Below are 144,179 nucleotides of genomic sequence, written 5' to 3' on the forward strand. Positions count from 1 at the left end.
TTACAAGAGATCTGTAAGAACCGTATAAAGTATACACACATAAACAAGTAGTTAACGATACGTACAAGTAACAAGTAATAGCACATAACATAGATATATTATATCCGCATATAATCACATCTTTCTCTGGTAAAGTGTCACCTAAACACTACAGATAATAAGTGATCAAAAGAAAACAAGAAAAAGAGAAGAATCTGTGGAAGATGTTGATGACGACGATGATGTGATCGTTACACTTAAGCGCGGTAACAATTGTTGTGTGATAATAACCAATATCATCTGGAGTTCTTCAAGAGTATTTAACATGGCACCAACTCTCAACATCTTGTCTGCTCTTGTGTGTATAAGTGTATAAGTGTAGCATGGATATATATATATATATATATATATATATATATATGTGCATACATAAACAATTTTTGAAATAAATACAATAAGAAATGGGAAACAATGCAATATCTAAATTACTAATTAAAACATGATACCTTTGACATTTATTAACGAAAATAACAATCAAGTGAGCACAAAGATTAACACAAATAACAACTGGTAATTGCTAGAGGTGTCAATCGTGTCGGTTGGCAGGTTGACAAGTTGAAATGTGCAATCCTAACTTGGCTCATATTATTATTCGTGTAAAATATTTTAACCCTAACCCACACACCAATAAATTCTGGTCGACCTGAACATGACCTATTTAACTCATTTATCGAAAACAAAACTGATATAATTTAGAGTCTAATCTAAATAGTTTTTTGGAAAATATTAAAAAGCTTGAAAATGAATTGGAAATTGCAAGTGTATCTTAAAAAAATAGAAAACGGAAAACTGAGAAATAAAAATATATAATTAATTTTCTTAATACTTAAACAGGTCAACGGGTCAACCCATTTTGTTCAAGTCAACCTGAACCCTACCCGTTTTTTTAATGAGTCGTGTTAGTCGACTCAAGACTTTTTCTTTTTATGTCAGGTTTGGGCTATGTCAACAATTTCCGTCCCTAATAATAAATGCAACGATTCAAAAACTTAACAAGTCAAGTATAATGAAGTGTCCAAGATAGTTAACTCTAACAGTTAACACAAAATGTAACAAGAACAACACATGTATTTGATTATTTGGGCTTTTAAATCGTTTAATCACGGATCCTAGTACACATTCGAGCATATAGACAAGAAAATAGCTAAAGAAATATCGAAAAATAAAGAGAAAGTCTTGCTTATAGGCTAAATATCCGTATAACGGGCAGTTAATCCCTATCTAACACAAGAGCTCGTCATTGAAGGAACTTGTTACGATACAAAAGGTTTAAGTTTAAGAAGTTCTTATAAGTTACAGTGAACTCGGAAGATATGATTAATCCACGCACATCGATCGTTTTAACTTAACGATAATAAGAATCAAGAGTCCCAATATTTAGCCCCCGTCACACACAAACACACATGGAAAAAAACAACAAATTCATTACTCTTTTCTAGATATAATTATGAGAAATTGATTCAAGAGTTAGCACACTATTACATGGACCAAGGCTCACCAAGCGAGAAAGAGCCCAAACTTAAATGGGGCATAACCTGGGCTACCTGTGGAATTATGGGCCCGTTACTACTTACTAGTAGATGAAGATTTCTCGATGAACCGAAGCATGTGGCAAATGGTCATAGGCGGTTTGTCCCGGCTGTCAGACTCAACTTCCAACATTTGGAACTCCAATTTCACCAAAAAAGACTATTAGCTAATTCTCGCAATCTTCAAAATTTTCCAAATTTAACTCTATACGTATTATGGCTTATTTACGTCCTTACATAATAATGTCTTAATTTCAGCTTTCCATGATTGTTTTGTAATTTCGAAAATTTGGCAAACCTGGCAAATTTAGAAAACCCCCTTTAGAAAACCCCTTATATTGGCGCCATTGTAATCTTTTGATCATTCAGAATTAAGTAATTTTCTTCTTATTTGTGAATAGTTTCTTTTTTTTTATTTTCTTGTTTCAGCTATGCGTCACATGAAATCTTAATCCACAAGAAAAACCCGTGCTCACTCTTGATACCAGAACACAAGTTTGTGTTACATGATTATATACAAAATCGCTTGTATGCCATACAAGTAACACGAAATACCTCAGACAGTGGAAAGTCGTTGAAACCAGACTCAACTCTAAATCAACAAATGTGAAGGTTTACATAACTCTCAATTCTCATACAACAGTGACAAAAGTAGATAGTCAGAAATGTGACTAGTGATTTTTGTGTTTCAATGTTTCATATAGAAGGTATGGTATGAGATTTTGATTGATCCTAATCTTTTCTAAAGAAAATGACCCTCATAAACAACTCGGTGGAAAATGAAAACAAAGGTGATTTATTATGTGGATTCAAAAGAATCAAAATTCATCCATACCTATTTTATTAATTTTCTTATTTTGTACATTGACCCACATATATTAAACTAGAAGAGTATGAAAATGTCGATATAGTGATATGAAGTCTGAGTTATTAATGAAGACCCATGTCTGATCCCTACATATAACACTTTGGGTAGGGCATGAGTGACTCAATGAAATAGTACCACGATCTTTGTGATATCTAGTTTGATCTTGAGTTTTACCCGGAACTAAAGATATTTTAGAGTCGCTTAAGGGTTTCGTACGAATGGTTTGGGCTAGCTGACAATGACCTTTTTGCCATTAGATTATCCCGTACATGATACATACATTCTATGCTTGTAAACCGTTAAAAAATAAGAAAATAAAATTGATAGTTGGCCCACCACTTGGTCTCTTTTCCCATGGGTGATGGGACTCATCCATTGGTTAGTGCTTCTAAATCTTTTTTTTTTTTGAACGACCAACTAAGTAATGCGTGATACCCTGTACGCGGCCCTCATTGGCTAAAGGTAGCCCGAGCCGGCCACTAGTCCGGACGGACGGAGCCCCTAGCGGTCCCCCTATTGAGGGATTCACCAGATAAAACCCGACCTCCACGCCCGCCAAATGGCACGATAGCGAGGAGTCGGTAAAACCGGGTGAGATCAGGACTCGAACCCTGGCAAGCCAGTGTCATCCCTCATATCTCCCATATAAATTGGTGATAATGAGGTTTGAACCCCCTACCTCTCACTTGTAAAGTGAGTACTCTACCATTAAGCCACATCCAATTTATAGTGCTTCTAAATCTAATCATTGCGTTTTTTTTTAATTTCCTTTTTTTTGGGTTTCATTTTCAAACCGTACAACACTCCATAATTTTGTTTTCTTTACAATTCGACTTTTTGCACTAATTGTGTTTTCTACAATTCGATTTTATCATATGCTTGCAACAACCACTAGGTTTGCCATAAACGATTGGCTCGTCTTCGGTAGGGGTGAGCATAAAACTGAATTAACCGAACTGAAACCGAATAATCGAAAAAACCGAACCGAAAAAAACCGAACCGAAGCATTAACCGACGGTTAATTTTTTAGTTTTCCGAAAAACTGATTTTTGGGTTTAGGTTAGGTTATCCATTTAAAAAAACAGAAAAAACCCGAACCGAACCGATTAATCTAACCTATGTTTTCTACGTGTTTTTTTAAGACGTATGACCAGAAACAAAACACCAAAATAATCAACCATTGATGGTGATGAAGATTATGAAGATGATCAAGATTTGGTCTAAACTTTGAAGATGAATAAGACAATGAATGAAGATTCGGGAAACCTTTAGTTTTTTTTATTAAGAATGTTGTTGAATTTTAACTCTATTACTCAAACAACTTTATATTGTTTGGTTCCACATGACACGTGCCTATTTTTGTATTTTAAATTCAATGTATGAGGTACTCTATTTTTTTTTTTTTTTTTGAATTTTTTTTTTTTTGTAATGTCTACTCATAATAAAAAAAACCGAAAATAACCTAAACCGAAACCGAAAATATAAAAAAATCTTATAATTATTAAGAACTGAACGGGACCTTCTCCCTCAAATCAGACAAACAAAGAAGGGAATCCGTTGAGTTCTTACGCTTTCATGTATACAACTCATTCATCGTCAAATATTCAATATGATTCCACAAGATCTAGTTTCGTTTATAATGAATTTTTTATTGGCCCCATCAGTCAAATAAAATAAATCGTTCCTTTGGGAAACCGAATAACCAAATAATCAAATAACCGAAAACCGATTAGTTGGTATTATAAAATAACCGATAGCTTAGATTTAGGTTTGGGTTTCACCCAATAACCGAACCGAACCGTGCTCACCCCTAGTCTTCGGGTACGTCCAACGCAAACCACAACCGATTCAAGAAGTTCAACTAAGATTAACCATAGAAAATATTCATCTTCAAAACATTATTATTCCACTAACCAATAACAATAATCCATAACAACACGATATAACAAAACTAAAATTCGATTGAAGATAATTGAAATCGAACCAAAACTTAGTAATCCATTAGAAAAAAAAAGGTCTAGCTCCGTCATAACATAGTAAACATATAACACACTACAAGATTGAAACACAAAAGAACACCTTACTCGCAACTAAGTAGTTGCTTATTCAAAATATTCTAAATGATCAGTCTTCTTATCAAAATAAACTTTACACAATGACACACTAAATTTAAAATAATCAAAATATCTTAAATGATTCGTCTTCTTAATAAAATAAACTTTACACGATTACACACGGAATAAAATCAGTAACTACTAGATAAGTCCTCCTTCTTCGAGAAATGATCACAACCACCCTTCATGTCAACAAACAATTCGAAATACTTCGACTTTTCAGAACATGTTCGGGTCAAATAAAGTCTAGAGAAATGTTTTATTTTCTCACTCATATTTGTTGCATACTTGTACCTGAAAATACAACATTTCAAATTAGCACTCACCATCATTTAACCCTTTTCATGTTTATTTTAACTAACATATTTTAACATGAATATTAACTTTTCAATTATTTAGCATTCGTGTGACAACAAAACAAAAAGTATATTATATTTAGGCTCCATGTAATAAGCCTCTTTTTTTTTTTTTTTTTTGTCTAAATTTAGCTACTCCTTTTACATTATCATGTGAGTTTTGGACATTATTGTGTTCCTTTAGGACTTTGAAAAATTGTAATTTAGAATATTCACGGAATAAAGATAAAATGGCACGTGATGTGACAATATCAATAAATGGACCATCTTTATAGGATTGATTGATAATTGTTACCTTTTAAAGCTTTTTGCCTAATCTAATCTTTACAAAAGTGCATATCTTTATCATAATATCATTCAAACAAAGGCACCCCATATGTGTAACTTATGTAAGCCAAGCTACTCATGAATGTATAATGGCCAGACCCGACTCGTAAAACTTTTAATCATACTCACGAGCTTAAACAACTTCACAACTAAATAACGTCATATAAAAATAAATAATCAATCACATATCTTCATCATTTAAACAAAGAACACTATTGAGTGTAGTTCCGTAAGCCAGACTACTCATAAATGTGAAACGGTTGGGCCCAACTAGTAAAAAGTTCCAACTTTTTTAGCAGATTCACGAGTCTAAACAACCTCATAAGTCAAAACTATAGTCTATGTATATAAATATTGTTACAACTTTATTAGAATTGACAAAAAAAAAAAGCCGAGCTTAAGATTCAGAAACCAAGAAAACCAGACCTCTTGGCTTAAAAAAGTTCGGGCTCAACTCATTAACAAACCATTAACATATAATAAAGTCGGAAAAAGTAAATACGTCCTATAAACACAACAAAGTCTTCTAGTTCACAATAACCAGTCACATATCATTACATCTTTTATCATTTAAACAAAGAACAATATTTAGTTTACGTAAGCCAAGCGTAAAAAGTTCTAATTTTTAAAACAGGTTCATGAGTCTAAACGACCTCATAACTATATAAAATATAGTTACAACTTTATTAGAATTGACCCAAAAAGAAGGCCGAGCTTAACACATGAACTAAGAAAACCAAACCAAACCAAAAAAGCTCGGACTCAACTTATTTACAAACAACCAACATATAATAAAGTCGGAAAAGGGTAAATACGTCCTCTAAACATAACAAAGCCTACTAATTCACAATAATCAGTCACATTATCATTCCTACAAAACTCCATAATATGTTAAAACCACTTCCACAAACTAACAATCCCTACACTTGCTACACACAATCCCAGAATCACAAGCACCTTATGCATATGCACGCGAATTCCGAGAACAAAATCCGCTTTCGGCTTCACATGTGAAACCAAATCTTGATCACATTCTCCATGAATTGTGGAAACAGCATCACTAGCAGTTGGGTTTTCTTTTTCCTGCAAATCCCAGTTTCAAAATCAAAACTTTTTCATCGGAGAGTTAAAATCTTGAATATTTTTAAAATCTAAAAAAATTGATAAAATCTTGAAAATTTGATAAAAATCCTTGGTTTTCTTTCTCCTTCAAATCCCAGTTTCAAAATTAAAAACTTTTTCATGGGAGTGTTAAAATCTTGAAAATTTAATAAAATCCGAAAAATCTGATAAAATCTTGAAATTCTGATAAAAATCCTTGGTTTTCTTTTTCCTTCAAATCCCAGTTTCAAAATCAAAAACTTTTTCATGGGAGAGTTAAAATCTTGAAAATTTAATAAAATAAAAAAAAATTGATAAAAATCTTGAATATTTGATAAATCCAATATTTGATAAAACCTTAAAAGGGTTTCTTTTTCCTGCAAATCCCAGTTTCAAAATAAAAACTTTTCATCGGAGAGTTAAAATCTTGAAAATTTAATAACATCTAAAAAAACTGATAAAATCTTGAAAATTTGATAAATCCTTAAAAGGGTTTTCTTTCTCCTGCAAACCCCAGTTTCAAAATCAAAACTTTTTCATCGGAGAGTTAATATCTTGAAATTAAATAACATCTAAAAAAATTGATAAAATCTTGAAAACTTGATAAGATCTTGATAATTAGAAAACTACCTTAATGGGATTATGTTCATGTTCATGTTCGTTTTTGTTATCAGCACGGGTGGTGACTGGGCCAGCTTGTAGCTTCTTCTGCAAACGAATTCTTCTCGGTGCAGTTCCTTGAATGTTAAAGGTTGCACCATTATCAACACTCTGTGTCGAGCGGCTTCTTATTTTGATTCCTGTATCGTAATTATGTTCACTGTTGGTGCTGCTGCAAGAATCAGCTTTGACCGCGATATTTTGACCAACCTCGGTTTCAAAAACATCAGGATGGAAAGAGAAACCTCTACTTATCGGCTACAAAAAAACATGTAACCAAGGTTTATTTAGTAACTAAACGACATATTATGAGCGTGTTGTAACTAAATATGTAACAAGTTTTCATATTTTTGTCATAACAATTAACTATACTTTCATAAAAAAAAATATAGCACATTGTTAACTTAGTAACTAAACAACATTTTATGTGCATGCAATGAATATTAATAATGTACCTGCATTGACATGATTCCTCGTATTTGCATGACTTCACCATCTGATTCGCCACTATATTCATTTTCTTTAACAGGAACTGAAGCTTGACCAACCGACCCGCCATTATAACCAGACTCGTTCAAAGAAAGCTGATCTGATTCAACTAACATGCAGCTCCAGAAATCAATATCATCCTTCTCCGGTTGATTGTGCATTCCATTTATTTCATTTACAGAGTTCATAACTCCATGGTTATTAAAATATGCAGGACCAAGTTCTGCAAATTGCATCTGCGGATGCATAGGAGAGAACATTTTTGAATCGAAATGTACCGGCGATTCGTCACAGAAAGTTTTTAGAGCTTCTTCTAGATCAAAGTCTTCGGACTAAAATATATATACAAAATAAAGTCTAAGTCAAAAATCAAGAACATATAATCAATATAAGTAAACGACTAAAGTACTCATGAACATACCATTTGATATGAAAGATTATAAAGAATGTCATCGTTTTTCTCAAAATCTTCCATTTTCAAAGCCGGAACGCTTGAAGGTTGCTTGTTCGGTTGACCAGTCACACCCGAAGTTACAAGCTCCAATGGAACATCTTCAGTAGAAGATTTCACGGCAGAAAGAGGGGATGCATCACTATGATCAACACAATCACCATTTTCACCATTTTCAACATCGTTCTTCTTGAACAAACGACAAAGTACGTACGGGCTCTGCAAATTCACGACAAATTTCATTACTTTATGCATAAAAGCATCAAACTTTATAAAAAAAATCACAACAAACAAGAACATGTTTAATAATCAAAGCTTCAAACTTTATACAAACTCACAATGAACAAGAACATATTTAATAATCAAAGCTTCAAACTTAATAAAAAAAATCCCAATTCACAAGAACATGTTTATAATCCAAAGCTTCAAACTTTATATATAAAAAAAGCCCTTAACAAGAACATTTTAAAAACCAAAGCTTCAAACTTCAAAATAATATAAAAAAACCCAATTACCAAGAGCATGATTAATAACTAAAGCTTCAAACTTTAAATAAAAATCACAATATCAACATATTACACACCTGTCCAGGATGAGTACCATCAAGTTCTTTTTCAGTAGCACAATACTCATGAATAACCCAATGAGTTCTTTCGCCTTTAGGGGCTCGTCCAGTGTAAAACACAAGCGTTTTCTTCTTCCCGATCACATTATTCCCCCTGCTCGTCTTGATCGTTCGATCTTTTCCAGTAGCCTTCCAGTACCCAGACAACGTAGCGCGATTAGATCGCTGTCCGTTCTGGTACTTTCGATCTTTTGGGCAAAAGAAGAACCACTCGTTGTCTATCGACTCAATCACCGACAAATCTGCAACATTTTCATAAAAAAAAAAGAATCAGTCGGCAATTAATCGGCGACTAGTCACTAATCGGTGGACATTAATCGGTCAAAAATCAGACTTTTTTTATCATTATTATTACTTGTTAAAAGGCATTCGGACCACGGTTTATAACTTTATATGAACATAATCATGAAAAACACATACTTTGTGAAAGACCTAGAGAGCTTCATAAGTTCATATTACATATATGAGTAATATACTCTGCATATACGCCAGCATATACCACATAAATGTATTACATAGTACTTACATATATATGAAGTAAAATATTCTGTATATATGCAGCATATACCACATATATGTACTATATAGTACTGCATATATGCAATATATTCTATGGAGTTTTCTAGGTCTCTCATGACCCATCACATATATCCATATATACACAAATATATAAATTATATAAAAATCCCAATCCGATTTATCCGATTAATCGCTAGTCTGTACCCAACCGTACTACCGTCTAGCAAGTTCTGCAACACAGATCTGCAGTCAATTTAATTAAATACCTTTATAATAATCATTACCAAAACCATCCCCAAATTATCAAGATTCCAAATCTTGAAACACCCAAAAAAAAGATAATAATAATTATTATTAATATTATTATTAAATAAAAACACAAACCGGGTAAATCCCAAGGCTCTTTCTTGCAAACATCAACTTCACGAATACAACTAACTTCCTTATCAAATCCATTGATCTTCAACCTCAAGTAATGATTCACAAGCTCTTCATCAGTGGGTCTGAACCGGTAACCCACCGGCAGCGATTTGGCCGGCAAAACATCCATTTTTTAACAAAAAGATTCAAAATTTGTGATCAATAAAGTGATTATAAGGGAAATTAAAACATGGGTTTTGGAAATCTTGGAATAATATTAATGGGTTTGTGAAAAAGACTGGATTTTTAACCAAAAGATTCAGAATTTGTTATATGAGAGTGAAAACGTCAGCTGAAATTGATAAAGAGGAAAGTGGGTAGTGGGTTTCCATAGAGAGAGAAAGACTGTTATAATTCTGTGTATATACCGCGTGAATTAGATGGGCAGATTTGGTTTATCAAGGCTTAATGGGGAAGATATAGAGGAAAAGTCATGGGACCAATGAGATGATGACACGTCAACACGGGTATGGATGATCTCACAATTTTTTAGAAAATGATTTTTTAGTGAAAATGAAAATGTTTATTGAAGTGTTTCGTAGGTTGAAGTTCAATATTTAATGATGAATTTGAGAATTAAAAAGGTGGAGGATAAGAAAAATACTATTAACTTAATTATAGATTTAAGAATTACAAATATATAAGAATTTGTATGCTTTTGTTATTGAAAAAGAATCCCGCATACTAGATAAACGGTACTCAAAAGCCTTCTATAATTGAGTGTGTTTTTAATGAATGTCCTCTTCATATGATGGGGACCATCATTTAGCGTGAAAATTAATTTTTGGTTGTTTAAAGAAAGATAAATTGTGTTTGTACATGAGTATGAGCATGAGTAGTAGTGAGAGCATACATGAGTTATTCATCTTTTCTATGTAGTTAGAGAGATTAGGGTTGATATCACTATTAGCGTCCCCTAAAGGCGAACGGCGTTACGGAACGTGTTAGTGAATTAGTGACGCCATGCATTTTATTCGATGAAGATAAATATTCTTTTTATCCTCTTGTGGTCCACAAATATAATGCGAGTTAGGTTTTACCCATAAATCTGGATCATATCTCTACAACTATTCTTTTAAAAAAGAATATTTATGCAATCCAAATAATTTATATATATGAAATATGATAGTAATAAATATGTGTCAGAAGTCTCAAAACCTTAAGACAATTTTTTTTGTTATTAAAATTTTGTTCTTTGATTTTGCGGTTAACTTTTATTATAACTTTTAGTCCATCAAGTTAAAACTTAAAATTTTCAAAGGAACTATCTGTTTCGATCAAAACCGATAGCAAAAACCCGATTATAAGATCATAGGCTTTGTGATTCTCTATTTTTTTTAACTTACACTAGTTAGGCCATTTCCAGTAACGTTCTCTTATTTTTACAATCTCTAGGCGAAAAAAAAAACCTTTTCTTTCATGTGTGCTTACCAAACCATGTGAGATCGTGAGGTTTAGTCTTTATGAATTTTAATTGTAGTATCAATAGCATATTGAAATCAAAGCAATATTGGGGGAGTTTGCATGAGAAGAAAACAATGGCATTTCTCGGCCATTTCACGCTTCGCAGTATATATCGGTCATTTTTTATTTGGAAGGCAATATAATCTACTTCTAATAATATCACAACAATATACATAAGTTCATTTTGTCCCATATAGGAGAAAAATATAGTTAGAAAACCATAAAAAAACGTTGAAAACAAATATTAGTCAAAACTATAATTTAATTATACTTATAAAAATAAAAATTGTTGCTAATGTTTTGGCTTACGCTTTGTTCTAAAAACTATCAAACAACATCATGAACATCCTGAGAGAAACTACAAGCATCATGAATTATGTTTAAAAAATTAATCTTTTAAGTATTATATATTACTTATTTTCCTTTAGTTTTGACTTTTGAGATACTGTAATAGTATTTACTCTTACTATGACATTAGTTTGCATTAGTGGTAAATCCCCTAATTTGTCTTATAAGGGTATAACTGTCTTTTTCATCGTTGTGTTTTCTTGTTGGGAATTAAATCACCCACACATGTGACAACATAGATATGTTTTATATATCAACATAGATATGTTTTATATATTAGACGTGCACAAATCGGGTATTTTTAAAACCCGAAATCAGTTTTGGGTATGGTCAACAAAAGTCAAACCGGATCGGGTAGAAATCGGTTCTGGGTATAGTCGGGTATTTGACCAGGTTTTGACCGGTTCCTCTGGGTTTTTTTCGGGTTTCGGGTAGGGTAGGGTAGGGTCGGGTTTTGACCGGGTAATTCTGGTTCCGATTCCAGTTCTGGGTTGGTTCCGGGTATGGCTCCGGGAGAAATCCTGTACCTGATCCTACGCACGGGTTGGATACGTGTAAAAATCGGTTCCGGGCTGGGTAGACCGGTCAGGTTTGGACCCGACCTTTTTGTGTGGGCCTCTAGTATATATAACCCAATCTCCCCAAGGCCGCAACCTCTACTACTCTACTACCTCTCTTCATCATCAATGCCATGGCATCCACATACCTACCTTTAGTTATCTAATCACAACAAACTTGACTTGTGGTTTTCAAGCACATCAAGTCTATAGACATGGTTGTTTAGTAGCATTTTAATAATTCTAATAAAAAACTAACTATGAATCGGTTAGAGGCACCGAGATAGAATATGTTTGGTTCGCTAAAATAATACCTCTTAATGGTTCATGAAGTCTTCTAATGGATAAGTTTTAGAAGCATGTTGAATGATACATAAGCTACCTCTTAATTAGTCATGTCTCTCAATGATTAAGCACAAGACCGTCAAACAACCTGATTTTTAAGATTGCTAGGTTAAGTAAAACGATTGTGTTCTCTAATCATTTATTCTTGGAATACAAGATTCTAATAATCCAAACTATAACCCATTGGCCAATGATAGTCTATATGTAATACGTTCAACTCACAAAACGCAAGTGAAATCAAGTGTAAATTAAATATAAATCGTGTGTAAATTAATGATGATTATGATCAATCAATCAATCATACCAGTAGAATCCGACCAATAACAATGCTATAAGTAGGGAAATGATGAGTATGATGTTTTTTTTTAATTCATTTGTTTATTTAATTACACCAAACAAACAACAATTCTTTGAATAACCATCAATAAAAAGTTATACATCAAATTACTAAACCCCTTTTCCTTTAACAAATTACTTCAAAACTAAGCGGCTTAAAAACAGCCGATTAGTATACAACATCCAAGAACAAGCCAAACGACGTCCAAAAAAACAGTCCTATGGCAGAATACTATGAAAGAAACAACCTTAACAAGGTTGATATCAACTTCTTAAGGATGTTTGAACAGTTAATATGAAGATAACAAAAAGAGATGTATAAAACAGTACTACATGCAATTTTCCAGCTAACCTGCAGTGGCTAACGATAGCAACAGTACCGTTTTGTCTAAAAGTTACAGCAACAAAAGCAGGGTTTTTTCCTGCGTCCCACGACATGGCGGGTACAACTATCTCCCGGGTCCCGTCTGGATGAACGCGATCAGAAAATGTTTGTGTGTGCGCACTGAAAATCATCCTGCAGACAGCGAAAAAATAGAAAAGAATTATATTTTATGAATCAAGAACCAAATAAATTATATTTTGTTTAGAAAAAAAAAGTTATGAATCAAGAATAACATTTTATAAATCAAGATTATATCTTATGAATCAAGAACCAAAAAATTTGTATATTATGAATCAAGAACCAAAAAAAGTTATATTTTATGAATCAAGAACAAAAAAGAATAATATTTTGTGAATCAATAACCAAAATAAATGTATTTTATGAATCAAAAACCAAAAAAGTTATATTTTATAAATCAAGGACAAAAAAGAACTATATTATATGAATCAAGAACCGAAAAATTGTTATTATACGAATCAAAAACAAAGAAATTATATTTTAAGAATCAAGAACCAGAGAAGACAATCACCTGGGCTTAAGAGCATGGAATATATATTCAGTAGCATTTGAAGGAAGCGTTTGTGATAACTCATACGGTCCATCCTCAACCGGTTGCCTAAAGAGGTTCAAGTTATGTTCAGATAAAACATCACACGCGTTTATATTTCACATGTGCATAAAATATCAAAGACCTGTAATGCACACGGTGCACGATAAAATAGGGCTAATTGCAAAATAAGCTAACCAACTTTGGTCTAAATCTATCCTAAGTAACCAAATTTTTTAACCTACCTAGAAAATACCATCATAGGTTCAGAAAAAAATTAAAAATTTTAAGTTAGTTGGCTAAAATATCATGACAGGGTACCAGGTGAGATTGGACCAATTTTTAGGCCTGTAAGCAAACCAGACGTTCAGTGAACCATTCGGCGAGAAGTTTATTTATTTACTGAACGAACAAATATGAGCAAAAGCTTTGTTCATTTACTTACACAAACAAGCATGGACACATGTCTGGTTCGTGAACGTTTGTTTACATTCGTTCATTTAAACTCGTCTACGTTCATTAAAGTTTGTTATGTTCATTTAAGCTCGTTCGTAAATATATTCATTTAAATTTTCAGGCCCATTACAATTTAGGCTGATTTTAATACCTTTTTCAGCCCATCAGATTTGTCATTCACATTTACTTTTAGTTGGTTTTAGCTCAGTTATGTTCATTCGTGAACAGTTCATTCATATTGTTAACGAATGAATATAAAAAGCATGAACACGCTCGTTTTCTTAACGCCCAAACACGAACAAGAAAACCTAGTTTGTTTAATTATTCGTGTTCAATCGTTGGTCGACTAAGTTAAACAAACACAAACATACTCATTCGTGTTCGTTAGTCAATTAGCCCTGTTTTTCTCTAGATATTTAATACTACCTTTTTTTCAATAGTTCTTCTTTATCGCGCGTGCGTCCAAAGTTTTCATCGTGCACATTGTTTGTTGTTTGATGCAACGGGAAGTGAAGCAAGAGTACAGGACCCGATCCAGATAACATAGTGTTTTCTCTCCAATCAAACTCATATTTAGGAATCTTGATTCCAGAAGACTCTTTAATCACATCTGTCACTCTTTCATTTTCGGTTTGTAATTCTAAATGTTCTGTTTCCAGCGCCTTCTCAACACTAAACCGTAAATCATTGTTTCCACATAATAACGCCACCGAATTAAGCGAAACAAAGTTAACGTTTCCAATATCAAACGAGCCACAACCAGAAGAATCCAATCCTGGAAAACTTCTACTTACCTTATTAGCAGATAGTTCATTCAGCTTACGGCATTCTCCAATGTCTCTATCTCCGGGAACAACATGATATGGCAGATCAAGAAACGGGCCCAATAAGTTGTGAAATTGTTGCACCACATATGACCATTTCCTTTGACTCAGTTTTGATCCTTGAGAAGATAAGTCTCCTAATACAATCAGCATATCAGGCTTCAAGAATTCAAATGATTTCTGGTTGAAATATTAACATGTGAAGGATCAGATTATGATGCTTTAATGTCAGAATCCTTCAAAGGAAAACATCAGTATTATTAGAACTTAGCAAGACCAACCATTAAACCAATATCCTTAACTAGCTTCATAATCAAGTTCAAAAACCAACAAATTTTATCAGACTATTATAAACATTAATATAACCATTTATTCAAAAATTTGGTGTAAAATTCAACGATTGAACCAATATAAGATCCATAACCAGCTTTATAATCAAGTTCTAAAACCCTATGTGTACCAAAAATGTTAACAGACGATTATGAACATTGATATAATCATTTAATCAAACACTTGATGTGCAACTCAACAATTTAACCAAGTTAAGATCCATAACTAGCTTCATAATCAAGTTCAAAAACCCAAAGAGTGCCCAAATTTTCCGACTGTTATAAACACTGACAGTGTTGGGGAAACCGGAAAAAAACACCAGCTAGTCGGTAGTTGGAGGTCAGTCAATAATTTTTAGTTAATCGGCCAGATTAGTCGCTAGTCGGTCCAAATTGCCCCTAGTCGGGTCTAGTCGAACCAAACTGCCGGCCAAATTCTGTAAATTACATATAAAACGCTGTGTGTGTGTGTATATATAAAACTAAAAATTACATGTAAAAATTTGTATATATATAAAACTAAATTTTACATATGAAAAATCCAATCCAATTAATCCAACCCCATGAAGCGCCTAACAAGTTCTACAGCACTTAACATTGATATAATCATTTTATCAAACACTTGGTATGCACTTCAACAACCGAACCAACACAAGATCATACATTCTTACCCGGCTTCCTACTCAACTTCAAAATCCTAAAGGGTACCCAAAATCAATCACACTATCATAAACATTGATATAACTCACATAAATACATAATCATTTCATCAAACACTTTCGGGTCGACGAATCGATTTGCATTCAGGTCGACACACGGGAACGCTTTCGGGTCGACGTTCCGGGTTGGTGATCTAGATCGCGTTCGAGTCGACCGTCAGTAGCGCGTTCAGGTTGTGTTTGCGTTGACGGTATGGGTAGCATTCAAGTCGACGGTTGAACCGGACTGACTCAGAGCGTTGAACCGTACGCGAACTGACACAAAGCGTCAAGCCGAACTTGAACTGACTGGGAACGTCGAACCGAACGTGAACTGACATGGTGATAGGAATAGAATCGAACAAGAAGAATCGTAAGAGAGGAAAAGCTCAATTCATTATCCAGATGATGATTACAACTGAAGCAACTATCTCATATACCGACTCAACAACCTAACCAACTATTTACAAACAAGTCCCTGAACTATGACAACTCTATATACAGTCCCTCTACTATTTGAACACAATTACTATTATACCCCTGCCTATTTTTAACATGTAACACATGGGGTGTTGAAACCGACAACCTGAAAGCGCTACGACTCGGAGCATCGACCCGAATGCGAACAACTTCAATAACCTAAAGGGTACCCAATTATCAATCACACTATCATAAACACTAACATAAATCACATAATCATTTCATCAAACACTTGGTGTGCGCTTCAACAATTGAACCAAAATACGATCAAAACCAGCTTTATAACCAAGTTTATAACTAATCAACTTCAAAAACCTAAAGGGCACCCAATTCTCAATCACACTAACCAAAAACATAACAACATTAACACAATCATTTCATCAAACACTTGGTGTGCACCTCAAAAATCCAACACACCTTAAAAAACCTGGCAAAATAGAACTCCTTAAACTGCATATCCAAGTACCCAGATCCAGTTTCATGACCCGATAACATCAAATCAGCAACCATGATAACCTTGAGCTCATCTTCCACCTGTAGGCCATTAATTTGTGGGTCGTTTAGACCTGGAACAAGAGTGCAAGTGGGTGTTGGAAGCCAGTTATCGTAGAAGGTGTAGAGGAAGATGAATATGAAGAAAAGAATACGTTTCAGAATCATGAATTGAAGTGGTTTGAAGAAGATGAATGAATCTAGGGTTTTAACGGTTTACTGGTTTTGGAAAGAGTGTCGTTTTATTAACGAAATGAATCTAGTGTGGATTGTTTTTCACGGATGTGCGCTTTCAGCACCGGTATTGTCGGTATCAAGTTTTCGGTATCTGTACTTTCTCGTTATTTTCATAATTTTTCACGAAACACTGGGAATGAATCGAACATTTCGGTAACGGTACCAAATATTTTCGAATTTCGGGATCGGGATCGGGATCGGGATCGGTACATGTTCTATATGTACCATCCCGAGCTCATCCCTAGTGTGAATTTTCATTTTCGTTGAATAACGTCGTAAGACCATACGTAGTCAAAACTCTTCCTCTATGGTCGTTGTGTGACACGTGACATCCCCGTCATCAATAGAGAGTTTTGCATAAAAAATGGTATAATTGTAAAAAGTCTACGACTCTATACAACTCTCATGCAATAATTACATTATTTATCCATCTCTCTCTCACAAAAGCAGTGTTGTGTACAAAATTCTCCAACCGAAAACTTAGAGAGGGCGATGTTGCAGACGTTTTGGGAGGGTTTTGAAGCCCAGAAACACTCACTACGGATGGCCTAAGAAACGAGATTTAATTAACTCATCATTTAGCAGGCTTGTTGTGGTTTAACATTCTAATAAGGTAATATAATGAGACTTAGGTATCAAATCCATATTTAATTTCTAGCATAATTTAACATTCTAGTTTTCTAATTCAATCTAGTTATCCATGTGTTATGAGTCAAAACCATTTTAGCAATTCGTTATAAAATAATAAATTTTCCTTCATAATCTCTCATCAAATTCATTCTGACAACTGAGTTATAAAATAAAATATTGATGACAGATCAAACAAACAGGATTATGAAAATTAAATAAGTAGAAAATAGCAAATAAACAATCTTTTCTCATGGACACTATATGTTATATTATCCAATGTAACTACCAGATGTGGTCTAAACTTGTCACTATCGGATAACGATAGGAATATTTATGATAAAAGACCAAATATTGTATATAAAGAGATTTTCTCAAATTTATAAATTTGTGATTATAAACTTTTTATTGTTTGAACTGTATATTTAAATTTTTAAACATTTAATTTTGTTTCTTTATTTCAAACAAGGGGCGTATTTATATTTATTATTTAACGAATCCGTGTAATACACGGGTCAAAGCTAGCAAATAAATACAAGAACAGCGGCGTCTCTTAGAATCGCTAAATTTTTTGGGTCGAAGATGAAAATAATTGTGGGCCTTAAGTAAAATAGTTTTTTGTGGAGTTTAAACAATTAAATTTTTAGATAGACATACTTGGTTATAATTTGGGTTGTGCAGAAAAAAACTGTTTATAAAAGTAGCCTTAAATGAACTCAGAGATTATTCAGGAATACACATTGAATGCTGAGATTACGCATTGAATTTCTGGTAGTAGATCCATAATAAAAGAAGTTTTTGTGATTATTGCAGAAGAAATGAAACAAAAGATACCGTAGAGCTAGGACAGTTATTGTATGAGGTCTTAATTGAATTTAAACATTAAAAAGACATATTTTTTCACAAAAATATATAATTAAAAAAACGGGCCTAGCGAGGTGATCGGGCAGAGGGTCGTCGGTCACACTGCCCTCCTATACAAGTCGGCCATGTCAAGGAGATGAGTCTCTCATTTTAGTCTTATTTTACTTGTGTGGTTTCCATTTGTTCGTTTGAAAAGTGCCGCATTTGTTCACTTAACCGGGCTAGCAACGATTAATTGGCTTTTGTTTTCAATGAACTAGTGGGATAATTAAGAAGGCGAGTCCCTCATTTTAGTCTTCTTTTACCCGTTATGGTTTTTATTTGTTTATTTGGACTTCCATATGTTCGGTAGATAAATTTCACTTCTATTTTCACTGAACGGGGGCTACAACGATCGGTGAGCTTTCGTTTTTACTAAACGGGGCTATCAAGGAATTGTGGGATTATTAAAGAGGCGAGTCCCTCATTCTAGTGTTCTTTTACTCGTTGTGGTTTCATTTATTCGTTTGTACTTCCATTTGTTCGTTTGAGAAGTGTCGTTTCTGTTTTCATTTAATGGGGCTAGCAGCGATTGGTGGGCGTTTGTTTTCATTTAATGGAGTTATCGGGACCCGTGGGATGATTAAGGAGGCGAAACCCTCATACTAGTCTTCTTTTACTCGTTGTGGTATCCATTTGTTCGTCTGGCCTTCCATTTGTTCGTTGAAAAGTGTTGCTTATATTTCCACTAAACGAGGCTAGCAGCGTATTGTGGACTTTTGTTTTCACTGAACGGGGCTATCAGGGAGTCGTGGGATGATCAAGGAGTAGTGCCGTCTTTGAGAATCATTAAAAAGATTTGGGATGAAGGCGGAAAAAATTTTTAGCCATGTGTAAAAGGGTTTTTTTTGTTGAGTTTAAGCAATTAAATTGTTAAATAGACTTAGTTGGTTATGATTTAGGTCGTGTAAACAAAATTTTGTTTATAAAAATATGCTTAAATGAGTTGTGTAATGGGAAATATTAAAAAATAAATATCTTTCCATAAAAATATATAAAAAGTTTTTTATAATAGAAATTCGGGCCTACTGCGGTGATTGGGCCATCGGTCGTCGACCACCCTGCCCTCTTATCCAATCCGGCTATGTACAAGAAATCAATTAAATAAAAGTGATTGGTCGGTTTGAGGTGAACCCCATCTCATTGATACAATTTGGGCATTAATGGGTTGGCGTTGGTGGATTTAACATCCAATTTTCACAAGCTCGTTTTGGTGTTTGGCGATGAGATGGCTTGGGCGCACGTTTAACGCCCACAACAAGTAGCCTTATCACTACTCGGTTATGGTTGAAACAACAACCCTGGTTAAGGGTTAAGAATTAAACCAAATTGTTTTAACTGTATTTAGATATGGGTAAAAATGATTTGTAAAGAAAAATAAAATTATAAAAAAATGAAGGGGAACTCATGATCACCGGTAGACGTGGTGTAAATAATCTCGTGAGGTAGTTTAGTTGCGTGGAGTTGCATTGCAAGTGCACTTTAAGAACACTTGAGGTACATGTTACATATAATATTGGTACAACTTAATTTAAGAAATTTAAGAGGCAATATTGTTTCAATGCAGCTGTAATGTGTCGGTTCGTGTTATTAAGTCTTTTAATATTATTTTAATTTCGTTAAAAAAAATAAAAAGTTGAATATCTTTATATATTCGATTTTGGTATATAAACTAGTTCGCACAATCGAATGGATACCACATAATACAAAACCCTCTCCTACAAATACCCTTATAGAATGTTTCGTGTTTCACAATGCCTTGAGGCTCTTTTGTTATCTCTGCTTGCAATCCTTCTTTCGTCTCACTTGGTTGTAACCGATATTTATTGTAGCCGTTGGGGTTCTAGTTTTAGAAATTAAAATAAAAAAAGTTAATAGATGAACATAATACTAAGCAACTTTATTGCAGGTAAATAACAATATATATACAAACATCGCTTTTATGGACAACTAATGATTAGCTAACGCTCAAACTATATGCTACGTCATGAAGCCTTTTCTTTGCCAGAAGAACTTCCTCACCGCTACAACGAGATCATCGGAGGGCATAACACCTCAATTGCGTTCCAATACTGAATTTAAAGCTTCTTTTCAGATCTGTAATTTCAAAAACAAGTTATTAACCTTAAATAATTTTATTTTTTTTTGCAAAATAAAGCTATTTTATATAACACAAACTGAGCTACATCTGGATAATGGGTAAGCGAGCAAATTAAACAAATTATTTCATGCTTGGTACCTAGATGATGGTACAATTATTGGGGACTCTAAAGAGGTTGCCAAAACTTTAGATATTATCAGGTCGGAGGGTCCCGCCTGGGCCTTGAACTTAATATTAAGAAAACCGAAGTATTTTGGCCGTCGTGCAATGGGGTTAAGGTGCAGGAGGGGGTGTTTCCCTGTGAGATTGGAAGACCGGTGCTAGGTGTGAAACTCCTCGGGGGAGCCGTTAGCCGGGATGTCGGGTTCATCAGTGAACTTGCTATGAAAAGGGCTTCGTGAGCTGTGGAGTTGATGAGCTATCTCCCGTATTTGCGGGACCCTCAATGCGAGCTCCTTTTGCTCCGCTCATGTATGGGAGTTGGAAAGTTGTTGTTTGGTCTCAGAACATGCCAACCTGTGTATGTAGGGGAAGCAGTTTCTGTGTTTGACAATGGCCTTCGGGGGGAGATTGAGGACATCGTGGTTTGTGGTGGTCCCTTCTTTGGAGATTTTCAATGGAGGTTGGCATCACTTCCGACTCGTTTTGAAGGTTTGGGTTTATGTTCAGCTTCAGACGTTTCTACTTATGCGTTTGTGGCCTCGAGGGCGCAATCTTGGGAATTACAAGACCACATTCTTCGAGGTTGTGGTATTGATGGGTTTGACTCCGATTATGGGAGTGCGATAGATCGGTTGCACATTTCACTTCCCGATTTTGACATTAGCGGTTTCTCTAATAAAGACACCGCCCCCCCTAAAGCCCAACATGCTTTGGCAAGTGCCCTTTATAGTGGAATCATCAAGAATTTGGAAATGAAGTTTGATTTATCCCCTCGTCAGAAAGCGGTGTTTGAGTGTCTTCGGGCTCCTCGGGCTCAAGATTTCTTAAGTGTTCTCCCTATTGAAGTATTGGGCCAACATATGTCGGCTTTGGAGTACCGGGCCATCCTGAAGTATCGGTTAATGATCCCTTTGTTTCCGGTAGATGAGCCGTGCCCGGTTTGCCGTAAGGTTTGTTTGGATTCTTTTGGCGAGCATGCGGTTCACTGCAAAGAGTTGCCTGGGTTTAAGTACAGGCATGATTTGGTGAGAGATGTTCTATGCAATGTTCTTAAACGAGCCGAATTTCGGCTAAAAAGGAAGCCCCGTAAACTTTCTTACGGATCCTCAAGAAGGAATATCTACATTACGACCGGCCGATATACTTGTTTTTGGGTGGGTAGGGGGAAAACACGCTTGTGTCGACCTCACAGGAGTGTCCCCTCTTGTTGGGATTAGGGACACTGGATTTGTAGCAGGCCATGCAGCATTGAAGGCGGCATCGGGCAAGGTTGCTAAACACGAGAGAGCTTGTTTGGAGAATCAACAAGTGTTTATCCCCTTCGCCTTTGACACTTTTGGTTTCTTAGCTCTGGATGTCGTGGACCTTTTGAATAGGGTTCAGAAAGTTGTGTATAGTAACGTATCAGCCCATAAGAATCAAAACTTTGTTTTTAGTCGGATTGGGTTTGCTATCCAAAAGGGTGTTGCGGCGCAGCTTGTTGCCCGCTTACCTGTCACTTCATTGTAAATCATTTGGATGTTTATATGAAATATAAAAGGAGACAATATTTATTTGTTTAAAAACAAGCTATTTTAAACAAATTATTTTGCAATTGTAAGTTTCCTCTATTGGATCAAATGACAAAGGCATTGTTGAGAAAAAGATGGCTTTTCCCGAATGAAATGCAAATTGGATTCATGGAACAGGAGAAGGATTTCCCATTCCTTAGCCGGAAAGATATGTGGCCATGAAAGGCGAAGGAAGGCTGGAATGCCAACAGGCGTCTATTATTGAATTCACCCGACCCGACAGTACCCGTTTGGGGAACGTCCAGTGCCAAAGTCACTGAATGGGTAAGTCGCCAATCCCTAAAACGGACTATTGGGTTACGGGCAGTCATTTTACTAGAGATTTATAATCTACCCTTGTGTGATTCCTGTTGAAGCATATACTCGAGGGGTGGGTGCAGGGCGAACGATTTGAAATAAATCAATTAAAAAAATCTCTCTAGCTAAATTATTAACATAGCACAATCATGTAGATAGAGTTAACCACACTCTATTTGGTATCTATCATTATTCTCATACTTATTCTTTTTTGCAATGTCACACTATTTTTGGCCACGATGGTTTGATATCAAGGTTTCATGGGATGGCCCGAAGAATAAAACCCTTTATAGATCTATTATTTTATATTACTTTAAATAATAAAAAAAATATAAAATCGAATTTTGTTTGCTTTTTTACCAAAATAGTGTTTTTTTAGATGTAGACTTAGGATTAAGAATCTTTAAATTACCCTTTTCACAACCATCTTTGTGCTACCTATACTAGAGGTATATAAATCGGGTTTTTCAAATCCCCGGTTCTGGGTATAGAATCAGGTTCAGGTATAACCAGGATTGAAAAATCCGGTATTCGGTCGGGTTCGGGTATTGTCTCTAAAATTATATCTTATGCATCGGGTTCGGGTCAAGTATAAACCGGGTATTCCAAAATCGAATATTTGATTAGTTGATTACCCTATATCCGGGTATTGAAAAAACCCTAAATTCGGGTTTATTTGAATGCCATATTTCTGGGTATTGAAAAAGACTCTATTTTCGGGTTTTTACGGGTTTTTTCGGGTATATATTGGTTTTTAAGGGGTTACACTTTGTTGGGGTATTTTTCGGGGATCGCGTATTGGAAAAACCCGATTCCGGTTTTCAGGTATTACCGGGTACAAATCAGGTCCGGTTGCGGGTACATGTTTATCGTACTCAAATGCATACTCTATCCGTAACCTACAGGTGGAATCAGGTAGGGGTTCAAGGTATTAAAAACCCGGTATTGAAAAACCCAATTCCAAATTATTTTTTTCTGTTCAAGTTTTGGGTTTGATTTTTTTTTTCACCTCTAACCTACGACCCACTCCAGGATAACTCAACTTAACAATATAATAATAATAATAATAATAATAATAATAACACATTTTCCCAACATTAACACACTCTTCAGGTGTTAAAGAAAGGAATTACTTATTTCAAAGGCCACCCCTTACACACCCTTTATATAAAAGCAACCATAAGTTTCATAACCCACCTTATAAGTTATGACCCACCTTATAAGTTATAACACAAAACAATACAACAAACATATATTCAATAGCTTAACATGCTTACAATATATTCAAATTCATCATTATCAACCTATAGATTCATTGTTTTAACCTATACTGTTTCGTTGTTCGCGTTTTCTTCGGCTTCTGTGTTCACCATAACGAACAACTGCCCGTTTACAATATGGCCAGCTACCCTGTCGGGTGCAGGATCAACCCCGCTTCCAACTTCGGGGTTCCAGTTAAACTCGGGCCAAAGCGCGCAAATCCCTACGTCGACACCAAAGTGGTCAGGGAGAGTATGGGCTAGAACCGGGTGCACGTTTGATGCAACGGGTGTAGGTAAATGTCAAACCGCCGATTGTGGTGGTAAGATGGAATGTAGTGGCATGGGTGCGACGCCACCCGCGTCGCTATTTGAGATAACGATTGGCGGGTATAATAATCTAGATTATTATGATGTTAGTTTTGTAGATGGTTACAATTTGCCACTTATTGTTGTGCCAAGGTCCACATCGGGTGTGTGTAACGCGACGGGCTGCGCGTCAGACATTAACATGGGTGAGTCTTTGAATCGTACGTATTAGGCATGTAAATGAACTAAAGTTTAGTAAATTGTCTGTGAAACGTTTGGTGGAAAGTTTGTTTTTGTTTATTTATTTAATACACCGTAAACGAACGGATATAAACATAGTTTTTTATTCATTTAGTTAAACTAACAAACGTGAACAAATGCCGTATTTATTCATTAACGTTCGTGAACGAATTTATGTTTGTTTATATCTGTTTGTTCATTTATGACTGTTTAAAAATCCATTTAAATTTATTTATTATTAATAATAATTTAAAAACAAGTTGATTTTCATATTTTAAAACCTTTTTAGATATATTTGTTTAAATCTGAAATGTTTGATGTAATGATAAGTATAATTTAGACATTAGCATTTACCTTTTAACTTGTGTTGGTTTATCATCATTCATTTATGTTCGTTTGTGTTCATTTATGTTCACTTTTGTTAATTTATGTTCGCGAAATGTTCACTTACATGTTAACGATCGAATATAAACTAACACGAACAAAAAAAGTTGTTCACTTAAGTGTTTGTTTTCATTCGTTTGGTCTAGTTAAAATTTTGTTTTATAGGGTGCCCGAAAGAGCTTCAAGTGGTGGGTGCCGATGGTGGTGGAGGTGCAGGAGGCGTTATTGCTTGCAATAGTGCTTGTGGTGCGTTCGGTATGGATCAATATTGTTGTAGCGGGCAGTATGCAAATCCAAACACGTGTAAACCATCTTACTATTCTAGTATCTTTAAACGAGCTTGTCCTCGGGCTTATAGCTACGCGTTTGATGATGCTACCAGCACGTTTACTTGTAACGCGTATGAATACGTCATCATCTTTTGCCCCAACAACAATAACAATAACAGGTAACTTCTACAAATCTCTTATACGTCTTTATTAAGTCAACCCATCGACGCAATTTATTAACAAGTAAGTTGAACGAAAGTTTTACCTCTAATTCGTTATCTGAATCTCTTGTTGATTTGTAATGCAGTATGGAGCAAATACCCAAACCCGACCCATTGATAGTACCACGTATTAAAAATGGCCAAACGGGAGGGTCTACGCATACAACCACATTGTCAAACGCCAGTCTACAAGTTTATATATCGACATGTCTCGTTGTAGCTTCATTTCTATCGTTGTTCCTAGTACATGTGTAACGTTTGTTACTTTCTTTTTCATGGTTTCTCTTAAAATGTGTCAAGATGTCAAAAGCAAGAGAAAACACGCGAGCAGTTAGCCAGTTACACACATGAATGTACATATATATATATATATATATATATTTGTGTGTGTGTGTGTTAATCTATACGTTCAATCAAGTCTAATAGATCATATATAGATATGTATTTGCCATGTTCACCTCATCACTAGTTAAATTTGCTTGGTACAATATGTAAACTTTATTTAAAATTTTGATATCACCCAAAAGAAAGCAATTTGGCCCTTCTAACCATGTTTAGATTTATGCGATTTGGTTTAAATTGGTTTGGCAATTCAACGTTTTGACTCAACTGTTTGAAACTTGGAACTAGTCGTGTAAAATAAACCAACCTTTTAGCCATGGATATATTCTATATCCTTGGATAACAAACTATTGATTAAAAAAAGAGAGAAAGATTTGATTCAAAAGGGGTAGCGGTATAGCTTATTGCCCGTTTGCCTTCTCTATCGATGTAATCACTATTTTTCAGTTTGCTATGATTCTATACTTGTAAATTACCACCTTGTACTATGCTATAAGCCCATCAAATCGTTAAGACCAGTCGGTTTAAAAATTATTATAAAAGAATAATTCAAATAACTAAACCAAATTGTCTACCGTCAAACCTTTAAAACTAGCTGGCCCGATCAGCACACACAAGCCGATCAATTTAGTTTGTTATTTCCGATAACAAAACTTTTGTCGTATCAAACCGAACCATTAACAACCTAAAAAAAATTCTCAAATGAGATATCTAATATATCAAAAAATAAATACATTCAAAACATAAAAATATTGAGTATAATCATCATTAATCACTTTTCCATTTTAACAACCTACAGTATGGCTGGTTGGTCACAGACTCACACATTGGTTGTGGCCGATCCCGGTTTGGCAGTGGCGGCCCAACCATTTAGGGGCCCTAAAGCAAAAAGTAAAAAATTCGGGTTCTTACCGAAAGTTAGAGAGCTGAAATTATAGAATTTATAAATTAAACGATTGCGGTGTTTCATATATGAAATTAAATTTTTTTTCTTCCAATTTTGTTTTGGAAAGGACTTTGATTTATATAATACAAATAAAAGGAATATATAAAGCACCAAACTTTCTTATGTATTTCTCAACAACAATGAAAAAAAGCTGTATAAACCTGGCCTAGGGAAAAATTAGAAACTCATTCAATAAACCATGAACAAAGAAAAAACTTAGAGTAAAGTGCCATTTTCGTCCTTGTGGTTTGGCAAATAATGCGAATTTAGTCCAAAAAGTTTATTTTTTGCATATGGACCCTCTACATTTCCCAGTTTTTGCAAATTACGTCCAAATCACTAACCCTGTTAAATTTAACCGTTAAGTTAGGGGTAAACAGGTCTTTTCACCCTTTCTTTATTATAATATTTATTTTAGTGAACTGCGGTTTCCGTCCTTATGGTTTGTCCAAATCTGCGGTTTTAGTCCAATAGTTTTAAATTTGCAATTTTCATACTTGTAGTTTCATTTGATCACTTGCAATTAAACCCGAGTTTATTAAACTCGTTAATTTTGGTCGTTAACCCATTTGTGTGCCCCTCACGTGGTGACCAGTTTTGTCGGATCTCTCACTAAATAAACTTTGGTCTTAATTCGTAAGCCCCCTCACGTGAGGGGCTAGGGTGTTTTGGGGGAAAATGAAAAAAAAACAAGAAACAAAACTGCCCCTCACGTGAAGGGCACACTGATGGGTTTAACGACCAGACTTAACGATATTAGGGAATTCAGGTTTAATTGCAAGTGAAATGAAACCATAGGGAAGAAAATTGCAATTTGAAACTACTGGACTAAAACCACAGATTTTGACAAACTAGAGGGACGAAGCCGCAGTTCACTAAAATAAGTATTATAATAAAGAAATGGTGAAAAGACATGTCTACCCTTAACTTAACAATTAAATTTAACGGGGTTAGTGATTTGGATGTAATTGACAAAAACTTGGAAACGTGGAGGGTCCATATGCAAAAAATAAACTTTTTGAACTAAAGTCGCATTATTTGCCAAACCACAAGGACGAAAATGACACTTTACTCAAAAACTTAAAAAAAACCTTGCATCGAACTTGGAAACGTGGAGGGTCCATATGCAAAAAATAAACTTTTTGAACTAAAGTCGCATTATTTGCCAAACCACAAGGACGAAAATGACACTTTACTCAAAAACTTAAAAAAACCTTAAGTAAACTGCGGTTTTCGTCCCTATGGTTTATTTAAATCTGCGGGTTTAGTCCAATAGTTTCAAATTTGTGATTTTCATCCTTGTGGTTTCATTTCAATTGCAATTAACCCTGAATTCATTAGCCCTGTTAAGTATGGCCATTAAACCCATCAGCGAACCCTTCACGTGATGGGCATTTTTGTCTTTTTTTCCCAAATACACCTCAACCCCTCACGTGAGGGGGGCTTGCGAGTTACGACTGAGATTTATTTAGGGAGTAAAAGGACAAAAATGCCCCTCACGTTGATGTGTTTAACTGTCATACTTAACGAGGTTAATGAATTCAGGTTTAATTGCAAGTGAAATGAAACCACAGGGACGAAAATCGCAAATTTGAAACCATTGGACAAAAACCGCATATTTGAACAAAACACAGGGACGAAAACCGTAGTTCACACAAAAACCTTGCATCCTAATAGAATCGAACGCATGTCTGGAAAACCTTTAGAATGCGAAAGCCTTGTACCTCAGTCACTAGAGCAACAACTACTTATGGTGTTTTCTCATTAAACTAATTTTAACATCCTTTTTTGGTATATATATATATATATATATATATATATATATATATAATTTTAAACTTTTTAATCATGGGCCTAAAACCCTAGCTTCACCCGACATAACTATAAGGCTGGCCCTGCGGTTCGGAAACCCCAAAGAGTTTATCATGAAGGGCATAACCTCTAGTTTCCGGGTCCTCTTTGCATCCTTAGAAAAACCTTTTCTTATCGAAACCCTATGACATAACGCATGTAAGATAAAACCCCGTTTTAGCTTGGATTCGAACAAACGACCTTCAAAAATAAGTCTAATTTTATCATCATTGTTATAACGTACCAGAGGGCTAGCCCATCACTTTTCCTTTTTAATATAAACGTGTTAGGTTTATTTATCTACACAAAAACCAAACTCCAATAACAATATTAATATTATTCTTCTCTGTCGTGTACCCAAAACCCTTAAAAGTTGGCTGGCTAAGCAATCTTTACCGGTTGAGACCGCCATTGTTACCGTCAGCAACGCCGCCTACGGTGCATTCTTCGGTGGGTTAATGGGTTCAGCTTGGGAGGACACCAGCACCCTTTTTTCACAGGCCATGCAAAATTCTAAGGTTATTATTATTGTTAAATTATTTATTATTATTATTGGTTTAGGGTTTCGGTGGGAAGTTGGTCTACGTTCTTTGTTTAATAAATGAACGAACATGACGTTCATTTATGTTTGAGTATTAATATAAAATAATAATATCATTTGTATTTTATATGTATTATTATACCATGTTATTATCTCCTTGTATCTATGTTACATGTTGTTTTTGAATAATTTTGAAGTTATATGATTCTCAATCTAAAGTAGTGATTACATCGAACCAGAAGGCAAGTGGGCAACAAGCAGCGCCGCTACGCCGTTTAGAATTGCAAAACTTAATCTTTTAAAAACTACATCGGTTGATCTTGTAGTGATAACATTACTATGCATGACCCGTTGAACTCGACTAATTAAGTAACTCCACAACTTCAGGCAATGTGGTTGTCAAGACACATCTTCACATGTTATATCTGTTTATTTTTACCATGAAGTCTTTCACCAATCACCACATATGGTATTTTTATTGGTAGCGGCCTATATACACATATATACACCACACACACCTCATGCTTTGTATATCTATATATTCCGTGTTTTTTGAGCCGGGGGTCTCTATTGAAGCAGCCTCTCTATACCAGACCCTACCAATAGCTTTACTATTTGTGGGATTTAATTGTTGGTATGTATTATCATGTACTTAATGGTTGTTTTATATTTGTTTGTCTGTGTGTATTCGTGTTTGCTTGTGTTCATTTATGTTTGCTCAATCATGTTCGTGAACTGTTTGTTTATATTTATAACGAAAAGAGATAAACGAACATATTTGTGGATTGTTTATTATTTGTTAGTTATTTTCTTCTGTTATTTTGATATATTTTAACACAAAACCTTAATAAGCATAAGCTCGGATGGGCAATGTGAAACTAATACATAAAAGTCAAACTAGCTAAAACTTAAAATTACACTAGGCTCATTAAGGCTCGACGAGATTAAAAGATATTCCATACAAGGCTCAAGTTTGCGGTTTGGCCAAGACAGATCTTCTCAAAACCATTATTGTATTACAGGCTTTTAAAGGCGGGCCCTTAATCCATGCCCGTAATCTCGCAGCTGTGATGGGTGTAAACGCGGGTTTACAGTATGTCATGAAAAGATTAACAGGCAAGGAAGATATCCAGACAAAGTAAATGTTCATTAAGTTCAATATTAATGTATGATTGCAGTTATGATGCCATTTTCTTTATGTTATTAAATATTAATGTATGATTGCAGTATGGTAGCAGCTTTCGGTTCAGGGTTTGCGCTTGCTTTGGTTAATGGCCTGGAGGGTCCTAATGCCTTTATATCGGCCGTTGTCTTAGCTCTTATTAGTGGTGGATTCTACAAGGTGATTATCAAGTTTTTATGATTATTATGATTTGAAGTCGCGATATCGATCAGTTCCATATTATATCAAAGGGTAAAGTAAAATTACTTTTTGACCCGTTGTGCAGTTGGAGGATAAGTTCTTAAAGCCACAGGCTGAAATGTGTTATACCGTGAAACTAAATCCATGTTGTCTAGACTCGGTCTTCAAAAGTATGAGAAAAACTTCAAGAAAGGCTTGTTAACCGACCCTACTTTGCCTCTGCTTACCGACAGGCAAGTTTTCAAAATCGTAAAAAAGAGTGTTACCATTTTGAATTTATCTTTGATCTCTTAAAAGGTTAAACATGTAAAAGGTTTTAATGATAGTGTGAAAGGAAATGGGTCAAAAGTTGCCCGAATTGCATTGATCTAAGCAGTTTTTAGTCATAGTTGACAATAGTTTGTTTTTTAGCTTTCATATAATGAATGTTGTTACTTCGGCTCATTTACTTATGAATGTGTCGATTCGAGTATGTTTCTAACAGGGCAAATACATGAAACACCATATAAAAGGAAATGGGTCAAAATTTGTCTAAATTGAATTTTTTTTATGCATAAAACTTTCTAAATTATTCTATAGAAAAACATATTATTATTTAAGTAATAATTTTAATCATAGTACTTGACACTTTATCTTTATTTGGAACTTCAAAATTATGAATAAAAAAATGTATTGGGCCAACCCAACCCAACCTATACTAAAAAAGTAATGTTTTGATCCAAACCCGTTACCCAACTTGACCCGCTTATTTTGCCTTGTCACACGTCTCGTTATTCTAACTTTTATTTATTGTCTTGTAATATATGAATCAGTGTTCTGCAAGATATAAGAATCCCACCCGGACCACGGCTTTTGATCATTGATCATGTTCAAAAGTAAGAATCTTGCCTCTTAAGCTAATATTCATCAATTAAATTAATTTTAAACGTGTTTAGTTTTGATTATGCAGGAACAAAGTGAAGAAATGATGAAGAGCTTAGAGAGTGATTCAAATGTAGGAACCTTATGATATTAAGACTTATGATTTGGTCGTAGCAAACTTATTTTTGAGTAATGACATGGTGCTTTACTATTATCCAAATATTACAAATATTTATTAATACATATGACATCTCTCTTAGTTTCACTTCGTAAGGGTGTTCGATATAATGATGGTATGATTCACTTTAAGATGATGCAATGTTACTTTAGGCCATCCATAGTGGATGTTTCCCACCTCAAAACTTTTTCAAAACTGCATGAACGCACCCCCCTCCACCCCACAAAGTTTTGCCCTTAAGCGTTTTGTAGGAAACACCACCCACTAAATCCTTCAACCAATCATGTTTGTTTCCCACAAGCTCTAACAAATTAAATATTTAAGTTATTTATTTAATATTTAATTTAATTTATAGCAATTGACAGAAGAGTTTTCCTACCATACAACATTTTGCAAAACTCTCTATTGATAATTGAGACGTCACGTGTAGCTAGGGCTGCCACTTTTACCCGGAGGTTTTGGGTTCAAGTACCACCTGAGACAAAAATAAAAATAAATAAATAAATAGGGGGGCTCAAGGTTTTCCTCACCTATTGGTGTGTTTCCTCCTTAAGGGTGTAGGAATAACAATGAGTCAGGTTTTGGTCTGATTCAGGTAATCTCAAACCCATACCTTATTATTAAAGGTCGTCCCAAACCCGTCAGGTTTTAATCGGCTTGTTTACTATTAATTAATTATTTTTATATAATTATAATTTTAATTATTTTATTCATTATAATTTTATGTTTAGAATAATATATATTATTTAGTTAGTTTTATATATTCTTTCATAACATTATATATATATATAATATTAATAATAATTAAATATATATATTAAAATTATATAATGATAGGCTCGTTTAAGCTCGCGAGCCGGCTCAAGCTCGATAAATGAGGCTCGGGCTCGGACTCGGACGAGTTTTCAACGAGCCGATCTCGAGTAGCTCGTGAATACCTCAGCTCGTTTGCACCCCTAGCCCAACACTTTCCCCATTTTAACATAAAACGTGGTAGGTTTTTTTATCTACATAAAAACCAAACTACAATAATAAGTTCTCTTTCTCGTAACCAAAACCCCTAACAATGGTGACAGGAGGAAAACGAAAGCAAGAACAACTAATAATAATCGCAAAAGATTTCATGAAGAACAACCCAATAACACACTTGGATACCAAGTATAAAGAGTTTGATAATGGGGTTAAAGGTTGACTGGCTAAGCAATCTTTACCGGTTGAAACCGCCATTGTTACCGTCAGCAACGCCGCCTACGGTGTATACGTCGGTGGGTTACTAGGTTCAGCTTGGGAGAACGCCGCCGCCGAATTTCCATAGGCCATGCAAAATTCCAAGGTTATTATTATTATTTATTACTGTTTAGGGTTTTGGTTGGTTTATGTTATTTATCTGACGTTCATTTATGTTCGTAAACGTTCATTAATGTTTGAGTATTAATATAAAATAATAATATTATTATTTGTATTTTATATGTATTATTATACCATGTTATTATCTCCTTGTATCTATGTTACATGTTTGATATATTTATTAATATGATTCTCAATCTAAATGCCTTGTTTTGAATTGCAAAACTCAATCTTTTAAAAACTACATTAACTGATTATGCAGTGATAACATTATTTTGCATGACCCGTTGAACTTGGCTAAGTAACTCCACAGCTTTAGACAATGTCGTTGTCAAGACACATCTTTTCATGTTATATATGTTTATTTTTATCATGCAGTCTTTCACCAATCACCACATATGGTATTTTTGTTGGTAGCTATTGTTTATAATTTGTTAATTATTTTTTTTCTGTTATTTTGATATATTTTAAGACAAAACCTTAATAAGCATAAGCTCGGATGGGCGGTGTGAAAGTAATACATAGAAGTCAAACTAGTTAAAACTTAAAAATACACTAGGCTCATTAAGGCTCGACGAGCTTAAAAGATATTCCCATACAAGGCTCAAGTTTGCGGTTGGGCCAAGATAGATCTTCTCAAAACCATTACAGGTTTTGGCAGGTTGGCCCTTAATCCATGCCCGTAATTTTGCAGCTGTGATGGGTGCAAAAGCGGGTTTACAGTGTGTCATGAAAAGATTGACAGGCAAGGATGATATCCAGACAAAGTAAATGTTCATTAAGTTCAATATTAATGTATGATTGCAGTTATGATGGCTTTTTCTTTATGTTAATAAATATTAATGTATGATTGCAGTATGGTAGCAGCTTTCGGTTCAGGATTTGCGCTTGCTTTGGTTAATGGCCTGAAGGGTCCTGATGCCTGTATATCGGGCGTTTTCTATGCCCTTTCTATTGGTGGACTCTACAAGGTGATTATCAAGTTTTTATGATTATTATGACTTGAAGTCGCGATATCAGTTTCATATTATCAAAGGGTAAAATGAATTTACTTTTTGACCCATTGTGCAGGTCGGGGATATGTTCTCAAAGCGGCAGGCTGAGAATGTGTTATACAGTGAAACTAAATCCATGTTGTTTAGTCTCGGTCTTCAAAAGTACGAGAAAAACTTCAAGAAAGGCTTGTTAACCGACCCTACTTTGCCTCTGCTTACCGACAGGCAAGTTTTTATAATCGTAAAAAAGAGTGTTACCATTTTGAATTTATCTTTGATCTTAACGGGTTAAACCGGTATAAAGTTTCAATGATAGTGTAAAAGGAAACGCGTCAAAAGTTGCCCGAATTGCATTGATCTAGGTAGTTTTTTTAGTCATAGTTGACAATAGTTTGTTTTTTAGCTTTCAAATAATGAATGTTATAACTTCGGCCCATTTACTTATGAATGGGTCGATTCGGGTATGTTTCTAACAGGTTAAATAGATGAAACACCATATAAAAGGAAATGGGTCAAAAGTTGTCTAAATTGCAATTTTTTATGCATAAAACTTTCTAAATAATTCTATAAAAAAACATATTATTATTCAAGTAATTATTTTAATCATAGTACTTGACACTTTTATCTTTATTTGGAACTTCAAAACTATGAATAAAAAAATGTATTGGGCCAACCCAACCCAACCAATACTAAAAAGTAACGTTTTATCCAAACCCGTTACCCAACCAGTCTGACCTGCTCATTTTGCCTTGTCAAACGTCTCGTTATTCTAACTTTTATTTCTTGTCTTGTAATATACTAATCAGTGTCCTGCAAGATGTAAGAATCCCACCCGGACCACGACTTTTGATCATTGATCACGTTCAAAAGTAAGAATCTTGCCTCTTAAGCTAAAATATTCATCACTTAAATTAGTTTTAAACACGTTTAGTTTCGATTATGCAGGAACAAGGTGAAGAAATGATGGAGAGCTTGGAGAGTGATTTAAAGGTAGGAACCTTATGATATATATTTAGACTTATGGTTTGGTAGTAGCAAGCTTATTTTTGAGTAATGACATGGTGCTTTACTATTATCCAAATATCAAAAATATTTTATTAATACATATGACATCTCTTTTAGTTTCACTTTGTAAGGGTGTTTGGTGTTATGATGGTATAATTCATTTGTGTAAACATTTGACAGCTTTATTAGTTTAGTTCTCTTAATCTAGTGCGTACATGTTGCTCTAGACCATCTGTAATGGACGTTTCTCAACTTAAAACTCTCTCCAATAACTGTATGAACACTACCCCTAAGTTTTGGTCTCAAGCGTTTTGTAGGAAATGCTACCTACTAAATATTTCAGCCAATCACATTTGCTTCCCACAAGCTCAAACAAATCAAATATTTAAGTTATTTATATTTAATTTAATTTATAACGATTGACAGATTAGTTTTTCTGCTATAAAATATTTTGTAAAACTCACCATTGATGACTGGGAAGTCACGTGTAGCTAGGACTGTCACTTTTACCCAGAGTTTTTGGGTTCAACACCGCTTGAGACAAAAAATAGAGGGCTCAAGTTGGACCAGGGGTTTTTCTCACCTATTGTTGTGTTTCCTCCTTAAAGTGCAGGGATGACAATGAGTCAGGTATTGGTACGATGTATGTATTCTCAAACCCATACCCGATTATTAAAGGTCGTTCTAAACCCGTCAGGTTTTAATCGGGTATTTACCCATCGGGTTTCAGGTCTCTTATCGGGTTTGACCAAATACCCGTCAGGTTTACCCGGCCCAAAACACGTCAGGTTTTGACAAAATATAACTAATCGATTACAAACAATGTCTACCATCAAAATAAAATGTCACAAATAATTGCCATAAACAAGTTTCGACAACTAATATATTTATAATACACTATCTATTTATGTAAAATATAGAGAAAAGTTATGTCGGGTATATAATCAAATAGATGAGTCAATGTTATCGAGTACATTACAAATCTCAAACCCATGAAAATTTTCAAAACTAAACTCAAATCCGTCTCAAACCCTAACAGGTCGGGTATTACCCAACCTGATATGTCAAGTTTCGGGTTTTTCTATCGGGTTCGGGTTTTTTGTTATTCTTATCGGGTGAGTTCAGTAATTCAAATGAGCCCAAAATGCAGTATAATATTATTGTTCCTTCACTTTGTTTCTTGTAACCCAAACTCTCAACAATGGTGGCAGGAAATTGCACAATAACCCAATTGCACATTTGAATACCAAGTATAAAGAAATTGATAATGGGGTTAAGGGCTGGCTGGCTAAGCAATCTTTACCGGTTGAAACCGCCATTGTTACCGTCAGCAAAGCCACCGAGGGTGCACTCATTGGTGGGTTAATGGGTTTACTCAATACTAATACTGACGCCACCGCCTCTGTTACTGTTAATCCACAGGCTATGGCACCCTTTCAACAACCACAGGTTATTATTATTATTATTGTTTTATAGCTTTTTGATGGTGGATTGAAGAGATGAAATGATATGCGTTCTGTATACACTTTTAACCAATTCAGATTATTATTATTATTATTATTATTATTATTATTATTATTATTGTTTTTGCCCTAATTTTGTGAAAAATGTTATTTGGTGTGAATATTAGAATAGAATTGTGTACACATTGTGTTATAAATAAGTTATAACTTATGACTTATGAGTTGTATCTATTTAATATTTATTTTCTGTAAGATATCTTTTATAATGTTTATTATTAAGAATTCATAAAAAAAAACCAACGGTGTATACGAGCTGAGCTCGAATAGGCTTGAGTTTAGCTCGTTTATTATTTATTAATAAGTTTTTAATTTTAATTATTTTCAATAACTTTTGTGAAAAATATTGTTTGTTGTCGATGTAAGAGCTCGACTAGGCTCGAATATTTGAACACCCTATTTCCGGATACTGAAATAATCTTTTTTCAGGTATAGATTGGGTTTGTTAAGGTGCTTTACTTTTTTGGGGGTATTTTTCAGGTATAGATGATCGGGTATTTGAAAAACCCGGTTTCGGGTATTGGAAAAACCCAGTTCCGGTTTTCGGGTATTACCAGTTACAAATCAGTTCCGGGTACGAGTTTTGGTGCTGAAATGCATTCCCTATCCCTACCCTACGGGTAGGGTCGGGTAGTAAAAACCCGGGTATAAAAACACCCAGTTTCAGCTTCGGGTTTTTTGTGCATCTATAGGGCCGTCTCCGAGAATCGTTAAAAAAAGTTGGGCCAAAGGTGAGAAACAATTTGGGCCTTTAGTAAAAGTTTTTTTTTATTGGGCTTAAACAATTAAATGTTTAAAAAGGTTATGATTTAGGTTTGGTTGTGCAAATTTGTTTTTATAGAAATGGGTGTAAATGAATCGAGTAATTGGGTTTAAACATTAAGAATGCTTTTTTCTTTTTAAAATATGTATATAATATTTTTTTTAAATAAATCGGACCTACCAGAGTGATCAGGCTGGCTCTAACAAGAGCCTAAACGAGCTTCCCATACAAGGCTAAAACTCGGGCTCTATAACTAAATTAGCTTTATTTGAAGCTCGGGCTCGATAAGTCTTAGCTCACTTTGAGCTTTTTATCAATCCGATTTCGAGTAGCTCACGAGCGGCTCAGACCGTTTGAACCCGGTTAAACCTTACAAATTAAAGTAAGTTGCCAGTTTTGACAGTTTAATATTTATGGGGTTTTAATTCACGGTTTTTGTCATTTTAAGTTTTATTTCATTCATATTTTGTTTTCTTTTTGTAATATGAAATTATGTAGATGTTATATATTCATTAATCTTGTTTTATCATTTTAAATACAAGCTCGATTTTGAAAAAAAATAAAATAAACGTTGGTTCAAATCGCTAAAATGGTTTGTTCATTTGTTTTCGAAAACCATAGCTTGCGGTTTGGCCCAAACTGATCTTCTAAAACTTATTACCATATTACAGGCTCTTGCAGGCGGGCCCTTAATCCAGGCCCGTAATTTTGCTGTCATGATGGGTGTAAACGCGGGTTTAAGTTGTGTCTTGAAAAGATTAACGGGCAAGGAAGATATCCAGACAAGGTAAATGTTTCTTAAGCTCAAAGCTCAATTTCATGCTTTGTTTTTTGATGTTATTATTAGTCTATAATTGCAGTATGGTAGCGGCTTTCGGGTCGGGAGTTATGTATTCTTTGGTTAGTGGCCCGGGGGGTCCTAACCCGGCTGCTAATGTCTTTGCATCGGGCGTTTTCTGTGCCCTTTCTATTGGTGGACTCTACAAGGTGATTATCAATTTTTAATGATTATTATGATTTAAAGTCGCGATATCAGTTTCATAAAATAAAAGCTAAAGTATAATTATTACCTTTAACCCATTGTGCAGTTGGAGGATAAGTTCTTAAAGCCGCAGGCTGAAATGTGTTATACCGTGAAACTAAATCCATGTTTTCTAGACTCGGTCTTCAAAAGTATGAGAAAAACTTCAAGAAAGGCTTGTTAACCGACCCTACTTTGCCTCTGCTTACCGACAGGCAAGTTTTTTAAATCGTAAAAAAGAGTGTTACCATTTCGAATTTTATCGTAAAAAACAGGTATAAAATTTTAATGGTAGTGTAAAAGGAAACGGGTCAAAAGTTGCCCAAATTGTGTTCGTAATGTGTAAAATTTTTCTATTTCATTCCATTAAAAAATGAATGTTAATCTCGACCCATTTACTTATGAATGGGTCGATTCGGATATGTTTTATTTTGGGTCAAACATGCATATTTTTAAAAGATCCATATAAAAGGAAACAGGTCAAAAGATGCCCAAATTGCATTGCTTAAAACCTTTTTAATCATAGAAAAAACATATTATTATTTAAGTTATTATTTTAATCATAGTTGATACTAATTATTTATTTGGAATAATGTCTCGGGTCAACCCAACCTAAACAATCCTGAAAAAGTAACCGTTTTTATTCAAACCCAATACCTAGGGGTGTAAACGAGCCCGTGCTTGGCTCGTTTTGACATACGAGGGCTCAAGCTCAAACGTTTTTTCTAGAGCTCGAGCTTGGTTTGTGAGTTGTTTTTTTCAAGCTCAGGCTTGGCTCATTTATTATTCATTAATTAATTTGTATACATTTTTTTTATATATTTTGAGATAAACTTTAAACAAGCCTAAGCTCGGCTCAAGCTAGTTTAGTACCTCGTACGAGTCAAAGCTCGGCTGTGAAGTGTTAACTTAATACATAGAATAAGTCCAAAAGAGGTGAAACTTAAAATTAACAAGGCTCGAGTACGGGCTCGATAACTGAACGAGCTTTATTGAGGCTTGGGCTTGGCTCGCTGCGAGCTTTTTATCGATTTGAGATCGAGTAGTCCGAGATCAGCCTCTGCTACTCATTTTGCCATGTCAAACATCTCGTTATTCTAACTTTTATCTATTGTCTTGTAATATATGAATCAGTGCTCTGCAAGATGTAAGAATCCCACCCGGACCACGACTTTTGATTATTGATCATGCCCAAAGGTATATATTTTCTTTTGGTACTCCCAAAAGTTAACATTCGTTATTTAAATTAGTTCTTAACGCGTTAAAACTCGATTATGCAGGAACAAGGTAAAGAGATAGTGGAAGTAGGAACCTTATGATATTAACTATTAATATTAACACTTATGGTTTGGTAGCAAACTTATTTTTGATGTAATAACATATGCCTATATGGTTTACATTTTTACAAAGATCACACACAACTTTAAGGATCAAAGCGGCTTCGAGCTGTTCCATCAAGGCCGATAAATGCGCCTGGTATTGTTGTGCATGATCAACTGTCTCGGCCTCAAGGTCACCGAGCTCTGCGCATAGTCGCTCCTCTGCGTCCTCGGCCACACACACTTTTTCACGCAACCGTTGCAGCTCTGCTTTTGTGTTTTGTTCCTTTTGGAGGGTTTTAACTAGTTGTTTTTCGAGTTCTTCGTTTCGCTTCTTCAGTTCATCCATTGTGCAAGGTTGGATTGATTTGTTGTTGGTTAATAGTTTTAACAGTTGGGTTGTTTATATGCATACATTTGTAAGGTCTAGGTTCAATGTATCTTATCTTGTCTTCTTGACCCTTCAAAGTGACAAGTGACTAATAACACAATAATAATTTGACCCCAAGTTGAATGGTATTATGCCCCCTTCCATTTGATTATTGATATACCTTTATCAACATGCTTATGATATAAACTTAACACGAAAACTACGGGTTTGGGTTTGTTTTTACTAGATTCGGGTGAGTTCAAGTTAAATTCACGAACGTGTTTAGCTATAAATATGTTGTATTTGGGTCATCCTGTGACCTGTTTATTTTAAAAAACTTATAAATGTGGTTTATGTTATAACTTATAACTCAAACTAATATTTTGTGCTAAATTTTAAAAGATAAAGGAGAAGCAAACATTATGTTTTGTGGTTTTAACATATCTTACATTTTTTTTAACTTGTAATTTAAGAGTATTAAATAATTAATATGCAAAAAAATTAAATAAAAGATGGCTGTGTTTAGAAGTGTACAAATCGGTTAACCGGTTACCCATTAACCGCTTAATATGCTAACCGGGTTTTTTTTACGGGAATTAACTGGTTAGACCGGTTTTTTCGGGTCGGGTAGTAGTCGGTTTTGACCGGTTAGACCGGACCGGTTAATAACCGGAAAAAAAATATAAACCGTTTAACCGTTTATAACCGGTTTTGAAATCAATAATATAAACCGATTACTAACCGGTGGTTAGCATCAGTTAGTAACCGGGTAGTACTAGACCGGTTACAAAATCGGGTATAAACCGGGTAGGGACCGGTTAATTGATTTCTGTGTGCACCTCTAGTTGTGTTTGTGTCAACTTGTGAAAACTAGTGTTGCGTTTAGCTACATAAATTTATCAACATCTATGGGACTATGACGGGTTCATCCCACCAACGCTTGAACACAAACCAATTTACCGCTCATATAATCATGTATCGCATGTTCATGAGTTCGAGCTTTCGAAATAGATCTCAAAACAAGCCGAGCTCAAGCTCTATGTAACGAGCCGAGCTGAGCGAAACACTAGGGCCTCTTGGGCTTTAGGTGAGCGAATTAGTTAGGCCTATAACTAATTACCATATTTTGAATGGGCTTAATACGCATAAACCCAGGCCTTATAAATAAACCGAAAGGCCCAAAAGTAAAACACTGACCTATAATATAAATAGTTAACACATTCAACATCTTTCATTTCGTTCGCCGCTGCAGGTATGCAATCCAAACCCTAATTACCAAATTCAATCAATCAAACCCTAATAACAATAATAATAATATTATTATTCTCAATTTGTTCTTCACAGATAGTCGATTCAGCTGTTGAAGGAGCAAAAATGGTGGCCGGAAAGAAGACGGTAAGTTGTATTAATATTAATATTAATAATATTATTATTAATATTAATATTAATATTGATTGCAGAAGAAGACACATGAGAGCATCAACAACAGATTGGCTCTTGTGATGAAGAGTGGAAAGTACACACTTGGATACAAGACTGTGCTTGAATCACTCAGAAGCTCAAAAGGTAAATTAATTATTATTATTATTATTATTATTATTTTGGTGATGATGAATTTGTGTTTATGATGTGAGAAATGTGGATTGTACTTGTTATTTGTTAGTTTTTAGATCCAAGTTATTAATGCAGACATAGTTTTATAGTGATTTTGTTAAAAAAACTGTTTTTTTAATGATTAGATTGGATTATATTTTGTTTATTAGGTTTATGTTGTATATATGTTTTCACATAATTGTACTTTTTATTAGTTAGCTTTTAGATCCAACTTATTAATCTAGACATACTTGCTATTTAATTTGTCATAAATGGTCAAACATTAAGTCTAAGGAAAAATTAGAATTAAAGAAGCTATTTTTTTACTCATTAGATTGGATTGTAGGTTGTTTATTAGGTGTATGATATATATTTATATGCATAATCATACTTACATATGTATGTTCCCTTGCTTCTTCAGTTGCTTAAAAGTAGTGATACTTGTTTTTCTATATTATTTTTATTTTTTTGAATTTTTGTTAATGAATAGATTTAGCTAATCTTTGTGGAGTTTTGAAAACTTATCCAAATTGCCAATGAGTGAGTTATTGTAGTTTGTACATAGCATTGTATTGCAGTATCGCTCGACGGAAGGATTGTGGAATCATTTTAGATTATATGTAAAATTGTTGATGAAATATTGTATTTATTTTTTTGTAGCCTTACAAACTTGTATGAATGGCGGATGAATGTAGTTATAGTTTATACATGTATTGTATTTTTCAATGGAAGGATTGGTGTGTGTGTGAGGTTTTTTCTTATTTTTGTCTGTGCATCTTATATAATATTTTTCATAATTGGATGTAAAATGCAGGCAAGCTGATCATCATCTCTAACAATTGCCCACCTTTGAGGAAGTCTGAAATCGAGTACTATGCTATGCTTGCTAAAGTTGGTGTCCATCACTACAATGGAAGTATGTCTATTGTTTGTTCCTTTCATCGTTTATTGATACCCTTGGTTTATCGAGTTGACATATGATTGTTAATTTTTTAACTTTACTGTCAAAAGTATTTAAATTATGCTTTAAAACCACATCAGAAACCGTTATCGTTCTTTTTAATTAAACATAGAAACAATAGTTTATAAAATGTTTCTTTTTTGTGATGATATTTATCTAGGGTAATCTACCCTTTTTAAGTAAATGTAAATATTACTAAAATAACTTTGTTTTTATTTATGCAGACAACGTTGATCTTGGCACCGCTTGTGGAAAGTATTTCCGTGTGTCGTGCCTCAGCATCATTGATGCAGGTATAAATTCAAAGTCTTTTGAAAGCTATTTTACTTTGTTTTTTATATCAACATGTTATTTGACATTGTGATTTTTTTTACTTTCACAGGTGATTCTGACATCATCAAGTCTCTCCCTGGTGACAATTAAAGACAAGATGGATGCATTTGGGCTCTTAGATATTTGATTACTCCATTGTTGAGTTCCAAGTTTTTCTTTGTTATCTTAAATCCAATGAATCTTTAGCAGACTCCATGGATGTTTTTGTGTTTGAGCTTTTAGTAGGATACAATGTTCAATGAATTAAATTTTGGCAACTTTATTGTGTTGCTTGTTAAGTTTATAACTTTTTTCATAACAATCACTTCACTCCTAATTATTAATTTGCTAATATCACTCATCTATGTGTAACACACTAAATAAAAGCTAATTTAGTTATGTAAGGATGAGATTTTACTTGTATTTGTCTATTTAGTATAGATATGGGTACCTAGATTTACAATTACATGTGGTTGGTACTCGTTTAGAATATGGTTTTCATCACTTATAATGTAACTAGTTGTGCTTTTTATCATCACGCGGTTCATGGTTTCAAGCTGGCTTTTTAAAACCTAAATTGCCTTTTATCATGCGGGCTTTTCAAAATCTAATCGCCTTATAGTTTCCAATCTTCCCATTAATCGATTAGGAAAACCTCATCTCTAGTTCTAGTCGATTATAAATAGATTTTATATTATGATTGATTTGTTTCATTTTTAATTTTGGAATTAAGTTTTGATGTGTTATTAAGGTTTTGATATTATAGATAATTGAGTGTCGGTATCATACCAATACTGATACCAAGTTTAGTGTAGATTTTTTTTTTTTAAAAAAAGAGCAAAGTGGTATCGAAGCGAGTACGGGGTACCCATAGTTACTGATTTTCGGTACATGTACTTTCGGGTACAAGTACAGATATGGTACCGATATCATCCCTAAGCTTATGTGTCGTGATTTGCTCATGTCACATTGTTCATCCTCTCATAACAAGCAACCTTATATTTATCCCAAATTCATTTTAGCCTGAATATAAAACAAAAACCAAAAAATTACAGAATCGATACCATAAGTGAAACCGAAATTTCAGTTTTGATATGGTTTAGTCCAAAACCGACCCAAACCTCGAAAGCTAAAGCAAGGACATGCCATATATTTGAAAACCAAAACATATATACATCCAACATTTTCTCTCAAGAAGCTCAAGAGTTGAAAGTACCATTTTCGGCACACAAAACTTATCGTTTTAAAGAACGCTCAAACGCAATTTTGAGCAAATATACAAAAATCACTTATTCCTTCTCATGTAATCCCCATCTATACAACAAAAAAACTAACTGCGATACAAAACACGAAACAAACAAATACAAGTTCTTCCGAAACATATAAAACATTTCAATACACAAAACAAAAAAACCAAACAATCACTTAACCCCAATGCACTTCAGCAATCTTGTCCAAATACTAACCTTCTCGTTCGCTTCAACCACATTATTCACCGGCTCATTAAAAATTAGCCTTCTCGCTAAGCTCTTCAAACGCGCTCACAAGATTCTGCAGCCTCGCTACAAACTCAATCAACAAAGAAGTAAACGTAGCAAGCGATAAAGCACTAGCGCTTTCATAAGTTTTCACTTCACGAACATTTAATATTGTGTCACCAAGTATCGATAACCTTGAAGGCCAATGTGTTTGTTGCTTCAACATATCTTCAGACGAGCCCCAATGCACCAACGACGGGTGGTTTGACAAAGTGGTGATGTGTCGCTCAAACGTTTTACTAGGAAGTGGCGGTTTTAGATTTGCTTCGCTAAACGAATTTATAACGTTCGGTTTAATCTCTTCTTCTTTTAGTTCTTGAAGACGCTCCGCGTCTTCAAAGTCTTTTGGTTGTCTTCCTGCTGACCATTTTTCAGAGTTGATCAAGTGGTATGACTTTTGGTCAATCATCATTTGTAGCTCTTCTGTGGCTTCGTGCACTTTTTCGAGTAAGTCGATATCGGGATTTAGCTTTTCTAGCTTCTCGACTTTGTTACCTAGCTCCCGTAGTATTTTTGCGCCTTCGGTTCCTACTTTTTGGATCTCGTTTTTGAACATGTTTCGTAGTTCAGCTGGTGCCTATTGAGGATTGCCATGTCAGCAAAAATATTAAGGACTGCCATGTCAGCAAAAACAAAAATAAGGAAGAAAGTTTAATAAGTACCTGAATTTCTGCGAGTATACAACCGTGCATTGCCATGACCATAAAAGCACAATGTCTAAGTGCACCGCTAACTTTAACATAGTTACTCCAAGGATAGTTTAACATTTTGTAACGCCCGTGTGGCGGTTCCCAAACCGCAAAACTCATCTGCAAAATGAAAATTAAGCGCGTTAAACTATTTAATTTCTTATATTATTATTATTATTATTATTTTGATTTGTTGAACCTAAATTTCCAGTTTTTGGCTGACAGCATAATCGAAAACCAATAAAACGATAAAAAAATAAGATAATTTGAGTGATCAAGGAAGAACAATGGTGAAACTTGATTACTATTTACTAACATATGTCTTATAATAATATATAAAAATAAATAAAAGAAAAGCGTACCAAAGCGTCTTCTTGACTTGTTGACTGTACTGCAGACCGATAACCACTATAAAGAGGGTCATCGGACGCTTGATACACAAGTATTTTCGAAGGTATCCTTTCATATCCAAAATGCTGAAGGTAATTATTAACACAGCCTATAAAAACATTAAGATTATTAACAAAACTACAAAATAATCCAAACGCGCAGATACAAAAAAAACGTGATATTACCTTCTAAAGAAGTCGCAACGCCCCTAAAATTCTTGACAACCAATTTATGCAAATCTTCACCAGCCCAAATGGGATACACACAAATATTTACAACTAAACACACACCAGCACCAACTGCAATTAACAGCAGCCGAGACACTGCTGTTTGAACAAAATGTGAAGTACCCGATACGAGTACTATACAAAAAGTCAACATGAAGACTCTGAACCCGTATTCATACGCCTTCATTGACGGGTATAGTTTCACATAACTTGAAATAGAACCTGAAAACATTAAACATCATCCCGATAATCAGAATCCGATAATCAACGGTCACATAACTTAATATTATAGAAGAGGTATGAGTGTTGACTTTTGACCTGCCAAAAATATGCTGATCACAATTACAACCTCTTGCCATTGACCCGCCCACACGGATAATTGAGCAATACCCAATGCAAGAATGCCAGCCGAAAACGTCCCCAAAGCGCGATTAAATCCTTTGCTAAGCGTTGCTCCTATAAAGATTCAAGATCAAGATTAAGATCAAACCGAAAAAGTCAAAGATACATTATGATCACTAAAGCTCAATACTTAATAGTTAATACTTGTTTCTAACAGTAACCAATTTCCACAATTCATATTGACTTACTAACTGACGTAATTCGAAGCTTAAAAAATCAAGATCAAGATCATATTATTAAAGTCAAAGCGAAAGTCAAAGACACGCATTATGATCAATAAAGGTCAATACTTTACACTTGTTTCTAACTTTAACCAATTTCCCAATTCCAATTATTAAAAGATCAAGATCAAGATGATATTAAAAAAGTCAAAGTCAAAGACACACATTATGATCAATATAGCTCAATACTAGGCTGCTCGGGAGCTACTCGAGCTCGAGTCAATAAAAAACTCGAAACGAGCAGAGCTTTTAGGAGGTCTACTCGAGCCCAAGCCTCAATTAAAGTTCGTTTAGTAATCCAGCCCAAAGTCGAGCCTTGTTTATATTTAAGTTTGACCTCTTTGCGGACTTCTATGTATCAATTTGACACTGCAAACTCGATCCGAGCTTAGGCTCATTTAAGGCTTTTCTCAAAATATAAAAGTAATTATAAACGTAATATAAATTAATTAATAATAAACGAGCCGAGCCCGGGCTTGAAAAAACAACTCACAAGCCAAGCTCGAGCTTTAGGAAAAGAGCACAAAACAAGCCGAGCTCTTGTAGTTAAAATGCGCCTAGTTGAGCCAAGGCATGGCTCGGCTCAGCTTGTTTACGCCAATCAAACAATTCATACTTGTTTCTAACATTAAACAATAACTAATATCCCCAATTCAAATTAACAAGACTCAAAGCTCAAAATCAAGAATTACAATTTACCGAAACCGAATCCTAACTGAAACCGAACGATTTTCAAAACTTTAAAAAACGAAGTTTCGGTTTTAGCCCAAAACCGACCCAAGCGGAACCATGCAACCCCCTAAAAAACCGAACCGAATCCAAACTGAACCGAACGATTATCAAAACTTTAAAAACCAAAGTTTCGGTTTTAGCCCAAAACCGACCCAATCCGAACCATGCAACCCCCTAAAAAATCGAACCGAATCCAAACTGAAACCGAACGGTTTTCAAAACTTTAAAAACCGAAGTTTCAGTTTTGGCCCAAAACCGAACCCAAGCAGAACCATGTAGCCCCCTAAAAAACCGAACCGAATCCAAACTAAAACCGAACGATTTTCAGAACCTTAAAAACCGAAGTTTCAGTTTTAGCCCAAAAACCAACCCAAGCTGAACCATGCACGCGCTCCTAAAAAAACCCAAAAAAACTGAAACCAAACCCAACTCAAACCGAAACCGAACGGCTTTCAAAATCTCAAAAACCGATATTTCAAAGTCCGGTTTCAACCCAAAACCGAACCGTGCATACCCAAAAGTTCAATCCTTTCCCCAACTCAAATTAACCGAACCCTGCAGCCAAATTTTCTTTTCGACCCAAAATCCTCAAACTCAAGTGCAAAGCTGAAAAAACTGTAACCAAACGGTTTTCAAAAATTAAAAAACCAAAGTTTCGGTTTTAGGTTCAGTTTTAGCCCAAATCCGACCAAAACACCAAAACCAAACCGATTTCAAAAAATTCAAAAACCAAAGTTTCAGTTAACCCGAAAACTGAAACCAAACAGTTTTCAAAATCTCAGAAAAACTCAAAAATCAAAGTTTCGGTTTTAGCCCAAACCATTCGAAACCAACAGATTTTCAAAAATTCAAAAACCAAATATCAGTTTTGAAGGGGTATGCACCCGCCTTAACATCGAGCGGGGCGGGTCAACCCACAAGATATAGACAAGAGGCTTGAAATCAGGATGTCATGAAAACACAAAGCCAAAACCTATGCGCAAGCGCATGAAACATCTGCGCGTGGCGCATATCACATACGCGCAAGCGCATGAAACATCTGTGAGAATAAAGAGAAGACCTTCAGCTTGACAAGCAACACTTCCTTAGCAGCAGCCTCTTCAACGCCCTTCAGCTTACGCTCAGTATGGTCAAGCATACCCCTCTGATCCAAGATCTCTTGAAGCTTTTTGGCGTCTTCCATGGCCAAGGCGTCATGAGCCTGCTGGAGCCTCTCTAGTTTGGCTTTGAGCTCCTCATTCTCGGCGCGCAGAGGCTCCGCAACAGCTTCAGCCTTGGTGGCCCTCTCGGTTGCGTTCCGCGCAGTTTCCTTAGCCAACCGAAGCTGTTCGTTAACAGCTTGGGCAGCCTTGGAACGGGCCTCGAGACGGGCCTGAACTTCAACCTCAAGGGCCTTGAAGGCCTTCTCCTTCTCCGCAGCAATGGCGGAGAGCCTCCTGTTCTCCTCCCGGACAGCCCGCGCCTGAGCTACTTCTTGGATACGAGCTGCTTTTAACTTGTCGTTTTCACGACAAAGCAGCTCGACGCGCGGCTGCATCCGGGCAAGGAGAATTCGAAGCTCGTTTGTCAGCCTACCCTCCTGGTAGCTTGATATAGCTTCTCCCAGTGCACCACTGGGGGCGGCGTGGCGCGCCCACTCGACGCAGTCCACAGCCGTCCGAAGGGTGGTTCCCCGGCGGATGTTCCACCGCGGAACAAACACCTCATTCGAATCCGACACTGCAAAAACAAAAAGCAGTTAGGAACAGATGATAAAAAAAAACATAACAGGCCAAAATAACCCTACGCACCTGTAGGGCCGACGACAGGCCTGTAGCCGCCAAACCCATCACCCGAACCTAACGGATATCCATCCAAGAGGTCAGGCAGATGGGAAGGAGTCAGAGATTGGCTAGACGCCCCAACCCCAAACATACCTGCTGAATCGGCCGGGGGCGAGGTGGTCGCCGGTGCCGGAGGCGCGGTTGAAGCCGCCGTCGTAGGAACCAACGGAGGTGAACTCACCGGAGGTGAACTCACAACCGTGGTCGCCGCTGCGGAAGAGCCCACAGAAAAACTCACCGCCGGCTCAGTGAAGGAATCAGTGAATATGGCACTGACAGCCGGCGGAGACGACGTCACAGTTGGAACAGTTGCCTCAACCGAGTGAGCAACTGAACCAACACTTGAAGCAGGCGCAGTCGCCTGGGTCATCGCCTCAGGTAGGTTGACCAAACCTACCGTCATGGGTCCGGAGGTGCTCCTCCCCGATCCACCCTGGAATGCGGTAGCATCCACGCCTGCACAAAGAAGATATATAAGTATAATGGCGGAAAGTTATGCAGTTAAGATAAAGGAAGTATACTTACGGGTCATTTTGAGCTTGAAGGTGCGAATAGGCGGGGACGAACCCGATAGAGCCGGCCTCTTCACGCCGGTCACCGTCGTTGTACTAGGCTGCCCGGAGGTGACAGTTGTCTCAACCTCCGGAACAGTGGTCTCATCACCACCAGGGTTCCCCGCCACCTCTTCACTCTCGGTCTCCGGCTCTGACCGATTCCCCTGATCGGCAGTGGAGGCAACCTTCGCCTTGCCCTTCCCGCCGGCAGCCTTCTTCTTCCTCGCCAAGAAAGGACCATCTGCGGATTCCTCATCAGAAGATGACAAAATTAGAGGAATTCCCGCAGAGGTTTGAGCATTGAGAGGGCGAGGGTCAAAAAGTTCTTTACCTGGCCGCCTGGCGCTCAGGATCTCGTAGCCTGGCGGGTAGACCTCCACGAACCGATCCGCCGTTTGCTCAAGGATGGGCAACTCGTTCTCATCAAGAGCACGAGTACCCATCCGAGCGGGACCATCACTCTCCCGCGGCTGCAGGAGAGACTGCAAGTCGTTTCCCTCTGAAAACAAAAAGAAAAAACGGTTAGAACAAAAACCCTAAATTAACGGATAATATGAAGCATACCGTAAGGGACAGTGTTCAAACCGTATTCGAGGACGATGGGAATCTGTGACGCCTCCTTCCACACCCGGCTCATCCCGAGCATCACCATCCCGGACTCCGCAAAGCGGTAAACCGGAGACTGGATCCGGGAAACCTTGGAGAACCATTCCGCCTCCTGGTAGTTGGAGGCGTGAAGGTTCGGGAGAGCTCTCCCGTTCTTGAACGTCATCGCTATGGGGACGACGCGAGCGGAGATATAGAAGAACTCCCGCTTCCAAGATCGAAGACTGCGCTCGGTAGCGCAGATCTTCAAACCCTTGATCCGATTGACCAAGGTATACCACCCCTGGATGCACCTCCAGGAATAGAAGGTCATCATGCGGTCAACATGGGGCTCCACACCCAGAATGAGACACACCCACTCGAAATGGCGAATCTTGGCAATCGCCATTGGGTGTACCCTAGTCAGATACACACCGTGTCTCTCCAGAACACGGTATACAAACTTCGTCAATGGGAACCTGAGATTCCCATAGACGAAGAATGCAGCGTACACCCCTATCTTGCCTTTGGGGGCATCGTACACCGTCTGATGAGGTGCAGGAAACTCAGGCTCGAAAGGCTCGAGCATGAACTTCCTGACGTCGTACTGATAGAGGTCGACCGGAAGAGCACACTGGCACTCGCCAGCAGTACTCTTATCATCCTTGTCCGACGTGGACGACGGATTCTCGAGGTATACATCGGACTCCTCGACAGTAACCTCAGGATCATGAGAAGACATGTTTGGGATGTAAAGAAGAACGATTTCAGGAGAATGCTCGGCGGACACGTTAGAGTATTCGCTGGAAATCGTTTAGAAGAAGAAGAGAAGTGAAAGTGTGGATTAAGCTGCACCCTCTCCCCCTTTATATACTCATCGCAATGAATGCGATGAATTTAATGCGGAGGAGAGAGGAAAACGCCGGTGCAATGAAACTATGACACGTGGAAAAAGCAAGCTGGCAACAGCTGTTGACAGGACGCGTGCTGTAAACTTCGCGGCCACGCGCCCGAAAACTCGCGCCCACGCGCCTAAAAAAGCGTCTGGAATGACCATATACTGTCACGTCGTCATAACTTCCTGCACGTCCTGACACTGTCAGAAGAAACCGTCGGATGACGTTTCAACAGTTTGGACTGTTCTTATCCTTTCACCAACTCTTCGAATTTCAAAAAGATTCAAAAGTAAGCGGAACTATACCCCTTACCTTGGCAACCAAGTAACTATAAGACAGGTGCGAGTACAGTGTTAAGGCAAAACCCTTCACATACTTAGCACCTGCAGGGAATTGAAGCCAAGAATACCTCGGCGACCAAGTAACTATAAGACGGGTGCGGGTACAGTATCAAGGCAAAACCCTTCACATACTTAGCACTCGCAGGGAATTGAAGCCAGGAATACCTTGGAAGTAAAGTAACTATAAGACGAGTGCGGGTACAGTGTCAAGGCGAAACCCTTCACATACCTAGCACTCCGCAGGGAATTGAAACCAAGAAGGATCTTCTGGGCCATGCTTGCGGAAACGGGAATAACACCCCCGCATAGCGGGAACGTCGAGAACTAGATTGTTTGAAGCTCCAAGATGGAATTGGTTGTTTTAACATAATTGATCACTATGTTCAAAACAACCAAAACCTCATGGAGAATCTATGCAAGTGGAACTCAACGCTCCTGACTTGCGAGGAGGTTACAGACCTACCCGCATCATACCCAAAGATCAAGCAGAAAAGTCGGGAATTTCTGCACGTGACATTAGGACTTCCGCGGGAAGAATCCCCATGGAAAACCTTAAAACTAAACCCTTTTCAAAACCCTTTGCTTAAGTCCAAAAGTTCACCTCACTTATTAACAATTCATGAGAAGAACATTGGACTGGGGGGACTTGAAGAGGTAGGTCCCAGCAGAGCCCAGTTGGACCCGCAAGACTCACCTCAAAGAGGGACGTCTGCGCAATTGAACCCGCAAGACTCACCTTCAACAGGGACGTTTGCGCAAAGGCTAAACTCGCAAGACTCACCTTGAAGAGACGTCTGCGCAGAAACCAACTGGATCCGCAGGACCCACCATGCTCAGAGACGTGACGTCCTTACGCGCAGTACGCAAGCTGTTCCCGCAGGAAAAGCCTCCCAATGGTCGACGTACTCCGCCTGTTCCCGCAGCAACGGATACTAGCCATCAGGGAAGGCTACCCGCGCAGCAAGGCTACACGCACAAGGCACTTAACTCTTAAATAATTCAGTAATGTCACCTGAAGGAGTGAGCAAGCCGGGAACACTCCCGCACAAAGCCGGGAACACTCCCGCACAAATGAGCCAGTCCGTACGATACTGGAGGATCTTTTGTACAGTACCTGACGAGGTATGGACAAAAGATCTGACCAAAGATACGACAGCTCACTGACAACAGTATGACGAGCAGCACGCTCTTGTACTGTATGTCACTATCAGCCGCTGCCTACTCACCAACCTGTCGGAGGACGTGCATAGCTTGCAGTTGGTGGAACAGGAATAGTACACAGCCGGCCTGGTCACTATCAGCCGCTGCCTACCCACCAACCACCAGCATGGCACGTGCGTAGCCCACAGTTGGCAGAACAGGAATACTATTCAGCCGGCTGTACCTGCTTGGAAACCTACCTTCGGCTATAAATACTCCAACACCTTGGAACGGTATCATCATCTTATATCTTCATATATTATCTGATATCTGCTCTAGTCATTTCTCTTAATATACACTTATATTCAAGAGCAATCTAGTCTGATTCTCACGCCGGAGGGTGGTCACAAGGAGGTACCCCCCCTTCTCAGTGACGAGCTCACGGTGTCTGTTTTGCAGGTCATCAGAAGAACAACCATCTTTGCCGGAACTAACCCTCGTGGGAAACATCTATTCAACCCCCAGATTATCCGTAATCTGCCCGGGGTCGATTAGTGTTTCTTCAGATCATCAAACCCCATTTCAAAAACATTAACTAGAAACAATTTAACATCGGTCCACCACTTTTTAATTCGATCAGTAATCGACACTTCTTCTTCCTTACTAGTCATGGATTCGGGAAAGAACCCCCCTAGCTCCGAATAACCCTTTCGAGATAACAATCTTTCCTTGCTTTTGTCTGCGAAAGTACGCGACATCGACCCGAGATTGGATGCCATATGTTGGAGGTCAGGATGGATTGGATTCAAGAATTGTGATGGAAGAGTCTTGATATGAAAATGGATTGGGTAGTGATCATAGAAGAGTAGTGGAGGACCATTATTATTATTATTATTATTATTATTATTATTATTGTTGTTGTTGAAACATACTAGTTTAAAAGAGGGTTGGAGAGTACAACTTTCAAAAGACAAATGTTAGTTGACTTTAGATCTGTGATCCAAACTGCTGAACCACACATAATATCTTGAATCTGTTACATCTTGTGTTCTGCTGTTTTTATTTATTTTTTAATTTTTTACAGCCGCCAATAATTCATGATTTTGTCTAAAGTACATTTTAAAGAAGATAAAAAAATAATCATGGCCGGCGTAATGGATTTTTTTTATTATTATTTTATAGTTATAACGTAACGAACGTAACCGATATCGACTAAATTAGCGTTGACATGCCGTCGCAACGCCCGAGTTTTACCGATGGAACAAACGTTGTTTTTGGGTATGTTCTTTTTCTTTTTGTATCATAATCTATGCGAATGTTTTGGTGTTTTATAATTCGTGTTTTGGGTTTAGTGTGAGGTGTGTAACGAAGCTAACAGATACCAATAGATTTGTTGTCGTTTTGATCGTAAATTGTATGTGTGATGATTATGTTTTTGATGCTCGTAATAAATTTATTTTTTGAATTAAGTGTCGTTACAAACTTAACTGACACTAACTAAATTCACTAGATTGTACCGTTTCCCAACGCAATAGGTTCTGTTACCTAGCTATATAGTAAAAAGTATTTCCCGTGGCAACACAAATATCCAATTAGGCCACATGGCAATGTCAACATTTGTCATATTACCATTTATTATTCATTTAAATTTGTATCATAAACTATAGTTTCTGATACAAATTTAAATGAATAATAAATGGTAATATGACAAATGATACAAAGGTTAGCAAAAGTTCAAAATAATATTTCCAACAAAATAATATTTCATTTGTCACTATATATTATTTGGAAATATTATTTTGAACGTTTGCTAACCTATTTTTTCTATTTAGCCTTTGTATCATATTTTTTTTAATTTGTTACTATATAATTTTTTTTGTGCCAGTACTGAATTTGTTTTTTTTTTTAAATATGCTACAGTTTTTATCATAAGTTTTACGAGTTCCACTATTGTTTTCATTATATACGAGTACCGATACTGTTTTGAACGTATACTAATTTCTTTTTTTATGTTTTGTGCCGGTACCATACTTTTTTTTATAAAAAAAGGTTACTCTATTTTTCAAAAAAATGTTGCCAGCACCCTATTTCTATTCTTAAAAAATGTTAACATAAAATTTTTTTTTAATTTAGTGTTGGTATGATAAAGAAATTACCTCATACAATCAAATGCGCATCAATACCACGCTACAATGACGCAAATACAAAACTAGTGATGCGCTAATAGCACTTCTAAATTTTTTTGCTTTAGATGATAAGTTACTTTTCATAATTAACTTCTTGTATATATATATATATATATATTTTAACGGATGAAAAGTTTAATTTGCTTAATCTCTTTGGCATTATTCATCTCAACTAACTTTTAGTATATCTTAACAATAATTGTTAACTTTATACTATCACTATGCACTTAAATATATAAATTTTTTGACGCGTGGCTTTTTTAAAAATGTTTAACTATGAATAAATTTAAAAATCTTATTTACAGGTTATCATAGTTCCGTACCACAAAAAATAGTTTTTTTCTATATAATAACTTAATTTTTCTATATAATAACTTAATAGTATATAAATAACTGGTATAGTGGGAGTGAAGATTTATGTTGCAGGGCGCTTGCAATTTTTTCGAGTGACCACTTTCAAAACTATTGAATGATTACATTTGGAAATTTAAAGGTCTTACGCAAAACTTTTTTAAATTAATAAATTATTAGTTTACTGATATTATAGTATCTCGCTAAATTAGTAAAATATCTTAGTCTTAACATTAATAATTTATAGAGGTTTTACTATAATATGAAAACAAAGTGAAATGAAATTTATTAATATGTTAAAATGTTGATAATAGCATTGAAGTTAAACATGTCAAAATAGAAGTTTGTACCTAAAAATTTTTAATGTTTTCTTACATTTTAAAATCTCATTATATATGCGTAAAAGTTTATAAGAAAACCGTAAAGTTATGTGAAAAAAAAATAATAATATCAACTAATTATTTTTTTTATCTTAATTATAAGGTTAGAAATATAAAAAAAAATACAAGAAATTGTAGCTCATGAAGTTATATATATGTAGTGTATAAGTTACATATATGTAACATTATGAGCTACAATTTTTTTTTGTTTTCTTTCTATCTTTTATTTATTTATTTATTTATTTTATTTCCAGCCTTATAATAAGAAAATGAAGAAAAAATTGTGCTCGGTTAGTAGTAATTTTCTTATTTTTTTGTGTCTTTTTAATTTATCATGATCCATTGCCTACACACACATAGGAAAAACATCCGTAAAAAACTCAATTGTGAGTTTTTCGAGTTCTCGTAATAAGGAGGAGTTCTCGCAACACACACACAAAGAAAGGAGGGTTAATGTACAAATATAATTAACGTAGAAAGCATGCAAATCAAATGAAAGTAAAGTGACATTGTGTAATTTCCTTTACGTTTATATTTGCATAACTCAACTAACTATATAATCAACACTAAACTAGAATAATTATGAACGATCTATTTTGAATCTATTGGAGTTTTGTGATGTATTTGTATAACTTTTTCAACGATAATTTGGATCCTAATCATCTTCATTTCATTTTCAGAAGAAAACCCATTTTGTGTGTGAAACGACCCAACCTGTCACCCTCTATTTTATTTGTCATAAGTGGAACTTGAACCCTAGACCTCCTCTTGTAAAATTTGTTAGTTATATGCATAACTAAAGTAATTGCGAATTACTTATTTTGAAATATCTGATGAAGTTTTACTTAGGTATTTGTATAACTAGCATATATATTTGCATAACTAGAGTAATTACTTAGTCACGATTATAGTAATTGTGGAATCGCATATTTTGAATATGATGAAGTTTTGTGGTGTGTTCATCTTAATAAAATAATATATTATAATTGAAACCGTCTCACTAAACAAACTATTAAAAGATTCCAACTTCAGAGTCTGGATCTTAACATACACTAATAATAAAATAGAAGGTTAAGTATGCTCATACATTATTTCAAAAAGTAATTTACTCAAATACTACCGTTCAACTTAGGCCTTGAAGTTTTTATCAAACTATTAGTATTAAGTATATTAATTTCTTAAAATTGGACAGAGATGAACATATTTTGGCATCATGGATTGATGCATTAACGATAAGACTAAAAACGTTTTTAAGATGGTGCAACCTACTTAACCCGTTTATGACATCCATAACACCTATAACTTATCATGCACGTTAGATTGGCACGACACGTTAGTGAGAAGACTAAAAAAGTTTTTAAACGGGCGCAACCCACCTAACCGCTTGTAACACACATAAACTTATCGTATACGTTAATAGGTAGGCATGACATGTCTAAAATCCACTTAATCAATCGACATGGTTTTAAAGTTTTATAAATAATTAAATATAGGATATAAATCTTTAGTAATTTTATATAAATATGCTAGTATGTGATTGTGAGTCTTATGTTCCATAATTTTGTTTAATGAGCCATATAAATAATCATGTTAAACGTATCATTTCATTCATGTTATTGAAATGCTAATATTTATTAATCATATTAAACACATAAGGTCATATTATTTATGTTATTGAACAAGTTACAATTTAGTCGTTTTAAACATGTTGAGTTGTATAATTCATTTATTAAACATTCTCGTCATAGGGCTGATGATCTATTGAGAAAAACAAACCTTTAAACATCTTGTCTTGAAAAGTAGAGGTGGCAATCTTGACCCAAACCCTTTTAAATGGGTCAATTTGGGTTGTTTTAAAAATTAATTGAGTTGATTTGGGTAAAAGGTTTTAACTAAATTGGTCAATATAAGTCATTTTAAATTCCATCCTTTTATTTTTGGGTCAAAACGGGTCGACAAGTTCAAAGAATTGGGTCGATGTGGGTTAGCGTCCTATGGAAATGTGACAGGTTTCGGATCGGAACGGGTTTTCATACAAGACAGGTTTCGACACGAAACGGGTTTCAAATTGGAACGGGTTCGGTTCATGTTTCAAGCCAACACGAGTTTTCACCCGTGACGGGTTGGGTTTTGGTTTCTTTTTGGTCGATTCAGGACTTGTTTTTGTCCGTTTTTCGGTTTCGGTTCGATTCTCTTTTTTTAAATGGAACGAGAACAATGTAGGAAACATTTTAATGTTTTTACTTTTTTTGTTTATGCTTTATATTTTGAGTTATAATTTTTTTATTATTATTTTTGAATATTTTTTTGAGGGGTTTTGATCTTAATAGAAAATACCTCAAAAAAAATTCAATAAGAATAAAAAAAAATTCTAACTTAAATATAAATAAAAATTAAAAAAAAAAACTAAAATGTTTCCGCCATTATTCTCGTTCATAAAAAAAAAACTCGAAACCCGGTTCGACCCTAACCTATTCCGACCCAAACCAAAACAACCCTTTTTTTTGTTGACCTGTTCAAACCCAAACTCATTCTGACCCAAACTCGTTTCGACCTATGACTCATTTCAACTCATGACTCGTTCGACCCGACCCAACCCATTTGCCACCTCTATTGAAAAGCTTTGACAAAATAAATTCGCCAATAAAATGATTAAACATATTCGTGTATGTATTTACAAAATAACATCTTTTTATGACACGTGATGTATTTAGAATTTTTTATGTTAAACGTGTGATATTAAGGTAACTCTTAACTCCAAGGTTGCTCTGGCCAACTATAGGTCCAGAAGTACGAAACAATGACCAACATTCCAACAGCCTCAACAAGTGAGGCCCAACAAGACAACGAAATTGACACCCAGCCCACTTGTATAATGTAGTAGGCCCATCTGCCCAGCCATTATTCCATTAATAATTGAACTAAACATATTCTTCCTTATCTTGGTTTTGTTATTCGGCAATATTTCGAACTCGATAACATATAAACGGAATCTCTAATTATATTCAGGGTCGTCCCCGAGAATTTATTAAAAAAATTTCACACAACCTGTCGGGCTAGTTATACGGTATCTAATGGTAACCTTCTTCTCTATATACATAGCCATATTTTAACATAATCAATACACAAAACAATTCCTGGTTTATCTTGGATTAATATTTAAATTATTTTTTTCTTGAGGGTCGGTGTACGCATTTCACAAGGGGCGTTGCCAAAATTTAATGCGAGTTAATATGGGTTATAATGTATATTCTTTTGTCGCAAAGGATACATCTTGATGGTTAAGTGGTGTACGCGAGACCACCACCAAAGGGTTCGGGTCTCAAATTCTGCAAGGTACAGGTTACAGTGTATTTATTCTAAAAAATTGAGAAATTATTGTTAAAAGAAAACTTGATAGGTGGGCCCGACAATGATTAGACACGATGTCACAATCAGGTACAAGTCGATCAACCCAACCCATTACCATCCCTACACGTAAACATATCCATTAACGAGACATGGATTTGACTGAATACACCTGTCCTTTCCAGGGCCTTCAAACTATATGCATGTTACATGTTGGATTTGATTAGTATTGGGTCCAACCTGATTACACATTTACACCTAAATTCTTCTTAATCATATCTTAACTATCTCAATCCAAAAATTCAAAAATGTTGATTATAATCTCATAAAAAAAACATAATAATAACTAAATAAGAAGATGAAGTGAGTAATTACTTACCAACATTGAACTCGAAAATGAGGATAACCGTGAGGATTGCCCAGATAATATTCTCGCTGATCATCTGAACAGGCTCGGTTACATACGTAAGCGCATAAACAATAGCAAATGCCAGTCCCGACTTCACACCAAACTTGAACTTTCTTGGATCCGACCGACCCATCTTGTATGCATTAACCACATGCCATCTAACACTAGCCAACCATTTCTTGAATCCATCAAGAACCGAAGACTCGTCATTGTTAATGGTGCTACTAGACTCACTAAAGTAGCCTAGTTCTGGATACCCTTTACGAAATAACAACCTTTCTCGGCTTTTGTCTGCGAGGGTACGTGACAATGATCCCGAAATGTTTGCCATTTGGTGTTTAGAATCAAGAATGTTGATGAAATGAGTGTGAGTGAGAGCTTCTTACGTTCATATATGATTCATTTATCCTAGCCTTTCATGGTTACAAACAGCCCTTAATTTGTGATTCAATCAATCACAATTATTTCATTTGCCTATATTGGTCCACAATTTGGAACATGATGTATGATGTGGGGTGTGAGGAGATTGTGGGATCAAAATGTGCATGATTGTTTCTGCAATACTCCATCCGTCCTTTTTGAAAGTGTCCGCATTTCCTTTTTAGTTTGTCCCATTACAAATGTCCATCTTCAAAATTTATTAACTAATTTCCAAAATTACCCTTACACAAATGCAATCATTCAAACTTTAAATTTTGTCTTTTTAAATATGTTAAGGGCATTATAGACATTTGCTAAGCAAAAAATGCAACCATTCAAACTTTTTTAAATTTTGTGCTTTTCAAACCATGACTCTTGTAGAGGGACGGAGGGAGTACTAGAATAAGTAAAAATATCCTTAACTTTTACACGCATTGTGGCAGAACCGTTAAAACTGAAAAAACAAACGTACAAACGTTGAAACACGCACGGATGTTGGGATGTGTTAAATCGCAAACTTTAGACCGGAACGTAAACATCATCGTAGAAAAGAATAAACAAGTCGAAACAGTAAAAAGCATTGTTCAAGAGTATTTGAATTAATATAGTTTATTATTATTATTATAGCTAAATAAATTTTGAAGTATGGGGTTGTAAAAATCGCGCCTAGGCGCCGAGTACTCAACGAGTAATCCCCGCCTAGGCCGAGTTCTCGGTGAGCCATCCCCGAGTACTCTCCGACTAAGGCCGAGGACTCACCGACTAAGGCCGAGTATTCCCAACTCCCCAGTCAACCGCCTAGAATCCGTTTAGCGACTTTTGCAACCTTGTTTATTAAAACTAAAGGTGACCATAAGATCATCCACAATAAGACATTTTTGTGAGATGTTTTTAGGTGTTTGTCTATCATATCCATTTTTTCCTATTGTGTGTTGCATATTTATAACTCATTTTTCAAGTTAGTTCTTTCACACGAAATAGAAAAAAACAATGATTTTTGCAGGTGATAACCGGGCGGCGGCGGGGGGGGGGGGGGGGGGCTACGGTACCGGTATAATCCCGGTACCGGTACTGAACCGAATATTTCGGTACCGGTACCAAGAATTAGCGAAATTCGGGATTGGGATTTTCGGTACCGGTACGGTACCGTGCTCATCCTAATGTACAATGTAAAAGGTGATGATGTGATAATGTTTTTAGAATTTCTTATTAGTTAGGTTTTGGATTTTTTAAAGAATGACATTTTATAACATGATAGCTTACTAGACGTGTTTTTTAATGTTTTCGTGCTTTCTTATTGAGGATGCTCTGAGAGAAATAAACAAAAATATATAACATACAAGGCTTGTACATTAAGTTGTTGTTTTAACCACCAAACTAGATTTTATTAACCGTCTAAGGGCATAGCAAAATAACTTTAAAAAAAAAGAATTTTTTTAGGAATGTAGTCATTGTTTAACATGTTATACTCTTATAATTATGTTTGAATACTTTTATATTTATAATTATGATACACGTGACACTTGATTACGTATCAAGTTTTAGTTACGTATAGTCTAATTACACACGTTGATAATATTAAACATACACAAAATAAAAATTACACAAGGCCCAACAAAATAAAAATTACACAAAATAACCAAAAAACCAAGTTTCATAAATATAATGTTTCTATGACAATATAATAAGAAGGCGACATAACATGTTGGCTATGAAGAGAAGTGTCAAAATGCATGTTCAACTGTTCATACAATCTGATCTTTCAATTTCATTGATATATTAATTTCATTCTTTAGTGATTTAATTTGTGATGATGCTACTTCTGAATTAATTGCCTTATCCTTTGTATCAATCAACAACTTTTGGATTCATATGAAATTAAATGATGTTGGACACTAGGAATTTATTTAATGATATACTTGTACTTAAATAAAATGTTTTCACATACTTTGAATGTATAAGCAAATATATTAAAATAGAAAACACAATGTACATCACACGTAATTCAAATACAGTTTTAAGTACAAGCAAATATATATAATATGAAAATTGAATTTTACTAATCCAAACTATTAACTATTAATCAATGTTATTAATTCATACAAAATAATTATAGACTAACAGATCATTAACTACACTTATTTTTTATGATGTAACATCTAATATGAAAATGACACAAATACATCATTTGTTGTATTGTTTATAAATTATAGCGTATAACCGGATAGTAAAAATGGGTGTGTTACATGCGTCGCACGGACCAACGTAACTAGTTACAAGAACATTTAACTAATAACTAATTAGTTAATAAATAAATAGTATGTAAACAATAGCTGAGCTCAAATTCGAGTTTCTAGCAGCTTGGTTATTTTTATATTTTGATTAATCATTTTTCTGTCAGAAGGATCATTAGAGAAAAGGTAAATTAAATAATTTGAACCAAAAATCAAATTAAAAAAAATCTAATATATTTATGATGACAATATAAGGTCAAATGCAGTTAAAAAAACATGCATGTTCATCTGTTCATACAGTTCTATTATCTGCCAACTCTCTTGAATCGCAAGTTCTATTTCCAACACTTTAATGATTCATATTCTTTAAAATAACGACCTTGTTTTTTTTTTTTTTTTTTTTTGTTTAGTCTATCGCACTTTTCAAATTGAAGAGTCCGTTGCCTCACTCTGGCAAGACTATGTTGTCTTGACCGAGCCCACACTGGCTTCAGACCTTGACTTGGGCGTTCCTTCGGGAAACCATACCTCTGATTGCCATTTAACAACCATTATACTGTCAAAAGAGCAGAACTCTTTGACGTAACACACGGTGAAACGAAAACCCGAGTAAGCTCCGGATTTGAGCTGACAACCTTGCAAGAGATAACTCAAAATCAAATCCTTATCATGGTACTGATCTTTCATTTTCATTTCTATTATGTATTTAATGATTCATGGTACTGATCTTTCATTCTCATTGCTGTTATTTATTAAGTGTAATAAGTATTATGTACAAATATTTCTTAAAAGAAAAAAAAACTTAACCTTTTATTTAATTTCCGTATATGTCGGTATATTTTAATTCTTTTTAATTGTAAGCTCCTCTTAAGCCTAAGCGCGACACATGTTATATTGTGGTGCTGCCAACTCTTTAGCCTAAACGCGACACATGTTAAATTGTGGTGCTGCCAACTCTTTAGCCTGAACGCGACACATGTTACATTGTGGTGCCTGCCAAATCAACTTTCATGGGTTCGGTGTTCGGTCCAAACAGATTAGGTGTCACCTTTTGTTTTGGAATATAGACACAAATCATGAGCTCAATTTAATAACTAGAATTTAGGACCCCGTGTTTCGTGACTGGACCATTAAATCTAACGAAAAAACATAAGTAAAAATGTTAAACCATAAACACGTTGCAAGTTGATGCGAAGTCAGTCTGTATCAAGTTACGACATCAAAATAAACAAAAGAAATAAACCCGTCAATGTCAAATTACAACAAATTTTCATATGTGGAACTAAAAAGACCAGCATGTTATTTTTACGAACCAACACAAATTTGGTTCGTATAAGCGGTACCAACACAAATTCGTAAACATAAATTAGTAATAAAAAAATTATTTTAAAAGCGAGCTAGGTATCAAACGTTGAAACGCGCATATAAACTATGAGACGATGATATATTTTTAAATCACGAAAAAATTTTCGGTCATTGTAAAGCTGAACTATAAAAAATATGAAAGTAAAGTTTAAGAAAATCGTTTAACCAAAATTAAGATATATAAAACAGACACTTGTTCAAGGTTAGTGTTTAAAAATATAATTAGTTAAATATTTTAAATTGTTGATAAAAACATTATAATAAAAGAAGTAAAAACTATTATTTTTATTCTTGAAGTTATGATTAGTAAATTATAGATTATAATAATTAATAAAATATTAAAAAATAAATAGTAAAATGAATAGTGAACTTGTGACTCACAAGTATAAACCTATTTGTGATTGAGCGTTTTTTCATAGCCGATGCATTGCACATATTATCAACTTGGCCGTGCAAGATGGGTTAAACGTGATCGAAACGCAAAGAAACAATTTTAAAAGAATGTTACGAGATGTTTTTAGCAACAATAAAACATTTTCAAGATACAAAAAATTTTGTGTAGAAGCTAATTGTCAATGGTTGGGGCCAAATTGGGATTGTCCAACAAGATGGAACTCGACATGTGATATGTTTGAGAAAGCCATCCAACAAAAAGAATCACTAGTTGCGTTTCATCAAATTTTGTCAAGTAGGGGTAAATGTGCACCGTACGATCCTAGAAACTGGTTATTGATTGAGATCGTTACGGAGGTCCTTCAAATTTTTAAATCTTGCACAACTAGTTTATCCGGGGTTTACTATCCAACAAGCCCCATTGCTTTACCAAAAATTGCTGTCATGTGCACAAAGTTGAGTGAACTTCATTGTAGGGGTGCACCTTATTTTGATATGGGTGTAAAAATGAAAGAAAAATTTAGAAAATATTTTCAACAACTACCCGCTGTTTTGACATGTGCTGCTGCGTTAAACCCTTGCATCAATGTTGGTGGTGTTGAAGCTTTAATAGAAAAAATTTGTGATGAGCTAGAGTTAAACGACGATCAAAACCCCTATTATAACCAAACTTTAAAGAATGCTTTCAACACCACCTTGTCTAACATGTATGATGTTTACCTTACAAAATACGGGTCGTCTTCCCAAATTCATGACTCGTTAAGAGCTGTTGCCCAATCCCAATCCCAAACCGACCTTGAAATGGGGATGTACTACATGATTTGGGAAGACGCCGGTAAACGTCAAAAGGTAAACACCCCAAGCAGTGAACTTGGAAGGTATGGTGGTACCAACTTTGTGAAACACATGACTCCGGATGAATTTAGAAGTCTTGATTTGCTGGCTTGGTGGAGAGGTAAGGAGGATGAGTTTCCGATCCTCGCCGCCATGGCCAAAGATTTACTAACGGTCCAAGCTTCCACGGTAGCTTCGGAGTCTGCTTTTTCTGTTTCTGGCAGGGTTATATCGATTAGGAGGACTCGACTCACTCCACCAGCTGTAGAGATGTCAATTTGCTACAAGGATTACTTGGACTCTTTAGATAGGGCACAACATCAACGCTCACTCGAGGGGGAAATGGACTATGAGGCGGGCTTGTATGAAGACGAGGTCAATCAAGGACACACTCAACCAATGACCGATGAAGAAGCCGCGTACGACGATTACCTAAGGAATAGCTCGGGATCGGGTAGCGAAGAAAGTAATGAGTAAGAAACAGCAAGTTGTTAATGTAATCGTGTCTAAGCATTCTTTAATGTTTGTATTTTTGAGTTACGAATATGCGATAACGATTTAATGTTTGTATTTTTAATGTAAAAGCTATAAATGAAAGTTATGTGTTTTTAATATTCCAAGCAAAGAACCCTAACAACGAAAGCAAAGAATGGAGTCAGTCCGTTTTGCCTTGTAGTTACCGGTTTGCCTTGTAGTTACCGGTTTGTTTATACTATGAAAAAATAATGGTTATTTAAAAAAAAAAAAAAAAAAAAAAAAACCGGTTAACCGGTTAGACCGGTTATTAAAAAACCGGTTAATAAAAAAACCGGTTTATTAACCGGTTCTAACCGGTTCCTAAACCGGTCCTAACCGGTTAGACCGGTTAGGGTTTTCAGATACAAAAACCGGTTATTAACCGGTCCGGTTATTAACCGAACCGGTTTTTTTCGGGCCAAAAAAACCGGTCCGGTTAATAACCGAACCGGTTTTTTAAAAAAAACCGATTTGTGCACCTCTACTTGTGAGTGGGATGTAATCCTCTTTTTAATATATATATTAATTCAAAAGCATATTGATCAAATTTAAATTCAATTTATAGAAAGCGTCTATGTATTGTTTCATGTGTCTACTGAATATTTGATTCATCAACAATCATAACAGAGTATAATTATAAAAAAAACACCTTAATATTATAAGAACAGAGTCTAATTAAAACGAGTAATTAAACCCGCATTACCTATATAAAAGCAAGCAAGCATATATAGTCCATGCTACATAATCATGTTTAGTGTTTACATCCCACATACGATAAGCGCAACATTACTACTACACAATAACCGTGTCTTTTATTCCTTACTACACATATATGTAACATACTACCACCAAACGTCGCTGGTCAACTCCGGGTCAAGGGTGAGTCGGTTTCTCCAAGTTCTCAAGTGGACGGAAGAAAGCCTTCTCCTCCAACACTGAACCGGCATTTGCTGCTGGCTCAGACCCTCCTGGCTTTTGCTCATCTGTTGGCCCGAACACCCCGGTCTTTGGGTGTGGTGCCCAGTACTTTTCAGGTTCGTTTCGAGTAATAGCTTCTTCTGGGACCAATGTGGGACGGACCTGATCGTCTATGTTCTTGTCATACGATGCATGCAACCCCCTCCTGAAAAAATCAGACATGTAGCATTATAAGTGTGTCGCAAAATTATAAGACGCGTATAGGACTAGGTATGAGATACGGTTTTACATATAAGACTACGATTAACAATACTCGTCCAATAACTACATATTACAAAAAGAAAAAACTAAATCATATAATAAAGGTAAACAATCCAAGTTCCAATTTGTGAATCAAACCGTTAGACCCAGCTTTTCAAACATAAACCATGATCCGAATTGAACGAGTCTCAATCAAGTCGAACCGGCCGATTCGCTTTGGTTTGGATGGCATTGTCCACTTCTAAAAGTTTATAACTTACTTCTTGATTCAAAAGATGAACAAAGCTTGTAACATAAAAAGCAAAATAGTAAGCTATAGAAGTTGATTTAACATAAGTTTTAAAAACTTTTTAAAATTTAAAAAAGTAAATAGTAAGTCCAGTATATAATTTATAGTTTATGTGAATGTGAAGTTAAATACATTTCATATTCCCTTTTTGGTTGTTGCAATATATATACAATATAGCAACAAAAACCTCAATGCGAAATATTGCCCATTAGTTACTTGATTTAGTATAGAGTGTAGACTAGTGTTTGGTATAGTCTAATGGTATTTTTAAAGTTAAAAACCAAATCTTTCTTAAACCCTTAAGTAGGCGGTAGTTAGAAAGTCAGGGAAAAGATTCCAAATGAGGCTTCTCGCATAGATATTACTTTTCCTTGGATCCTCAATTTATACTTTATTGAGTTCACTTAAAGATATTAAATTTAGTTGAAAAAACATCAATGATTAGAGTATAAAAAAATAACAAAAACTCGCAAGAATATTCAAACTAGGATGTATATTAAACAAATCGAATGTAAATGAACGTGACGTATCTATGTTCGTTCATTTAACTTTAACCGACAAATCAACAAGCACAAACGATTAAACTTAAATGAACGGGGTGTTCTTGTTCGTTCGTTAATAGATACTCGAACAGTTCATGAACGTAAACAAACTAACATAGATGAAAGAGCATGACAAGCATAACCGAGCGAACACCAATTAAAAGAAAAGTATGCATCGCTATTTTGGGCCTAAAAGTTTAATTAAACCTATATTAAAATATAACGAGTGATATATTAATTCAACACACTAGACTAAACTGTAATATACCTAAAAACCTAAAATAAATATATAAACAAAATTAAACAAATGTAAATTAGCTAACATAAAGAGAATGAACATTATTGAGTTTAGATGAGCGAAAGTTTACGATCACAAAAGAGCAAATAAGACACGTACCCATGTTTGCTCATTTATCTAAATGAAGAAAAAAATTTGTTTTGCCTGTTCGTTTATTCAATAAGTAAACATAAACGAATTTCTCACCAAACAGTTAACTCAACGGTCGGTTCATAAAATACCTATCAAACCGTTTCAACCTCTTAAAATCCTCTACACGCATTATCCATGTTCTTGATATTTTATTCCAGTATCTTTTTGATGAATAATATCTTGTCCTTTGGTCTACCCAAAATCTCCATTATATTCGGATAGATTGGAGGTCCTAGTCACTCACCCAACTAATGGTCCTAACCTTATCCTATACGTGACAACAATGGTGCAAACCAACAAAACCATGGCCCCAACATCCTTACAAAAAGTGTACTACACCATCACTTTCCTCTTTTACACTCAACAACTACAGTTCATCTTCTCAACCAAACTGGAATCTAATTCTAAACCATAACTGTAATAATTTCAGGCAACCAAATAATCTCCGTCGATTAAAGGAAGTAACGGTCTAGATGATTGTTAACGATTTTCGGTTGCAGGTTTCCGGTCCATGAAATTATCTAAGATCTAACTTATACTGTTATACACTTATACACACCTAATAAATGACAAATTCGGTAAACTACGACCTAATTGAACACGATCGCAACAATTTTTTTTATAAAATATTACTAGAAAAACACAAAATCAACATACTGATCTATGCATTTATCTTAGATCTTGCTTATACACCCGTAACAGATGACATATTCAACAAACTACGATTTGTAACATTTTCGGAGAATTTCACTTGAAAAACATAAAACCGACACAACGATGTATAAATTTAACTAAAATTTACCTAACAGAGAGATTTCATGTTGCAGGTTTCTGAACTATCAAAATTATCCAAAATGTTACATATACACACACCTAACAGATGATAGTTTCAACAAATTACGACCGAATTGAAAACGACCGCAACATTATTCGTAGATATTTCACTCGAAAAACATAAAATCAACATACCGATCTATAAATTTAATCAAAATAATAAGTTCGTACTGATACACACACAGTCATATACCTAACTGACAAATTTAATCAATCAACTACGAACATTGACCACAATTATCGAAAAATTAGGTCAAATTTCAGTTGACATAGGAACAATCAGCATATAGTCAAATACAGCTCGTTTACTCGTTATACTTGTATTCAATCAGCATATGATATTATTATTATTATCTACGATCTAACAGATGGCAGATTCAACACAAAATGAGCATACTGAACTTCGAATTGAACTAAAATAGTAAGATCGCACCGATACACGCACACAGATATGAGCTATATATATACCTAACCGCAACATTAACGACAGATATTAAAAAAATAAGTTAAGTTAGCATATACAGCAGCTCGTTATAATATAAAACTATATCGGAATGATAATAAGTTAATAACTACCTGATAACGAGAGTTGGATCGACGGCAGGCGATGTACGGATCAGGCTGATGAATCGCTTACCTGAGCTGGCGATTGATCGGATTTGTGAACTGGTGGCCATACAATAATAATAATAATAACAATACAAATAGATATAGATATATTCCGGTGAAGATGAAATCAGGCAGGCGAAGATATCGAGAATAACAAGTAAGTTGGTGTGATGTGTTTCTTTATCTGGATTTATATAATATTATTATTACTTGGATGGATGTTGGTAGGTCACTATAGTTTTTATATTTTTACTATTTTTATTCACACTAGTTTGAGTTTTTTTTTAATGTGGATGTTGAAGTTTGTTTAATGAATGGGTGTTAGCGCGAGCTTTGCTTGATCAGTTTGATTAAACTCTCGTGAGCCTAAATGTGTCTGCTAGTTATGTAACTTGAATCTTTTTTAGATATGTTCGAGTTGTTCTCGAGATGTTGTAAGTTAACTGGGTCGAGATTGTGTTTGTGAATCATGATTTTAGAGCCATCAAGGCCAGTTATGAGGCAGGGCGGAGTGGTTGACCGACACCGGCCTGTCACCTTATTAGGCTCAATTTTTTTTTGAAAAAAAATATGTATTTTAATGTTTAAACCCGATTATTTAACTAATTTGATGCCTAGATTTTTTTTTTTTTGCCTTCTGCCAAAAAAAAAATTCATGATTCTCAAAGATGGATCTGCATGCCATTATATCGTTTCGATAAATCTAGATTTACTAAAGAGCATATGAAAAATTAGAACATACATTACAACGAAACCTTAAGGGTTCTAAGGTGAGAAGCTTCGAGATTGCGAGAGAATGAGCATCTCCCCTTGGTGAGGTTCGGGTCAAGCCATACATATGTTTTAGTTTGGGTTAGTGGGAGTTAATCATCGATGGTACATGAGATTAATGGGAAGTGATAATGGTAACTAAAATTAGTGGCAACTAATCATTAATAGAAACTATGTATAAATGCATACAAGTTTCAAAGATAAAACTATCCTTATAAAGGAATTAATCTTTTATGTTTTTAGTCACCTAAATTGCAACTTTTTCTTCCTATCAAAGATCATACTTGTTCTTTACAGAAACTTCTTATGACTTATTGTGTTATTGATTTCGATAGACACAAAATACTTTAATCTGACAGTAACTTAATACACAACTAAAAATGCTATCTAAAGATTTGAAGTACGAAACCTGCAACTTAGATGCCTCAATTACACTTGCTTTCATTACACATAAAATTATCATATTAAGTTTGCTTATTTTCTCAAGTAAAAGTAACATTGATATTTTGGGAGTGAATTGAAAATGTTGAAAAGATTGTGAAGAAGTTATTAAAATGTTATATTAGCAGAGAAAGAAGTGTAAAAAGAGAGTGTGAGTGGATATTGTTGCAAATATACAAACATATTAATATTCATAAAAAGACTTTTGGGGTAGGTGTTATTGTCATTTGTCAACTAAATATATAAAATAGAAGATAGTCGAAGGTTTGAATTTGACCCACCCGACCCATATGACTTGGGCTAATTGGATATTCGAACACGTATTCCATTATTCTTGTAAGTCGTCATAAAGACGTGGATACACTAAATGGATATTAAAAAAAATGTTAACAAATCGTAATTGAAATAAATATAATTTGATGTAAGATTATCTCTTGTCACGAGAATGGGATACACGCAATATTTTTTTTTATGATTTTTGTTGGTTTTTATGGATTTTACTATTCAGTCTTTTTGTGTTACGTCTTCTATGCTTGTTTTTCACCCTCCCTTTATCTTATTCGTCAGCTCAGAGATGTATTTTACATCAATACATTAGAGATACCCTGAAAAGAGAAAATATGTATATGTTCTCTTATATTAAGTTTTATAACAATCTTTTTGTGGGTAAAAGTTAAAATACAAAGGGAGACAAAAATGAGAAATATATGCAAGATTTGTGGTCTAAAAAAACCTCTAAAAAATCAATAAAAATAATAAAAAAATCATAACTCAAAATATAAATAAAAATGAAAAAAAGTAAAGAAAACTAAAATGCTTCCCTCAACTTTCTTGTTAAAAAAAGACAAAAAAAGACACATTGCATAGGAAAAGAGACATAATGACGAAAATAAACAAAAAACAAAATTATAGATAAAAAAAGACACAATAGATCTTAAAATATAACACAATGTCAAGCAAACTATACACGATGTTGAGTAATATAACACAATATTAAGGAAAAAACACAATGTAAAAAAATATCACAATGAATGACGAAAATAAACAAAAAACACAATTATAAATAAAAAGACATAATGATATTTTCTCAACATTGTGTCTTTTTTTTGAACAATGACGACGGGAGAAACGTTTTAGTTTTTTTTACTTTTTTTTTATCTATATTTTGAGTTATGATTTTTTAATTATTTTTTAAGGGTTTTTTTATGATCATAAATCTTTCTCATTTTTGGTCCCTTTGTGAAATAACTTATCATCTTTTTGTATCAGTTTCTTATTTTATACATATCATTGCATATAATTTTTAACAATTTAGCTGTATGTTTTAGTTTTGTTGACAAAACAACTTCTTTGAAATAAATTTTTATTAAATAAGTTAGAATTAACAACTCAAAACCTTATTATATTTTCACCGGGTTAGAAATTGTACATAAACATGTGGTGGTGTGGTACTTTATTGGTAGAGGAATAAACCATCTACACATGGCCGTCTCTGAGATATCAAGTGTCCAAGACGAGTATAAAAAATGGACCTTATATAAAAAAAATTAAAAGATGGACGGTAGCTGCAATAACCATAAACAAAACAAAGTTACTGTAACAATAAGGTAGACAAATAAAAATAAAGTTAAGTGATAAACAAAACCTAGTTAAACGAATCAATACACCCTCCTAGAAATCCATTGATCAATTCTTCACAATTAATCCTCATACTTTGTGGATTAATTATTAATGGATGTGTTGATTGTTAACGTGCTTCCTGAAGCCCGTTTTAATTTTTTTTCGAACGTTGACTTTCACAGTTAAGCTAGCACTGCGCGACCAAGTCGCGCCCCACCACCCCACTCAGGCCAACTAGGCCCACATACTTGAAGTTTATTTTTTTTAAAGAAAAAACAACAAAAAAGAAAAGTCAACTAGGAAAGGAAATGATATACCTGCCGGAATTTGTATACTTTTTTAAAATCTTTGTAATGATCTCTTTTCTTCTCATTTCTTCGTTATTTCACTTCACTGGTCAACGTTTAAAATAACTAACATTTATACACATATATATACTAAAAAAATTAAAAAAAAGTTATGCCCTCCACCGAAACCGTGCCCTAAACAGTCATCGAGCCCAAGTTTGGGTCTAGGCCGGCCCTGCATCTACATACAAGCCTATAAAAGCCAATCATCCATGTAAATCTAAAATAAAAAAACATGCATCTAGGCTGCAATAAGACACCATTTGTATCTGATTTCGGCCTACAATTTCTCTTAAATCCATCCACAATTTAAAAAATGATCAAATATGTTGCGCTTGAAGGTTACAAACCATCCGAGTTGATAAAAACAAATGAGACAAGTGTTGAAACCAATATCTTCAACTTTGGAGTGATCTTACTTGAATTACTTACGGGTAAAGAACCGAATGAGAAACCAAACCCTAATCAAGATTTTAAGTCTAATTCAATGTTGGATCATCGTATATTCGGTCCAGTTGACGAAGAAGACATTTTGAAATTGTATCGTCTTGCAATGGCTTGTTCGCCATTGCCTTCTTTTAGGCCCGACATAAAGTGCATTTGCAAGAAGCTACAAGAAATCGAATCATGATGACCAAAATCTTGATCATGGTTGTGTTAAATACTTATATGTTAAGTTGATTCTTTCGAAAAAAATAGTAGCTAATGCTTTACACTAGTATGTTTTTGAGATGACAGTTTAGAAAAATCGTTTATTACAATTTAAAGTTATAAAAACTTATATTATTCAAGTAAACATTGTTATCAGAACCGGATTGGTCGTAGTGGGAGCCGGTTAGATAAGCAGTCCGATTGAGCCTATTTGAACTGTTGCCATTTGAGCCAGTCAGGCTGGTTGAACCGACAAATTGAGTTACAGCACAGAATCAAAACAGTAAACTATGGCTATCACGTAATCAAAAACAGAACAAACTGAACTATCATCAACTATTAACTATGAACAACTTTACAAGTTACAGCTTAACAATGAACAACTTACAAAAGTAATAAGCAGCTTACAAAACAATAAAACCAAGTGGCAATAAATTTCCATTATTAACTGGAAAAAAGAAAAAGAAAAAACTTACCGTCGAGTATCGAGCAGTCAATATATAACCTTAAATGAAAGTCCACCTAAGAGACTTGCAACCAGCAAAAGTCGCATAGTCTATGGCATTCGTAGTGATGAACATAAATCGAATAAAACTAAAACTGTTTCCAGCCACTTTTGTTGCTCCCTTTTGATCAAGTCTGTAATACAGTAATTAGGCGTGTAAACGAACCGAACAAACACGAACGGGGCATGTTCATGAATTTAACTTTAACAGAACACGAGCATATAATCGAACAAACTTTTGTGTTCATGTTCGTCCATTAAGAAAACGGGTAATTCGTTTAAAACCTAAACGGACATGAGCGCAAACGAACACAAACAAAATTAAATGAAAATAATAGGAATATTGGATTTTAATAATCCATATTAAATGATATTGGCCAATAATAATCCCTATTCGTTTTATCACCACAGGCAGTCCCAAATTCAAAAAAGTTGGCCCCCAATGGTCCCCCGTTATAAATGACTTAACGGCGTTATAGTTTTTTCTGAATTTCAAACCAATGTTTTAGGGATTTTAATCGTTAGGAGTATACGAGTCGATTTGTGTAAAACTTAGTTTGAAATAGTGCTTCAAAATGACGAAACAATGCTTCAATTCGGGTGTTTGAACTTACAATTAACCAAAATCGAGTCGTTTTGATCATTGTTTCGAGCTAAGTTTTACACCAATCAACTCATATCCTCCTAACGATCAAAAGCCCTAAAACATTGGTTTGAAATTCAGAAAAAACTATAACGCCGTTAAGTCATTTTTAACGGGGGACCATTGGGGGCCAAATTTTTTGAATTTGGGACCGCTAGTGGCGATAAAACGAATACGGATTATTATCGGCCAATACCATTTAATAGGGATTAATAAAATCCAATATTCCAAAATAATATAACATAAGCTAACGCAATTGACATAATTAACCAAACATAACCAAGTATATATGTATGTATATATATACATGCATATAATTTAAACAAGCATAAACGAACGGACATAAATGAACGTATATAAACGAACATAAACGAACCAACATAAAGGAACGAACAAAACGTGTGTTCGTTCAATTAAACAAACAATTTTTTTCATGTTTGTTCGTTTATTAAATAAACGAGAACATAAACGAACTTCCTGCAGAAAAGTTCATGAACGGTCGGTTCGTTTACAGGCCTAACAGTAATCAAGACAGCATTTGTGCAGCTATGCGGTCAAAGAAAACAGTATTTATCTGATTAGCATCAACAAATAAACTGATCTGAAGTAGCAACTGAAATTACACAGAAGCAGTTTGATATGATATCAGCAATAGTTCAAGATTATTCACATTCTAATCAACGGTTCGATCTCACAGCAGCGTTTCAACGAAGATAAAGTTCTAATCAGCAGCAACTGGAACAAATTGATTAAGTTCAAATAAGATTTCATAACTATACTGTCAACAAGCATATTAAACTCTCAAAAGACTACAAAACAAACTAAACACTTCACATCTAAAAACTCACACACTTTGTAACCGGTCAGAATGAAGTTAAACACTGGATATACGGATGAATTTCTCTGCGCCAATGTCTTCCAACCTCAAAGTCGGTGGGCATATTAGTTAACCACTTAAAACTCTTTTCCAGAACATCATACCTTATGATCGCCCTTGCAAATTTTAGCAACAGGAATGTATCTTCTTCCTTTTCACCTCTAAAAATATCAATTACCTTAAAACCGCAATAACGGTCACGTGGGAAGCTCCGGATCATGCCAGGATAACCATTCAGATCATCATCATCCACTCGGTACTTGACAACCCACCCCGAATGATCCCCTAACATCTCAAACACAGTCAGATGGATAAGGGATTCATGAATGGTGGTTTTCACCATATGCAAATGGCCTCGAGATTCCCCAAAGTACTTAGGGAGATACAACTGCACCGGCAACGGTAATGGCAAGGTTTTCAACTGTTCTAAGTTGAGATCGAAATATAACGGATTACGACCAAACGGATTCCAGTGAATCGCTTCGTTCCAGTAAACTCCACTTCCGAAAGGCATATAAAATTCCTCAGAGAAAGAACTGTTTGTAGTCTTCCATTTCCCTGTCTCAGAATAATATATTTGAATAACAAATATACCTGCACCACCAAGAATACAAACAACTTTGAAACGGGTACAGGTAGTTTGATGAAACGCGAGCCCCATGAAACGGATCGTTTTACGAGCACCGTCGTCTCCAGGGACTGAAGGGATGATCGCAAACTGCTTGGTAGTCGGATTGAACACGTAATACTTATTATCACGTGCATGACCTCGATCGCTACAACAAAGAAGTAAACCGTTACAAGATTGAATGATTTTGATCCCATTTAGATCAGGGCAGAAATCGAGACTGCGGAAAGGAGGAGGGCTCCGGTCTTCAACGTCATACGGGACATACTTGTTGTGGACAAAAATACCAGGAGAGATCAGGAATTTGTCATACCGGAGAGTGAAACTTCGGTGACCTAAAAGCCACCACCAGTGTTTGGATACGGATTTGTACTGCAGGATGGAGGTAACAGGGAGCCGGTGAAGAACTTCGGTTAAAAGGTCATCGTTGGAACCGATCCTTTCTGCAGACGAAGTCAATTGATGATCGGAATCTGTTGTGGTTTCCTTCGGGTGGTAGTTTTTTAGGGCGTTACGGGTTTTCCTAATTTTGGCTCTGGTACTTACCATTGTAGAGTTGGTGGATACTGGATGAAAGTGGTGTGAATTTTAATGAGGCAAGACAGTGATGAAAGCTGGCTTTCGATGTAAGCTTTCGATTAAGAATCAATTGATGTAAAAACTCATTTATAAGTCGTAAGAGGAAAGAAATCTCGTGATCGTGGTCTGTTATAAGATTATATGTAATATTGAATAATCAGATTCAGATACTGTGAATGAACCAAAACAGACATTAATATTTATGGTTAGCAGTCGGTGACCCATTGGCAGAGACAAAGCCTCTTAAATACCTAAAGGTCCGGATTTATGTCCCGGGAAGTAAAAGAAATTTGCCTTTCAAAAAGAATATATTTATTGCTAGCATATAAATGCATAATATGATAATTTGCTTTCCATTAACTATATAATACACTTTTTTTATGGAATATTGGATTTTAATAAGTTCACCTATAGTTTAGTATATCAGATATTTTATAATATAACTTTTAACAAAAAGAAATTTATATCAATAAAGTTGTAAAAAAACAAATAGACTGTTTGAGGAATTCAGCAATAAGTCCTTTGACTACATGTTTGACTGATTAAATCTCCAGACTTTGTAAAACTATCAAAACAAACTTTTTTATAAATTTTGGAGACTTAAATGAAGCACATATAAGAACCCTTTTACTATTTTCATAAAAGTTGAAGGATTTAGAACTGCAAGGACGTAATCCAAGGACTTCATCCTTGAGTTTCTTAAAGTTAAGGGATGCAATCATGCAAAAACAAAGTGCGCATAGGCGTGTAAACGAACAAAACATTCGGTGAACTATTTGTGAACCTTTCGGCGGGGAGTTCGTTTATGTTCGTTAATTTAATAAACAAAGAACATGAACAAAAAAGTTTGTGTTCATTTAATTAAATGAACGAACATGAACACATGTTTCGTTCGTTCATTTATGTTCATGGACATTTGTTTATGCTTGTTTATGGGTAGGAGATATTTATGTAAATTATGTATCTTGTAGACCATATCAATGTCCGATCATGTTTGCTTACATATTATTAATAGAAAATATTTATATATTATTTGTATTTTACAAATTATATCATGCTAATATGTTTTATATTTGTTCGTTTGTGTTCATTTATGTTTGTATTCGTTACGTAAGTTCATATATGTTCCTTTATCCTTGTTCAATTATGCTCATGAACTATTCGTTTAGATTTTGAATGAACGAACATAAACGAACACGGGCATGTTCATTTTTTAAATATTTGTCCAATTAAGTGTTAGTGTTCATTTAAATGAAGGAACACAAGCATGCCCTTGTTCATGTTCGGCTGTTCGCTACAGGCCTAAGGGATACTTGTATACAAATTTAGCAAAAGCTTACCAATATTTGGGAGGTGCAATTCATCTAGTGATTTAACTCAGGATAGGTGACTCATCCTCACCAGAAGGCAAAGTTTCAGCCATAACATTACACCCGATTGATATATCTCTTTTAACTGCCAACTGAAACGCCCATGAAGCAGTGGCCCGAGCCCCGAAGTTCAAAGCCCATAAAAGATCTTCAACAGCATTATCAAAGTTAAGTGCTGCATTATCTTCCAAGGGTTTCGGTTCTTCCAAAACGCTGTCTTTTTCCAAAACCATTGATTTTGAGTTTGCTAAAAGCTTGTAATATACAATATGTACTTCTGCAGGTATAAAGTTCAAAACTTTATGAAATGAAAACCAAAAATAAATATACACAGACAAAATTAGAGGTTAACAAGTTTGACCCATTTACTAGAAAGAAAACGGGTCAAAAGTCATCAAAATGTTTCAAATGCATATACGTCTTTGTTTAAGAAAAAATAGATTAAGTGCAAAATCACAAAACAAATATGAAAGTGTTTTGTGGGTCAAAGCACATTCAGTTTCTTAGCGAATAAACACCAACAAGAAAACCATGTTTGTGTTTGACCGTTTGTTTGGTTGAAGTTATAAAAAACGAGCATGACACCTGACCCATTCCTACCCATACTAAAAATAACTTGTTTTGACCCGACCTGTTTTGATTCTAGCCTGACCCGCCCATTTAGCCAACCCTAACAAAAGTAGAAAAGATTATTACTTGATTGGAAGATCAAAGCCCACATCTTTAACAGCATTCAAGATCATCATTGCTTCATTTAAAGACTTAAACTAGCAGCCCTAATAAAGATAGTCCATATTCAATGATCCGGCTCTAACACTTCATTTGTCATCTCAACAAACTTTTGAATCCCAATATCATAATCCCGGCTCTTAAAATACGAATCCAAAACCGAGCTATACATTAATGTACTTAACTCCTCGCCTTTCGACTTCAAATTATTAAACACTTTTTTCAGCTTTTAATGGATTCCCTAAACTCCCATAAGAAATCATAAGCAAATGCATTGTAGCAACATTCGGCTCTGATCATTTGTTTATTAAATAAACGAAATTTTTTCATGTTCATTCGTTTATTAAATAAATGAATTTCCTGCCAAACAGGTCATGAACGTTCGGTTCGTTTACAGGCCTAGCAGTAATCAAGGCAGCATTTGTGCAGCTATTCAGTCAAAGAAACAGTATTTGTTTGATTAGAATCAACAGAGAAACTGATCTGAAGTAGCAAACTGAAATTACACAAAAGCAGTTTGATATGATATCAGCAATAGTTCAAGATTATTCACACTCTGATCATTTGTTCAATATCACAGCAGCGTTTCTACGAAGATAAAGTTCAAATCAGCAGCAAATGAAACAAATTGATAAATTGCATTAGATATATCAAAAATTTTCAGCAAAAGAGCAAGAAATGAGTCATTATGTCAAATAAGATTTCATAACTTATACTCTCAACAAGCATATTAAACTCTCAAAAGACTATAAAACAAACTAAACAGTTCATTAAACATTGAGTCATTACATCAAACAGCTAAATTGCATATATCAGAACTTCTTAAAGCTAAAAACTCAACACACTTTATAACCGGTCAGAATGAAGCTAAACACTGGATATAAGGATGAATTTCCCTGCGCCCATGTCTTCCAACGTCAAAGTCGGTGGTCATATCAGTTAACCACTTAAAACTCTTATCTCGAACATTGTACCTTAGGATCTTCCTAAAATATTTCAACACCAGGAATGTATCTTCGTCTTCTATACCTCTAACAACATCAATTACCACAAAACCACAATAAAGGCTATACGGGTAGTTCCAGATTATATCAGGGTAGCAACCCAGAAGATCATCACCGACTTCAAACTTCAGAAACCACCCGGAATGATCCCCTAACATTTCATAAACATTTAGATGGAAACGGGTTCCATGACATTTGGTATCCACCATATGCAGATTGCCTCGAGACTCCCCAAAGTATATACGGGGGTGAGCATCCCGAGCATCCCCTTCCAAAGATGACATCCTCGCCTGCACCGGCAATGGTAATGGCAAAGTTCGCAACTCCTCTGAGTTGAGATCGAAATAGAACAGACTGCCACCCGACGGATTCCAGTGAATCGCTCCATTCCAGTAAACTCCACTTCCGAAACGCGCATAAGGATTCTCAGAGAAATGGTTGTTTACAGTCTTCCATTTCCCTGTCTCGGAATAATATATTAGAATAACAAATATACCTGCACTACCAAGAATACAAACAACTTTGTAACAGGGACAAGTTGTTTGATGAAACGCAAGCCCCATGAAACGGATCGATTTACAAGCAGCAGCATCTCCAGGGACCGAAGGGATGATCGCAAACTGCTTGGTGGTGGGATTGAACACATAGTACTTATGATCACGTATATGACCTCGATCACTACAACAAAGAAGTAAACCGTTACAAGATTGAACGATTTTGATACCGTTTAGATCAGGGCAGAAATCGAGACTACGGAAAGGAGGAGGACTCCGGTCTTCAACGTCATACGGGACATACTTGTTGTGGACAAAAAGACCAGGAGAGATCGGGAATTTATCATACCGGAGGGTGAAACTCCGGTGACTTAAAAGCCACCACCAGTGTTTAGATACAGATTTGAATCGCAGGATGGAGGTAACCGGGAGCCGGTGAAGAATTTCAGTTAAAAGGTCATCGTTGGAACCGGTCCTTTCTGCAGACGAAGTCAATTGACGATCGGAATCTGTTGTGGTTTCCTTCGGGTGGTAGTTTTTTAGGGCGTTTCGGGTTTTCCTGATTTTGGCTCTGGTACTTACCATTGTAGAATTGGTGGAGGCCAGACGGGCTTTCGATGTAAGCTTTCGATTAAGAATCATTTGATGTGAAAACTCATTTATAAGTCGAAAGAGGAAAGAAATCTCGTGATAGTGGTGTGTTACAAGATTATGTGATATTGTATAATCAGATCCAGATATTGTGAATGAACCAAAACAGACATTAATATTAATGGTTAGCAGTCGGTGGCCCATTGGCAGAGACAAAGCCTCTTAAACACCTAAAGGTCCGGATTTATGTCCCGGGAAGTAAAAGAAATTTGCCTTTCAAAAAGAATATATTTATTGCTTGCATATAAATTCAATATATGACAATTTACTTTCCATTAATTATAATACATTTTTTTACTAAGCTGTTAATTGATTAACTCTAATAAATTCACCTATAGTTCAGTATATCAGATATTTTATAATATAACTTTTAACAAAAAGAAATTTATATCAATAAAGTTGTGAAAAAAACAAATTGACTTTTTGAGGAATTCAGCGGTAAGTCCTTTGACTACATGTTTGACTGATTAAATCTCCAGACTTTGACAAAACTATCAAAACAAAACTTTTTTATAAATTTTGGAGACTTAAATGAATCACATATAAGAACCCTTTTGCTACATTTATAAAAGTGAAGGATTTAGAAATAAGAATTGCAAAAGGCAAAGACTTTTGAAAATAGAAACAAACAAAATCCAAGCACTTCATCCTTGAGGTTCTTAAAATTAAGGGAACTAAATATCTAATCATGCAAAAACAAAGTAAGGATAGGCCTGTAAACGAACCGAACGTTCAGTGAACTGTTCGTGAACCGTTCGTTGGGAAGTTCGTTTATGTTCGTTAAATTAATAAAAGAACGAACATGAACAAAAAGTTTGTGTTCATTTAATTAAACGAACGAACATAAACACATGTTACATTCGTTTATTTATGTTCATTCATTTATGCTCATGTTCATTTACATATTAATATATTTTATATTTGTTCATTTATGTTTGCATTCGTTACGTAAGTTCATATATGTTCATTTATGCTCATGTTCAATTACATATTAATATATTTTATATTTGTTCATTTATGTTTGCTTTCGTTACGTAAGTTCATATATGTTCATTCATGCTCATGTTCAATTATGTTCCTGAACCATTCGCTTAGATTTTAAATGAACGATCATAAACGAACACGAACATGTTCATTTTTTAAACAAACAAAAATGAACACAAATACTTGTCCTCACTTGAAGGCAGCGGGTTCAGCCATAGTTGCAGTTGGATCAGGGTCCTCTATGCCATTATGGGTATCAACGGTTTGACCATCATCCAGTTTTTACATTGGCTTGAGAAAACAGAGGAGTAACGTTTTCCCAACGATTCTAAACGGATAACAAAAACCTAATCAAGATTAACATAAACCGGATGATATACTACACTTTGGGAAAACTTTACTCCTCTCTATTCTCAAGCAAATGTAAAAAAACGGACTGGCATCCGGTTTTTACAAATACTCGCTACTCGGATTAACAAAAGCCTAATCAGGATTAAGTGCGTATTTGTTAATAATGACTTATTAACCATACCAGAAGACTCTTGGCCCTTTGTTAGAACCGATGAATTATGCATCACATAGCTTGTTCTCACTGGATTCTATTCTAGAGGTAATGTTTCAAAAATGTCACTGTTCTCTGCATCATTTGCAAAATGATATAAAGCCTTGACTGAAAACATGCACATCACTGGAACCTTAATGCAATCAATCACCTCATCCCACATCTCGTTGCTGACTTGTGCATCGTCTGGCAATCGCATTATGATCTAACAGTAAAATAAAAAATTGTTACAGATTGGAACAGAAGCATTTGAAAAGGTACTAATAGAAAAAAAATAAAAAAAAAAACTTGCTTTATGAACATAATTAATATATAATATAAGCTTTAAGAGTAGTTTCTATACCAAGCACAACATTCCAGGTAAGAATTTATTATGTTATAAGATAATTTAGTACAAATAACTCTAAGCTGTTTAGATACACCACTGAAGAAAGTTATGTTCCAACAGTTACATGATATTACAACCAGCAGTGTTCGCCAAATAGTCGCTAATTGGTGATACCATTATTGTTTTTTAGGCAATTAGTATAATTAATCGCTACTCGATATAATCTTTGCTAATTGTTCCTAATCGCCCTAATTCCCAATTTCGGTCCATAGCGGGTCGAGGAGGGGTTAAAACCTGTCTACTTCAAAATTTTACTTATAAAAATGTGTGTGTGTGTGTGTGAATTACAGATAAAAATTTGAATTGGACTAACTGCTGGGCGAATAGCGAGTTATACAACAGTGACAAGCTGGCAGTAATCATTAGCTTAAGATCTCCTCCATGTGAGATTAAAAGTTTCTCTAGATATTCAATTGAATGAACATATTATAATAATAATAACAGTCTAATATTATATATATTCCAAAAAATAATAAGCACATCATCCTAGCAAGCAAGCGAGGTACTAGTTTCATTCAATCTCAAACTAATAATAATAATAATAATAATAATAATAATAATAAGAGCAGAACATGTATAATAAACAAATACCTCCAAAATAATAATAATAATCTGAGAAGCGGCGGTGGTTCAATTTGATGGTTGAAAACCCTAGCTATCTTCTTCTGCATCCAAAGCTTCATCCATGGCTGAAATGAGCTTCAAAACACGGGTCGCCCGAATTCTTAAGTTGGTATGGGTTATGTTTTACGGAGTCCTTTATTATGACACCAACCCGACCCGAAATAAATCTAAAAGATAAATTTGTAGCATTAGTGAAACGAATTTGGTTAATATCAGTTATGTGCACTATGGTACCGGAACTAAACCCGACAAAACATGCTTTTAACAAAAATATGGGCTTCAATAAGTTGAGTAAGAGTTTGAATATCAAAAACAAATATATTTTTTTTCATAAAAATATAATTTTTTTTTATAAAAATCGAGGTATTGTCGACCACCCTGGCCTCCTTCAAAGCTGGTGATGCTTAGAGCATTCGCATTCCATTCCATTCCTTATCTCTATCTATATATGTTAACTAAAAACATTATTTTTCTTTAAATTTTGCTTATATTGTAAAAACATCTAACTCTCTATTTCTATTTATATTTTACTCACAAACATTTATTTAATTATTTTATTATATTTTACTTCCTTAAACACGCAATTGATTATATAGAATGATGAATAGTAATCTTCGGGGTCTTCGGGTGTGTTTATGATGATACATAGTCGTTAGTGACTCATAAATAGAGAGATCGTATTAATACTCTCTACTATATATTTTCGAGTATAAATAAGAAATGTTCAAGCTAAATAAGTAAAAAACTACATTGTTTTTCATATTTTAGAGATGAATGGTAATATAGATTGTGAGATGTGAATGCTCTTATGATTGCGTATATGTCCTCGGTCACTACAACAAAGAAGGTGGTTTTTGATATCCTTAAGATCATGGCAAAAAACCAAGACCACGGAAAGGAGGTGGTTTTTGCTGTGCATCGCACTTTGGGCTTTCAACAAAGTAATCATTCATGAGAACTTGATGTGCTGATTCATGATCATAGATGTATTTGTATCTCCAAGTTTGAAATAAGTTGTGGCCGCATTGGACACAAGCTGCATACCGGTAGATTCGGATAAGTTGGGAAGTAGTGACATGCCGTCGGAATCGGGAAAGCCGGGAGGGAACCCAAGACCATTAGAAACGGAATGAGACATTTTAATTTGAACAAATATGAGGTTGAATAATTTTGTTGTATGAAAAATTGAATATCGAGCATAAGGTTTTGTATAAAACAAATATAGATTGGTTAATTTATGTTAAAAAATCTTAGTTTTTTGTTTTAAACGATAAACAAGATGGTCACCACCGGCTGATTCGTGAACCCGGATTTCTCCGGGTTAGGTACCTCGCCTACCCTAAGTCATTCACCGGTGTGCATAGGTAGTCTTATTTGTAAAAGTAGATTTGAACATAGTGTATTTGCTCCTTTTTTTGTCATCGACTAATATCCCATGAACTTATTTGTCTTACAAATTTTCATTACGTAAATTAGACTCGATTGTTTGGTAATTGAAGAATACCAATTCGAGTGTCTCGGTAACTCGCTCTATTCCATGATCGCATCCGTAGTCATACAAAATTTAGCAACTCTTTTCACATTCATGAATGCATCCACAAACTCAATTCACTTTCTAAACAAATGATCTTTCAAATTTCAAGATGATGTATTACTAATCTAATCAAGTTAACTGATTTTTTTTAAAAATGGGTATTATGCATGCAATGTGGTGAGCTAATCACAAAGAGGTATATTACTGAAGCTGTTTTATATCTGGGGTCATCACCAATTCAACTGACAATGAGTTTTCTCCCACATAACCATATCATACGTGCGCTAAGAATGGTTGGTACAAGGTTAAACTGATTGCCAATTCGCTTGGTAATGGGCTTTGAGTTGTCAAATCACTGATAAAGTGCTTGAGCAGCACTGTGAGTGGGAATCTTGAATTTGAAAGCCATTGTGCTGAGCTTTGTGTTGTTATATCACCAGATAAAGCTTAAAACATTAAGTGGCACTTGAATTTAGAAACTAAACGCCAAACGAATTGGCGATGAGTTTTGCAGTGTCAAAACAATCTGTACCGACCATTTCTGACACACATGTGACAGGGATCCTAGATGTAAAACAGCTTCAAGAATATACCGCTTTATGATTAACTCTAGTTCTGTGTACCCTCCCTAAGATCACAAATGTCATTTCCATCAAACTGACGCAACAAAAAGTGTAAGAGTCTAACAGTGTCGCATATTTAAACATCACCTGCAGTCTTCCTAAGCTAAAAATTCACCTCCAAAACAATCACACATATGGAAGACAAAAAAAAACGATGAACTGGCAACAGGATACAATTTCACTCGCATAGAGAGAGAAAAATGACCAAAATATTTAACGAGCGATACAGAATGAAAACCAGTCACATTTCCAATAGTATGGCGGAGAGGCTGAAACAAAGCCGGCCCATATACTATTATTCTAGCAACAATTGAAAATGTACCCACCCAGGAAATGTCAAATAAGATATTAAGTAATAATCTCAACAAAAGCATATAAAATTCCCAAAGACATGAAACACTAAAAAGCAAGTTTAAACATTTAACCAAACACAAATCCTAAGTCATTGTGGCATCATATACTTCACCTGCAATCTTCTGCTAAAAACTCAACTCCAAATCAGATAGGAAACAAGATGCAATTTTACCACCGGATTGTCGTTTAGAACTAAGTTAAAGATTGGATATAGCGATGAGCATCATTGTATATTCTAACAATGCTCCTGTCAGTCATATCGAATAAGGTCTTGAAACTGTTATCCAGAAGATTGTACCTTATGATGCTACGCCAAATTTTCAACACCATGAATGCATCTTCTTCTTTTTCACCTCTAACAACATCAAGTACTTCAGTGGATCGCCAGTAGGTCTTAATCATACAAGGATGAAACAAAGCAAGATCATATTTAGGAAGCTCCACTGTGTACTTGACAAACCACCCCGAATGGTCTGCCAACAACTCATACATTGTCAGGTAGGTATCGGATCCATGACCAACTGTATCCATCAGATGCAGATGGCCTCGAGATTCCCCAAAGTAAATTGGGGGGAAACAATTCTTCTGCAAAGACAACGGTAAAGGCAGATCTAGCAACTTTTCTATGTTAAGATCAAAGTACCAGGAATTGAATTTAGAAGGCCAGTAAATTGCTCCATTACAAAAAACTCCATTTCCGAAATCCGGGTAACGAGAAGTACAGAAATGATTGTTTGTCTTCCATTCCCTTGTTTCTGAATAATAGATTTGAATAGGCAACAAATACTCAAGGGGACGGGATTTTGTTTTCTTTGAAATAAGGATACAAACAACTTTGTAATGCGGACAAGTTTTTTGATCAAATGCGAGCCCAATGAAACAGATATGCTTACGAGCGTCGTCACCTCCGGTGACAGGTGGGACGATTGCAAACTGTTTGGTGGTGGGATTGACCACATAGTACTTACGATCGCGTATACGACCGCGATCGCTACGGCAAAGAAGTAAAACCGTTACAGGATTGCACGATTTTGATACCGTTAAGATCAGGGCACAAATCGAGTCTACGGAACGGAGGAGGGCTACGGTCTTCAACATCAAACGGGATGTAATTATTGCGGATGAAAAGACCAGGAGAGATCTGAAGTTTGTCATGACGGAGTGTGAAATGTCGATGACTTAAAAGCCACTCCCAGTATTTGGATACAGATTTGCACTGAAGGATGAAGATAACAGGGAGCCGGAGAAGGATCTCGGTTAAAATGTCGTCGTTGGAACCGATCCGTTCCGCAGACGAAGTCAATTGATGATCGGAATCTGTTGTGGAGGCCTGCGGTAAGCAGGGCTTTAAAGCGTTTCGGGTTTTCCTAATTTTGGATCTGGTAATTGCCATTTTAGAGCGGCGGAGACTGGAGACAGAAGAGGTGTGGTTTTTAAAGGCGGAAGACTGCCTTATAAGCTGACGAAAACAAGCTTGCAATGTAAGCTTTCGATGAAATATCATTAGATGTGAAACCTCATTTGTAAGTCAAAGGCGAAATCGGTCATTGAGGAAAGAAATCTCATGATCGTGGTCTGTTACAAGATTATGTAATATTAAATAATCAGATTTAGATATTGCGAATGAACCATAAGAGGCATTAATATTTATTTCTAGCAGTCCTGGGGTTGGTGGCCCAGTCACCAGTGGGCAGTGGCAGAGACAAGGTCTCTTAAACGCCCAAAGATCCTGGGTTCATGTCCCGGGAAGTAAAAGAAATTTGTCAAAAAAAAGTTATTTAAAGTTCATAATATGGCAATTTATTTTCCATTAACTACAATACAAAGTTTTAATTACACCGTTCACTATTTAATTTTCAAAAATTCACCTATAGTACAGTATATTAGTTTTTTTTATAACATTAACTTTTAACAAAAAAAATGTATATCAGTAGAGTTAAAAAAAATACCAAATAGACTGTTTGAGGAATACACCAATAAGTCCTTTGACTGAATGTTTGACTGATTAAGTCCTTCATGCTATCAGTCATCTCATCCCACAACTCACTGCTGACTTTTGCATCGTCTGGCATCATGATCTAACAGAAAAATGGAAAATGATTATTTTGGGACGAAAATTAAAACAAAGGCTTTTAGGTATTAGAGTAGTTTCTATATTAAGCCAACATTCCAGGTAAGAATTAATTATGGTATAAGATAATTTAGTACAAATAACTCTAAGCTGTTTAGATACACCCCAGAAGTATGTTGACAATACACTTTAGTTGCAGGTTTAATATTATTAAATAAAACTAAATTAGACATATAGGCTCCCTGTCAAACAATGATATGACAGCCACGCAGTAATCACTAACTTAGGCTATAATTTAAAGTTTCTCTAAATTATCCTGAGTACCTAACTGTTTAAATTAAATGAATATGGGATGGTAACAATCTCAAAGCATATTACAACAAAAACTTTTAATAATTAAAAAATATAAGCAGAACATAAACAAATACCTCCGAAATACTCTGACAAGCGGCGGTTCTGTTGGCAGCAGCGATGAGAAACCGAAGAAACTGTTGTAAAAAAGCATCGCAGTCCTCGGAATTGTTAGGATCGCGTATGCAGGCGAAAATAGCAGTGAATTGAATGATGCGTTCGACATGAGCGATACGGCGCTCGATAGTGAAGAAGGATCACTGTTAAAATAAGCATCACAAACACTTGAAGCTGATGTTTTATGAGATGTTGCTGCTGGTGCTGATATGGTACAAAATTAATGTTATAGACGACACGAAACTGATGTCTTCTATTACAACAAAGCTGAATTTGAAATTTAGAAAGGAATTGCAGTTATTAAACTTACTGTAATAATATATTTCTGGTATCTGAATTAAATCATCTGGTATGAATATATATACATTCAAAGAGGGCCCAAATAATGTTTGCAGGTCAACCCAACTTATTCAAACCATATCTATTTTAGACCAATTGGTAAACAACATGGCACGCTCATCTTTCACTTCTAGTTTTACTTCCTGAAAGAAACTGGCTCGTTTTGTCCAGTACTAAATAGCCCGTTTGAAGCATAACCTCAGAAAATACTGATAAAAGCATCAATTTTGGAAGCATAAAGTATTTCTAAACAGCTTGAGCTGTCCTGTTTTTCCAACAATGCATCACAATGTTTAACCCATTTAATAAAGCATGTCATGTTCGAGTTGATCTATTTAAGCGTTTAATAAAATGGGCCGTTTAAAGTTAGAACAAAACGATAAATATATATTTTGTAAGGTCAGCCCGCCAACCCGTTTATGACACATTTACAACTTGCTTACAACTCATTGGCAATCCGTCAACCAATTTGACAAGTTTTGAATGGGTTCCATCAATGAACCTAAATCCCAAACTTCTGGTTTAAAACAAAAATTGAAAGTAGCAGTTCTGATGGGAAATGTTAGTAACCACTTTTAACCTTTATAAAATCTATATTGCTGGTGAACATTTATCATCAAAACTGAACAAGAAGTTGATCTCAAACAAACAATATTTAGCAGGCACAATAGGAGGCAGAGAATGCTTATACTTAGGAGAAAAATGGTAAATCATATAACAAGAAGTTGGAAGCTTATTAAATTCTCAAAAGACTATAAAACAGATTAAAAACATTTTTATCAAACCCTAATCCAAGTCACTGAGACTTTATATCAAACACCTTACTTGCATGATAAAACTTCACCTACCAACAATCTTCTTAAAGCTGAAAACTCAACTCCAAATCAATCGGTCATATAGAGGAGAAAAGCGACCTAGATGCAATTTCAGAGAATTTGAAACTGGATTCTTGTTTAGAATGAAGTTAAAGACTGAATATAACGATGAACTTCCCTGAATCCACTTCTTGGAAGGCATTTGAACATTATCCCATCAAATAGCTGCTTAACACTCTTATCCAGAACATTGTACCTTAGGATCTTCTGTTGCATTTTCAACACCATGAATGTATCTTCTTCACCTCTAACAACATCAATTACTTGAATATTGCAGATACATTTGATCACATTACCATGAGGCTCCACTCTGTACGTGACTAACCACCCATAACGGGCATCTTCTGGTTCTATAAAATCAATTATTTCACGATCACGGTAAATCGAGTGGATCTCGTTTATGTTAGGATAATATTCCGGAAGATCATGAAGATCCACTTTGAACTTGACAAACCACCCCGAATGGTCCCCTAACATCTCATACACATTAAGGTAGAAACGGGATTCATGTTTGACATAAGCCACCAGATGCAGATGGCCTCGAGATTCACCAAAGTAGATTGGGAAATAACCTCCCAAATTTTCAACCCTCACCTGCATCGGAAATGGCAACTTTTGCAACTGTTCTAAGTTGAGATCAAAGTAGGACGGATTAGGACACGATGGGACCCAATGAATCGCTCCATTCCAGTAAGCTCCACTTCCGAAATGCGTGTAATCATGATCAACGAAATTACTGATTGTCTTCCATTCCCCAGTGTCAAATGAGTAGATTTGAATAAGAAACAAATCCTCACTTGGATTTATATTCAGAATACAAACTACTTTGTAATGCAGACAAGGTGTTTGATGAAATGCCAGACCCATAAAACAGATGTCATCGACTCTGGAACCGATGGGATAATCGCAAACTGATTGGTAGTGGGATTCAACACATAGTACTTACGCTTGCTACAACAAAGCAGTAAACCGTTACAGGATTGCGCGATTTTGATACCATTAAGAGCAGGGCAGAAAATGAGGCTACGAAAAGGAAGAGGGCTGTGGTCTTCAGCATCAAATGGGATGTAATGTTGCAAACAAAAAGACCAGGAGAGGTTAAAAGCTTGTCATACCGCCGGTGAAATGCTGGTCACTTATAAACCTCCGGATACAGATTTGAACCCAAGGATGGAGGGAAATGGGATCCGGACAAGGATTTCTGGTAGAAGGTCGTTGTTTGAACAAATCTTTCTTAGCCGATATTATTAGAATATATTTAGAAGATATATTATTTGTATTATTGGTATTTATCTTATGTAATTATAGGGTGATTATGTTTCCTCATTAGAGATAGGTATCATTGTATTCTCTCCCTATATAAAGGGATTATTGTTATCAATGAAAGGCAATCAATCTATTCTCCATAAACGCTTTTATGGTATCAGAGCCTCGGTTCTGAATACCTATCTCTTTTCTTCTTCCAACAAAACCCTAGTTTTGTAACAAAAGCATTCGGCAGCCATGTCTAAACCAGATACGCCCCTCATTCTTCCCAACTCAAACCCTTCTTTACATCCTGCATATTCTGTAAACAATATTCAGTCCAAAATTCGAACCCTTGATGGCGATAAGGTGACCTACTCAGCCTGGATCAAATTATTCAAGTTTAATGCGACTGCTTATAGGGTGGTCGATCATCTCGATGATACCCCTCCTCCGGCTGTCACCGATCCTGCTTACCCGGCCTGGAAAGAGTTGGACGCGCTGGTCTCGCAATGGATTTACAGCTGCGTCTCAGATGAGTATCTACACCGCATATTGGACACCGAAGCTTCGGCTCGTCAAACATGGCTGAAACTCGAAAAGATTTTTCGTAGTAACAAGCGTGCCAAAGCTGCTGCCCTCGAAACTCAGTTTGTTAACCTCACTCTTCCCGCTTGCAGTTCCGTTGATGATTATTGCAAGCAACTCAAAAATCTTGCCAATCAACTCGCTGATGTAGACCAGATAATAACCGAAGATCGTCTCGTACTACAGCTTGTTCGTGGCCTCTCTAAGGAATTCGAAACAACCGCTTCCTTGATCAACTCTCAAGCAGTTGATTGGGACACGGCTGTAGCTATGCTGAATGATGAAGTCATTCGACAGGCAGCACGACAACACCAGTCCACGGTACTTCTAACCCCCGCAGCACCTCAGCCTCAACACTCGGCTGATACCCAAGATCCATCTCCACAGCCTCGGGACAACATCCCGCCCCCACAATCCGGAACTCCGTACCGTGTCGTGGTCGAGGACGCAACAATCAACCTTATCGTGGCAGAGGATCCCGCGGGAGAGGCTACCGAGGTAACAGTTCTACTCATTCCTTTAACAATTTTTCGGGCCAGCAATATTACCCACAGTGGGCTTGGTGGAATACTCCACCTTGCCCATACCCGACTCAGCCCAATTGGCGGCCCAATACACCTCAGCCGGCACCCTCCGCCAACTTCACCGGGTACCCGTGTCCTACACCCTACAGCCCACAAATGGCAGCTCCTCCTGGTTTCAATGCATTATGCCCATCTGACTTAAGTGCTGCCGTGAACAACATTAATCTTGGATACGCGGACCCGACTCCCTTCATGGATACAGGTGCTGAACGTCATGTCACTGACAACCAAGGTATGATTCATCGCCCTGACTTATTTCCTGTTAACACTAAACTATTAGTCGGCAACGGACAGTACTTACCAATTGCGGGTTCCGGCACTGGTTACCTACCAATACATAACCGAAATTATATCCTACCTGACCTACTTTATAGCCCACATATCATTAAAAATTTATTGTCTGTCCGCCGATTCACCCGTGATAACAATGTTTCTATTGAATTTGATCCTTTTGGTTTTTCCTTGAAGGATCTCAAAACGGGGCGGCTCCTTTCCCGCCACAATAGTACGGGCGACCTCTATCCAGTCACTCCTCCAACATTACCACCACAAGCTTGCTTCATCACCGCTGCTACTTTGCCTTGGCATGACCGTCTTGGCCACCCCGGCAAACAAGTTTTTGATATTTTGTCTCACAATTTTAATTTTCCATGTAATTCGAACAAGCTTTCTACTTTTTGCAATTCTTGTCATTTAGCCAATAGTAAACGTTTACCTTTTTATGAATCTACTTCTTTTACGTTTGCTCCCTTTGATATCATACATTGTGATTTGTGGACATCTCCTATTATTAGTAAAACCGGCTTTAAATATTACATGGTCCTAATAGACAATTTTTCCAACTTCGTGTGGGTGTACCCTTTAAAATATAAATCCGAAACTTTTACCACATTTACCAAATTTCACCGCCTCATAGCCACCCAGTTTAACCGCTACATCAAAACCTTTCAGTGTGATCTCGGGGGGGAATTCGATAACCATGCCTTCAAAGACTTTGCTCACCAACACGGTCTTCTCTTCAGTTTCTCCTGCCCTCAAACCTCTTCCCAAAACGGCCGTGCGGAACGCAAGATTCGTCGACTTAATGACATCATACGCTCCTTACTCATTCACGCCCATCTTCCACCTTTATTTTGGGTAGAAGCACTTCACACCGCCGCTTATTTACACAATATACTTCCAACTAAACGACTAAACTTTTACACTCCCACATTCACCTTATACCTTCGCCACCCTACCTACGACCACTTACGAGTGTTCGGCTGTGCTTGCTACCCTAACACATCGGCAAACCAACCACATAAACTCCACCCACGGGCAGTCCGGTGCATTTTTCTCGGATACCCATCTGACTTCCGTGGGTATCGGTGTTTTGACCCTACCACGGGTAAGGTCCACATTTCCCGTCATGTCACCTTTGACGAGCACACATTCCCTTACACCATCTCTACACCAACATCCCGCTACTCATTCCTTGATGATGCCATACCCCCCGGGTTCATTTTCAGTCCACCAGCATCTCCCACAGCCTACCCACAAACTCAGCCCTCACAGCAGCCCCACAGCAGCCCCACCCAGCAGCCCTCACCGCAGCCCCCAGTCCTATATACATATGCTCGTCGTCCTAAACCTTCACAACAGCCCAATACCGCTCCGTCCCATCCAAACCCCACCCCCACGCCGTCCCCTGCCACCACAACCGTACCCCTCCAACCTACAAACACACACCCCATGACCACCCGCTCCAAAGCCCACTGTACCTTTGTTACCACCACGATCTCCCCGGTCCCCACCTCTTATGCCAAAGCCTTTGCCGACCCTAATTGGATGTCTGCCATGCAGGCTGAGTTTAGTGCTTTACAGGTTAATGAGACATGGGAACTCGTCCCTAGACCGGCCGATCGGCCAGTTATCCGGTGCCTGTGGCTTTTTCGCCATAAGTTTAAATCTGACGGGTCCCTTGAGCGTTACAAAGCTCGGCTAGTGGCTAATGGTAAGTCACAAACTGCGGGACTTGACTGTGACGATACCTTCAGTCCGGTGGTCAAACCGGCAACTATACGCACCGTTCTCTCTATTGCTATCTCTCGTTCTTGGCCAGTACATCAGTTAGATGTCAAGAACGCCTTTTTGCATGGCAACTTAAATGAGACTGTCTTTATGCATCAACCACCAGGATTTGTGGATCGGCGTTATCCTAATTTTGTATGCAGGTTGAAAAAGTCTCTTTATGGACTTAAACAGGCGCCTCGGGCTTGGTATACCAGATTTGCCACATTTTTAGTATCGCAAGGTTTTCTCAGCAGCACGTGCGACAATTCTTTGTTCATTTTTTCAAGGGGATCTCAAACCGCCTATCTTCTTTTGTATGTTGATGATATTGTGTTAACTGCCTCGACCAATGACCTACTACAGGATATCATTCGTATGCTATCACGGGAATTCTCGATGACCGATTTGGGTCCGCTATCTCATTTTTTGGGGATCAGGGTCACACAACAATCTGACGGGTTCTTCTTGGATCAATCGCAATATGTGAAGGACATTCTCTCTCGTGCATCTATGTCTTCTTGTAAACCATGTACCACCCCTGTTGACTTGTCTTCCAAGCTTAGTGCTTCGGATGGGTTACTATTTGCTAATCCTACTTTATATCGAAGTCTTGCAGGCGCTTTACAATATTTGACGTTTACTCGTCCCGACATTTCTTATGCGGTTCAGCAACTTTGCTTGTTTATGCACGAACCTCGTGATCCCCATTTTGCGTTCTTAAAACGCATCTTGCGGTATCTACAAGGCACTGTTGACTATGGTATTCGATTACGTAAATCTACCATCACTTCTTTGGTTGCTTACTCAGATGCTGATTGGGGAGGTTGTCCAGACTCCCGTCGTTCTACTAGTGGGTACTGTGTTTTCCTTGGGGATAATTTAATCTCTTGGTCCTCCAAGCGCCAACCTACAATATCACGTTCTAGTGCAGAGGCGGAATATAGGGGTGTTGCTAATGCGGTTGCGGAGGCGACTTGGTTACGCAACTTGTTGCTGGAATTACATCTCCCGCTCCGTCGGGCTACGGTGGTCTACTGCGACAAAGTTTCAGCTGTTTACATGTCCGATAACCCGGTTCAACATCAACGAACGAAGCACATAGAAATTGACATTCACTTTGTTCGGGAAAAAGTTCATGTTGGGGATATTCGCGTTCTTCATGTCCCCTCTCCATTGCAATATGCGGATATTTTCACCAAGGGCTTGTCACGCCAATTGTTTCAGTTTTTTCGTTCCAGCTTGAACGTCTGTCCTACGCCCGTTCAAACTGCGGGGGAGTCTTAGCCGATATTATTAGAATATATTTAGAAGATATATTATTTGTATTATTGGTATTTATCTTATGTAATTATAGGGTGATTATGTTTCCTCATTAGAGATAGGTATCATTGTATTCTCTCCCTATATAAAGGGATTATTGTTATCAATGAAAGGCAATCAATCTATTCTCCATAAACGCTTTTAATCTTATCTGCAGACAGAGTCTTATAGCGTTTTCTCACTGGATTCTGTTCTAAAGGTAATGTTTCCACAATGTCACTGTTCTCTGCATCACTTGCAGAACGAGACAAAGCCCTGACAGGAACCCGCGCCTTAATGCAATCAACCACCTCATCCTACAACTCACTGCTGACTTGTGCATCGTCTGGCAATCGCATCATGATCTAACAGTAAAATGGAAAATGGTTAATCATTGGAACAGAAGCATTTTAAAAGGGTACTAACTGCTAATAGAGAAACAAATTGTCTTTTGTGAACTGAATTATTATAAGCTTCAAGTGTAGTTTCTATATCATCAAGCACATGAAGATAATTTAGTACAAATAACTCTCTAAGCTGTTTAGAGTCACCATGGAAGACAGTGAACAATACACTGCAGTTGCATGTTTGATGTTGTTAAATGATATTACAACCAGCAGTGTTTAGAAAATTATATTTAATCGCAACTAGTCGCTAATCGGTGATGCACTGATTCATTTTTTTGTGCTCGAACTCTAATTAATCGCTAATCGATGATGCACTGATATTGTTAAATGATATTACAGCCAGCAGTGTTTAGACACAACTCTGAAGAATCAAACAGAAGCATTTGAAAATATACTTATAGAGTTATAGAGAAACATGTTAATATATTATTATAAGCTTTAAGAGTAGTTTCTATAATATCAAGCACAATATGCCAGGTAAGAACTTAGTTTCTAATATTATGTTTTACACTAACTTAATGGTACCAAATAACTCCAAGCTGTTTAGATACACCACTGCAGAATGTTGACAATACACTTTAGTTGCAGAATTAATATTGTTACATGAAACTAAATTAGATTATATTACAGCCAGCTAGTAATCACTCACTTAAGCTGAGATTAAAAGTTCCCCTAAATTATATTACAACCTAACTGTTTAAATTGAATGAGCTTGTAAATGTAACAATCTAATATTCCGAAACATAAGCACATCCTAGCAAACTACTTTTATTCAATCTCAAAGCATCAGCAACAAAAAGTATACATCATTCAGAAAAATATGAGCAGAATATAAACAAACACCTCCGAAATAATCTGTGCGGTTCTATTGGCATATGCTGGCGAAAATAGCACCGAATTGAACGAAACTAAATTAGACGCATCGGTTCCCTATCACTAACCTATAAATAATAATTAAACAATAGAAGCAGAGCATAAACAAATACCTCCGAAGTAATTCGTGCGGTTCAATTGGCGAATATAACAACGAATTGAGCGAAATGAAATTAGACGTATCAGTTCCGTAAATATTACAACCTAACTGTGTAAACTGAATGAAGACTTAACAGTAACAGTCTAATATGAGCACATCCTAACAATCTCAAAGCATATGGCAACTAAAACTATAAATAAATAATAATAATCAAATAATAATCGAAGCAGAGAATAAACAACTACCTCCGAGATAATCTGACACGTGGCGGTAGTGTAGTGACCGGCGATGAGAAACCGAAGAAGCTGTACGGCCTTTGGTGGTGAAGAGAATAGAGTAGTTAGTTAGGGTTTCAGAGAAGAATTGAACGGAGAGTATAGAGAATAATATTGTTGAGCATGTCAATAATGCGAGATTGTTTAGCTTCGTTTGAAACCCCAGCTATCTTATCTTCTTCAGTGTCTAAAGCTTGTTTTCAACTTCCATGGCGGAAGCGGGAAGAATGGCGCGGTTTAACGAGTTGCATTGTGTGCGGGTCGGTTTGGTTATTGGCTAAATCTGAATCCGAATCCTAAACCGAAAGAGAAGTTATTGGTTAATCTATTCTATTAACTATGAGATTTGATTTTCAGTTAATCGGTTCGTTTTATTCATTAATTTATTGGATTTCTGTTTGATTCGGTTGTGATAATATTTGCTTAAAATATATGCAATGAAGATAAAAAAAACATGAAATTTATGAAATGGAGATATAAAACGTACAAATATATAAATACTAGTTTTTATCCCCCGTATTACGGGGTTGTTTTATGTTATTTGTTTCTCATACTTATTTATTTTTTGAATTTTTGTTTTTTTATTGTATGAAAGTTAATAATATACTTATAATTTTATGATAAATTGTTTCACAAATAAATGAGATTTTATAACCCGATTTAAAAGCTATGTGGGTTTGATGAGACAAAAGACCCGTTTATTTTTTTAACTATAAAATTGGTCTATTAATTATAAATCATATATATTTTGTTAAATAAATCATAGATTAAATTTTAGTATATCCCAACTTTATAGGATTTTTATATCAAATATTTGGTGGGATTAGTTTTTAATTTAGTGAGATGTAATAACCCGTTTAAGAAATATATGGGTTTGATAAGACCCATACCCGTGAATTCGGGTCAAATACATGAGAAACCTCCATTTGAAAATCAAGCAAATCTGGTGACTCCAAAAAAAGGGGAGCGACCATATCACGACATGTATGATTTTTATGTTTTCGTTTATATATGTTATAGATTTTAATGATTTGGTTCAGCGAACCTAGACTCCCACTGTCCCACGTCCATGCATTTAAAACTGGGGTTTTAAATGAACCGAACGGTTCACGAACATTTACCGGACGAGATTTATGCATGTGCTTGTTCATTAAGGAAATGAATGTGTTCATGAACGGTTCACGATCACAAACGAAATCGGCGTAGCCTAGTGATTGAGATCGATGTATTCATCAATGTGAATAATGAAAAATGAAATGGAAACAATGCAAAAAAAATGTAAGAATATGGGTTTCTATTTTATGTTAAGGGTAATAAGTTAAAAAAATATATAATGTTTAGATAAAGTAAATAAATGTACGAAAAACTTGCATGAACAATATATACAAACAAATGTTCATGAATATATTACTGAATGTTGACGAGCACAACTGAACAAACGAGTACTCATTTCATGTTCGTTTGTGTAATAATCGAACGGAATTTCTTGTTCATGTTCGCTTATTTTTTAAACGAACGAACATAATAAACTTCTGATCAAACGGTTCGCTGAACGTTTTACAGCCCAATCCAATACCCATCACTAAGCCCATACATCCGTTGACTAAAAATGTCCCGTTGATTACCAGGTAATGAAGAACAATTATTGAATTTTAATATTGTTATAATCTTAATTCTGAATGAACTTTTTTTAAAAGTTAATATGTGATGTCTACCAACTTTATGACATCAATACACGTGGTCAACCCACCCAACCTAATGTATGCTATCATTAATACTAAGTTATGGTAGTGTCTTCCAAACTTTTTCTGTCACTCGTTCGGAAATTGCTCGAAAAATACTCGCTTGTTTTCACGCTCGATTGAAAACGAGCCGCTCTGCTCGGTTTGGTTTGTAAACGAGCCAAGCAACAAGCAAAGGTCTGCTCGGTTCAGTTCGGCTCGAATATTTTTAATTTATTTTATATATAATTATATATATGAACAAATATATAAATATATAGACAAAACAGATAAATATAAGCTTTCAATTATTTTTACCTCTTTAAATTTTTCATATTCCGTCAATTTTATTGTTTTATTTGTTCGATTCAAGTTTTTAGAATACTAAAAGTTTGTTTACATGATCATTGTATCTCACTTCAAACTTTTTTTTTCATAAAAAATTATAATATATTACACGTTTTTCTAAAAACTAGTAATTTATTTATTAAATATATTATGTACAACCTTCAAATTTGTTTTTTATTGAAAATTTTAATGTGAAAAAGAAATAAATAATACTCGAAATCACTCAATGTTCGATCGAAAAATGCTCGTTTCGATTTTGGCTCGTTTCGGTTTTCACTAGGTTCAAATTTCAGCCGTCGGTTTGGTTCGGTTGTAAACGAGCCAAACAACGAGCAAGCCTTCGCTCCGTTCGGCTCATCTCGTGAACAGCCCTAAGTTATGGTGTTGTAACACTTTAGGTAAATTTTCTGGTTATCGTGGTAGAAGGTGATCGAGCGCCCAGGATGAATTACGGACACACATCAAGAAGTTTAATTATATTATTTTTATAGGTATCTAAATTTGATATGACAAGTGTTTACATTTAAATTGAAAATTTTAACCACTCCAAGGTTGGTCCACCAACGATATAGGACAAGCTCAAGCTCAAGCTCAAACTCAGACTCAGACTCAATGACCATTTCTGGCACACGTGTGACAGGAATCCTAGATGTAAAACAGCTTCAAGAATATACCACTTTATGATTAACTCTAGTTCTGTGTACCCTCCCTAAGATCACAATTGTCATTTCCATCAAACTGACGCAACAAAAAGTGTAAGAGTCAACTGTTTCACATATTTAAACATCACCTGCAGTCTTCCGAAGCTAAAAATTCACCTCCAAAACAATCACACATATGGAAGACGGTTAAAAAAAAAGGAAAGAAAGATCAACTGGCAACAAGATGCAATTTCACTCGCATAGAGAGAGAAAAATGACCAAAATATTTAACGAGCGATACAGAATGAAAATCAGTCATATTTCCAACAGTATGGTGGAGAAACTGAAGCCCATATACAATTATTCTAGCAACAATTGAAAATGTACCCACCCAGGAAAAGTCAAATAAGATATAAAGTAATAATCTCAACAAAAGCATATAAAATTCCCAAAGACATGAAACACTAAAAAGCAAGTTTAAACATTTTATTAAACACAAATCCTAAGTCATTGCGGCATCATATACTTCACCTGCAATCTTCTTACAGCTAAAAACTCAACTCCAAATCAAATAGGGAACAAGATGCAATTTTACCACTGGATTGTCGTTTAGAACGAACTTAAAGATTGGATATAGCGATGAGCATCTAAATATATCATACCAAGGCTCCTGTCAGTCATATCGAATAAGGTCTTGAAACTGTTATCCAGAAGATTGTACCTTATGATTCTATCCCAAATTTTCAACACAATGAATGCATCTTCTTCTTTTTCACCTCTAACAACATCAAGTACTTCCAATGTGCAATTAGTGTTCCACCAAAAGCTCTTAATCATACCAGGATGAAAGAAAGGAAGATCATATTTACGAAGCTCCACTGTGAACTTGACAAACCACCCCGAATGGTCTGCCAACATCTCATATACAGTCACGTAGGTATCGAATCCATTAACGGCGGTATCCACCAGATGCAGATGGCCTCGTGATTCCCCAAAGTAAATTGGGGAATGACTCGTGCGCATAGACAGTGGTAAAGTCAGATCTTTCAAGCGTTCTTCGTTAAGATCAAAGTACCATGAATCATCTGTAAAAGGAGCCCAGTAAATTGCTCCATTCCAATAGACTCCATTACTGAAAAGCGGGGTAACGAGAAGTACAGAAATGATTGTTTGTCTTCCATTCCCTTGTTTCTGAATAATAGATTTGAATAGGCAACAAATACTCAAGGGGACGGGATTTTGTTTTCTTTGGAACAAGGACACAAACAACTTTGTAATGCGGACAAGTTGTTTGATGAAATGCGAGCCCAAAGAAACAGATATACTTACGAGCGTCGTCACCTACGGGGACAGGTGGGACGATCGCAAACTGTTTGGTGGTGGGATTGAACACGTAGTACTTGCGATCGCATATACGACCACGATTGCTACAACAAAGAAGTAAACCATTACAGGATTGCACGATTTTGATACCGTTAAGATCAGGGCAGAAATCGAGTCTACGGAACGGAGGAGGGCTACGGTCTTCAACATCAAACGGGATGTAAATATTGCGGACAAAAAGACCAGGAGAGATCTGAAGTTTGTCATGACTGAGTGTGAAGTGTCGTTGACTTAAAAGCCACTCCCAGTATTTGGATACAGATTTGCACTGAAGGATGAAGATAACAGGGAGCCGGAGAAGGATCTCGGTTAAAATGTCATCGTTGGAACCGATCCGTTCCGCAGACGGAGTCAATTGATGATCGGAATCTGTTGTGGAGGCCTGCGGTAAGCAAGGCTTTAAAGCGTTTCGGGTTTTCCTAATTTTGGATCTGGTAATTGCCATTTTAGAGCGTCGGAGACTGGAGACAGAAGAGGTGTGGGTTTTAAAGGCGAAAGACTGCCTTTTAAGCTGAAGAAAATATCATTAGATGTGAAACCTCATTTGTAAGTCAAAGGCGAAATCGGTCATTGAGGAAAGAAATCTCGTGATCGTGGTCTGTTACAAGATTATGTAATATTGAATAATCAGATTCAGATATTGTGAATGAACCAAAACAGACATTTATAACTATTGGTAGCAGTCCCGGGGTTGGTGTCCCATTGGGAGAGACAAAAGTCTCTTAAACGCCCAAAGGTCCTGGGTTCATGTCCCGGGAAGAAAAAGAAATTTGTCAATAAAAAAATTTATTTGGTAGTATACAAATTCATAATATGGCAAATTTATTTTCCATTAACTACAATACAATTTTTTTTATTAAACCGTTTACTATTTAATTTTTACAAATTCACCTATAGTACAGTATATTAGTTTTTTTTATATAATATTAACTTTTGACAAAAAAAAATGTATATCAATAGAGTTAAAGAAATACCAAATACACTGTTTGAGGAATTCACCAATAAGTCCTTCGACTACATGTTTGACTGATTAAGTCCTTTATGCAATCAATCATCTCATCCCACAACTCATTGCTGACTTGCGCATCGTCTTGCATCATGATCTAACAGTAATATGGAAAATGGTTAGTTTGGAATGATAACAAGAACAAAAGATTTTTAGGTATTAGAGTAGTTTCTATATTAAGCACAACATTCCAGGTAAGAATTTATTATGGTATAAGATAATTTAGTACAAATAACTCTAAGCTGTTTAGATACACCCCAGAAGTATGTTGACAATACACTTTAGTTGCAGGTTCGATATTTTTAAATGAAACTATATTAGACATATAGGCTCCCTGTCAAACAATGATATTACAACCAGGCAGCAATCACTAACTTAAGCTATAACTTAAAGTTTCCCTAAATTTATCCTGAGTACCTAACTGTTTAAATTAAATGAATATGGGATGGTAACAGTCTCAAAGCATATGACAACAAAAAGTTTTAATAATTATAAAAATATAAGCAGAACATAAACAAATACCTCCGAAATACCCTGACAAGCGGTTCGGTTGGCCATCACAGTCCTCGGAATTGTTTGAATTGCGTATGCAGGCGAAAATAGCAACAAACTGAATGGGGATAAATTTGAATATGGGTCACTTGTAAGCCTCCGCCAGTGTTTGGATACAAATTTGAACCCAGGGATGGAGGGAGATGGGATCCGGACAAGGATTTCTGTAATCTGTTAGAAGGTCGTCATTTGAACAAATCATATCTGCAGACAGAGTCTTGTAGCGTTTTCTCACTGGATTCTGTTCTAAAGGTAATGTTTCCACAATGTCACTGTTCTCTGCATCACTTGCAGAACGAGACAAAGCCCTGACAGGAACCCGCGCCTTAATGCAATCAACCACCTCATACCACAACTCACTGCTGACTTGTGCATCGTCTGGCAATCGCATCATGATCTAACAGTAAAATGGAAAATGGTTAATCATTGGAACAGAAGCATTTTAAAAAGGTAATAACTGCTAATAGAGAAGCAAACTGCCTTTTGTGAACAGAATTACAATAAGCTTTCAGAGTAGTTTCTTTATCATCAAGCACAAGAAGATAATTTAGTACAAATAACTCTCTAAGCTGTTTAGACACACCGTGGAAGACAGTGAGCAATACATTTCAGTTGCATGTTTGATGTTGTTGTATGATATTACAACCAGCAGTGTTGGAAAAATAAGATTTAATCGCGACTAGTTGCTAATCGGTGATGCACTGATTAACTTTTTAGTACTCGAACTTTAATTAATCGCTAATCGATGATGCACTGATATTGCTAAACGATATTACAACCAGCAGAGTCTAGATACAACTCTGAAGAATCGAACAAAAGCATTTGAAAAGATACTAATAGAGAAACATATTAATATATTATTATAAGCTTTAAGAGTAGTTTCTATAATATCAAGCACAACATGCCAGGTAAGAACTTAGTTTCTAATATTATGTTTCACACTAACTTAACGACACCAAATAACTATAAGCTGTTTGGATACACCACTGAAGAATGCTGACAAGACAGTTTAGTTGCAGGTACAATATTGTTAAAAGAAACTAAATTAGACATATAGGTTCCCTATCAAACAATGACAATAAAACCAGCCAGTAATCACTAACTTAAGCTGAAATTAAAAGTTTTCCCAAATATTACAACCTAACCGTTCAAATTGAATCAACATGTAACAGTAACAATCTAACATATATTCCCAAACTTAAGCATATCCTAGCAAGGTATTTTTATTCAATCTAAAAGCATCAGCAACAAAAAGTATAAATCATTCAAAAATGTGCGCAGCACGTAAACAAACACCTCCGAAATAATCTGTGCGGTTCTATTGGCATATGCAGGTGAAAATAGTACCGAACGAAATTAGATTAGGCGTATCCGTTCCCTATCACTAACTTATTCATACATTACAACCTAACTGTTTAAATTGAATGAACATGTAAAAAATAATAGTAAGTTAGTAACAAAAACTATAAATAATAATTAAACAATAGAAGCAGAACATAAACAAATACCTCCTAAGTAATTCGTGTGATTCTATTGGCGAAAATAGCAACGAATTGAACGAAATTAAATTAGACGTATCAGTTCCGTAAATATTACAACCTAACTGTTTAAACTGAATGAAGACGTAACAGTAGCAGTCTGATACGAGCACATCCTAACAATCTCAAAGCATACGGCAACTAAAACTATAAATAATTAAATAATAATAAGAGCAAAGAATAAACAACTACCTCCGAGATAATCTCACACGTGGCGGATGTGTAGTCACCGGCGATGAGAAACCGAAGAAGCTGTACGCCGGTTGGTGGTGAGGAGAGTAGAGTAGTTAGTTAGGGTTTTAGAGAAGAACTGAACGGAGAGTATAGAGAATAATATTGTTGAGCATGTGAATAATGTGAGATTATTTAGCGATTTAACAAACAGCTTCTCTTCAACGTCCATGGCGGAAGCAGGAAGAATGGCGCGGTTTAACGACTTGTATTTTAGAAGCGTCGGATATTGTCGGCGGTTCGGTTCGGTTCGGTTCGGTTCGGTTCGGTTTAATTCGGTTATTGGCTAAAACTGCATCCGAAACTAAAACCGAAGTTACCTGTTAATCTATTATGTTAACGAATGGATTTGAATTCCAGTTGTTCAGTTAGTTTCATTAAATTAGTTTTGTCAGTTTTTTGTTTGATGGAAAAAAACTCTTTAAAAATAAATTTAAAAATATAGTTAAAAAATTACAACTTAAAATATAAATAAAAAACGAAAAAAATTAAAATACTAAAATGTTTCCGCCATCATTCCCGTTCCAAAAAATACCAAAAAATAAATAAATAGTTGACGAAGAGACACAATGTCGAGATCAAAGACACAATAATGAAAATGAACAAAAGACGCAATTATAATTAAAAAAGACACAATAGATCACAAAATATAAAACAATGCCACAAAATATAACACAATGTTTAGTAATATAACAAATATAAAGAAAAAAAGACACAATGCTAAGGAAAAAAGACACAATCAATGACGAAAATAAACACGAAACACAATGATAAACAAAAAGATACGACAACTTTCACTTATCGTTGTTTTTTTATGAGAAGGAGAAAGACGGTGGAAACATTTTGTGTTATTAATTTTTTCGTTTTTTTATTAAATTTTAAGTTATGATTTATTTATATATTTATTTTTTTAAAAAAATGATGGGTTTTTTTGTATGGCTACAAATCCTTCTCAACCTTTGCATATTTGTTCACTTTTGTAGAATAACTTGACCCTTTTGTTCGGTTCAATTATAACAAGAATCAAACTTTGGCTAAAATATTTGCTTAAAAATGTATGAAGTTCACTTATAAATAAATGCAATGAAGATAAAAAAAACTTGAATAACAAAGATATAACGCATACAAATATATAAAAATATGTGGTTTGATTCAGTTAACCAACGGTAATAAAAACTGTTAATTGATTTAAGCTAGTTTGGTTTTCAGTTCAGTTTTGTTGGTTTTTGGTTTGGTTTCAGTTAACGTTTCGGTTATTGCTCACTGCTAACATATTTGAATAAAAATTAAATCGGCAAAAACACTGAGAATATGATTTTCTATTTTATGTTAAGGGTAATAAGTTAAAAAAAATATAAAATGTTTAGATAAAGTAATTAATAAATGTACAAAAAACTTGCATGAAAAATATATACAAACAAATGTTCATGAATACATCATTGAATGTTCACGAACACAATTGAACAAACGAGGACTCATTTCATGTTCGTTTGTGTAATAATCGAACGGAATTTCTTGTTCATGTTCGCTCATTTATTAAACGAACGAACATATATTAACTTCCTACCAAACGGTTTGATGAACGTTTTACAGCCTAATCCAAAACCCATCACTAAGCACATGCATCCGTTGACTAAAAATGTTCCGTTGACTACAGGTAAACTCTGACTGCCAAATATTCAACCCTAATTTCAGGAAGTCCACTTGGACAAAAATAGGTTACAACCAAAACACTTAGGTGTGGTGTAACTTGCATGCAACATGTTTAAGACTGAATTCATTTCTTGTGTTTTTAGACATGTAGGTAACTTTATGGGTGTACAAGAATGAGACTAAAGAAGAAAAAAAACATGAAAGGTTGACTTGGCCCCGTTCATGATCCAAGATTCTCACGTCAGAAGGATGATAACTTTTGGGTAAAACGATTAACATTCGTGTAACTGAATTCTTGATAGTAGAGAATATTGGGCAAATCGATTAATTGTTCAAAACTCTTGTTAAAGACATTGTACCTTATAATCTTCCCAAGAATCTTCACCACCATGAATGTAGAATCTTCATCTTCTTCTTCACCCCTAAGCACATCAAATACTTCAATTTTATAATTTGGTAGATAGGGGTAAGCAGTCGGAAGCTCATCAAGCTCCACTCGGTATTTGATAATCCACCCTGAATAATCGCTCAACATTTCGTACACATTAAAGTGTAGAGGGTTTTTTTTGCCCGCGTCCTGCACCAAATGTAGATGGCCACCAGATTCCCCAAAGTAATACCGCCTCCCTCCATTAGACCAAGAACTCATATCCGGTAACACCATCGTTTGCAATTGCTCTACATTGATCTTAAAGTATGCAATAAGATTAAAACCAATCCAATGCACCGCTCCATTCAAGTAAACTCCATACTTAACTTCATAAGTGAAAGACCTAAAATAAGATGCATGGAAAGATTCTTGTGAAATTCTCCATTTCCCAGTATCAGACGAGTAGATCTGGATTTGAAACATATTATTGTAACGATTTACTCTACGAATACAAACAACTTTGTAATGATCGGAATCTACTTGATGAAATGCTAGACCCATAAAATGGATGGTTCTACTAGCACTTGAACCTCCTATGATCGATGGGAGGATTGCAAATTGCTTGGTTGTGGGATTAAAACATAATATTTACGTGTAAGTTCCGTCCCTCGATTGCTACAACAAAGCAATAACCCGTTACAAGAGTGCACAATTTTGATACCAGAACGAGCACGATAGAAATTTAGACTACGAAAAGGAGGAGGGGTTGGGTTTTCAACATCAAACGGAACAAACAAATCACGAACAAAAAGACCAAGAGAAACCGGAACTTTGTCATAAAAGAGGGTGACACGTCGATGACTTAAAAGCGATTGCCAGTGTTTAGATACAGATTTGAACCGAAGGATGGAGGTGACGGGTAGCCTACGAAGGATTTCATTTAGAAGGTCATCGTTGGAACCAATTATAGCTCCGGACTCTGTGGACACTGCCTCAGAGAAGCAATCTTCGAGGGTGTTTCGGGTTTTCTTTATTTTTATTCTTTTGTTCACCATTTTTTGAGTGATTTGAGGATCATGAAGAAAGGGTGTATTTAAGTTGGTTGTCATGGTGAAAGCTTGCCATGGAAGTTGATTATAATCTGAAATAGAACTTGTTATGGAAGCTTTTAAGACTTTGTTATTGTTGACTTGAATTATTCAACATTTTCGAACCATTTTTTTTGTATTTTATTAATGAAGAACAATTATTGAATTTTAATATTTTATAATCTTTATTTCGAATAAATTTATTTTGAAACTTAATATGTGATGTCTACCAACTTTATGACATCAATACGAGTGGTCAACCCACCCAACCTAAGGTATGTTATCATTAATCCTAAGTTATGGTATTGCATGTAACACTTAAGATCATTTTTCTGGTTATCATGGTGGTATAAGTGCCCTGAAGAACATCAAGCTCCACTTGATACTTAATAAACCATCCTGAATGATTAATTACTCACCATCTCATACGCATTCAAACATACCGAAATAGTTTTCATAATACAAATAAGTTTGTATTGCAGCCCCATAAAACGGACACTTTCTAAGAGCATCCAAACCTCACACCATCGGTGGGACAGTCGCACAATGCTTGGTTGTGGCCTTGGCCCTTGTGGGGGTTATACACATAGTAATCGCGATCACGTGTGTGCCCTCGATCACTAAAACAAAGCATTGACATATTTATTGTTTCTCTTATTAGAAAATAAAAGAATCCAATTACAATAGAGAGGCAGTTGAGCAGACGACAAGTTGCGCCGCCACCCCCGGGCAACAAAGCATTAATCAATTACAAGACAGCACAATTTTTATACGACGATGATTTGGATGGTTGTTGTATTGGAGGAAGAAATGAGGGTCATTTAAAAGCGGTCGCCAATGTTTAGATACATATTTGAACCGAAAGATGGAAATAATTGGGAGACGGCGAAGGATCTACGTTAATACGTCGTTGTTTGGATCTAATCATAGCTCTAGACAGTGTCGATTAGTTACTAAATGAATTTAAGTTAGTTAAGGGGTTGTTTTGCATATTTTACATATTTATATCAATCTTTAAATACTATTAAATCAATACAATTGTACACATGACACCATTCTAGGCCCTCCACATAGGATGCTACCTAGATGTCATGTGTCATATTTCCTATTCTATTAATTACTAGCCATTAAAATAAATCAATATTAAAATCCCTCCACACGGACCCATTTTACAATATTTATAACCCATGACCCGTAAATAACCCGCTTCGTCCAAAGAAAACTATACCCGATCCATTTTTCATAATCCACAACCAATTCCACCACTTATTTTTCTCTCTAACCTCCTCACGAAGATACGAACCCTAATTTCGTTGCTCATATCCAACATCGAACGTCTACAGTATTTACCAACAATTGTTGAATCTACTATGATTTTCTTCACTTCCAAGGTTATTGATGTCTCCAATCGATTCGATTCCGTTCAATTGGCCGTTCCTTAGAGACGATGTTATAACGATATTCTTGGTCAATTAATGATGATTAAAGGTAATTTCCGTCCAATTTCTTTAATTTCCGGCCACTTTGTTATTGTTTTGTTTACTAAATATTAAGAAGTGAATTTCCGTCCAATTTCTGATTTTTTTCCCGTCCAATTTGTTATTGTTTTTTTTACTAAATATTAACAAACATAATTTCCGTCCAATTTATGATTTTTTTCCGGTCAATTTTGATTCAGTTTTATCAAAAGTTAGAAACTTCGATTTAATATTTTGTTAATTACAATTTTTTTTGAATGTTTAATAAATTTGTTTGTAAATTATTTGTTTCATATATAATTTAACGGAATCGAATCGATTAGAGACAATATTGATCATTAATATTCCAGAAATATTGATTATAAATTTACTAAATTTTTTATAATATTTTATATAATAATTTAAAATATATCTTACAATATAATATTGATCTTCCAAATATAATTTAGTTTAGAATTTTTTAAAAATTTAAATGTACATTAAGTTAATCTGCTATTATTTAACTATAATTAATATTCAAATCTAAGTTATTATTTAACCTGTTGACTATAATTTGAAATTCAAATTTTATTTAAAGTTTTGAATATAAAAACGATAATTAAGGAATAATAGTTTATGTATTTATTATTGTTATTATTTGATTCCTAGAGTATTTTCAATGTATTATTATTAATTATAAACTGATTTCGGAAAAGCCTTAAACATGGAAATATTAAAACTTATTATGTAAATACATTCTAATAATACTTTTTTCTATAATCAATCGGTTATTTTTGGAGATGATTATTTGAATATAATTTTTGTTTTAAAGGTTTCACTATAATAACGATAATTAAAGAAATAATTTATGTGTTTTTATTATTGTTCTTATTATTTCATTCCTAAATTAAGCTACATATTATTATTAAATATTAACTTATTTTTATTTCTAAATTAATTAGTCATATTAGTAAAATTAGAATCGATTTGATTTTAATTTTTGTGATATGACATTAAGTAGAATAAGTTATCATTATACTTACCATAATTGTAATGTAATCTTACTTTAATTTACGCGAATATTAATTATTATTTAATACTAAAATAGTAACCGCGTTATTTAAGAACACAATATTCAAATTGTGTTAATTGCTAATAATCAATACTTAATATATCATAAATTAAATAACCGTTTTATCATCATTTTTAAATATTATTCGGCACATATGATTTGGTGAATATTATTAAACATAACACATTTTCATAATTTATTAATATTATTATTCCCATGAATCAAGATATTTCAAATTATTTCTATCCTTACACCGAATTCGGTCACTTATAAGTTTACAATTTGATATCGTATACTTCATTGATATTCCATCATAACTACATCCAAATTTCAATATTTTCGCTACAACCATGTAATTTTTTCAACGAATTATTAATATACATTTCACTTTGTTTTCAAAAATTAAATTAATCACATATTAATTTTTTTATTGTTATTATTTATAGTAGATTCAATTGATTATGAGATTCCACACCCGAAACATAATTTTCTTTTTATATTCACCGTTTTAAATTTGGTTATGTATGTTCAATTTTTTAATTTTTTTTTGAATTTGTGTTCACAAAATATTAATGTCACTAACTTTCTCAATAATGTATAATAAATACGTATTATATTTTACCCATTTTAACTAATAAGTTTTTTAAACATAATATAAATCTTCTAATTATAACATCAAAACAATTTGATAGTCTAAGTCTTCATAATGTTTTGAAAGAATATTAAAAATATTTGATAATTTATTTTATATACGTTTATATTTTGTTTTCATTGATTTTGTATCGTATTTTTTCATCTTTAATTATTTTCAAAGTCAACATAAAATTTTTGATCTTTTCAAAGTTATTTAAAAATTCATTTATTCTAAGACGTTTTTAAGTTTTCCAAGTTTAACAAAATATTAATGTCAGTGATTTAAAAGTTTGTTGCAAGATTGGTAAAAAATCAAAAAGAATTTCATAATTTTTTGAAGCTGACTAATTTCAATTTTTTTTATATTTTGTAACTATTTTGAAAATATTTCAAAACAGGTTGTTTTAAAAGAGTATCAAATTTGTTATGTATAAAATGACGGCCAAAAATGTTTTTAGTTATATATCTTTTTGGTTTAATGGTTTAAGTTAAAAAGATGTTTTATATTGTCATTTTAGTTTGTTGTTGTATGTTATTTGGATAAAAACAACTTTATTAATGTTCAAATGTTACTCATTATTAAATATGTTATTATGATATATTTAATTTGGATGCTATTGTTTTATTATATTTTCAGGTGGTGAAACAAAATGAGTTTCCTTTGGTAGAATGTTTGAAAGTTGATGGTGGTTTAATATGAAACATGTTTATGTATTTTGTTGATGTTTTTGGTTGTTTGATGTACATTAACGTATTGTAACTTTTAACTTTTAATATCTAGACAATGTAATTGGTTAACGTTTTGTTCCGAAAGTTTGAAGAAGTATTGTGTTGCTTGAATTTGTTGTTTAAATTTATTATGTTTGTTGACATTGATGACCGTCGTTTTAGTCATTCAAAAACCCAATTAAACTAAATAGTTAGAGTAAGTAGGGTATCGTATCCACGAGAAGCATGTGGTCAGCATTACAAATTTGCTTGATTATTTTAATATAACACTATAACTAAAGATGGACAAACGATGTCAAGCGAAAATTAAAAGATTGATTTTAAAAACAATTTAAAGAAAATGCAACCTCCCCCGGGTTTCAGGTTCTAGGTTTCACACAAACTCGTTTCATTAATTTGGGCACCACATAGACATGGTGTTGGAAAGTCGGTTAATTTAGGTGGTAATCAAAAATAGATATTTGTCATCAGATCTTTTATAATTCAATTACCCTATTTGTTAGTGTATATCGACCTACTTTATGTCACCCAACAAGCTACTAGGTTTTGTCATCAACCAAAACAAGTTGTAAAGTAAGGATTACTAACATAAGTAAATAGTTTAAATAAACCAACACATCAATATGTTCATATAACGTTGTCAATGTCAAGAACAAATCCAAACATGAATATAATTGAGAAAAGTGTTAAACCCAAACAAACCGTTCACCCGGAGAAAGTTACAAAAAGATTAGCGACTCATCCTTATAGTGAATTCTTGATTTATGTGCTCCGGCGCTGCCTTCTGTCTTTCGTTGTTACGTGTGTCCCCCCAAGCAACTCTGCCGTCTCAAGAAAATAAATTCCCCTCTTCTACGTAACCCCTCTTTTTGCATTCTCCTGTCTTGGGTCGTTCGTCATATTTGCTTATGGCCCACGAGAAGTCAATTTACTTGTGCAGCCCAAAATGTAACAAAAGTCCACTGACTTTCTATTTTAACTCCAATGAATATCGAATGTTGGCAGGTGCACCATATCTCCATTATCACATAACTTATTTTATTAGCTTTAAACTAAAAGACTAAATATCTATATATCTAGGTTTTTCTTTCATTTTCTTTGTATATTATTAATTAAGAACACGTGTGATCATTTCCGAACTCTTCGAGACTCCAAAGCATACTCATAAATGCCTCAAATATGTATCTTTAACTCTCGCCAACCTGAACCACGAAAGTACTCTTGAAGTACCAAAGTTCTTACGAATAACCAACTAATAACTATAAAATTGTACAAATAAATACATGATTTAGACTTAGCCATCAGACATGTTTTCCACCCGTGTGTAACACCGGCTATACCCTAGTAAATAAATAAATAAAACAAAAGAAAAGAAAAATATACTTAAATAAATGCGAGACTTTATTGATTGAATTCCCCGAATACGGACCAGGTCGGGTAATGTCTGAAATATAATAAGACGAAAAGTACGAAATGTTACAGTGGTAGTTTGAAGTTAAATGTGATGAAGAGAATCGACCGGTGACGGAAAATATGTAACTGAGAAAAAATTAAATTAGAATTTGATGATGACAGTGTTTCACAAATAAATGAAATGTTATAACACGTTTAAGGACTATTTTGGTTTGGTGAGACACATGACCCGTATAAATTATTGTTTGATGATTAAAGGGTTATTTCACAAATAAATGAGATGTTATAACATGTTTAAGGGCTATCCGGGTTTGGTAAGATCTTAACCCGCGAAAATTATTGGTTGATTTTGAAATGGTTTCACAAATAAATGAGATGTTATAATCCATTTAAGGACTATTTAGGTTTGGTGAGACACATACCAGCGAATTCGGGTTAAACGACCAAAAGATTTATTGGTATGCATTTATATAGATAGATGATAACTTTTTAAACTTATTTTCCTTTTCTTATTTTTTCACACGGTAAAAAATTACACACTAATATAGAAGATCTTCGAATCCTCTATAGTTAATTCTCCAACCGGGACAGGCGGTTTTGAGAGCGGAGTCTAGGAAGGTTGCTAAGCATGAGACATCGTGTTTGGAGAATCAGCACGTGTTCATTCCATTTTCCTTCGACACTTTTGGATCCCTAGCTCCCGAGGCGGTTCGCTTCTTGGAGCGGGTGCAGAAGGTGGTCTACAGTGACTCGCAGAGCCCGAGGAACCAAGGATTTATATTTAGTAAAATAGGCTTTGCGATTCAAAAGGGGATAGCGGCGCAGCTTGTTGCTCGCTTACCCATTATCCAGATGTAGTTTGGTTTGTGTTATATATAAAAGGATCAATATTTTCTCATTCTCCAACGGAACGTTAATTTTGCAACCTTATTCCAAGTTTCGGCTTTCTGAGAAACTTTCGAAAAAAGTTTTGTGATTTCGTCATGGATGGATAAAGGGCTCGATAACTCATAGCTTTTTCCTCATAATCGTGCGTTGCAAGCTCTCTTGAAGCAACTTTGGGAGCCAGGCCAATCTTCATTGCAACTTGTTGATAAAAGTTCGAATTGTAGACCAATCAATAATAATATTGATAATAACAACAATGATAATTTATGTGTGAAAAGACAAATTTTCTCATGGCCCACCAATTTTTAACGGCAGAAAATAACGGGGTTAGACAGTTGGATCCGCTGTGTATCACATGGATGAAAAAAGTGCTTATCTCTTAATAATAATTATAACATAACCAATTGATATCTTCGCATTAATTATTTTTTTAAAGACCATTAATTAATACAATATATTCAGCTGCAAGAAAAAAAATATAAATAGAGGGATTAGTACAATTTAGTTAACCTATCAGTCGTCAACCCACCACATAACGGAAAATACAAGAGCCAAAATCAAGAACACTCGATTTAATCCCCGATGTTAACGGTTTTAAAGTGAAATCATGTAATGGTTTACTACTTTGTTATAGCTACAACAAAGTAATAGGCCGTTACAAGATTACACAATTATGATACCATTAACATCAAGGAAGAAATTGAGACTACAGAAAGGAGGAATGCTTCGGTCTTGAACACCAAACTGGACATACTCGCTTATTGCAACGAAGGGCTAGATATGTCATTGTCTCAAAGTATGTAGTGTATTATTTAATATTTATGTATTTTAGAAGGGTGAAATATGTAAGCAGTTAAGCACATCAATTGTTTGGAACTACCTTGTTCTTGAGTTTTTTAACCAAGGAAAGGAGAGGGAATGATAAGTAAGGGAAGGGAAAGATTTTTTTTTAATTAGGTGTGTTCTTGAGTTGAAAGGAAATTAGAGGAAAGGAAAGAATAACTATGTTAAAAAATAGTTATCCTTAGTAATCATCCCATTTTTGGGAGGATAACTTATTGGGAAAATTTATTAATGTAATCCCTCCTAACTCCTCCTACTCCTTTCCTTTCCATCCTAAAAAAACTCAAGAACACCCATTTTTTAACTATCCTTAGTTTTCCTTTCCTTTCCCTCATTTAAAAAAACTCAAGAACAGAGCGTACATGTCCGATGGAGACGTCGTATCAACAAGTTTGATGTCTTACAAATAGGCCCTCCGATTTAGATAGATATTTAATAATACACTAAACTTACTTTATACTTTGAGACTTTGACATATCTAGCCCTAAATTTATATGTGAGGGATTAATGCTAACAAGTGAAACTTCGATCACTTAAAAGGGAATGCTAGTCTTTGGATCCAGATTTGATCCCAATTAAGGAGGTAGTAGGGAGCCGGAGAAGGATTTCGGTTAAAAGGTTTTTGTTCGAACCAATCAAATTTGTAGACGAAGAGGATTCATCACCAGAATTTGTTTTTAGGGTTTTCTTGATTTGAGTCTTAAAATTTTTGTGGTGGGTTGGCGAGTGAAGAGGGGTTTATAGGTTTATAAGGTGGGTTTTAATGCTTGAAAATCACCATTTGAATGAGATTTCGGTGTAAACTTTGCCAAAATGAATTAGTTTAACTGAATTTTAGCTTTTATTTTTTTTCCTGTTTTAAAACAAAAAAAAAATATGTATTATTTTTTTTCCTGCTTTAAGAAAAGCTTTATTTCTTTTTTATTTTTTATGGCGACATAATTTATGTATTAATTGACCACAAATTATTAAGTAATTTTCGACTTGAATTTGGTTAATTGGGTTTCACCGATTTTAGACCAACCGGTTTGGGTGCCATTTCACTGATCAAATGCAAGTGTGGCAATTGGAGTTGACAACCCCATATTTAAGTTTTGGGCCAAGCTTATGTTATTTACCAACCCGTTTTTGAAGCCCAATTTAGGTTTGATTAAGTTTAATGTTTTTTATATATACTTGAACTTAAATATTTTTACTAATATTTTAATGTAATGTTGTTTAAATTTAATTTATTAAATGTAACGTAGTATTTTTAATGGAAAACACTATAGAATTAATAATCAAGTTTCAAATTTGTTTCAATAAGTCACTAATATTTTTTCTTTGTCTCAATTAAACTACTCAACTTTCAATTTGTATTCTAAAACGAGGAGAACAACTACTATTTTAACCTAAATGACATATTAAAAATATAAAAAATAATGACGTTTTAGTTATTTATGAACCAATAATATGAAGGTAAAAATGATAGTATTAGAACACTCATTAAAAATTGAGTGACCAATTTGAGAAAAAATTAAAAGTTGAATGACATAATTGAGACGCAATGAAAGATGGGTAACCTAACTTAGAAAAAAACTGAAATTTAGTGACTTATGATTGAGACAGAATAAAATATGAATGGCTTAGTTGAACAAACTTGATATTATTTAAAGTTGTCCATATTTTTAAATATATTAAATGTTTTGTTTTTTTTAAATTAAGTTACATTAATAACTTTAATAATATAAAACTATTATTATTATTATTATTTTTTTTTGAAAATTAAGCTTCATTCAACACACCCCGACTAGGACCTCAAAGCGAGGACCAGCGGAAAATTACAACATGTACATAGACTTACACCAATCATCCCAAGACAATACCTTAAACTTTGTTCTATTTTGACACAAAAAAAGGATAAACTTTTAATATTATAGATAACAATTCTGCTCGGTGTCCTCGTATTCCTGAAGATCTTTTCGTTCATCGCACACCATATACACAAACAAGCAATAATGATAATTTCATGAACCATGTTTTTCCTCCACTTGTTACCTGCCACCATTTTATGCGCTTCCAGAAGGTCTCGAATATCAAAGGCAAAAATAGAATTTAACCCGCATCATAAACCAATGGCATTCCAAACCTCGTGAGAAATTGAGAAGTATTTTATTTTGTTTGAAAAATGGGATTTACCTGCCACTATTATTTTGTTTGAATAAGGAAGGAAACAAATTGAGAAGTATTTTATTTTTGATAAGCGTGAAAGAGATTGGGGGTGTGATGTGGACACCACTCACATGACATAATATTTTCTAATTACCTTTTTTATAGCAGTAAACTTTATGTATTACGTAATTGACCATTAATTATTAAGCATAATAGTCATTCAAAAAATAATAATTAGGAGTTAATGCATATTATTTGATTATGTTAAGTTAATTATTAATTTAATTACCATCATCATAGCTATGGAGTAATTGTACATGCGCATGGGCATACATCATGGTGTTACTATTTGCATTAACAAATACAAAATAGTTACAAAATCACATATAATAATTTTAAACACTTAAAATTTGTGATCATTGATGCTAGGGGTGATGAAAAAGAAGATACGTTCGTGATGTTAGAAATTTTTTGAGGAATATCATAAAATACAATTTACTTGTTGCTATACTTATTATACCTTATGAACATGGGCGGATCTACGGTAGTAACGGGTGGTTCCGCGGAACCACCCGAGTTTCGAAATTATAGTGTATTTATATATAGAAAATAATAAAGGAACCACCCTATAAATTATACAGGAACCATCTTAAAAACATATAAAGTGCTTGCCCGGATGGTAGTTTGTGGGTTTTGTAACCCGGAGGTCGCAGGTTCTATTCCCGTTTTTAACAGTTTTTTTTTTTTACTAAGTTACCCTAAGTCCTGTTAGGGTTTTTTATAACATAAGCTGATAAGCAAAGCAGACAAACCCCTGAACCAATCCGTGTCCTCATGGTCCTTAGCAGCTGCAGCCGCCTCTGTCCTCTGTCCACCGCTCCACCCTCAGGCTCAGCTCAGCCACTCCGGCAGTGGCACACCGCCGTCCGCCTCCGCCTCTGATTGAATCAGTCACTGGTTTCAAACCCCTGAACCAATCCTTGCCCCCATAAAAATCAATTCCAACAAAAACCTTTTTTTGCTTGCTCTGCTCACTAGTCCGGCAGTGGCACACCGCCGTCCGCCTCCTGTTAGGTATTTTTTTGCTTCTTGTATGATTCATTTTATTTAATCCATTCGAAATGATTATTGAAAGTAGTTTGCTTTGTGAAAATCTTTTTGAAAGAGAGTGTTGTATTCTAGTTATCCGATTCATATTGATCCAACCCAGTCCTTCTTAATTCTTATGAGTTATGACGATTCCCGAATCCAGGGATGCCCTCCACCTGTTCGACGATTTGTCTGAGTGAAAATTTGTTTTGATATTTGTAATTGTAACTTTATTTTTTATTTATTTCACTAAATAAACTTATGTGAATACCTTTATTTTTTTTATTTATTTCAAATAAAGCCTTAATGATTATTGGTTTTAATTTGTTAGTTTGTTAGTTTTTGTTAGTTTCTTAGTTTTAAATTTGTTAGTTTGAAATTGTTGATTTGTAGGTATTTTGAATATGAAGAGATATTATCAAAGTGAACCATCGAACCTTGGATCATCATCTTCAAGTAGTAAACCATTAAAAATAAATTTGGATGATCTACCATGGGATCCTTCCGAAAGGCAACCAATTTCATCTTATCACCCAAGTCAAAAAGATGAAATTAGACGGGCATATCTACTTAGAGGTCCATGTCAACCAACCGTGCATGATTGTCCTCTAACAAATTTTAGTGGTAAATTAAGACGCTTTAATGAGGAATGGTACACTAGTGAATTTGGAAATTGGTTGGAATATAGTGTCAAAGCGGATAAAGTGTATCGTTTGCATTGTTACTTGTTTAAGGAAAGTGGACAAAATGATGCAATGATGGTAAGAATTTTTTTTAATTCATAAAGACTATTGTATTGATATTATGTGTTTTTTAATTTCTAATGACGGTGTCTCTTTTATTATTTTATCGTATTTTTATTATGTAATGAACTTTTCCCGAACCATCGAACCGACCCGAACCTCAAACCGACCCGAAATTTTATATACCCGACTCGGTGAAATTGAAACATATAAAAGTAGTGAACCACCCAAAAAAAATTCCTGGATCCGCCACTGCTTATGAAGTCTTATTAACTTGTTATGTTACATGTTTCTATGATTATTAGAGTAAGACCAATAGTAGATCATGAGTATACTCTCGTACCTTGAAAAACATCAAGTTTGTTTACTTTAAAACGTGTTAGAACCAAGTTTGCAGGGCCGGCCCAGAGAAAGACGACCCACCCAGGCCCACTCTATTGAGAGGCCCATAATTGTTTTAAAAAATTATATAATTTTACATTTTTAATTTAAAACAAAAGGATACAAAATGACTCCATGGTGTAATGGAAAGAGTTTTAATGTACATAATCAATCAAATGTTATGAGTTCAATTCCTATAACTTTTTTACTTTTTTTAGAAAAAAAAAACTGTATTTTTGTTTTATATGATTAAAATGTCCCATTGTAGGTGTTTTGTTCTTTATAGAAAAAAATCTTTATTTTGTGTTTTATATGAATAACTTTATTTTTTCTTTAATTCATATTGGGCTTTGAAAATGCAACTTAAAATGTGATTTTTGTGGCTTTTTTTACTTGCATCATGTCCCAAAATTTTAACTGATTCTCAGAGACGGCCGTGCAAGTTTTTGTCTATAATTTTCCAAAGCTACATATCAGTCCTCCAAACTTAACAGCTTGCTGAAATTGAACCAAACTTCTAACTATGAACAAATTACCAACCAGCCCCTGAACTTGCTTATTACATAAACCGCTCACTCAACAAAAGTATGAATTCGACTTTAATCTCCTACACTTAAATTAATTAGATATGAGTTATCTGTGTCAGTGCCTAATTTGAACAAGATGCTAGCTGAAACGCCACTTATTTAATAAGAGCGTGAATGAGTAAGTGGATGCATTCTTGGATTCGAAGAGAGAAAGATTCATTATTTTCGAGGGAACGTAGCGTGGTTACAGAAAAACGAGAGTTTCAACTTTAACTAGGTATGCAATACTTCATACTTGGTCTATTTATAGTCTTACAGGGGAATTAATCATAACACGAGGAACCATACTGCTACTAACCTACAAGAGAGTTACTAAACAGGCCAAGTATGTTTTAAATTTGTTAGTCTTATTAATTGTACTTCGCTAGTGGTAGTAGTAGTAGGGGTACTCGTGTTGTGATTAATTTCCATGTAAGTCTGTAAGTTTTAAATTATGTGTGTGATTTGAGTTATAGACACTCTTTTAAGATTCCGAATACTGTTTCATCAAAAACGCGTTGTAAAAATGCCTCGAGTTAGTAGTTCCAAGTACTTAATGGCCAATAGAGTACGAAAGGTATTGAAATATTTCATCAAACACGAAACCAAGTCAAGGAAACATTATATCGATCAGACACCGTAATTGCATATTAAAACATCACCTGCAATCTTGTAGAACCTAAAACCACCTCCAAATCAATTTGTCATGTAAAGGAGAAAAAAAGGATTTAATTAATCACACATAGGGAGATTCCTTTCGGCTGAAACTTTAAAACCGGATTGCAGTTTAGAATGAAGTTAAAGATTGGATATAGCGATGCACTTCTCTGCCTCCAATTCTAATCTGGGAAATGGTGGTCATATGCTTACAACTCTTATCCAGAATATTGTATCTTATGATCTTCTTATTAATATTCAACACCATGAATGCATCTTCTTCTTCTTCTTCTTCTTCTTCTTCTTCTTCTTCACCTCTAACAATATCAATTACTTCAAACTGGTTGTTGCGAGTCATCTGAGGACAAACGCCCGGAAGATCATGAAGCTTCACTTTGTACTTGACAAACCACCCCAAACGGTCCCATGACATTTCATACACAAGTAGATATATATGGTATTCATGCTTGGCAGTAGCCACCCAATGCAGATGTCCTCGAGATTCCCCAAAGTACAAATATGTGCTACGATAACCATAACGCCTCATAGGTTTCTCAGGGGACGGTATTGGCAACTCTTTTAGCTTTTCTAGTTTAAGATCAAAGTAAGATAGATAATTACGATCAGAAGGATGCCAGCAAACAGCCTCATTCCAGTAAACCCCATTACCGAAAGGCGTATTATAAGAACTCTCGGAGAAATAATGGTTTAGATTCTTCCATTTCCTTGTATCGGAAGAGTAGATTTGAATTTCGGCAAGAACCAAATCACTAGATGGACATGAATATGAGAAAGTAATACAAATTACTTTGTAATGTGGACAACTTGTCTGATGATACGCCAAACCAATAAAACGGTCCGGTTTATGAGAATAAACCAACGGGATGATCGCAAACTGCTTGGTGGTGGGATTGAACACGTAGTACATACGATCGCGTGTGTGTCCTTGACGGCTACAACAAAGAAGTAAGCCATTACATGATTGCAGGATTCTGATACCATTAACATCAGGGTAGAAATCGAGACTACGGAAAGGAGGTGGGGTTCGGTATTCATTATCAAACGGGACGTACTTGTTGCGAACAAAAAGACCAGGAGAGATCGAAAGCTTGTCATTACGGAGGGTGAAACGCCGGTGGGTTAAAAGTGATTGCCAATCTTTGGATAAACATTTGAACCTTAGAATGGAGGTAGCAGGGAGCCGGACAAGGATTTCGGTTAAAAGGTCTTCATTCGAACCGATCAAATGTGCAGACGGAGACAATTCATCATAGGAATATGTTTTTAGGGTTTTTCGGGTATTTTCCATTATGTGATTGAAGACTGAGGAGGGGTTTAGAAGGTGTGTTTAATAGAATTTTAGCAGTAATTGACTTGTTATTTATTTGTATTAAGTCACGATTGATTATTAATTTTATCTAATTAAGGCTATGATATCAATTGATTTGATGAAGTTATTCTAAAAAGAGGAAAACAATGAGAAATATGAGAAGGATTTCTAGCCACATAAAAAAACCTTTTAAAAAAATTAAAAATAATTAAATAAAAAAATCATAACTCAAAATATAATAAAAAAAAGAAAAAAGTAAAAACACAAAAATGTTTATACTGTATTTCTCGTTCTAAAAAAACACAATGGTAAGTTAAAAAGTCGTTTTTTTGTTTATCATTGTGTTTTGTGTTATTTTCGTCATTGCTTGTGTTTTTTTTGCTTGACACTGTGTCTTTTTTTCTTTATATTGTGTTATATTACTCAACTTGTGATATAATTTGTTTGACATTATGTTACATTTTGCGATCTATTGTGTCTTTTTTAATTATAATTATGTCTTTTCGTCAATTTTTTGAATTTTTGTGTATTTTTAATTTTTTTTAAACATGAATGATGGCGGAAACATTTTAATTTTTTTAACATTTTTCGTTTTCTATTTTTATTTTTATTTTGAGTTATGTTTTTTTTATTATTTTTTTGAATTTATTTTTATGGGGTTTTTTGTGTTTTAACTTTACCCATAAATTAATTTTGTTAAATTTATTATTACCTTTTTGTATTAAGTCAAGATCTCTTTCCGAAAATGGGAAATTCAAAATTTAAAGCCATTGTTTTCATGTAAAGGTTTTTTTTAATCAACCTCTAATAATACCATTTTTAAAAGTTCAAGTTGGTTGTGTATCTAGACGTTGAAGTGAAAAAATACCGTTTGCGTATGGATTCTTGTGTACGGGTATTCAAAATTTAGAGCTCTAATTAACATATGTAATTGTCGAACTAGAAAGCATAAAAGTTCGTCGATTGGGTTGCATGGTAATAGATCTTGGCTCCTAAAAGATTTACCTTCAACAAAGTTATATAACTATATTCATGGCCAGATTACATAGATTCCTATAAAGGTAATTTGTTTCGTTTAGCAAGCTGTTAAGACAGGATTCTTACAAGAAGAAAACTAGCGAAACGAGGTATAAAAAATGTTCCAAACACTTATGTTTATGGGGAACTACTAGCGAATCGGTTAATCATCTCTTTTTATTAGTGTAGTTGGTGCAATATTTCCATTCCTGACTGCGAATCTTTGAAAAAGATCCTTGATATCCCGATGAAGATCAACCAGCCTCTAGCTTTCAAAAAGGTTATACAAATTTGGTGTCAAAGATTCAAATGGAATGCGCAGAATGAAAAAAAAAATATTTAGTGACAACATGAACTCGGTGTCAGAGATTCTTGAGAACGTACGTGCATGACGCGTCTTGATTTGACACACTCTTAAGTGGTTAGTATGAAATAGTTGTTTAAAAGAGCATCTCATGAATATGAAGGGTGTTTAAAATATATACTATCATTATATAATTTCTAATTCGTGTTTTTATGTCTTTGTTTTCGAGGCTATTTATTTTCCAGTTAAGTCGAAGGGGCTATTTAATTACTAATAAAGAAAAGATTATGGATGATTGCTTAATTAGTGGACTTTGATAACGTATGTACATGTTCCTCTCTGATCTATAAGACAGAAGTTTTGCATTCATCAAAGAACACACAAAAACAGAAGTTCGAATTCGTGTCCAATCGTTTGTGTTACATATATTTTTTTGCAATCTGTGAATAGGATTTGGTCAATTGCTCTAAAGCTTGTTCTTGTTCATTCGAATCAATCAATCAAGAATTTTTACAGGAGTTGTGAAATCTGGCATGAAATGAGCTGCTAAATTGCATATAGGGCCTTTAAAATTATACACACATAATATGTCGGAAAACGTGGTACTTGATTTGATTCTCAAGAACATACAATTGTAAAAGACTCAAATAATTGAAATTGATAAACAAGAACAAATGATTACAAACTACTTGAAATAAAATTACTACGAGTTGTAGACGACTCTCATCGGATCAATTACTGATGAATACAATAAACGAGAAGAATAGCATCATTGTAGAATTGTGTTTTTGGACCTGCAGCATGAGAGGTCACAATTTATAGCTTCAAGGGACTCGCTTATTTGGAGAAAGATGAACCAATTAGCTAGCACTAATTTTGGGATCTTGAATCAGTTAAGGAAGGAGCCTTTGGTGAGACAGGCTGGATCCATGAGACATCAAGATGTTGTGATGAGAGCGGACAAGGCCGGCTCAACGCCTTTTGTGGCCTAAAGCGACATATCTTACGGGGGACTTTACCAAAATACAAAAATAAACATAAAAGTCCAAAGCACAAATAGCGAAAGTTAACTGTACGAAAATAACAAATGAACTAAAGGAAGATGATGGAACTTGTTAGTTGCTACTAACTAATCAGGACTTTCTAGTTTAGAATTATGCATAAAAACACAACAAGATCACACAAAATTCTAGATTGTAGCATCATCTAGCTTTTATAATCACAAAAAAAACCCATAAAAGACAATGGAACATGTTAGCCACACTTGAATACTATCAACATAAATCTTGATTCTTAGTTCAGTAACTCTGTTAGACACCCAAATCATTGGACATACACACACTCAGATGGTTAAACATGTCCCAATAACATTCGTGAATAGATTCAAACTCAAACACGTCAAATATATAATCGTACAAATCACGCATAATACTATCAACACATACAACAAGCATACAAATAATTTTACATGTACCAAAGCCTAATTGAACATATCCGATGCACCGGCCGGGAGACTATGCGAAAAACACAAAACAATTTCGACGCGATGATTCGGTTTGGTGGCGATTAAAATGTTAAATAACCAAGACCGGGAACACCGCCATTACTACCGCTTCATTGTTCACGAACCGGCTCCGATTTTTGAAACTCAATTCGACGCTTCGTTTTACTAAACTAATCGCCGCTCAAAGCCTCAAACAGGGAATGGAAAATGGATTACCCAAGTCTTAATTAAAACATAAGCTTAACACATAATTTATCTATAATGTAATTAAAAAATTAGGGGCCTTAATATGTGGAGGTTTAATTTTGTTGCTTGGGTTTCTTCACACTAGAGCCGGCCCTGAGAGCGGAGGCGATGATGAAGAAGCATAACCCGGGCCATGAGAACATAAAGTGAGGCTTGATCGCCCGTTGAACCAGAGAGAATCCCAAGATGTACAAAACACATGAAAAAAACATACACATAGCATTAGTATCTGATATTAAATTGATATATTATTAACATAATGATATTTCTTAATTACCAATGGAGTCTAACTAACTAATGGAGCTTTAAAAGACAAATAGATTCATGGTTTATTAGTTAGTTCCGTCATACTGTGATCGATTTCAAAGGAGTTCGTGAATCCGGACTAATAAAAATAGAAGGGAACGATTGTAGAATTAGAATCAAATTCTTATGAATTTGAAAACCAATATGGTAAACGTCGGTCATATCGAATAGCAACATAAAACTGTTATCCAAAAGATTGTACCTTATGATCTTCTTTAATTAATAGTTTCAACACCATAAATGTATCTTCTTTCTTCGCCTCCAACAACATCATGAAGCTCCACTTCATACGTACATGACAAACCATCCCGAACGCTCCCTTAACATATCATACACACTCAGGAGAAAGCGGGAGTCATGACAGGCAGTATCCACCACAAGTAGATGGTTTCGAGATTCACCAAAGTACCCTAATTAACGTCCCACAGATGCTACCCTCACTAGTAATGGTGATGGAAATAGCAAATTTTTGGGCTCTAGTACTTTGGGGGATCTCGAAGCCATCTGCATATGGTGAAAACGGCAATCATGAATCTCGTTTCCACCTAACTGTGTATGAGATGTCAGGGGACCATTCGGGGTGGTTTCTCAAGTACTCATGGAAACTGAGGAGGAGATTTGAGTGTAAGCTTTGCTACCCGACTTAGGTTAATTGAATGTTTATAGTATTTGTTCTACCTCTATTTATATTTGTTTTCTTGCGACAAGATATCTTTTATTAATTAATGAAAAGATATCAACTGATTAAGTTTAGAATTAGATTAACTGAATTTTACATTTTATTTCTTTTTCTCTTGAATGTTTATATATAATACTTATTATCCCCCTATTTATATTTGTTTTCTAGAAACAAAATATAATTTTATTAATTAATGAAAAGATATCAATTGATTATGTTTAGTATTAGGTTAACTGAATTTTACCTTTCATTTCTTTTCCTATTTTACAGCAACATAATTTATGCATTAATTATTAATTAGTAGCTAATGCATATCAACTGATGGGTTTGATTGTTTGAATCAGATACGAATTATCAAATACGAATTACATTAAGGTGCTAACTATAGAATCAAGTAATGTAATTATGTATACAACATAGTGTTATTACACTACGATGTAATTACATAATTGCACTGCTTGTATATATATAATTATACTACTTGATTCGCACAGTTAGCACACTAATTTAATTTGCACCATAACTTCCCTCATCAACTGATTATGTTAAATTAATTATTAAGTTAAATAATTCACCATCATCATAGCTATAGAGTACATATCCTGTATTATCAACCGAGCTCTTATGAGCAACCTCCTCCAACCGATCCTCGTTCCTGATGGAGGGTCAAGTCAATCCAACCTTTTGTTTGCGGATGAACAGTCCTTAGAGGGTCTTGGTCGGAAACAAATATTCTAAGCGTGGTGCGCGTTTTACTCAGTTTCTATTTGGTATCCTGAAAGTATATTTAAACAAGAGTAAACTATTTAGTGTACAAACATGGCGACCCGCTTACATTTCAAAATCGGCAATTCCCAATGTTGTTATCTAGGTCTTTGGGTGGGGAAAAATATGAGTTTAGTCAATAGTTAGGATGTCGGTAATAGAAAGCTTCCCGGGGCTAGTACTAGTTAAATTGGTACCAGACGCGCTGCTAATTTACCTTTTTTATCGCAATAAGAAGCCCTACTTCTAGTTATAGATCAGTTGGAACCACATTAGACGGGACTTTAATTCCTTTCAGAAAGAACTATGGAGAAAAGGAAAATTCATTGGGTTCATATGAATCGAATTAGATTGGACTGCCTTTATACGAAAATCAACATATATTTGATTTCCAACCTTTTTTCTAGCCAATCTTTATATGTTAGTTACCTGAGCAATTTAGCCAAACAACACCAACAAGCACATTTTAAACGAGACAAACTTGATTTTTTTCGATGTACGAGTGAATATACTCGTAATCTACTATAATTGGTCTTACTCTAATAAGCGTTGCAACATGTAAAATGACAAATAAGATTTCATAAGTTGTATTCTCAACATGCATATAAGTTTCTGAAAGACAATGACTATAAATCAAATGATTGTACTGCTAAGAAACAAGTCATTGAGGCATTATAGAAACATAGGAAGATTTCATCCTTTGGTCTTAATGATGAACTTGTTTGTACCCAATTCTTCCAAGGTAAACATCAAATGGTATTGAATAGTTGCTAGAAAATCTTACTCAGGAAATTAATTGTATATTATGATCTTCCTAAAAAAATTCAACACCATGAATGTAACTTCTTTTTCACCTCTAACATCAACGATTTCTAATTTGAGTGCGTTTGAAAAGACTATATGTGATTTGGTAACACTCTTTGTAATCATGAATGAATCCCGTGTTTCATTTATGTTTGTTTAAAGCCACTATATGTGATTTTGTAACTATTTTTGTATCCATGAATCCATCTAGTAACTCTATTCGTGCGCGTACCCATGCACATGTACAAAGGGGAAGAAGTAGCAATATGCGGCATGGGAAGTTAGAACTTGTTATTGATGGCCCTTAACCGGATCGATTAAACATGAAACAATAGAAATCAAACATGTATGAACCTCAATTAGATAATTAACGATTTGATGGAAATGATTCCTTGAAGAAGATATTTTTACAAATGATCACGGTAAGCCTAGTTAAAGGTTGTCAGAATTGTGTTTTAAACTTCGAGCCAGTTTGCGAAGAGGTGCAACGCACTGGTAGGTTTAGTTACATAATTAACATTTAGCTAAACATAAAATCTTAACATAAACTATATCCCCAACACTTTAAAATGAAATAAACTCGGTTAAACAAACTCATCATCTACAATGGAATCAATCTAGTAAGTTTAAATAGGTATGCAATACTTCATACCTGGTCTATAAACAGACAAAGTATGCTTTAAATAATGTGTGATTTGAGTTATAAACACTCTTTAATCTCTGGAACTCTTTTGTTCCTCACATCCTTCTTGTTGCTCCAGTTAATTCTTGTCTTTCTAGCTTTCTTACACACGTTCTAAGATTCCGAATATTGTTTCATCGAAGTTACATTAAACAAAACATGTTGTAAAAATGTCTCGAGTTAGTAGTTCCAAATACTTAATGGCTAATAGAGTACGAAACGAATTGAAATATTTCATCAAACACGAAACCAAGTCAATGAAACATTATAACAGACATCGTACTTGCATATTACATCAGACATGTAACGGAGAGAAAAAAATAAAAATAAAAATAAAAATCAAACAGCAACTCAGATTCAATTAATCACACATAGGGAGATTTCTTTCGGCTGAAACTTTAAAACCGGATTGCCGTTTAGAATGAAGTTAAAGATTGGATATAGCGATGCACTTCTCTGCCTCCAAGTCTAATCTGGGAAATGGTGGTCATATGCTTACAACTCTTATCCAGAATAGTGTATCCTATGATCTTATTAATATTCAACACCATGAATGCATCTTCTTCTTCTTCACCTCTAACAACATCAATTACTTCAAACTGGTTGTTGCGAATCATCTGAGGACAAACGCCCGGAAGATCATGAAGCTTCACTTTGTACTTGACAAACCACCCCGAACGGTCCCATGACATTTCATACACAAGTAGATATATACGGTATTCATACTTGGCAGTAGCCACCCAATGCAGATGGCCACGAGATTCCCCAAAGTACAAATATGTGCTACGATAACCATACCGCCCCATAGGTGCTTTAGGGGACGGTATTGGCAACTCTTTTAGCTGTTCTAGTTTAGGATCAAAGTACGATAGATAATTACGATCAGAAGGATGCCAGTAAACAGCCCCATTCCAATAAACTCCATTACCGAAAGGCGTATTATAAGAACTCTCGGAGAAATAATGGTTTAGATTCTTCCATTTCCTTGCGTCGGAAGAGTAGATTTGAATTTCGGCAAGAACCAAATCGCTAGAAGGATATGGATATGAGAAAGTAATACAAAATACTTTGTAATGTGGACAACTTGTCTGATGATACGCCAAACCAACCAAACGGTCCGGTTTATAAGAATAAACCAACGGGATGATCGCAAACTGCTTGGTGGTGGGATTGAACACGTAGTACATACGATCGCGTGTGTGTCCTTGACGGCTACAACAAAGAAATAAGCCATTACATGATTGCAGGATTCTGATACCATTAACATCAGGGTAGAAATCGAGACTACGGAAATGAGGTGGGGTTCGGTATTCATTATCAAACGGGACGTACTTGTTGCGAACAAAAAGACCAGGAGAGATCGAAAGCTTGTCATTACGGAGGGTGAAACGCCGGTGGCTTAAAAGCGATTGCCAATCTTTGTATAAACATTTGAACCTTAGAATGGAGGTAGCAGGGAGCCGGACAAGGATTTCGGTTAAAAGGTCGTTGTTTGAACCGATCAAATGTGCAGATGGAGAGAATTCATCATAGGAATCTGTTTTTAGGGTTTTCTTGATTTCGGCTTTGGTATTTTCCATTATGTGATTGAAGACTAAGGAGGGGTTTAGAAGGAGGGTTTAAATGTTTAATAGGTTTTTTTAGCAGTAATTAACCTTTTTTTTCTTTGTATTAAGTCACGATTGAGTATTATTATTATCTAATTAAGGCTAAGATATCAATTGATGGGTAAAGTTATTCTAATAACAAAAATGAGAATGATAAGAAGGTTTTGTAAAAAATCTTCTAAAAAAAATTAAAAAATAAATTAATAAAAAAATCATAACTCAAAATTTAATAAAAAAACGAAAAAAGTAAAAACACAAAAAAGTTTCTACCGTATTTTTCGTTTTAAAAAAACACAATGGTAAGCGAAAAAGTCATTTTTTTATCATTGTGTTTTGTGTTATTTTCGTCATTGATTGTGTTTTTTTTTTGCTTGACATTGTGTTTTTTTTTCTTTATATTGTGTTATATTATTCAACATTGTGATATATTTGTTCGGTATTGTGTTATATTTTGCGATTATTGTGTCTTTTTTAGTTATAATTGTGTCATTTGTTCATTTTCGTCATTGTGTCTTTGATAAGACCATTGTGTCTTTTCGTCATTTATATATATATATATATTAAAGAAAAAGTTTGTACGGGAATGATGGCGGAAACATTTTAGTTTTTTTATTTTTTCGTTTTTTAATTATACTTTGAGTTATGATTTTTTTATTATTTTTCTTGAATTTATTTTTAAAGGTTTTTGTGTGATCACAAATCCATCTCACACTTATCACTTTTGTCTCCCTTTGTATTTTAACTTTACCCCCTATGTAATTGTCGAACTAGAAAACAAAAAAGTTAGTCGCTTGGGTTGCATGGTAATAGATCTTGGCTCCTAAAAGATTTACCTTCAACAAAGTTATATAACTATATTCATGGCCAGATTATATAGATTTCTATAAAGGTAATTTGTTTCGTTTAGCAAGCTGTTAAGACAGGATTCCTACAAAGCGAAACGAGGTATAAAAAATGTTCCAAACACTTATGTTTATGGGGAACTACTAGCGAATCGGTTAATCATCTCTTTTTATTAGTGTAGTTGGTGCAATATTTCCATTCCTGACTGCGAATCTTTGAAAAAGATCCTTGATATCCAGATGAAGATCAACCAGCCTCTAGCTTTCAAAAAGGGTCTACAAATTTGGTGTCAAAGATTCAAATGGAATGCGCAGAATGATAAAAAAAAATATTGACGGCAACATGAACTCGGTGTCAAAGATTCTTGAGAACGTACGTACCTGACGCGTCTTGATTTGATACACTCTTAAGTGGTTAGTATGAAATAGTTGTTTAAAAGAGAATCTCATGAATATGAAGGGTGTTTAATATATATATATATATTATCATATCCTTTCTAATTCCTGTTGTTATGTCTTTGTTTTCGAGGCTATTTATTTTCCAATTATGTCCAAGGGGCTATTTACTAATAAAGAAAAGATCATGGATGATACAATAGCTTATTTGATTGTAACCCCTTGAATAGGATTTGGTCAATTGGTTGCTCTAAGCTTGTTCTTGTTCATTCGAATCAATCAATCAAGAATTTTTACTGGAGTTGCAAAATCTGGTATGAAATGAGTTGCTAATTAATTGCATATAGGGCCTTTAAAATTATACCCGCATAATATGTCAGAAAACGTGGTACTTGATTTGATTCTCAAGAACATACAATTGTAAAAGACTTAAATAACTGAAATTGATAAACAAGAGCAAATGATTACAAACTACTTGAAATAAAATTACTAACAGTCGTAGACGACTTTCATCGGATCAATTACCGATGAATACAATGAACGAGAAGAATAGCATCATTGTAGAATTGTGTTTTTGGACCTGCATGAGAGGTTACAATTTATAGCTTTAAAGGACTCGCTTATTTGGAGAAAGATGAACCAATTAGCTATCACCAATTATGGGATCTTGAATCAGTTAAGGAAGGAGCCTTTGGAGAAACAGGCTGAATCCACGAGACATCAAGATGTTGTGATGAGAGCGGAGGCGATGATGAAGAAGCATAACCCGGGCCATGAGAACATAAAGTGAGGCTTGATCGCCCGTTGAACCAGAGAGATTCCCAAGATGTACAAAACACATGAAAAAGGACATACACATGGCATTCGTATCTGATATTAAATTGATATATTTTTAACATAATGATATTTCTTAATTACTAATGGAGCTTTAAAAGACAAATATAGATTCATGGTTTGTTAGTTAGTTCCGTCATACTGTGATCGATTTCAAAGGAATTCCTTAATCCCGACTAATAAATATAGGAGGGGAACAATTGTAGAATTAGAATCAGATTCTTGATTAGTTGATTCATATATGTGCAACATTTAGCACTAGTTATGCCATTTGATTTGTAATGTAAAGTAGTGAGTCATGATGATTAGTAGTCTTATCGAATAGTGACATGAAACTGTTATCCAGAAGATTGTACCTTATGATCTTCTTTTAACAGTTTCAACACCATAAATGTATCTTCTTCTTCTTTGCCTCTAACAACATCATGAAGCTCCACTTCATACGTACATGATAAACCATCCCCAACGCTCCCCTAACATTTCATACACACTTAGGAGAAAGCGGGAGTCATGACACGCAGTATCCACCACAAGTAGATGGTTTCGAGATTCATCAAAGTACAATGGCAGATGCTACCCTCACCGGTAATGGTGATGGAAATAGCAACATTTTAGGTTGTAGTACTTTGGGGAATCTCGAAGCCATCTGCATATGGTGAAAACCACCAGTCATGAATCTCGTTTCCACCTAACTGTGTATGAGATGTCAGGGGACCATTCGGGGTGGTTTGCCAAGTACTCATGGAAACCGAGAAGGAGATTTGAGTGTAAGCTTTGCTACTTGACTTAGGTTAATTGAATGTTTATAGTACTTGTTATCCCTCTATTTATATTTGTTTTCTTGCAACAAGATATCTTTTATTAATTAATTAAAAGATATCAATTGATTATGTTTAGAATTAGATTAACTGAATTTTACCTTTTATTTATTTTCCTCTTGAATGTTAATATATTGTACTTATTATTTCTCTATTTATATTTTTTTTTTCTTGCAACAAAATATATTGTATTAATTAATGAAAAGATATCAATTGATTACGTTTAGTATTAGGCACTAACTGAATTTTACCTTTCATTTCTTTTCCTATTTTATAGAGACGAATTTATGCATTTATTATTAAGTAGCTAATGCATTAATAACCGATGGGTTTGAATCAAATAAGAATTAAATTAAGGTGCTAACGGTAAGAATCAAGTAGTGCAATACTGCAATTATGTATACAACATAGTGTAATTATAGTGTAGTGTAATTACACTACGATGTAATTATATAATTATACTACTTGTATATATATAATTACACTACTTGATCCTCACAGTTAGTACACTAATTTAATTTGTACGTTAACTTTCCCCATCAACTGATTATGTTAAATTAATTATTAAAATAATTCACCATCATCATAGTTATAGAGTACCTATCCTATATTAGCAACCGGGCGCTTATGAGCAACCTCCTTCAACCGATCCTCGTTCCTGATGGAGGGTCAAGTCAATCCAGTATTTTGTTTGCGGATGACACAGTCCTTATAGGGTCTTGGTAGGAAACAAATATTCTAAACGTGGTGCGCCTTTTACTCAGTTTCTATTTGGTTTCCAGAGAATATATATAAACAAGAGTAATCTTTTTGGTATACAGACATCGCGACTCGCTTACATTGCAAATCGGCAATTTCCAATGTTGTTATCTAGGTCTTTGGGTGGGGAAAAATATGAATTTAGTCAATAGTTAGGATGTCGGTAAATGATATATTTGAAAAACAGATCAAAATGGAAAGCTTCCCGGGGCTAGTACTAGTTAAATTGGTACCGGTCGCGTTGCTAATTTATCTTTTTTATTCACAATATGAAGCCCTACTTCTAGTTATAGAACGGTTGGAACGCATTAGACGGGAACAAATTTAGCCAAACAACACCAACTAGCACATTTAAACGGGACAAACTTGGTTCTAACCCATTTTAAACGAGACAAATTTGGTTTTTTTCGATGTACGAGTGAATATACTCGTAATCTACTATTGGTCTTACTCTAATAAGCATAGCAACATGTAAAATGACAAATAAGATTTCATAAGTTGTATTGTCAACATGCATATAAGTTTCTGAAAGACAATGACTATAAATTAAATGATTGTACTGATAAGAAACAGGTCATTTGAGGCATTATAGAAACATAGGTAGATTTATTTGGGCTAATTAATTGTCAACTGAATTTCATCCTTTGGTCTTAATGATGAACTTGTTTGTACCCAACTCTTATTCAGGAAATTGTATATTATGATCTTCCTAAAAATTTTTAACACCATGAATGTAACTTCTTTTTCACCTCTAAGATAAATGATTTCTAATTTGAGTGCGTTTGAAACGACTATATGTGATTTGGTAACGGTCTTTGTAATCATGAATGAATCCCGTATTTCATTTGTGTTTGTTTAAAGCCAGCTATATGTGATTTTGTAACTATTTTTGTATACATGATTCCATCTAGTAACTCAATGATCATGGCCGTCTCCGAGAATACCCAAAAAAAAGTGGGCCTGGGACATGAAATACGAAAGGCCCTAAAATACAAACTCAAAGATCTTTTATATATTTTAGACAAATGTGATAACAATAAAACAAAACAAACGATTTTTTTAGCAAAATTTTCTAACTAAAAGACTTAATTCGTCTTCTATTTTTACGTTTTTTTACTACCGGATAAGTGTCTAGACCTAGGAGTCGTAATATCTTTAAAAAAAATAAAAATTAACATAACTAATTATAAATTATCATTCTATCATGTATTAACCATCAACTAATTACTCATTATCATTCTATCATGTATTAACAATCAACTAATTACTCATTATCATTATTGAATAAAACTTAACAAATAAGAAATTAGAAATTAACAACTAAAATTAATATTATTAACAAACAAAACTTATACAAAAGTTAACAAAGGCTTGAATATTGGTTAATAACCTAGTCACTGGTTTAATAAAAGATTACAAGTGAAATATAAGTAATAAGTTAATACCTTATTAAAAATATGTAGTCTGGTACATTCAATTTTCAAACATGGGCTGGCTAATTAATTTGTTTTTAATGAAGTGGATTGTGGGGAGTGGGTCTGGCTAGTCTGCTACATTTAATTTGTTTTCAAACAGGTCATGAAGAATAAATATATAATTTTTTTAAAATGTCATGGGCCTAAAGGGGAGTGGGCCTGGGGCTGAGCCCTCCCTGCCCTCCCCTTGGGCCGGGCCTGTCTATGATGTTTGCGTTCGTGCATGTACCCATGCACATGTACAAAGGGGAAGAAGTGGCAATATGCGGCGTGGGAAATTAGAAAGAGTTATTGATGGCCCTTAACCGGATCGATTGAACATGAAACAATAGAAATCAAATATGTATGATAAAATGTCGGGATCTTGGTCTGGTTATAAGATTATATAATATTGAATCAAAATAGGATATGATAAAATGACCAAAAAGGACAATCATATTTATTGTTAGCATATAATGTCATAATATGACACCTTATTTCCCATCAACTATAACTATATTTTTTTTTTCTATAAATTATGCATAAGTTAATAATAATAATAATAATAAATTCACCAATAATTCAGTATATTAGAGTTTTTTATGATGTATAACTTTTAAGAAAAATAAATGTATATCAATAGAATTGAAAAAAACCAAATAAACTTTTGCAGAATTCAATAACTTTTAAGAAAAGTAAAAGTTGGGGCAGATTTAGAAGAGTTGGTGCTACCGCTCCTTGAACTTCCAGTGATGTGGGATTGCCAACATAAAGAAGAGGGAGGGGCAATATCAAGCAGTGCCTCCGGAAGGTAGCGGACGGCCATTACACAGCGGCGATCAAAGTCCTGTGTTCATCTGGGGTCGCGCCTGCCGAGTGGTATACTTTGAGAGCATTGATTGATAAACATCTTGTGGTGGACCCCACGACCATGCCCTCCGTCGTGCCATCGGAACCAGCCTTGCAGGTGGACGGTGATTGTGTGTTGGAATGTATTAAAACCTTCCCGAAAGGTACATCTTGTGGGAGGGATGGTTTGCGGGCCCAACATATTTTAGACACTTTCTGTGGCCAGGGGTCTCCGACCGCCTCCGGGCTCTTAAAGGCCATCACTGATGTTGTCAACTTGTGGCTTGGGGGGCTTTGTCCAAAAGTTCTAGCGGAGTTCATTGCTTCGGCATCGTTGACCCCCCTGTTGAAGTCTGACAATGGAATTAGACCCATCGCAGTGGGGGCCATTTGGAGAAGATTGATGTCGAAAGTCGCTATGCGTAAAATAGGGAAAAAGGTGGCTGCTTATCTAGGGGATTTCCAATTCGGGGTTGGGATCCCTAATGGGGCAGAAGCGGTATTGCATAGTGCTAACAGATTTTTGAGCGCGTTCATTCTGACGGGTCCCTGGCTATGCTCACTATTGATTTTTCTAACGCCTTCAACGAGGTGGATCGGACGACCCTTCTCAGGGAAGTTAGCTGCATATGTCCATCCATCTTCCCATGGGTCCAGTTTTTATATGCCCGCCCCGCCCGTTTATATGTGGGGGATACTCATATCGGGGCTTTTACTGGGGTGCAGCAAGGGGACCCCCTTGGCCCTCTTCTTTTTGCGTTGGTCCTTCATCCGCTCATCCTTAGGGTGCAGGGGACCTGTTCCTTGCCCTTCCATGCTTGGTATTTAGATGATGACACTATTATTGGTAAGGTTGAGGAGGTCGCTAGAGCGTTGGGCATTATTCGCTCAGAGGGGGCGTCTATAGGGCTTAGGCTTAATATTCGAAAAACAGAGGTTTTTTGGCCGTCATGTGATGATTCGAAGAAAGTGTCGGGTTTATTCCCTGGAGAGATTAGCAGGCCTGCGATGGGAGTTAAACTCTTGGGGGGAGCGGTTAGTCGGGATGCAGGGTTTATTCGGTCTTTGGCAACTAAAAGAGCTTTGAGAGCGGTTGAACTTATGAAACGCCTGTCGGACCTGAGGGACCCCCAAAGTGAGCTCCTTTTGTTACGCTCGTGCATGGGGGTTGCTAAGTTAGTGTTTGGGCTCCGGACCTGTCAACCTAAACATGTCAAAGAGGCTGTGTCCATCTTTGATGCGGGCCTGCGGGGGGCAATTGAAGATATTGTTGTGTGTGGAGGACCGCATTATGGGGACCTCCAGTGGAGGTTGGCTTCCTTCCCTATGCGTTGCGGAGGCTTAGGAATTCTCTCGGCTGAGGATGTCTCCGCATATGCATTTGTGGCTTCCAGGTCTCAGTCGTGGAAATTGCAGGACCACGTCCTGCGAAACGCTGGTGTTACGGGGGTAGATCCTGACTACTCTTTTGCACTTGGTAATATTGGAACAGCTCTCCCGAACCTTGATATAGGCGGTTTTACTGATAAGGAGACCGCCCCCAAGAAACCTCAACAAACCTTGGCGAGTGCTCTTTATGGTAAACACGTACATGATTTGGAGGAGCGATTCGATATGACCCCGAGACAAAAGACAGTTTTAGCTTGTCTCAAGGGGGCTCATGCCCAGGATTTTTTGACTGTTTTGCCCATTGAAGGTCTTGGGCAACGGATGTCGGCAGTTGAATACAGAGCCATCCTTAAATACCGGCTTATGATTCCCCTTTTCCCTCCAGATGAATTATGCCCCATTTGTAAAAAAGCTTGTTTGGATAGATTCGGTGAGCATGCCCTCCACTATAAGGAATTGCCGGGATTCAAGTATCGTCATGACTGAGTTACAGATGTGTTATGGGATGTGCTTAGACGTGCTGGGATCTCAGCCAAGAAAGAGGCACTTGTTAACTTTTTGACTAATCCGCGTGAGGGAAGATCTACCATGCGTCATGCGGATGTTCTTGTGTTTGGCTGGGCAGGGGGTAAGCATGCGTGTGTTGACCTCACTGGGGTGTCCCCGTTGGTGGGGCTGAGAGACAGTGGCTTCGTACCGGGACAGGCGGTTTTGAGAGCGGAGTCTAGGAAGGTTGCTAAGCATGAGACATCGTGTTTGGAGAATCAGCACGTGTTCATTCCATTTGCCTTCGACACTTTTGGATCCCTAGCTCCCGAGGCGGTTCGCTTCTTGGAGCGGGTGCAGAAGGTGGTCCACAGTTACTCGCAGAGCCCGAGGAACCAAGGATTTATATTTAGTAGAATAGGCTTTGCGATTCAAAAGGGAATAGCGGCGCAGCTTGTTGCTCGCTTACCCATTATCCAGATGTAGTTCGGTTTGTGTTATATATAAAAGGATCAATAATTAAAAAAAAATGTATATATTAAAATGTTTTATGATGTATAACCCCTTGAATAGGATTTGGTCCATTGGTTGCTCTAAAGCTTGTTCTTGTTCATTCGAATCAATCAATCAAGAACTTTTACAGGAGTTCCAAAATCTGGTATGAAATGAGCTGCTAAATTGCATATAGGGCCTTTAAAATTATACACACATAATATGTCGGAAAACGAGGTACTTGATTTGATTCTCAAGAACATACAATTGTAAAAGACTCAAATAATTGAAATTGGTAAACAAGAACAAATGATTACAAACTACTTGAAATAAAATTACTGAGAATATATTGTAGACAACTCTCATCGGATCAATTACCGATGACTACAATGAACGGGACGAATATCATTATTGTAGAATTGTGTTTTTGGACCAACATTAGAGGTTACAATTTATAGCTTCAAAGGGCTCCGTTTATTTGGAGAAAGATGAACCAATTAGCTAGCACCAATTTTGAGATCTTGAATCAGTGAAGGAAGGAGCCTTTGGAGAGCCTGCCTCAAGCTGTTGTGATGAGAGCGGAGGCGATGATGAAGAAGCATAACCCGGGCCATGAGAACATAAAGTGAGGCTTGATCGCCCGTTGAACCAGAGAGAAGCCCAAGATGCATACAAAACACATGAAAAAGAACATACACTTAGCATTAGTATTTGATAATAAATTGATATATTTTTAACATAATGATATTTCGTAATTACCAATGGAGTCTAATTAGCTACTGGAGCTTTAAAAGACAAATAGATTCATGGTTAATTTATTAGTTAGTTCCGTCATATACTGTGATCGATTTCAAAGGAATTCGTTAATCCCGACTAATAAAAATAGGAGGGGTCGATTGTAGAATTAGAATCGGATTCTTATGCACTTGAAACCCAAAATCAATTTGTTGATATGTATTTTTCTTGATTAATTAGTTGATTCATATATTTGCGAAAGTTAGCACTAGTTATGCCATTTGATTTGTAATGTAAAGTAGTGAGTCATGATGATTAGTAGTCTTATCGAATAGTGACATGAAACTGTTATCCAGAAGATTGTACCTTATGATCTTCTTTTAACAGTTTCAACACCATAAATGTATCTTCTTCTTCTTCTTCTTCGCCTCTAACAACATCATGAAGCTCCACTTCATACGTACATGATAAACCATCCCCAACGCTCCCCTAACATTTCATACACACTTAGGAGAAAGCGGGAGTCATGACAGGCAGTATCCACCACAAGTAGGTGGTTTCGAGATTCATCAAAGTACAGTGGCAGTTGCTGCCCTCACCGGTAATGGTGATGGAAATAGCAACTTTTTAGGTTGTAGTACTTTGGGGAATCTCGAAGCCATCTGCATATGGTGAAAACCACCGGTCATGAATCTCGTTTCCACCTAACTGTGTATGAGATGCCAGGGGGACCATTCCGGGTGGTTTGTCAAGTACTCATGGAAACTGAGAAGGAGATTTGAGTGTAAGCTTTGTTACTTGACTTAGGTTAACTGAATGTTTATACTACTTGTTATCCCTCTATTTATATTTGTTTTCTTGCAACAAGATATCTTTTAGTAATTAATGAAAAGATATCAATTGATTTAAGTTTAGAATTAGATTAACTGAAGTTTACCTTTTATTTAGTTTCCTCTTGAATGTTTATATAAAATACTTATTATCCCTCTATTTATATTTGTTTTCTTGCAACAAGATATCTTTTAGTAATTAATGAAAAGATATCAATTGATTTAAGTTTAGAATTAGATTAACTGAAGTTTACCTTTTATTTATTTTTCTCTTGAATGTTTATATAAAATACTTATTATCTCTTTATTTATATTTGTTTTCTTGCAACAAAATATATTGTATTAATTAATGAAAAGATATCTATTGATTATGTTTAGTATTAGGTTAACTGAATTTTACCTTTCATTTCTTTTCCTATTTTATAGCGACAGACTTTATGCATTAATTATTAAGTAGTTAATGCACGTCAACTAATGAGTTTGAATCAAATACGAATTAAATTAAGGAGCAAGTGGTGCAATTATGTATACAACATAGTGTAATTATAGTATAGTGTAATTACACTACTTGTATATATATATATATAATTACATTACTTAATTATCACAGTTAGCATGCTAATTTAATTTGTACGTTAACTTTCCCCATTAACTGATTATGTTAAATTAATTATTAATTTAAATAATTCACCAACATCATAGCTATGGAGTACCTATCCTATATTATCAACCGAGCGCTTATGAGCAACCTCCTTCAACCGATCCTCGTTCCCGATAGAGGGTCAAGTCAATCCGACCTTTTGTTTGCGGATGACACGGTCCTTATAGGGTCTTGGTCGGAAACAAATATTCTAAACGTGGTGCGCCTTTTACTCAGTTTCTATTTGGAATCCAGAGAATATATATAAACAAGAGTAATGTTTTTGGTGTACGAACATGGCAACTCGCTTACATTTCAAAATCGGCAATTTCCAGTGTTGTCATCTAGGTCTTTGGGTTGGGGGTGGGGGTGGGGGGGGGGTATGAGTGGATGTCGGTAATAGAAAGCTTCCCGGGGCTATTACTAGTTAAATTGGTACCGGACGCGTTGCTAATTTACCTTTTTTATTCACAATACGAAGCCCTACTTCTAGTAATAGATCAGTTGGAACACATTAGACGGGACTTCAATTCCTTTCAGAAAGAACTATGGAGAAAAGAAAATATATATTGGGTTCATATAAATCGAATTAGATTGGACTGCATTTATATGAAAATCAACATATATATCCAACCTTCTTTCTAGCCAATCTTTATATGTTAGTTACGTGAACAAATTTAGCCAAACACACCAACAAGCACGTTTTAAACGAGACAAACCTGGTTTTTTTCGATGTACGAGTGAATATATACTCGTAATCTACAATTGGTCTTACTCTAATAAGCGTAGCAACATGTAAAATGACAAATAATATTTCATAAGTTGTATTCTCAACAAGGAAGATTTATTTAGGCTTATTAATGTTCAACTGAATTTCATCCTTTGGTCTTAATGATGAACTTGTTTGTACCCAATTCTTCCAAGGTAAACATCAAATGGTATTGAATAGTTGCTAGAAACTCTTACTCAGGAAATTCATTGTATATTATGATCTTCCTAAAAAATTTCAACACCATGAAAGTAACTTCTTTTTCACCTCTAACATCAACGATTTCTAATTTGAGTGCGTTTGAAACGACTATATGTGATTTGGTAACACTCTTTGTAATCATGAATGAATCTCGTTATTCATTTGTGTTTGTTTAAAGCCACTATATGTGATTTTGTAACTATTTTTGTATCCATGATTCCATCTAGTAACTCTATGATGTTTGCATTCGCGCATGTACCCATACACATGTACAATGTGGAAGAAGTGACAATATGCATCATGGGAAGTTAGAACATTATTGATGGCCCTTAATCGGATCGATTGAACATGAAACAATAGAGATCAAACATGTATGAACCTCTAGATAATTAACGATTTGATGGAAATGATTCCCAGAAGAGATTATTACAAATGATCATGGTAAGCCTAGTTAAAGGTCGTCGGAATTGTGTTTTAAACGTCGTGTTAGTTTGCAAAGAGGTGCAATGCACTGGTAGGTTAATTAATAATAGTATTTCCATACTCAACCTACTAGTTACAGAATTAACATTTAGCTAAACTTTAAACAAAACTTTAACAAGATTGATCAAGGCTAAACCAACCGTATACCTTTTGAATTGTAATGGCACGTAACTAACGAGTCGTAATCCTTATTAAAGAGACTCAAGATGAGATACTGCAAATCTATATCAACTTAATTCTTGCCCTTTTAGAACTATTTTGTTTACGCTCTAAGATTACAGATATCGTTTCATCAAAATAACATTCAGCAAAACGAATTGTAAAAATGTCTCGAGTTAATAGTTTCGCTCAATTAGTTACCAGTAGAGAATGAAAACCAATAATAGATTAACTGTAGACAATCTTTGTACTCTGTGGTGAAACAAACTCGGTTTCGTGATGAACATTAGTATATAATTCTCATAATCTACAATGAATCAATCTAGTAAGTGTAGAAACATGCGAAAAAGTACCCATGAATTAAATGTCAAATAAGATTTCATAGGCAATAAAGCATTGATATTTCATAAAACACAAACCCAAGTTAATAAAGCATTATATCAAACACTTAACTTCTTCAAGCTAAAAACTTACCTCTATAAGAAAGATATCAAATGACGAACCATACGCAAACGGCAATTCACACATAGGTTGGCCGCAATTTAGAAATTGTATTATTGTCGTTTAGAACGAACTTAAAGATTGGACATACCGATGAACTTCTGTGTGTCCCGCTCTACTAGGACAAGCCCGATTGAATAGCTGCTTAAAACTCCTATCCCGAATATTGTACCTTACGATCTTCGTCAATAATCTCAACACCATGAATGTATCTTTTATCTTCTTGGCCTCTAACAACATCAATGACTTTAAATTTGTGAAAATGAGGGCTTGATGGATGTTGGTAGCTCATGATCATATCTTGACAAAAACCCGGAAGATCATCAAGCCGTACTTTGTACTTGACAAACCACCCCGAATGGTCCTCTAGCATCTCATACACATTTAGATAGAAACGGGATTCATGACAAGCGGTATCCACCAGATGCAGATGGCCTCGAGATCCCCCAAAGTACAATGGCAAACACCCGTCACCATAACGTCCTTTAGCAAGATTTTCCGGTTTTTTTGATTCTGGCTCTCCTATTTACCATTTTGTGATGGTTTGAAGACTGAAGTGGTGTTTCTAAGCTGGTTTTAATGGTGGAATTAGGTTAACTGAATTTGTTGTATTAGATGATTAGTTATCAGGTAAATATAAAAATATAAAGTTATAATTGTTATCACACAAGTGATATCTTCTACAAAATATATCTCCAAAGGGAATTTAAAACCAACGTTATCATGTAAAGGTTTTAATCAGCAGCCTCACAGCTTCACTGATCCAAAATTTTGGTTTTCGTGTTTTTTAAAACAGTTCGGCTTTGGTTACTTTTGGTTCGGTTTTTTCAGTTTTACTCGTCTTATTGTTAATTAATAATTAGTTGATTTTTATACATTTAATATTTAGGTTATGTTATTTATTTAATTCTTATAAATAACTTAAAATAAAAAATACAGAATGGAAAATTTATAAATTCGGTTCTGGTTCAGTTTTTATTTATTTATTTATTTATTTTATTACATGCAAAATCAAACCGAAAGTTTGGTTTATATGAAAAAATATAATAAAATCGTCAGTTTTTGTTTTAGTTTAATTCCCCTATTAAACTACCAAATCCATTGACTGAAAATGTCCCGTTGACTACCTTTGACTTCCTGGTCAACTCTGACCACCAAAGAGTCAACGGAAGTAAAAAAAATCAACCCTTTATAACATTTGCATGTATACCCTAGGCCTATATCTTTCAAAACTATGCATAGTGATGCAAGGCTGATAATAATCTTCATATACATGACTTGAGTTTGAATTTTGTTTATCCATTTATTCTCTTTTAAAATCAACCCTTTTAAATTTTAACGATTTAAGAACTTGAAAACTATCCGTTTTGTTGGTTTGGCAAAAACCGGCTGACTTAAATTTTTACCATGTGAATTATTGTTCTATAACACAATATCCAAATAGGATAGTAATACAAGGGTACTACTGTCATTTCACAATCGATGAAACTATGTTTCAGGACCAGAAGCAAACACATTAACAAGCCCGCGAAAGACTTGTGCAGATAGTTTGTGGGCCAGAAGAACCTCACCATCAACGTTCCACACGCTCTCTTCCCCAAATGAAGTGAATGTGAACGTTGTCGTCTACACAATAAACAAAAAATTAACCCGACATTGCACATGAACAAAGAAGACGGTTTATATTAAACAACAAAAGTAACGAAAACTTGTACCTTATAATGTTCCGCAAAATCAAAGTTCAATGGATTTCCACCCTTCCTTGCTAGTTGCGTTAGGTGCCTACACGTCGTAAATAAAGATAAAATAGTTTTATTTTATTTTATTTTATTTTATTTTATGTTTAACCATTTGACCAGTTAAAATATATTAAAAATATACCATAAATAAAAAGCGCGTGGGCAGTCTTTGATCAAAATAAGATGCAAGAACCCGTCTGAAAGATGCGCATCAACGACTAAGCCATCAGGCGCCTTTTCATTTCTGCACGAGATAACCGCAGCACCAATACTAAGAAACCGTCCTTTAACTGTAACCAGCTTTGATTCTTGTTGTGGGTCCATCGTTTGATTTGCGTTACAAATGTGACACTTGGCACGACACGGGACCCTTTTGGGGTCCTTTGGTAGGCCCCAACATGTCTTTAATCTTTTTCGGTTGGCCTGTGTATCGGTTTTCTCTGGTTCCACTTTCGTAAACGCTACCTCTGCCTCGTATGACCATAAAAACAAAAGGGTCAGGTTTTGAAGTATTAATAATGACCGCGAAAACAGTTGTAAACATTAAACACTACCTGTGTTTAAGAAACACTTTTGTTCCTGCATAATCATATCTTTTTGGCCCCATCCATCGATATTTTTCGCTTTCTTTGATCACATCTCCATAAAATCCATATCTAGTAACATTAAATAAAATTTAAAAATATACCCAAAAAATAATTAATGATAAATGTAATTGAGAAAACTACAAAAAAAAGAAATTACATCACACGAGGAAAAACGTTTAAGAGTCTACCCAGCAAACGAAGCAGTATATCGTACACGAGGCTCGTGTTTGGATATTTGTGATGTTTTCCATGTTACAATCTGAGCTATATCCAGGCGTATTCTTTTACCAGTAATAATTTGCAATGCTTATGTAACAGGATCCCGAGCTCCAGTTGTGCTGCAAGACAATAGAATATCAAGTTCTTGACATTATATGGTTAAAAATTAAAATTATATAAAATCATTTGACATGAAAATTACCATATGACAATAGCATCGGTGGACCCGGAAGGAATAAGTCCAAAGCGAAATCGATCATTCGGGAAAGAAATCTCGGGATCTTGGTCTTGTTAGAAGATTATGTAATATTGAATCAAAATAGGATATGGTAAAATGACCAAAAAGGACAATCATATTTATTGTTAGCATATAATGTCATAATATGACACCTTATTTCCCATCAACTATAATTATAATTTTTTTTCCATAAATTATGCATAAGTTAATAATAATAATAATAATAATAATTTCACCTATAATTCAGTATATTAGAATTTTTTATGATGTATAACTTTTAAGAAAAATAAATGTATATCATTAGAGTTGAAAAAAACCAAATA

The 144,179-nt window shown here is 35.1% G+C and overlaps 13 protein-coding genes and 6 pseudogenes across 18 annotated transcripts in view; 6 read left to right on the plus strand and 13 right to left on the minus strand.

Annotated features, from left to right (window-relative positions):
• Positions 1-5,971: 5,971 nt before the first annotated feature.
• Positions 5,972-9,747, minus strand: LOC143625659 (NAC domain-containing protein 91-like). Its single transcript, XM_077095945.1, has 6 exons — positions 9,463-9,747; positions 8,518-8,801; positions 7,905-8,153; positions 7,450-7,815; positions 6,965-7,252; positions 5,972-6,331 (listed from the first exon to the last, which is right to left on the minus strand). The coding sequence occupies exons 1-6, from the start codon at positions 9,626-9,628 to the stop codon at positions 6,125-6,127; spliced, it is 1,560 nt and encodes a 519-aa protein (XP_076952060.1). The 5' UTR covers positions 9,629-9,747; the 3' UTR covers positions 5,972-6,124.
• A 3,046-nt stretch (positions 9,748-12,793) lies between these two features.
• Positions 12,794-16,987, minus strand: LOC143628473 (uncharacterized). The gene is made up of 4 exons (XM_077098064.1): positions 16,685-16,987; positions 14,363-14,940; positions 13,463-13,549; positions 12,794-13,065 (listed from the first exon to the last, which is right to left on the minus strand). The coding sequence occupies exons 1-4, from the start codon at positions 16,925-16,927 to the stop codon at positions 12,813-12,815; spliced, it is 1,161 nt and encodes a 386-aa protein (XP_076954179.1). The 5' UTR covers positions 16,928-16,987; the 3' UTR covers positions 12,794-12,812.
• Positions 16,988-23,890: 6,903 nt separating this feature from the next.
• On the plus strand, positions 23,891-25,592 carry LOC143626873 (pathogenesis-related thaumatin-like protein 3.5). Its single transcript, XM_077096819.1, has 2 exons — positions 23,891-24,431; positions 25,015-25,592. The coding sequence occupies exons 1-2, from the start codon at positions 23,927-23,929 to the stop codon at positions 25,299-25,301; spliced, it is 792 nt and encodes a 263-aa protein (XP_076952934.1). The 5' UTR covers positions 23,891-23,926; the 3' UTR covers positions 25,302-25,592.
• Positions 25,593-26,481: 889 nt separating this feature from the next.
• On the plus strand, positions 26,482-31,481 carry LOC143625669 (chloroplastic import inner membrane translocase subunit HP30-2-like; annotated as a pseudogene). The gene is made up of 6 exons (XR_013152309.1): positions 26,482-26,572; positions 30,013-30,157; positions 30,247-30,361; positions 30,468-30,615; positions 31,195-31,257; positions 31,332-31,481. The product of XR_013152309.1 is annotated as a chloroplastic import inner membrane translocase subunit HP30-2-like (transcript).
• Positions 31,482-32,487: 1,006 nt separating this feature from the next.
• LOC143625675 (chloroplastic import inner membrane translocase subunit HP30-2-like) lies at positions 32,488-34,743 on the plus strand (annotated as a pseudogene).
• Positions 34,744-35,912: 1,169 nt separating this feature from the next.
• Positions 35,913-39,371, plus strand: LOC143625684 (chloroplastic import inner membrane translocase subunit HP30-2-like; annotated as a pseudogene). Its single transcript, XR_013152312.1, has 7 exons — positions 35,913-35,917; positions 35,980-36,217; positions 37,723-37,838; positions 37,912-38,038; positions 38,140-38,287; positions 39,207-39,269; positions 39,353-39,371. The product of XR_013152312.1 is annotated as a chloroplastic import inner membrane translocase subunit HP30-2-like (transcript).
• Positions 39,372-40,974: 1,603 nt separating this feature from the next.
• On the plus strand, positions 40,975-42,905 carry LOC143626881 (large ribosomal subunit protein eL30). The gene is made up of 6 exons (XM_077096824.1): positions 40,975-41,013; positions 41,106-41,156; positions 41,222-41,327; positions 42,169-42,270; positions 42,540-42,608; positions 42,698-42,905. Exons 2-6 carry the CDS (start codon positions 41,136-41,138, stop codon positions 42,736-42,738), a joined length of 339 nt encoding a protein of 112 aa, XP_076952939.1. The 5' UTR covers positions 40,975-41,013; positions 41,106-41,135; the 3' UTR covers positions 42,739-42,905.
• A 997-nt stretch (positions 42,906-43,902) lies between these two features.
• LOC143628481 (aluminum-activated malate transporter 4-like) lies at positions 43,903-59,209 on the minus strand (annotated as a pseudogene). The gene is made up of 6 exons (XR_013152753.1): positions 58,810-59,209; positions 45,790-45,927; positions 45,430-45,693; positions 45,217-45,353; positions 44,828-44,974; positions 43,903-44,742 (listed from the first exon to the last, which is right to left on the minus strand). The product of XR_013152753.1 is annotated as an aluminum-activated malate transporter 4-like (transcript).
• Positions 59,210-65,289: 6,080 nt separating this feature from the next.
• LOC143628490 (late embryogenesis abundant protein At5g17165-like) lies at positions 65,290-68,603 on the minus strand. Its single transcript, XM_077098076.1, has 2 exons — positions 68,452-68,603; positions 65,290-65,724 (listed from the first exon to the last, which is right to left on the minus strand). Exons 1-2 carry the CDS (start codon positions 68,550-68,552, stop codon positions 65,475-65,477), a joined length of 351 nt encoding a protein of 116 aa, XP_076954191.1. The 5' UTR covers positions 68,553-68,603; the 3' UTR covers positions 65,290-65,474.
• Positions 68,604-71,979: 3,376 nt separating this feature from the next.
• Positions 71,980-72,294, plus strand: LOC143625689 (PTI1-like tyrosine-protein kinase 2). Its single transcript, XM_077095963.1, has one exon. It carries the CDS (start codon positions 71,980-71,982, stop codon positions 72,292-72,294), a length of 315 nt encoding a protein of 104 aa, XP_076952078.1.
• A 1,673-nt stretch (positions 72,295-73,967) lies between these two features.
• Positions 73,968-80,197, minus strand: LOC143628497 (F-box protein At5g07610-like). Of its 2 annotated transcripts, none has more exons than XR_013152758.1 (2): positions 78,405-80,197; positions 73,968-74,283 (listed from the first exon to the last, which is right to left on the minus strand). XR_013152758.1 is itself a non-coding variant. In XM_077098079.1 (2 exons), exon 1 carries the CDS (start codon positions 79,936-79,938, stop codon positions 78,502-78,504), a length of 1,437 nt encoding a protein of 478 aa, XP_076954194.1. In that variant the 5' UTR covers positions 79,939-80,197; the 3' UTR covers positions 73,968-74,313; positions 78,487-78,501. The 2 variants fall into 2 exon arrangements, 1 of the variants encoding a protein (XP_076954194.1); XM_077098079.1 differs by having other exon boundaries at positions 73,968-74,313; positions 78,487-80,197.
• On the minus strand, positions 74,302-75,903 carry LOC143628506 (F-box protein At5g07610-like). The gene has a single exon (XM_077098084.1). The coding sequence runs from the start codon at positions 75,514-75,516 to the stop codon at positions 74,326-74,328; it is 1,191 nt and encodes a 396-aa protein (XP_076954199.1). The 5' UTR covers positions 75,517-75,903; the 3' UTR covers positions 74,302-74,325.
• Positions 80,198-85,055: 4,858 nt separating the features above from the next.
• On the minus strand, positions 85,056-86,256 carry LOC143625698 (F-box protein At5g07610-like). Its single transcript, XM_077095969.1, has 3 exons — positions 85,902-86,256; positions 85,757-85,854; positions 85,056-85,673 (listed from the first exon to the last, which is right to left on the minus strand). Exons 1-3 carry the CDS (start codon positions 86,254-86,256, stop codon positions 85,056-85,058), a joined length of 1,071 nt encoding a protein of 356 aa, XP_076952084.1.
• Positions 86,257-88,694: 2,438 nt separating this feature from the next.
• LOC143625708 (F-box protein At5g07610-like) lies at positions 88,695-89,483 on the minus strand. Its single transcript, XM_077095974.1, has one exon. It carries the CDS (start codon positions 89,481-89,483, stop codon positions 88,695-88,697), a length of 789 nt encoding a protein of 262 aa, XP_076952089.1.
• Positions 89,484-99,142: 9,659 nt separating this feature from the next.
• Positions 99,143-101,752, minus strand: LOC143626891 (F-box protein At5g07610-like). The gene is made up of 2 exons (XM_077096830.1): positions 101,661-101,752; positions 99,143-101,235 (listed from the first exon to the last, which is right to left on the minus strand). Exon 2 carries the CDS (start codon positions 100,575-100,577, stop codon positions 99,879-99,881), a length of 699 nt encoding a protein of 232 aa, XP_076952945.1. The 5' UTR covers positions 100,578-101,235; positions 101,661-101,752; the 3' UTR covers positions 99,143-99,878.
• Positions 101,753-105,353: 3,601 nt separating this feature from the next.
• On the minus strand, positions 105,354-106,818 carry LOC143626902 (F-box protein At5g07610-like; annotated as a pseudogene).
• A 12,504-nt stretch (positions 106,819-119,322) lies between these two features.
• Positions 119,323-120,501, minus strand: LOC143625724 (F-box protein At5g07610-like). The gene has a single exon (XM_077095987.1). It carries the CDS (start codon positions 120,499-120,501, stop codon positions 119,323-119,325), a length of 1,179 nt encoding a protein of 392 aa, XP_076952102.1.
• A 6,744-nt stretch (positions 120,502-127,245) lies between these two features.
• Positions 127,246-128,409, minus strand: LOC143625733 (F-box protein At5g07610-like). The gene has a single exon (XM_077095994.1). It carries the CDS (start codon positions 128,407-128,409, stop codon positions 127,246-127,248), a length of 1,164 nt encoding a protein of 387 aa, XP_076952109.1.
• Positions 128,410-142,491: 14,082 nt separating this feature from the next.
• LOC143625743 (ceramide kinase-like) overlaps positions 142,492-144,179 on the minus strand; it is a 6,923-nt pseudogene continuing 5,235 nt past the window's right edge. Inside the window, exons 8-13 of the transcript XR_013152326.1 lie at positions 143,821-143,905; positions 143,588-143,737; positions 143,367-143,468; positions 142,955-143,221; positions 142,789-142,855; positions 142,492-142,699 (exon numbers count right to left, since the gene is read on the minus strand). The product of XR_013152326.1 is annotated as a ceramide kinase-like (transcript). The remainder of the gene's footprint in view (positions 142,700-142,788; positions 142,856-142,954; positions 143,222-143,366; positions 143,469-143,587; positions 143,738-143,820; positions 143,906-144,179) is intronic.

This window comes from Bidens hawaiensis, unplaced genomic scaffold (genome assembly GCF_021521415.1).
Source record: "Bidens hawaiensis isolate Kalapana, Puna unplaced genomic scaffold, B.hawaiensis_p1.1 tig00000458_1, whole genome shotgun sequence".
Taxonomy (NCBI): domain Eukaryota; kingdom Viridiplantae; phylum Streptophyta; class Magnoliopsida; order Asterales; family Asteraceae; genus Bidens; species Bidens hawaiensis.

Bases quoted from the DNA above. Each gene is read 5' to 3' on its own strand.
- LOC143625659 (XM_077095945.1), bottom strand. From the start codon at position 9,628: ATGGATGTTTTGCCGGCCAAATCGCTGCCGGTGGGTTACCGGTTCAGA. The intron at 8,154-8,517 runs GTGTGTAATATG...GTGAATTTGCAG, and splicing joins ATGGTACTCATCCTGGACAG to AGCCCGTACGTACTTTGTCG. The intron at 6,332-6,964 runs GTAGTTTTCTAA...TTTTGATTTTGA, and splicing joins ATGAACATAATCCCATTAAG to AACTGGGATTTGCAGGAAAA.
- LOC143628473 (XM_077098064.1), bottom strand. From the start codon at position 16,927: ATGATTCTGAAACGTATTCTTTTCTTCATATTCATCTTCCTCTACACC. The intron at 13,550-14,362 runs GTAGTATTAAAT...GAACCTCTTTAG, and splicing joins GAAGAACTATTGAAAAAAAG to GCAACCGGTTGAGGATGGAC. The intron at 13,066-13,462 runs GTGATTGTCTTC...CGCTGTCTGCAG, and splicing joins TTCCATGCTCTTAAGCCCAG to GATGATTTTCAGTGCGCACA.
- LOC143626873 (XM_077096819.1), top strand. From the start codon at position 23,927: ATGCTTACAATATATTCAAATTCATCATTATCAACCTATAGATTCATT. The intron at 24,432-25,014 runs GTGAGTCTTTGA...TTTGTTTTATAG, and splicing joins CGCGTCAGACATTAACATGG to GGTGCCCGAAAGAGCTTCAA.
- LOC143626881 (XM_077096824.1), top strand. From the start codon at position 41,136: ATGGTGGCCGGAAAGAAGACG. The intron at 41,157-41,221 runs GTAAGTTGTATT...TATTGATTGCAG, and splicing joins TGGTGGCCGGAAAGAAGACG to AAGAAGACACATGAGAGCAT. The intron at 42,609-42,697 runs GTATAAATTCAA...TTACTTTCACAG, and splicing joins CCTCAGCATCATTGATGCAG to GTGATTCTGACATCATCAAG.
- LOC143628490 (XM_077098076.1), bottom strand. From the start codon at position 68,552: ATGGCCACCAGTTCACAAATCCGATCAATCGCCAGCTCAGGTAAGCGA. The intron at 65,725-68,451 runs GTAGTTATTAAC...TGATTTTTTCAG, and splicing joins GATCCAACTCTCGTTATCAG to GAGGGGGTTGCATGCATCGT.
- LOC143625689 (XM_077095963.1), top strand. From the start codon at position 71,980: ATGATCAAATATGTTGCGCTTGAAGGTTACAAACCATCCGAGTTGATA.
- LOC143628506 (XM_077098084.1), bottom strand. From the start codon at position 75,516: ATGGTAAGTACCAGAGCCAAAATTAGGAAAACCCGTAACGCCCTAAAA.
- LOC143628497 (XM_077098079.1), bottom strand. From the start codon at position 79,938: ATGGGCCACCGACTGCTAACCATTAATATTAATGTCTGTTTTGGTTCA.
- LOC143625698 (XM_077095969.1), bottom strand. From the start codon at position 86,256: ATGGCAATTACCAGATCCAAAATTAGGAAAACCCGAAACGCTTTAAAG. The intron at 85,855-85,901 runs GTATCAAAATCG...TCTTTGCCGTAG, and splicing joins TTTGTGCCCTGATCTTAACG to CGATCGCGGTCGTATACGCG. The intron at 85,674-85,756 runs GTAAGCATATCT...CTTATTTCAAAG, and splicing joins CACCGGAGGTGACGACGCTC to AAAACAAAATCCCGTCCCCT.
- LOC143625708 (XM_077095974.1), bottom strand. From the start codon at position 89,483: ATGGGTCTGGCATTTCATCAAACACCTTGTCTGCATTACAAAGTAGTT.
- LOC143626891 (XM_077096830.1), bottom strand. From the start codon at position 100,577: ATGGCAATTACCAGATCCAAAATTAGGAAAACCCGAAACGCTTTAAAG.
- LOC143625724 (XM_077095987.1), bottom strand. From the start codon at position 120,501: ATGGAAAATACCCGAAAAACCCTAAAAACATATTCCTATGATGAATTG.
- LOC143625733 (XM_077095994.1), bottom strand. From the start codon at position 128,409: ATGGAAAATACCAAAGCCGAAATCAAGAAAACCCTAAAAACAGATTCC.